At 43.0% G+C, this 116,864-nt stretch overlaps 1 protein-coding gene across 6 annotated transcripts; it reads right to left on the reverse strand.

The window, feature by feature from the left end:
- Window positions 1-38,493: 38,493 nt before the first annotated feature.
- On the reverse strand, window positions 38,494-107,238 carry ST8SIA5 (ST8 alpha-N-acetyl-neuraminide alpha-2,8-sialyltransferase 5). Of its 6 annotated transcripts, none has more exons than XM_042028793.1 (9): window positions 107,057-107,238; window positions 84,323-85,031; window positions 69,434-69,541; window positions 58,001-58,093; window positions 55,482-55,568; window positions 52,183-52,327; window positions 49,745-49,857; window positions 46,258-46,350; window positions 38,494-45,263 (listed from the first exon to the last, which is right to left on the reverse strand). In XM_042028793.1, the coding sequence occupies exons 2-9, from the start codon at window positions 84,451-84,453 to the stop codon at window positions 44,801-44,803; spliced, it is 1,233 nt and encodes a 410-aa protein (XP_041884727.1). In that variant the 5' UTR covers window positions 84,454-85,031; window positions 107,057-107,238; the 3' UTR covers window positions 38,494-44,800. The 6 variants fall into 6 exon arrangements, with proteins under 6 accessions (XP_041884727.1, XP_041884728.1, XP_041884731.1 ...); XM_042028794.1 differs by lacking the exon at window positions 107,057-107,238 and adding an exon at window positions 74,541-74,652 and having other exon boundaries at window positions 84,323-84,387; XM_042028797.1 differs by lacking the exon at window positions 84,323-85,031 and having other exon boundaries at window positions 107,057-107,237.
- Between the last annotated feature and the right edge of the window lie 9,626 nt (window positions 107,239-116,864).

Below are 116,864 nucleotides of genomic sequence, written 5' to 3' on the forward strand. Positions count from 1 at the left end.
TTCAAAGCTTTGAGAGCTCAGCAGTATATATTCAGGATTGTTTCCTTTCTTTGCATTTTTTTTTCTTTAATTTTTTATCAACCTCTGACAACTAAGGGGTGTCATATTTGCTCTGCAGCTTGAGGTCCAGCAGGCAGAAAAGGCTACTGAGCTGGGGTAGGGATCAGCATTTTGTACCCCAGCCCCTTTGCTGGGAACAGCATCCATGATATAGGTCAACAAGAACAGTAGATTAGTGGCATTTCATAACCACCCTCGAATTTGTTCCTGAGTAATTGGATATTCTGGCTTTGAGAGAACACGTCCAGTGTTAGCAAATCCCAAGGATAAACATCTTGTATTTTACGATAAAGCTGAATTAACTAAAAAGCTTGAAATTGAATATCTGTGGAAGTTATCTAACCAAAGCTGGCATCTAGCTTAGAAGGACCAAATTTACTACTTCAGTGCTCCAGTTTTGAAAGGGAACATTAGGAAAATACAGAAATTAAATTCTCTGGAACATATAAATTTCATACATCTTCCCACCAAGTTCCTTATTTCCTTTTTTGGATGACCTCCTGATATTTCTCATCTTTCCATTTTGAGTCCCTATTTTTCACACTCTCCATCTCTCGAAAGATCTGAGCTCTCATGGAGGGTCCCCATGGTTTTTTTCTGGATCATGGGCCTTAATGTTCACCAAAGATTTTCCTCCATGGTGCTAAGAGGCCAGCCCTCAAAATCCTCCACTGATGGCAAATATCCACTCAAGTTCTTCAGAATATCCCAATTCGTTTCTAGCAGGGCACTGTGTAAACAAGATTGGCCACCTGTTCATTCACTTTTCTTCCACCTCCAGCAGTTTCATATAAAACACATATGTACTACCAGGCAAAGTTAAAACAAAATAATTTATCCTATTTATATTGTCAAATGGAAGGGTAAAAAAAACAAAAAAAACCAAGCCAAAAACCAACTCATAGCAAAATTGAAATATTTATTTGCTAATTAAAATATACAAAGGTTTCTATATTTCCACCCTCTGACACTGAGGTACATAATCAGTTTAAGATTCCATAGAACCACAGAATGGTTTGGGTTGAAGGAAACCTTACAGATCACTTCATTCCAACCCCCCTGCCAGGGGCAGGGATACCTTCCCCTAGACCAGGGTGCCCAGTCCAGCAGCTAAAGAAAATTATAGCAAAATTTTCAGGATAGAACAAGCTTTTGGTGTAACACTCTACATTTGGCTGTGTCCTACTCTTCAGACTCCTCCTCAGGGGAAGCAACCACTGAGTGCAAATAAAGAGAGCACCCACAGGAATTTTATGGTGACCCTTGAAGTTTCCAAGTGCATCCACAAAGTCCCTTACTAATTGATGAAATATCAGTATGTAGTGAGTTTGTTTTTAGTTGTCTGACATCACTGAGAGTTATAGCAGGGTAACGTTTGGCTCCTGAAAGAAATCTGCTCTCAAAGTGGAATTTGGGAGGGCTGGTTCAACCCCTTTTACATCTCCACAGAGTCAGCTGAGATCCCAGTTATAAGCAGACACTTGAGTCTTTTACCAGCTGCATTCCTCAAGACTTTATGGTTTTCCCATCTTAGCCCAAAGGACTTGAAACATTCTTCAGAGTTTTGCAATAACTTTTGGCTTCTGTGAAGTAAAATACCAACTCCTTGTACATGTTCCTGCTGTTCTTACGTACTGAGGTGTACTTTGGCAGAGGTCTTTAGCCTCTCTGAGGATGGATGGCTTTGCACCCATGATGCCCCTATATCCTTTTGGGTCACATGTAAGGTGTAAACCATGACATTCCCATGTCTTCAAATATTTGCACTGGTCACTCACCTCCCTTCAGACACGGACAGGATCCCCAAATGTCATCACCCAAGCTTCACACAAGAGATCAGGTCATGAAGCCAGCATTCAGTTGCCCCTGCCGTGGGGCTGGAGCAACCTGGTCTAGTGAAGGTTTTCCCTGCCCATGACAGAGGCTTGGAATTAAATATTCTTAGAGGTGCCTTCCAGCCCAAATCACTCAGTGTTCTGTGGTGCTCCTTAATGCTTTTCCTAGCAGTGTTGGCTGAGTTTATCACACCCCCTGGGTAGAGGAGCCCCAGAGAGAGACCACCAAAGCAAGAGAGAGAGACTGGACCCCAGTCTGATCATCATTCTGTGCTGGCCTCTGCTCACAGGAAGACACCTACATCAAGGTGCTTTTATGTGGCAAACAACCACGCTCCAAGGTCAAGGTAAATCTACTCTGGGTGCTCCGATCATGGCCAAGTTACAGAAATCCAATGTTAGTATGGGAATGCTTGACTTTCAGCCCGGTCTCCAAGTCTTGCTTTTCTCCCAGTGGGCCGGGCAGAGTCGATATGAAGCTTTAATACACTTACTGATACAGGCTCTTTTGTTGCAAATATTATCTCAATCAAGTGGAATTTAGTTCACTTATCTCCTCTGGTAGATATTGAATCCCCAGCTGACTCCACTGCTCAGCTATCCAGCACGAAGGCTTCAGGAGCCAGTGAAAAAAGTTCCAGCAAGCTAAACAGGGCTGGTTTGCTATGAACTGCAAACCCATTACTGCTTTTCTTGAGCAAATACAAGCTCAATAAAGGAAATTACAGGCAGTACTTTCTTTGTTGAAAATAAGCATTCAGAAATGGTCATTTCAAGTGCAGGATACAGTTACATTGCATCTCTGCTGGAAACATCCACATCCGTTTCCCTGCCTTGCAGAAGGAAATGATAAATACAAAGTGGGCTAATATAAATCCATTCAATGATGAGAGTAGAGAAACACTTACTTCAAAATGACTCCTAAAATTACTGTAAAACTGTAAACACTGACAAGTGCAGACTGGGATGCTTTAGCCAAGAGCATGGAGACTTCCCTTAGCTGCCCAAGAAAGGAATATTTCCAGGACAGAAGAGTCCTTTGGCTGATAAAGTCAGGTTTTTCTGACTCCAACAACAGGGAACTGCTCAGCATCAATTATGGCAGAGACTGCAGGTCCTGTCAGGTCATGTTCTCATGCAGTGAAGGTGGAGAACTGAGCTGGTGCCTAATTTCTGTCTAGCAAGACTGGCCCTTGGTAGAAAAAATTTAAGGTTGTGCCACAAGAATGATTAAGCAGGTGAAGTAAGACAGAAAACATAGCGAGGGGTTTGGGGAAGGAAGAGGGAAAGCAGAAACCACAGGTTTCTGAAGGGGTGTGTCAGAGAATGGAGCAGGCTCTTCTCAGTGATGCAGAGCAACTGAACAAGATGAACAGAGAGAAATTGATGCTCAGGAAGTTCGATCTGAACATGAGGAAGAACTTATTCACTGTGGAGTGGCCAAGGACTGAAACAGAGACCAGAGAGGGTGTGGTCTCTCTCACTGAGATATTCCAGAATCACCTGGACAAAATCCTGTGCCACATGCTCTGGGACGATCCTGCTGGAGCAAGGAGATGGGACCCACTGTAGTCCCTTCCAACCTGAGCCATCCTTGGATTCTGTGATTCATCTTGAATATTAACCCAAATCAACACCAACTTCTTCGAAGCTATGTCTCTCAGAGCTACCTTCAGATGCATCTGTTTAGCAGGATGCATTTACCTCAGCAGCACTAATGGCTGTTTGCACTTCACTGCACTTCCAGCTGGGAATTCACTGATTATTCTCAATATTCACTTCATGTTGATTCATGCAAAGCACCAATCACTCTGGCTTCTACTGAAGCACTTTGGAGTGTGTTTGTCTTGAAGCACCTGAAGAGTACCTTGACATTTATGCAAAATACTTGGAAGTTTTTAAGGGTCTGTGCTGGCTGTTACAGGTTATGTTTGACAAAATGATGTTCTGTGCATGTGAACACATCAGTTAAATACTTATTATGGTTGCAGTTTAATCAGGACCATCCTTTACCCACCACAAAGACGGGTCTTTTAAATCGGAGCCTGTTTGTTTTTAGCAAGCCACAATTTGTGCAATAATCTCTTGTCATACACAAAATGAGTCAAATTCTCCTCTCATTCACTCTGAAGCAAATCCTGACTAACTCCATTGACTTGAGCACAATGGCTTTGGATTCATACCTCAAAACTGTGAGCAGATTTGGGCCTCTCACTCTATGAGAGATTGCCTGCTCTTTATATGCTTCATGGAAAGCAGCTTTGAGTCTGGCATGGATGCCAAATTAATTATTCAAAGCAAAAGAGAGGGATTTTTTTTCACAAATATTTGGACTGGTTGCACACTGTTACACATTTTGCTATTCAAAGTTTATACAAGGAATTGCAGAATTAATAGCATCTTGCATTTTGGGACTTGTCACGGGCATGAATTAGGGAGGTTTTCTCCTAAGCAAACTTAGTGCTGGTACACACAAGTATCATTATCTTGAGCTCTGAAATATCATTTATCTCTTAAAGTATAAATCCAAAGCTGAACACTGTCCTGCCTGTTCCCACAGGCAGAGTAGCCATGGTTTGGAGTGTGTTTTACTTCATCAGCTATTGCAAAAATCAACATTTCATTCTCATGCACTGTAGGAAGCCAAACTCTATTCATCTGGTGCTCCAGCTATCACTTAAAGAGTATTTTTGCCTGAATGCTACCAGGAAAAACCACCTTAGTTCTTTGCTGGAACAGTAAAGTAGAATTAGCTTAGCAATCAACATCTTTGTTATTCAAGCTTAAATTGTGTTGGAGGAAAACACTGCGCCTCAGGGGAGAGACACATTCACAACAGAAACCTGTTCCATTTCCTTCATCATCTCTTGGAGGCAAGAAGGATCTGCTGGGACACGGGGTGTCTCTGAGTCACCTCTATTGACAAGAACATTAGAAATTTCTGTCCAATGGGAAGTGTATAACACAGCCTGGGTAAAATATGGAATCGATTTTATCTGCAGCACTGAACAAAGCCTGCGGTAGAGCAACGCGTCTGCAGAATGCAGCTGGAAGTAATTCCCTGCTGTCTATTATGTCTGTGATTAGAGGGATGGAGCACCTCTCCTATGAGGAAAGGCTGAAGGAATTGGGATAGTTCAGCCTGGAGAAGAGAAGGGTCTGGGATGACCTTCTAGTAGCCTTCCAGTACCTGAAGGAAGCCTATAAAAAAGCTGGGGAGAGACATTGGACAAGAGCCTGGATTGACAGGACAAGGGGAAGTGACTTCCCTACCAAAGGCCAAGGTTAGATGGGATATTGGGGAGAAATTCTTCCCTGCGAGGGCTGCCCTGGCACAGGGTGCCCAGAGAAGCTGTGGCTGCCCCTGGATCCCTGGCAGTGTCCAAGGCCAGGACAGACATTGGGGCTTGGAGCAAACTGGGATGGTGGAAGCTGTCCCTGCCCATGGCAGGGGGTGGCACTGGACAATCTTCAAGATCCCTTCCAATCCAAACCATTCTCTGGCTTTATGATTCAGTGTCACCAGGCTCTAACAAGATCCCCACCTTCTTCGAGTCACCTAGGCACAGAAAAACCAAGATCAAAGAGACATGCTCTCCTTGCTGCCAGCCCTGACCCCAATACCCAGGTAGGAGGAACAGCAATTTCAAAGAATCTTTTTTTGCCCACTCTTTCCCAGCATCTCTGGCCTGGAGGCATTGCAGGTGTTGGATGCTGGATGTTCCCTGACACGAGCAAGGCAAGACATTCCTCACAGCTTTTTTCCGGGGAACGGCTGAGCTGTTTTCACAGAGAAAAACACATCCACAATAACATGTTTCAAAACTGCTTGGCCCGAGGCACTGAATCCAACAGGAATGTGTTCAGGAGGGAACAGCTGGCAAAGCCACCGAGTCAACAGCTGGGAAAGCCACTGAGTCAACAGCTGGGAAAGCCACCAGCAGGTGAGGCCTGGATGACACTGTGAGCAGGGACAGCTGCCCCAGAGCAGGCACACTGCCTGCAAGCCCGAGGGGACACCGCACCCTTGGCAGCTCTTGGGTGAGGAACCAACACATTTTGCTCCTGGGAGGTGATTTCTAGTTGTGTTTCAGGTTGATGCTTGGCCTGACAGAAGCTTGTAATAAATATAAGTTATGTGTGTTACCTATATTTATTTACATGAGCATTGTTAGATGTCATTGTGAATTACGTTGGGTGAGGTTTGAAGCAAACTGGTTTAGTGGAAGGAGTCCCTGCCCATGGCAGGGCATTGGAATTATGTCATCTATCAGGTCCCTCCCAACCCCTAACCATTCTAGGATTCTGTGATTCTAGGAATAAATAACAACTCCCTAATTTAAGTATTCATGACATGGAGTTACTAGTATTCAAATAGCACCTTAAAAGGAATTTTTAAAAAATTAATGTATATAACCATCTCACATCCTACCTCTTTACAACTAGGACATATTCTTTACAAATATGTCCTAATTAACACTTACAGTTCACAGAGAAAGTCTGATTGAGATACTACTGAAGTACAGATGTCTGTAAAACAGAGAACTCCAAACTGATGCTGAAAAATACAACAGATCTGAACATCAGGTGACAAAGTACCAAAAAGACCTCATTTCCAACAACCACAGTCAATTACAGCTACAATGCGCAACTACTCAGTGATATGTGTCCAGCCTGTCTTGCACGTAAATCCATCAACAAAAGCTGCAATTATTATTTTCACTCTTTAAATGTTGCCACTCAGGTATTTGTGTCATTGTGTTGCAAGGGAGAAAAACACCTCTGACAATGCCTGGAGAAATAGCTGCACCCACAAGGCACTGACAAAAAAGAAATATTTCTTGGAGCAGCAATAGTGAGCCAAGAGGAGGCCTTAACCAGACAGAAACATGTTGTGAATCTGGAAGCTCCATCCTGATTGCAGCTTTGACAGGTGAAACAAACCCTCAGTAAATCACCACATCCCAACAGTGATCAGAGGCTCTTGACACCAAACCAACCATGAGTCTCTGCTTTCCTGGGGCTCAGATGAATAAAGCACCCCACCTGAGGTTGTAGGATTGACCTGTGCTGGAATAAAATACTGGTTTGTCCTGGACCTCTCTCTGTACTTGGCCACTTGTAGCTCAGTATTAATTTTTGCCCAGACTTTCCATCCAGATGGAGGCAATTCTGCTGTTTTAATGGAACAGTATTCAGATACTAGTCCAAACTCCCAGGGACAGGATGATAAACAGCTTCACAGAGGGCCTAGAAGATGTATATTTAACAAAGTATAAATGGGAACAAAACTAATGATCCTTAAAATATCAGTGCAGTCCTGAAACCAGGAATTTTGATGTACCAGTGGAGGAACTGCTGTACCTGTGAGAAAAGCATCTCCTCAGTTCTCTTTCTGCAGCCAGAGAATGAAAAGCTACCTAGGCAAAGCTTGGACATTTTAAAGACATAGGAATCTCAATTCTTAAGGGAGGAAACAGAAAAGAAAAAGGGGTACAAGCAAAAAGGGAAAAGGGAAATATAAAAAGCCCCAAATAATCTTGAGTTATTCTAATGTGATCAAGTTCTAGTCCTGCATCCTCTAAAGGTCACCTTCCTCAGAGAGGGCTCCTTGGATGCAACAGATAATTGAATCCAGACTGCTGGGATACAAGGGTTGGGGTGAACACTTCTAGGACCGAACATACTGATCTGCATTTAACATCTATTTCTCAGTGCAGACTTGTTCAGTTCCTCTCCAGGAGCTCTCAGGTATTTTCTATTCAAGTCCAAACCCAAACACTCAATCTAAAACGTACCCACAGGCAATTAAGGCTATAAAACTGAGCTCTATAAAACTGAACTCGCCACTTCATTCATATCTGATTGTTTTGGGTGTGAGGAGAGCAGCAGTGCTGGGAAGCTGCGGCTCCTGCTCGCGGGTGTGGGTTTCACATCAGCTGTGTCGTGCCTTTGGCAGCCTGGCACACACAGCTGTTCCTCGATGCTGTTTTTGGTGCTGCCAGCTGGACTGAGCCATCCCAAATGGATCATGTGTGCCTAACAAGAATGAATTCTGCATATGTTCAGGGTCCTGCCCTGGCAGAGGAAGAGGTGGGGGAGCGCAAGTGCTCACTCCCCCCAGCTCTGTGCCTGCAGTTGGTCAAACACACCTGCAAAGGAAAGGTGACATCTGCAAACCTCCAGATACCAGCAAGAGCTTGCTCCAGAAGGTTTATTTACATTCATCTGCTTTATGACAATGATTTTCCATACCAGTGACTAGTGACATCCCTGCTCCAAGTCGATGGCTCATCATGGACTATGAAGAGCTGCTGTGATTTCTTGCAAAGCCTCTCTCCCTGCATTTCAATCACTCGTTTCCAATTTATAAGGCCTTGCTTCAGCATGACGCCTCCAGGCAACTTCAGTTCTCCAGTGGGACTACACAGGTGTGTAGCACAGGTGTCTAACACACAGGCACGAAGATTTTTTAGCACCTACATAAAAATTACTATCAAGTGCTCCTGAGACTAATCAGCACTTCAATATCACAACTAATTTAGTATTGGCTTGTTCTGTCACACAATAGTGAACTTCTTTGATAGTTCAAAGAATCATAGAATGGCCTGGGTTGGAAAGGACCTTAAAGACAACCCAGTTCCAAGCCCCCTGCCATGGACAGGGACACCTTCTACTAGACCAGGTTGCTCCGAATCCCATCCAAGCTGCCCTTGAATGCTTTCAGGGATGGGAGATCTTGTGCTTCACCGCCTTCATGGAGAAGAATTTCTTCCTAATATCTGCTCTAAACCTACCCTCTCTCAGCCTGAAGTAATTCCCCGTTGTCCTGTCATGTCACATTCTTGTAAATAGTCCCTTTCCACCTCTCTTGTAGGCTTCCTTCAGGTACTGGAAGACTCAATTAAGTCATTCCAAAGCCTTCTCTATTCCAGGCATGTACTCATGTCTAACAAGCATTTAAAATTATCTACACTTTTCAAAATTAATATTTTCTGTGTTCATTTGCAGCTATGAAAAGTGCTGGAAGGCAAGCAGCTGAGATCCACAACTCCAAGGAGGGTTCAGCACCACCTTCTCTCGGTAGCACAGTTTGCATCTCCCTCCAGATCACGAGACATAAAATTGCCACTGGCACAAAGCTCTTCTCAGAATGTTTTATGCCTAAAACCCAAGCTCATTTTAGTGTCAAGGAGAAAAATAATATCTGTCTTCCAAAGAGGAGTCTTTGTTCATCCTGACTGAGAATATTAATCAAAGCCTCAGCTGGGGAAGATCAGTGGGCGCAGGGTGCACATGAGGTGATTTTGCAACTGATGGTTGTCTATCATAAAAGCATGAGAAACCTCACTGCAGTTCTGTGCAGAGCACAAGGACAGAGCTGGCCACTACACAGCACGTGCTCTCCTCCTCCACTGCACTGCTAAATTGCATTAAACAGAAATTAACAATAAATTCAGCGTGCCCTGAATGCTTTTCCTGTGTAACTCTCTGCAGCAGTTGCTGAAGGAACACGGTCATGACCGTGGTGTGATAAATACAACACAGTAAATCCAATGTCACACATCAGAGGAAGCAATGACCGGCTTCCATATCTATTTACAAACTAACGGTGGCTGTTTCCTCTTTCCATCACCATTTGAGGCAATGCATTAACAAAAACCTGCACTTCTTGAGCAGCTTTCTTCATGTTGTGATTATTATACTGCTAAGATCACTGAAGCCCATCTTGACCCCTTGTGCGAGAAGGACAAAGCAGCAGTGTTGCAGAGAATCACAGAACCCTTGAGGTTAGAAAAGCCCTCTAAGGTTGAGTCTAAACATTCCCTGACACTGCCAAACTCACCAGTAACCTATGTCCCCAAGTGCCACATCTATATGTTTTTTGAACACTTCAAGGGATGTTGATTCCACCACTTACAGATAATATCCATAATAATATCCACAATATCCATATCTGAAACTTGGTAGGAAGAAAAAAAAAGAGGGGTGCAAAGAAAAATGGAGAATTTTATCATCATTAGGACCTCCAAAAAATGGATTGTTATCCTCTGAAGTGAGTTATGCTTCTAGGTGAGCCACATCAAAGAGGGAAGCTTGCAGGTCTCCTGAGTCATCAGCACTTCGCTGTGACATGGGACAGGAAGGAGCTTTCCACCATCTGCCACACCCTGTGCATGTCCAGGCCTGGACTCACCAAGGTGGCCGCTACTGATTCAGCCAGAGGGAAGACACATTTTAAGGCATGAAAGCAAGTTTGGAAAGAGAAACATATGATTTCTTCCTACCAACACAGAGATATCCATGGCTTTGGCAGGAGTGACCCAGAAAACAGATAGAGACATTTGGTCCCTTCCTTTACAATTCTGTGATCACAAATCTAAGCGGGTGGATAAATAATCATGCCAGTCTCACTCTTCCCTATCACAGACAAGACCTGAGATATCAAGAGAAAGGTTTGGGAAAAAAAAAAAAAGGCAAGTTCCTCCAAAGAGTTTGTCTCTGAGAGATACCTGAACTTCAGGCATCTGTCACCTGTAGAAGCTTTAATGATGGTTTGGTCAGCCAGGGAGTTGTATGCCTACTGCACTTTAAAGCCATTGATTCCACTGATTGTTTGTTACACAATGGGCCATTTGCACTGTTATTGGCAGCTCAAGACTGTAGAATGCTTTGGGTTGGAAGGGACCTTATAGATCATCCAGTTCCAACCCCCTGCCATGGGCAGGGACACCTTCCACTAAACCACGTCGCTCCAACCTGGCCTTGGACACTTCTAGGGATGGGGCAGCCACAACTTCTCTGGGCAACCCGTGCCAGGGCCTCACCACCCTCACGGAGAAGAATCTCTCCCTTATGTTCAATCGAACCTACCCTCTAAGTTTAAAGCCATTCCCCCTCATAATGTGGCTGCAGCCCTTGCTAAAAAGCCTCTCTACATCTTTCTGTTAAGTCCCTGTAAACATTGAAAGGCCTCAATAAAGTCTCCCTGTAGCTTTCCTAACTCTACTGTAGAAGTAACTTTGCAAACACTTATTAATAAATAACCAATCTCATTAACACCATGATCACAGGAATGGACAACAGCTACAATTTAGTTAAAAATGACCGCTATCTCTGCTTTAATTTTCTCAGATACACTATCACCCAGTCACTTGATATCTTTTGTTTTCCTGTCCCCAGGAGCTGGATTTGCCTTGTTCTTCAGTCATCAATTGAACATGATGGGGGGATCCCTTCTCTTGTTTGCTAGTACAATAAGATAAAGAGGACATCTGATGACACAGACAACATTGACTCCCTGCTTATAAAACATGTATAACATCTCTCTTTTCTTTTTTACAGCAAAAGGAATCACAGCTTACGGACTGAAATATATCTCTGTTGAGTATTCACCAGCACCAAAGGCAGCTGACATCCTCAAAGCTTCTGAGAGGCTTTTGCAGAGGTCACTCAGTTCCCCAAAGCCTGACCAACAACAGTCGCTTCACTCAATGGTCCCTTGGGAGAAAAGCAGCAGCAGCCTCCAAATAAGCAGCCTCCAAATAATAATCCTCCAAAAAATCTGCTTTTTAAAATTCAAAATAGTAAGAATAGCAGCATTACCAGCTTAACGGTAAAGGGAATAGCTGAAACCCAGTCCAACCTGGCCTTGAACACTTCCAGGGATGGGGCAGCCACAGCTTCTCTGGGCAACCTGTGCCAGATCCTCACCACCCTCACAGCCAAGAATTTCCTCCCAATGTCTAATATCAGAAGACCATGGAGAAATTATTACAAATGTTTTCTGTAGCCTCTGTCTTTGCAAATTTTTATTCCTCAAGCATATAAAAAAACGTCGTAGGATGTGGGACAACCTCCCTACCCCTCAAGGGCCGCCGCAAAGGAATCAGGTTTTGTGCATGGCCTAAATACAACGTGTCTGTGAGGGACTTAGTTCTCCTCTGCACCAGAGGAACTGAACCATTTTTCTTTTCTCAGCCATTCATCACCACTACAGAAACCATCAGCCGTAGTTAACCTAGAGCAACATCATGAGCATGGAGTGTCCTATGACCCCTTAGGCGCGCTCAGTTCTCCCAATCGCCACACACAAGACATGTTATGACTCTTATTAACTGATGGAGAAAAAACAGCGATGGGAGGTAAAGTCTCTTGTCCCAGCCATGCCCAGGTCCAGTTGCTGGTTGCTGGTACTGCCCCTCAGCATCCATGACCTCTTTGCTGCCCACCTCCCTGACAGCGAGATAACCTCGCTGTGCTTGGGAGCATCCTCCTACCTGTCAAGGCTTTTTCTTTTAATCATGGAGCTACACCGTGGTTTTCTCGTGGAAGTGAGTGAATCATCTAAAAGTTTAAGTCACAGAATCACAGAATCTTTTAGGCTGGAAAAGCCCTCCAAGACCATCAAGTCCAAGCATTTCCCCAGCACTGCCAAGGCCACCACTGACTCATGTCCCCAGCTGACACATTCACATGGCTTTTAAATCCCTCCAGGGATGGAAAATCCACCACTGCCCTTGGCAGTCTGTGCCAGGGCTTCACAAGCCTTTCCATGAAGAAAGTTTTTACTAACGTCCAATCCAAACCTCCTCAGGTGTGACTTGAGGCGCAGCTCACTGTGCATTGAACCAAGTACAGTCTGCTTGTGAAGCAAGTGGACTATTTATTGTAATAACACAGTATTAAGGTTTAGAGGCTATTATTTATATTTCCCCAGCCTATTTGGTTACTTTAAAACAGCCAGAATTTCGGTGTGTTGGACCTCCTGCTTCTACATCAATCCCAAGTGTTCCACCCATCTCTTTGCTGAAATCCCCAGCATGCTACTGCTCCTTTTGCTTGATCGGGACCATGCACCTCTGCTATGGATCCTGCTTACACAGGGGGAACCTGCTGATCACAGCTTCTGCACAGCCCCACAATGCAAATATTAGTTAGGAGAATGTAATTACAGCTGTACCACACACACGGCAAAGTGGCTTCGTAAACAGGAAAGCTCATACAGACAAAACCTGTAGGTGACACCTCAAACAGTTAAAATACTAATTTTTTAACAAAAATATTACCCACATAGCAATAACTAGTGCCTGCACCCCAGGAAGGATCCCAACAAGGGCATTTGTAGAGTCAACAGTGCCTGCTCCAGAGGGGAGATGGGGAAAGATGGAGCTGACCTTTTTTTTTGTTGTATTCATCTTCTGTGGCATTGGAGGAGTCCGAATGATAGTCCCGAAGTTCCTGCTCATACAGCTGCAAAAAATTATCATCTATCTTTCCTTTCTTGGACTTGTCACCCTTCTTCTTCTTCTTGTCTTTGCTTTTTTTGCCTTTTTTCTTCTTTTTCTTTCTGCGCTCATAGTCATCTTCATCCTCACTGCTATACTCTCTTCGCTTGGTTTTTTTCTTTTTCTTTTTCTTCACTTCCCCATCAATCTCTGAGTCCTCAGACTTTGATTTCTTTTTGCTTTTTTTCCCCTGGCATTCATCTTCCCCATCTTCCTCAGCTACATCTTCCACTACCTTCTTTTTGCTTTTTTTCTCCTGGCCTTCCTCTTCCCCATCTTCCTCAGCTACTTCTTCCACTACCTCCTCTTCCTCTTCCTCCTCCTCTTCTGTTTTGTGCTTTTCAGTCTTTTCTTTCATGTCATTGTTTTGCACCCCTGCCCTTTTAACAGCACTCTGGGATTGCCTTTAATCTTCTCCCACCTTTCCACCTGCCAAACTCCCTTAGTCCTCCTCTCCCTGCCTGGGGCTGGGCTGCCCTTGTTTCACAGTGTCCTTCCTCCCCACTGGCTCAGCATAGATATGTCCCAGAGTCTCTTCCTAACCTCGCTCTCTTTCTGCCTCTTCCTGCCTTCCTTCAGCTCCTTGACTGAGACACCTTCCTCTCTCTTCTGCCTTTCCTTGTCTTTGGGGTTTCTCTCCTTTTCCTTACTATTATTTATTCATTGGTGTGTGCTGAGAACTTTCTCCTCTTTTTTCAGAGCTGCCTCAGCCTCCGCTCAGGGTCAGTTGACAATCTGGGTCTAGGGTATCAGGACGTGCCAATCAAGGTTGTAGCTCCCTGGAAAATTGGTTTGATGAGGGCACGTGGTCAAGACACTTCTTGTCCTTCATATGCTAGCCCAGGGCAGGGGAAAACAAAGACATTTCTCCTCCTCATGGCATGTAGCAGCTTCTGAAACCTCATGAAAAATTACTTAGTGCTGCCCAGTCATGTGGTTATAAGACAGATGGGCAGGTGAAAAAGGAGACCCACCAAGCAACCATATCTCACTGGTCTGCATTTCCTCTCCATTATTCATGGTGTCAGGTTCACCTTACTGATAACAGTGGTCTCAACTTTACACGGACTTTTTTTTTTTTTTTTCTTTTGACCAGCCAGGCCAGTGACCAGAAAAGACAAACACCCTCAGGACCTCTGCCTGGAGATGATATGGCAGTAGCAATGCACACCTGCACCCAGTTCCTCCAGCCCATTCCTGTGCTGTATCTACCACCAAAACCTCCAAACACTGATAATAAACAAATACAGCTGTCAGAAGAAGCCACTGAGTGTGCAGGACACAAGGTGCCCTGATAGCAGGATGCGTTGGCCAAACAAATAGAAACAAAACTTAGGGTAATAACTGAGCACAAGCACAAATATGGCCATCTGACTGCTTCCCGGGGCAAATATTGAGGGAAAGATAAATGATGTAACAGCACAGAGTGAAGGACACTGCAGCATAAACTGTGCCCAGCACCCCACTTGTGCCCTGGATGCCAGTAGGCTCTCATGGCAGATAAGGGAAGGACAAGCACCATGAGATTGGATCAATCTCAGCTGCAGTCAGGAGCTGGTGATTTAAAGTCTGACAGAATGAGAACAGAAAAGAAGAAACATAATATCTTTCTTCTTCTTCTTCTTCAAAGGTGCTGCTATGGGCTTTATCACAGAAAATTAGGTTTAATAAAAAACTATGGTTTAGAAAGCCATCCTGAATTTTTCCAGTGGAGATGAAGTGTACATAAAGCAAGTGGGGCAGTCAGCGTGGCATTAAATCCCGGTAACACAAGAGCTGGATTTATGGCAGGGCTGTAGGATGATGATGCAGAACCTCCTGCCACCACCCACTCTGTCTGTGGGATAACTCAGCCCACAGCTTCCTCAAGTGATAAATTAAATGTGATTTGCTTGATGGTGTGCTGCCCAGGTTAATGATATACTATCGGTAAGTCAGCGGTTTCATCCATGACGGGTCTTTCATGTACATGATTTAAAACTCTTCATAGATAAAACTGGGGGCTTCCACGACCCAGCTCGAAGGAGAGGATGGCAGGAGTGTTGGGTTATCAGGAGCACAAGGAGCAGATGTTTTGATGGCAGGATGTGCAGCCCACACAGGACGTCAGTGGCACCTCCCTGGGAAGAAGTGGGTGGGGAGCACCAGGCCCAGAGGCTGCAGGGTTGATGTGGGTCTGTGCCCCCCATCTTAGCAGTTGTTTGGCACCAGTCTCCAACAATTTAATGTGGATAATATTTTAGAAAGCACTGTTTTTAATGGTCTCTGTTTGCTGAATGAAGTTCTTTCTACTAAGAATCAGAGTGGATTATTCAGGGAGAGCTTCCAAGTAGGTTAAAGCACAGGTTCGGGATTAAACATGAGAATGGCTTTTCCAGACTCTTAAAATCATAAAGAAAAGAAAATAATCACTCTTCTGCCTTATGATACCACTCCCACTTGCCAAACTCCCAGGATGTCAGCACCACAGGACCTGCATTGTGCCTGAAATAACCTGATTATTTCCAGGTCCTTATTTTCTGGAAAGCAGCAGAAATAGTGCATCTCTGCATGTCACTTCTGAGACCAGGCATGGAACAATTGTCTCAGCAGGCAGCAAGGGCACACTGCTCCAAAGGCACTGTCCCGGCACATGGATGCTGCCAGTCCCAAGGATCCTAGGGATCCTGCAGGGATATTTGATGATGCAGCACATTTCTGCAGACAGATGCTTTGCAGCTCACTGTATTCCTATTAGCTTTCCCCTCTCTGGGACAGCCACCAGCACACAGCAGAAATTGCAGGCGTAAATATTTCAGCTTAAATTTGGGAGACGGATTTAGGTTTTGGCTGTGGAAAAGCCAGCCCTCTCCAGCAAGAAAAGAAAAAATAAAAAATTCCACAGCACAGAATAAAAACGCGCCTTCAGAAAAATAAAAACCATGGAATCCCCGAGAAAAGCGAAGCTCTTATCTTTGTTATGTTTTCAGTAGGTACACACTTCATCACATTGAGTCCCTGAGAGCTGCTGCTCCCAACAGCTCAAGCTCTAAGCAGAAAAATGCTGACAGCAGAGTGCCACAGAATGGTTTGGGTTGGAAGGGACCTTAAAGCTTGTCTTGTTCTACCCCCTGCCATGGGCAGGGACACCTCCCACTAGCCCAGGTTCCTCCAAGGCCCATCCAACCTGGCCTTGGACACTTCCAGTGATCCAGGGGCAGCCACAGCTGCTCTGGGCACCCTGTGCCAGTGTTAAACCAACCTCACTGAGGGGAAAAAAAAAAATTACTTGCCTTTGACAGCATAGCTGTTGGAGTAGGAGAAATGCCTTTTTCTCTTCCTGCACTGGGAGATTCAGATTTAGGATGCTGACGGCACCTCTGGGAATAGCCTCAGGCTGGTACAGCTCCAGCCAGGGCCAAGACCCAGCTACCTTGCAGAAATATTGCAATTAATGCCTCATGTGTCATGAGGAATGATCTGAGGCACTAGAAGAACCCTGGGACACCAGAACAGTTTTCCCAGGGAGGACCACTCCTCTAAGATCACTCCAGTCTTGCACTTCATTTTGTCCTGGTGCAGCAGAGCAGGACTTCAGGTGAAAGCCACAGATAAATCCCCTCTTATCGAGCAGGCTGAAGTGATGGGGGAGAAGAGACATTTGCCATGTCTTGCTCCAACTTTGCTCCACACGCTTCCTTCGTCTGTAGTTTCATTTTAATTAAGAAGAATTGTGCCGAGAATGCTACATCTCGCTTTTGTTCTTTTTGTGAATAACAGCTGGGAGAAGAACAATAGGATTTATTGGTGCATAAAGAACTACCAGGAAAGCAACCAAGCTATCAGTGAGAACCATTAGTTACAACTGTCAACAGTATTTATATGGGTTTATACTCTAACCCCACAGTCAGCAAGAGATTCTCCAAAATCCTCCCTCCCAAAAAGGCTCAGGCCAGAACCCAGCATAGCATCATGTTCCAGGGAGACTTCTTGAATTATAACAGATTTGGTGGAGTACAAGAGGTCAAAATTTGTCTTTTGAGGTCCTGACTCACCTGTAAACTTTTTCCTAAGGTGCGGAAACCTGTACAGTGCTAAACCTGGAATCACCCATTATTAGGTAATGATACGATTAATAACAAAAATTACTATATAAATATTAGGCAATGCATCAACACACCTTTTCTTTAGTTCAGTCTCTTCTCTGTTATTCCTATTTTGCACTTATTATCATAAAATCCAGATGCCCATACCCATGTGCCATGCGACACAGCTGACACATCCCAAAGAAACATCAGAAATATTTGTTCCAGTCTCCTTCCCAAGGCAGATGCAGGGAAGCCTCCTGTTTCAGAAGTTGTTTTTCAATACTTGCTGCTGTGCACTTAGGGTCAGGGAAGATTGTTTTTTCGTTTTTCTTGCTCAGTATGGGGGCAACTTAAAAAAATAAATAAATACAAAAATTGGTATCTGCATGCATGCTCTGTGTTTAACTGCTCTCTTGGTGACCAACACGGCCCGTGGAGATGAAGGCAAAGAAAGTGGCTTCAAGAGACAGACAGCAAGACTTAGGTCAGTTACAGGCAGAACACTTTCCCAGATGTTTTATGAACCAGTTGGTTTAGTTTGCCTCCCCTGTGTCTCCAGCGGGGAGTCAGGTTGAGGTATAACAAAGGAAAAAAGGGCAACTTTGACTTGCAGCTACCAGAGCTTTGGATGAGTTTGAAGCATGCAATGCTCTGCCCGGGGCATCTGAAACACCAGGCACACAGCCTCAGATCTCTTTCTTTCTTTTTTTCTGTGCATAGTCTTGGCATTAACACAGGCTCTACCCCCACCTCTGGATAGTTTCTTGGAAGTACTCCCTGCAGCCCGGCACATCACATACTCATTATATACATACTCACGGAGTCCATCTCCTTCGGAAAGTGAATTTATTTACTGCCATAAAAATAAATACCAGAGGATTCCTTTAGCTGAGACATTTCATTTCTCTGCTACGCACGTGAGTGATGCACAAGATTACTCCAGGCTGGGCAGAGGAGGTGCTGGGGGAGCTGCTGGCCGGTGTTGCAGCACAGTCATGGCAGGTTTAATCAAACCTCACAGGCTTTCTCTTACATCCCACCTGGCTACTCACTAGCTTTTCTTAATACATATATATTTTTTTTTACTCCAGTAACAAAATCTGCTTGGGAATCCCATCGGTGGGAAGCAGGGGTCCAAAGAGAGGCAGTTTGGGGATGCTGGGGTGCAGAGACCATGTCAGGCAGGCTAGGAAGATTTTAGTATGCCCCTGGGTTTCGGTGTGAGCTCGCTGCCTCCAAGCACATGGGCATATCGGCCTCTGCTGGTAAAACGGGGTTTAGCCGAGAAAAATATTTCCTAGCAAAACGCAGCGAGGTGTTAAGCGTCCCACAGAGAGGAGCAGCAGCCCCTGGCGCCTGGGAACCGCAGGCATCCATCAGCAGGGAAATGCTTAAACGCACAGAGTCCTCAAAAGCCACAAGCCAGCAGCTGCCAGAGCCATCTCCGGCTCCAGATTAGGGAAACTGCTTCACTCAAGATTGTAAGAAAAAACCTTGAAAACAGGAGTAAAGCATGAAGGCTCTTAACATATTTTGCATGGAAAAAAAAAAAATACATACATGTGTGTACCGTATCTTTCACAAACAGGTGACTGAAGCTAGAATCTTAAACCCATGTGGCCATAGGGACTTCTCCACAACACAGAACTTTCTCCCACTGCCTGAACAAACAGGCATCAGAATACAGACCCCACTGGCACCTCTGGCAACACCTGGAGCTCACCTGCACCTCCTGTGACACAGCCACACAGGCAGTAAATGTTGCCTGTCCACCCCTGGGTGCCAGAGCAGCTGCAGGAGCACAGAGCTCAATGTAGGCTCAACAAATTGAAAAAAGGTAGTTTTAGACTGGGTTTAGGCTGGGTATTAGGAAGAAATTCCTTACTGTGGCTGCCCCTGGATCCCTGGAATTGTCCAAGGCCAGGCTGGACGAGGCTTGGAGCAACGTGGGATAGTGGAAGGTGTCCCTGCCCATGGCGGGGGGTGGAATGGGATCAGCTTTAAGGTTCCTCCCAACCCAAATTGTTCTATGGTTCTGTGATGTTCCAGAGGTCTTCTCTCTGATGAGACTTCCAACTGAAATAAGGAGTATGAAGCCCTCATCTGCTTTCCCCTGGAGCTGCTGTGCCTTCAGTTTGAAGGCTCCTTCCAGAAATGTAGGATGTGGTCCCCATGCCCACAGCTGGCAAGTTAAACTTGCAGTAATCCATTAAGGTTTATTCACAACCATGAGCTATTTTAGAAGCCACAAGTCTAGGAAAAAGCATTTTAACACTGTTAGCATAAAACCAAACCCTTAAAAGAACAAGCATGTAAGTCTGGTAAAAGATGCCTTTTTCTTTTTTTTAAATCAATTTAACTCATGAGAGTTAAATACTGCTAAGAATTAATTAACAACAATTAAAAACAGATTGAACTGTGATTATGGCTATGATTATGTGTCCTTAAGAAGTCAAGCTGAGTGTACATGTACTCAGCAAATACAAGCTCAAAAAACCAAAAATCTCTGTTTGCAGCTTTGTGCTTAAACAGAGGGGTCTTGAAGATGAGAAGTCAAACTCTGTCACCAAAGGAGTTGTGCAACAGGGGTTTGGGAAGAATGTGATCCAAACCCTCTTCAAGGGAGTTTAGCAACATGAGAAAATGGTAAAGGGACTTACTACATATTTGACTGCTTCTCCAACTGCCTTTTAGCAAAGTGATAAGAAAGTAAGTGATAAGGAGGTCAGGATTTTCAAGTGTACGCAGGAAAACTCCAGTGCACGAGGGACTAAAGTATCAGCTAAACAGCTTAAAGGACATTATTTCTATTTAAACTTGGGGTGCAGGCAGCTCTAGCTGAAGCATTAGCTACAACTACTGGTATTGCACCTGGATTCCTACTGAAGAGACTTTCCTTAAAGGCTAACAGTTCAAGTCATGCTGATTGCAAGAGAATGAGAGACTGAGCCCCAAGACTGCAATTCACTTTTCCTTCTGATCACAATATAGATTATCCCAGCCACCAAACATAGGAACAGTTATTCTGAGCACCTTCTGTACCAAGTACTTGAGCATCCCACCCATGAGCCTCCATCATCTTGTGCAGGGTTATTTTAAGTCTCCCCCAGGAGGGATCAACCTACTTCCTTGCCTGCTAAAACTTTCTGATGTGACTGTTCTGCCAGAAGACTACAATATCTAGTGTTTCCTGAGAAGACCGTGGCTCACGTCAGCTTTAAGTGTTTCAAAGGACACTGTTCTTTCCCTGCAATGAAGAACACCACAGATCGCAATGAGAGGCAGCAGCAGAAGGGGCAGGGATGCCTGGAGAGAAGCAGCTACCTCCAGGCAGTGCAGCAGGGGTAAAGAACCCCTAAGAGTTCTGTTTTGCGAGGTATTGAGCACAGTGGGATTTAAAGCATGAGCTGAACCACTGACATCACTGGGATTTATCAATGCTGAAGCACCAAATGAATCAGAGCAGGTTCAGCAATCCTGAGGGCTTTGGTTCTGTCCCAGGGACATGCAGCACATCCCTGCTGCACTCGGGGGGGCTGCTCCTCCCTGGCATCACTCTGCCTGCTCCTGTACAGCTCCCACCCACCACAGCCCCAGGAACAAGGTGCAGCACCAGGTCCTACTCAGCTTCTCCCTTGCCAAGGCACTGGGACAGCTCAGAAGGGGGAATTTGCACCCATATGAATTCATTCCCTACCACCCTGTCAAACCCACTGTCTGTGGTGGAGGTCAAGCACCATCCCAGCCCAACATCCCCCAATTTTCCCCTTCTCATTCCAGTGCCATCTTAGGCCAATATAGATGGACATCCCAGCACCCACTGCCTCAGCCCTGATCTCCTTCCTTCCCAGTTCAGTGCTTTTTACTCCATCCAGAAGAATGATCAAAGTCACCACTGAACTCCAAGCTGGGTGCTTTACACATCTCTGCCCAGCTCGGGGTAACAGCTCTATATCCATCCACATGCAGGGCTGACGCTTCCACTGGAGAGAGGAGATTTGAAGGGTAAAAAGGTATCAAGGGTGTCAGGTCCACACTTTCCTGCTAATTCCTACCAAAGGACCAGGCTGCCTTTCCATCCATCTTCTCACTGCATCATGAGCAGCACATCTTTGCTACTCTGATCCACCACCTGCAGAGTTAATAATCTTTTTCATTAACCTGGATGCTCTTGGGACTAGATCTTCCAGCAAAAAAAAAAAAGCACTATAAAACAAGTTATGAGCCAAAGGGCGTGTTTAGGGAGCACCCATGTGGGCAAGTCTCCTGCAAATTGACTGACCTGCTCCCACCTGAGTACTCTGCTCACAGGCAGGCCAGGAAAGATATTCTCTCTTGGATTAAGAATAAATACACCTCTTCCTTTGAAAAGCATATTAATTAATGGCATTCATTAGGGAGGTAGCCAGGAAACCAGGTAATTTAATTTCTTGAGTACACAATGTCAGGAAAGATAATAGGCCCAACGCCAGCGCTGCCAACAAGGTGAAACCTCTTTCATTTATTATCTGAGAGGTGGGGAAGTCAAGCATGAACATCAGAGTGTCACTAGAGAAACCAGATACTCTAAGCAAGTACTAAATTATCCAAATGAGTCCATTGCATCTATTGCTGTCATGCACTGCCTGAGGGAGACGGGAAAGCTCTCCCAGCAGAGCAGGGATGCCACAGGCCAGTGCTCTCCTGCACGTGAGAAGGTTCACAGGGCTGGGGACCACACAGATAGACAAAAACCATAGAAAGGAAAAATAAAAACCTACCAGGCAGCAATTTGCTACAGGAAATCGTGAGTACTCCCTCACACAAATAGCACATCCAGCTCTGGGGATCCTCAGCCTGGGAAAGATGTGGACCTATTGGAACAAATCCAGAGGAAGCCACAAAAATGCCCCAAGGCTGGAGCACCTTTGTTCTGGAGACAGAAAGCTGGGGGTGTTCAGCCTGGAGAAAAAAGACTCCAGAAGAGCTCTGGTTTTCTTCAAATGTCTCAGAGACCTGAAAGACAAACCAATCCTTACAGAAAGTAGCCAAGCCCAAAAGCCTTGCCACCCCTTGAACGGATAATTTTGGGCTTGAGGTGAGGGGAGATAACAGATTTATTACAGCCACATGCCCAAGCTGATTTAGCAAAACAGGGATAGAAATATGAACAAATGAGTCCCATCTCACCCCCTTCCTTGGCACAAGTGTTGACCATTAGCACCTTGGGCTGTCACAGCCTTTCCTTTCCAGGGACCCTGCAGTGGTCAGTGGAAGTGAGACTGCCTCAAAGCAAGCATGTACGGGGCAGTTCCCCTTCCTTTTCCATCCCTAAAAAAATGTAAATGTATTTTTTCCTTACTCTGAATGATAAGCCACCTCAGTACATTAATTTCTGTAATTACCATCATAACAGTGCACCACTAAATTATCCTAATCCATAAAAAGGACTGTATTGCAACACTATATCCAACCTGGGGAATATATTCTTCCCTTTAGGACAGGTTTGAAATTACTTTTGGATATACCTAAACCCTTTAAACTTGGAATTCGAGCAATTTCACTGAAACCATGTTTGATTTCTCTATCCAGAAACAGAAATCCTATCCAGCACATATCTCCAAGGGAAAGTGTTCCTGTTATCCAAAATGGCATTAAGATTTAATACAAACAACACAGTAATTTAGCCTTTTAAAATTCAATAATGGCTCCTCTGATTTGATGCAGAGTGAAGCTGATTGCAGAACTACTATTAACTTCAACAATTTGGCTGCAAGCTTCCTGACAAACTCAAAATTACATCCAAATCACACAACATCATTTATTATGATGTAAGCTATTATACATTAAATTAAAATCAAAGCTTGCAGATGTTTCTGCAGCTCTGTTTACTTAAAAGTTACACAACTAAAGAACACAATTTTTAATTTTTTTTTAAATTTAAACCTATGCACAATCTTCTGAATCCAAGTACATTTAATATTTAATGCAAACATGGAATCATAGAGACATTAAGTTTAGAAAAGCCTCCAAGATCACTGAGTACAGCCATTAAACAGTATGATCCCAATGAGAATTTAGTGCTGCCAAGTGAAGCCACTACCACTGTTGGCATTTGACAGCAGGAATAAGTGCTTTCAGAGTTCAGACCCATAACTGATGTAATGGCAGTAAATATGCAGACCCTGATGCATGTCCTCCAGCTTCAATGGAGTTGACTTTCCAGAGATTTCATAGAACTCTCGAATGGTTTGGGTTGGGAGGGACCTTAAGGTTCACCCAACTCCTGTGGGCAGGGACAGCTTCCTCTACCCCACAGTGCTCCAAGCCTCGTCCAACCTGGCCTTGGATGCTTCCAGGGATGGGGCAGCCACAGCTTTTGTGGACACAACCTCTCCAATTCCTCTACCAGATCCTTGTCTTGGAGACCAAGGGAGCATCAATGATTCAGGCCTGTGGTCCCCAGAGTGCTGTTGAATCCACGGAAACATGCAGCAAACATCCCAATCCTGTAAATCATCTTTGCCCTGCTCGCTTAAAGAGAAGGATCTAATTCAATAATCCCAGAAGGGCTCAAATACTCAGCTCTTCAGATGCTGCCAAATTACCTCTGAAACTATTCTATTGATTTCATCTCCCATGTGCCCATAGCCTCCTGGAAACCTGCCAAAACATTGCTCAGCCTCCCTGGCTGCCCCTGATCCTCCTCTCCCGGGGAATGGAGCAGCTGCGTGGCCCAGCCCCACCCCTGCACATCAGAGAACAGAAATTTCCTGGTAGCAGTGCCCAGACACACCTGTGGTCTATACCTTAAATACTTTCCGTGCTGCAAATGTTGTCTTAGATTTTAAGATGGTTGTTAACAATGTAGCCCTGACCAGAGAAGCCACTCTTTCAGGATAATAAGGAGAAAATTGTCTTTATTTGTAATTTCATGGTTGCTCTGCAGCGACATTAGTGTTCCCAGTTGGGATTGGGTCCCTGCTGTGCTGAATGCTGCAGAAACCACGTTGAGAGGGAAAGTTCTCACCCCAAAGGATCTGTGTAGGCAGGAGGGACACAGAACTAATAGGAAAAGGGCAGGAGCATGGCCACCAGGTCACCACAGCCGAGATGGGGACACCTCCTGACTCCACCACCTGTCCTGATTCAGTAATCATTGAGTCACCAGAAATAACACACACTAAAACCCCAAAGTTTTGGATGTTGAGCAAAATGCACCAGCCATCAATGAACCACAGCTGAAAATCTTATGCGTTAGACTCAGAGAGGATGGAGAGATATAAACAGACACAGAGCTGCTGGGATTTTATTTCCTTTTAAAATAAAATAAAAATTATTAAAAATAAAAATTAAAAAAACCAGCCCAAAAGTCCCCATCAATAAAACAACCACAAATGCACAAAAGCCCCAAACAAGCAAGCAAACAAACAAAAAAACCAACAAAGCTTTGTTTTTGCAATCCTGTACAAACGTTGCATTCTGTTACTCTTTTCACCCTTCCAAACACTAATCATTCCCAGAAAGCTTACAACAAGGCAGGATTTTCAGAACCTGATGTTTGTAAGGAACCAAAAAAAACCCTTCTGCAGTTCTTTTACTGACTGGAAATGTTATGAATCCTACAAGCCCTATCCAAACTCTGATATGGGATTTCAAGTGGTACCTGTGAGTCTGCTTAAACACACACACGCTGAATGGGTTTATTTCTCTTGTTATTCACATCAAATCTCTGAGTCACCCTGGTAGCATTGTCTATCTTTCATAACACCATCCTCATCCACCCAATGCTCCTTATCTTGAAGAAGTATTAGGGCTTTGCAGCACACAAACTACTCTAAAGAGGTACTGAAAGTCGACTTATAGCCAAACTTTCCTCTCTCAGATATTTTTTCACCTCTATTCTTGTATCAGCCATAAAATTATCACCTTTTTTTTTTTTTTTTTTTTTTTTTTTGTGGTAAGAGCATTAGTTTAAAAGATTTCTGCTGAAGAGGATTAGAGACGTTGTTACAAGCTGCCAAGAAACAAGAGTGCAAGTGTATGTACGTGTGTCTGGGAAAGGATAAAAGTAAAATAATTGCAGCTGAACTTGCTCAGATACCAGCAAATAAATACAAAACTTTCTATTAAGCTGACAAAAAAAATAGAAAAGCTGTCAGAGTTACAGGGATCTGAACCTAACCCAAGAAACAGCAATACCCCTTATCTGTCTGTGCCATGGATTTACTCTCATGCTGTCAGACTTGATCTAGCTATTTCCAGCAGGACTCACTGCTTCCTAGACCTTATCTGAATATGACTGTAGGTAGCTGCACGTGTGCAAATAAATCTCCCCAAAATGCACTACTGAGTTCCCTCCCCAGGTACCCTCAGCTCCTTTCCCAAGCCCCCTCTGTGCTATTTGTCCACAGGTGACTCCATCACAGCTGTGCAAATGCTCTCCCTCCTGTGAGAGTGGCAAGAAGCAAACACTCAGGTCATAAAATCCCAGAGGATTTGGGTTGGAAGGGACCTAAAGCCCATCCAGTCCCACCCACTGCCATGGGCAGGGACACCTTCCACTATCCCACGTTGCTCCAAGCCCTGTCAAACCTGGCCTGGGACACTGCCAGGGATCCAGGGGCAGCCACAGCTTCTCTGGGCACTCTGTGCCAGGGCCTCAGCACTTCAAGACAAAACCTGCCTGGCCCCCTCCTGAAAAACCACCGATAAATTCTGTTACAGCCCAGGTGAAGGGCAAAGCAAGTTTAACACCAACTTGCACTAACACTTCCCATGGTAAAAATCTGGATTTTAGTCTGGTGATTCCACACCTTGCTGCTCCGTCCTGAGACTGGTGAGACTGGATGCCAACACTGATACCTGTAGGTAAATGTCAGGGATTTTAGAAACAAAGCTTCCAGTATTGGAGAATTCAGCGTAGTCATGATAAAGGTTCACCATCTCCCCTGGCACGTATCTTCCGTGTCTGGCTTCAGCTTCCAACATCTTTCGTGTTGGCATGTGCCAAATTCAAGCAAGACTGCCTTTGGGTGCCCAGGCAGGCACTGGCACAGAGACCATGCTGAGGTAAACCCAGGTGCTTGACTTTTCTGCTTTCAGGCACATTTCCAAGCTTTTCACCATAACTGTTTGAACTCTATTTCCACAGGTACACTTCCCACTGCAGTAGGAGCTCATGGTTAACTTGCTTTCACACTTGTAGACTTGCTTTATGTCACTGCATGTACTGACAGATCAGCAGAGGAATTTTTTTCATTTTGTAAAATGTAGATCAAGAGCCAAAAGCACCTAAATCAAACCCCAACACACTCAGAAGGTTTTCACTCCTGAGAAGGATTTGCAGCAGCCCTGGAATACTTTGCCCACTGAAGTACATGTGCAGAAATCACAGAATCATTGAGGCTGGAAAAGCTCTCCAAAATCATCGAGTCCCACCATTCCCCCAGCACTGCCAAGGCCACCACTGACCCATGTCCCCAAGTGCCACATCCACAGGGCTTTTAAACCCCTCCAGGGATGGGGACTCCAACAATTGCCCTGGGCCATCTGTTCCAATACTTGACAACCCTTTTTTCCTGATATCCAATCTAAACCTTCACTGGTGCAATTTGAGGCCATTTCCTCTCTTCCTGTCCCTGTTTCCTGGGAGAAGAACCCGACCCACCCCCGGCTGCTGCCTCCTGTCAGGGAGTTATGGAGAGTCACAAGTTACCCCTCAGCCTCCTTTCCTCCAGAGCAAACACTTCCCCACCACTCTGTGTTGCAGCACCAGGCATGCAGCCACCAGGAAGCAAAGAGATGATGATTTTTTCCAAGCTGTTAGTTTTCATATTAGATTTCTGAAATTACAGTTCTAAGATCAACCCTCAATATCCATCTAAATGATCACTGTGATTCTAGACAGCCGAACTCCAAAACAAAGAGGAGAATGACAGTCACTTCCATTTGCTTAGGGAAAAGGACAGCATGACAGGAGCAGAGAGAGCTGGTATAATGTGCATATATATATATGCACACACAGAGGGTAAACAAGTATCTGAAGCACTAGGACAAACAGAGGAGAAAAGTAATCCAGCCCGGCTAAGACTCTTTGCAATGGGCCTCAGCACATGAAGGACAGACATGAAATGTCAAACAGACACACAATATAAAGCAGATGAGATAGCCTGGCACAGAGAAAACCAAAAACCAACTAACCAACCAACAGACCCCAAACAAAACAAACAACCAAACCCCCATATATAAAAGGCACCTTTACAAGAGGACATATAAAGCAAAATGTTATTACTGTGTGTTTACAACCTGGAAGTCATATGTACTTGAGAGCCGAGTCCCATTCAGATCTCTGTAGAGAAAACACTTGTGAATTTCTTCTATTCCCTTCACAAAGTAATTGCACAAGGCCAAATTTTACAACTCTTATTGTCCTATCTTGAGACATATTTTGTGCAGTTTTCACCAGGGCTAAATAAGTGCACTCAAATAACTTTCCTAGAAAGCTTCCTCAGACATCCCTTGGCTGATGCTTTCCTTGGACAAAGGCCACCAGTGCCTACCAGTGTCACTTGAAGAGCAGGCTGTGTACTCCTGAGGGGCTCTGGGCAGAGATAAGGACAAATTTCCCCCTCCTTATCCCTTACCACAACAGGGAACAGTCTCCAAGATGTTTAAAACCCACCCAAAAAATCCCTGCCTCAGAGATCAGTAATTAGGACCACGCATCACTGGGTATCCTCCATGCCCTGCCTGGGTTCAGTCCAGCAGTACACCCAAGATGGGCTTAAAATTAAGCCTCAGACTCCAGGGTCCAAACCAGGGATTTCCTTGGTGGTGTTAAAGCTTCTCAAAGAACAGGAAACTGCTCCAAAATTCAACCATACGTGATCTCCAGCACATAAAGGAGAAATCATGCATATGTTTGAAAGACACTCATTTCTTTCATGTGATGCTACAAAGTGGAATAATTAAAATATATCATTAATAAAGAGCCTGTGAAAGTGTAACTATTGATCTTTTGACAAGATTTACTAGCACACCGCTTCATGTGCGAATAAAGAGAAATAAAGCAGGAAAAGCTCCTCAACATTTACCATTTTGCCATCAAGATTTTCCATATAGCTCAACCTTCATTGTCAGGGTCAGAGCATAAAATGGTTTGGGTTGGAAAAGACTTTTAAAGATCATCTAGTCAACTTTCCTCCCCTCCCAGATCTTCAAGTCTGCATTATTTCATTGAAAATATTAATAAACCTCCTGTCTCATGCTGCAGCAGTCTAACTCATGCACCCCACAAACATATGGATTTGGAGAAGCTTATTATAATCAAAGCTACCAAGTCATCATTTAAGTTTTTAGTTCCTTATTAACTTATGTAAATCCAGCTCCTTTGAGAGTGAAGCTGAGGCAGGGAGCGAACAGAGCACTCCATTGCTCTTAACCCCTATTTATGCATATTCTCGCAGGCATCTTCCACCTGTGCTAGAGAACAGCAGCACTCATTTTGGATGTCACCTGTCTTCTCCTGCAGGGGATAAAATGGTGAGAGTTTGGGAGAAAAAAAACCCAATAACAAAACACAGCAAAGTGTGCCAGTGTAGCTTTTTTACCTGTCTACAAAATATCAGTATCAGGCTCAAAGTAAACAGAAGCTGTTATGGCAGTGTGCTGCATCCCTTCAGCCTGAAGGCTTTTTCTCTGTGTATTTTAACTACTTTCTCCTTACAGAGATAAAAGATTCTGAAGGTAACTTTTTTTCTCTCTGATTACAGCAGGGGAAAAAAAAAATCACATTATAACTTCTGATTATAACTGAATATTGTTTCAGCTCGTTTTCTGGCTAGAAATGGGGCCTGTATATTTATAGAGTATTAAAGACAGAAAAGTGAAAACCACTACCCTACCAGCACACCCACCAGCAGACTGGAGCCTTTTCCCCAACCACATGGTGTCCACTCTTGTTCTGGAAGTGCTGAGCCAGTTCCTTCCTTCAGCTCCTGGGTGCAGATTCCTAAATAAAGCCACCTGAGGGAAGAAAAAATTCTTCCCAAGGTCTCGGGTGCCCTCACCAGAGGAGCTCAGCCAGGAGGGGAGTCAGGATATTTACATGTCAAAGTCAGCTGAGAGCCCTGATGGAGTTAATGAGGGCTTTAAAAAAATATGAAGCCAGCAAGGACCTATTGACCTCTAAGAGATGGTGGGGAGATGATAACAAATTATAGTTATTGTTATTACAATTACTATTATTATTATTGTTGTTGTTGTTATTATATAGTATAAATTATATCATTATATACACTATAATTATATAGAATTGTATTATATATAGTATACTATATATTATGTATCATATAATATGAAATAATAATAGCAACTATAATTATAATAATTACAATGATAATATTAATAATATTAATAATCCACTAATCAGGTTTTCAGCCACTGCATGTTCGCCCACAAATTCCTTTCTCCCATTTAACTCACTTTGACTTTCTCCATACAACACCTAGCAGATCCATTTTATCCTTTTGTACAAAGGTGGACAAAACCTGCGGTTTCTGACTTTCAGCATCAAAGTACAGTCAAATCCCCTTCTCAAGGCACAGACCAGGTTTGTTTGATGGCGTCTATACTACTTAACTGAGGATATTTGGTCCTGAAGATAAATGGACCTTACAATATTTTTGTGCTTTTCAGCATGCAGACCTCAGCACAGATTCCCTCCCTCTTTCCCAAGCATTTTCTGCTTGGGAAAAGGAACAAAGGACGACTGGGGAGAGCTGTACACGATGGCTAGCTTGGCCTGAACTTGACCAAAGGGCAGGTCACTGCTGCTTTGCAATAGGAAGAAAATCAGGCCAGTGCAGGAATTCTTAGGAAAATGTGATGCAGAACTGCATCGAGGACACCATCTGCTGTTCTTCCTCAGGTCACAACTCACCAGCTGCACTTTCTATTGTAAAACAAATAGTTTTCGCTGTAATTAAAACACTGCATAATTACAGAGCTGCTCTTGTGAAGATCTGGCCACCAACAAAGGGATATTTCACTAAACCTCTCTGAAAGAGCAATCTTTAAGGCTTAATAGTGAACTTTGAAGGCATTAAATTTATCAGCCCTGTCATAGTGGGTGTTGGGGGGGGTCTCAAGGTGCTCAAGCCCTAGCTGGGGTGGCACTGCCAGCCCACAGCACAGCAAGGACCAGCCATGGGTGCTCACCCTGCAGCAAATCATACCTCAGAGAAATAACTGAATTAAGACCCCATTTCAGTTCACCTGCCCCCGTTCTCTGTGCCTGTGTTTAGGTGAGCACATATTGAAGTGGTCTTTGCTTTATTTGCTTTTGTAAATTCAGAAGGACTTTGAAACAAATACTGGAGCTGATTAGTGAACTCAACTGCTTCAAAGGGCTTAAGGAACAAAGTATTGAGACATTTGGCGTCAAAAATTCAAAGCTTATTATTTCCAAAACAAATACTGTTTTAAGAGAGTAATGGGAGACCTGCTGAAATAGTCAGTCGGAGTCAGACTTTGGAGTCATTAAATAATAAGAGATATTGTAAAGTAGATTTTGGAAACAGACAGCACTAACATAAATTCTTTCTCTGATTACTAACTATTTTTTAAAGAAACGAAAATGCGCCAGCTCTCATGTATTTGCAAGTTAGTCTGTTATCAAATAAGCTGTGAAGTGGAAAATAGCTTAATCAGCTAAAGAAGGTGTGGGCTGATTCAAGTGTTGGGCAGGGGAGAGGAGACAAGGGGGTTTGCTGAAAGGCGAGTAAATGAGCCAGAGCTTATCAAATAGAAACCCAGCGTGTGTGAAAGATGTGGACTTAATTTAAAAAAAACCAGAACACAGGAATAATCAATATGAAGGAAGAGGTCTTTTCACTCCTTGAGATGCAGATATGCTCCAAGCATATGGAGCAGCTCCAAGCACGTGAGACCAGTGCCAGCCTGCCCACCTCATCTTTCACATCCTGGATTTCCTATCTGGCAGCTGTCCATTGGGCTGGATTGGGATGTTTTGCTTTTTTTTGGTGGTTTTCTTGTCAGTCTCATTGACTGTGATAATGAGAGGAAAAACTACTGCTCAGGTATTGCATTAATATTCTCATAAAATAATAAAATCTGTGCTTGTGAAATTTTTGTATTTTTTCATGTTGTTTGCTTAGCATCTCTTCGATCTGGCATCAGATACGTCTCCTGGATATATATTCAACACCAGAGAAAACTCCCCCAAAAGACAGAAAAATGGAAAAACATGCAGACTACCCTTGGTCAAACCAGGCAGAGGTACTGGTGGAGTGAAGAGGATGTGGGGAGGTTCCATCACAGAAGGAGTGAGATCGTTGTCAACTTGAGCTGAGGAATTCAGCAAAGAGCAGAGCAACTGTACCTCATTTACACAAAACCCATCACAGCTGAGTGGCCTGGGGATGATTTCTGAGGCATTTTGCTATTAAAGCCAGACTTTCTTCATGGTTGTGAGGGAATGAGCATGGGGAACCATCCTGCAAAGCCAGGATAGGTGGCCCAGCATCACAGTGATGGGCACACAAGTGCTGTGAGAGGGTTCTGGCATCCCAAACTATCTCACACAGCCAGAATTTGGGGGGTTTTGAGCAGGTTCCATCCCACACGAGCATCAGTGAGCTCAAGCCATAATCAGACCTTCAAATGGTGATAGAGGCAATTGTCCTTGGGTGCATGAGGGCTCCATGATAAGCGCAGGTGGAGATGTGGAACTGTGAAGAATGTGTCGTTGGGAAGATAAAGGCAGGGACAACATGCTCAGAGCAAGGAAAGAAATGAGTAGGTGGTGAGCAGGGACATTATCACCTCAAATATGAACAGTGGTAATTATAAGCTGTGTCTGGGAATGTCTCTGCACGACACTTCCCTGTGCTGTTCTTTGCATGACAGAGCTGACTACATTGATATTTTGAGTTAGATTTTAAGACAATGAAGCCCTCACACTCCCCTCAGCCCACTCTAGTCTGTAATTTCACATTGAAGAAAATCAGAGTAATCTGAAATATTTTCTGCAGCATCATGTTTATGTATATTTTGATTACTGGACTGTGGTTTGCAAAGATATTAACCACCTCTAGTTAGGATTTGAAGACTAATGTCATCCCACTCATTGTTGATCCAATCATCTTTGATGTGCCTGTCTTCATCTGTTTTCCCTTGAAGCCCTTCTCCGGAAAAGAGACCCAGGAAACACTTAAGACATATCTCTGTGTAATAAATAAAGCAGTAACATTAATAGTTAATAGTTAAGCACTTAATAACCATCTACAAAGATATGACAATAAAGTAAATTAATACTCCAGGGTCCTGATTTGTGTCTCATTTACACTGGTGTTCCAGCACTAAAACTATTGGTTTCTGTTGGGTCATTTACAGACAAGCAGTGGAGGTTAGCCTGACCTTGCATTGCTCCAATAAATACATTACAGCAACAACAGAGTTGGAGTCAGAAGGAGTTTGCAACAGTAGCATGGTGTAAATAATACATGGATATTAGAAAAGCAATTACGTCCCAATATCAGGGCCCATATCATGAGCACAAAGTGCTCTGCAACACAAGCTGGCTCCGTGGGGATGAATGCCCTTCCTAAATTACAGCCTTACAGATCAGCTGGATGTTCACTCTTCCTGGAGCTTTGCAAATCAGCAGGGAGCTCCAAGCTTAGGGTCAGCCCAATTTTATTTTTTTTTTAAACAGATCTCTATAAGGGCATGAGTTCGTCTTTCAGGGAGAACAAAGCCCAGTTTTGGCCCTGGAAAGGTATGGGATGATATCTCTGTTTAGCTCTGGTGCCTCCAGGCTGGTGCAGAGGAGGGAGAACAAAGGTAGGACGATGATCAGGAAAACTGCAATCAGGCTGATGGCTTTTGTAGGGATCAAAACCAATACCTGGCCTAAACTGATAAATCTGGGGCGTATTTCTACTAAACAGAGCCTTGGCAAGGAGTCACATGTTGACCCTACACTGGACATGCCTGAAGTTAGGAGAGACTCATCTCACACTAAGAATTGTTGCTTTGAATTTGCTGCAGGAGGCCTGTCTCTGCTTTTCCATCTGTAAATGGAGAATGTGAACAACACACAGCTGGGTTCATTAGTGCTCCTCAGGCTGTTGGAAATCAGTGGTCAAAGGGACAAGTTCTCACCCCTGCATTTGCCACAGTCTTCTCATGTTGGGGTTGTGCCTCAGATGTTCAACAAGCAAGATCTTGACATCGGCTTTGGAAAAAGCCAGGCTGAGCTATCCACTTGGCAGAAAGTTCATTTTTCACTCAAAAATGATGGAACATGACGCTCTGAGGTGAGCTACATTTGGTTTTCTTGTGCAAAGCCTATGATTGGGCCTAAACAGAGGCAGTCAAGGCTAACAACTCAACCAGACCCATCCAAGTGTGTGTGATTTATGGATGGATTACAGAGAGCTGTCCTTCACAGCAAGCTCCTTTAAATAGCCATGATCATGCTATAAAATTATGTAACAGAAAACAATAGCTTTTAATAAAAATAATCTTGCTTAGGATAAGGAGGCAGGCCCAAACTATTTTAATATCATATTTCATTGCCCAGTGAATGCATCTTGTTTGTTTTTTCCTGCTTGTTGTGGGTATAGAATTAAAAACCAAAAGGCTAATAAAAATGAAAAAGTTGTTGAGATAAAGGTCAATTAATCCCCAGAAATCAAGTCTTTTGCTCTTGCAGCTACAAAGTTTTCTAATCATAAAAATACTTTTTTCAAGCAATAGCTTAGCAATACTTAGCAAAACTTTACGCTAGGGGTGGCCAAAAATACTCAGTACAGGAGATGGAAATTATCTGTGCCATAAAGACACACAGCTGGTGAGAGCTCAGTGCATTAAAGACCCTGCTGAGGACAGTCAGCATCTGGCGAGCTGGTTGAAAACCCACCCAAAACATTTAATGATAAGAGCTTATAAAGATGCAAATACACGCCACTTTCTTCGGAGAATGACAGAATTGCATTTGTACGTGTCTTATCAGCCTCTTCTCTGTGACAAAGTTTAGCACCAGCCTGGTAAAATGTCTGCAAATCTATTTGGGTTTAATATTTGGAGTAAATAGTGCTTGTTGACAGGACTTCTTGCAGAACAGGTTCTGTGAGTGCCCTGTGAGTGTCTGTCAGTCCTGCCTTTTCACCTTCCAATTCTTGGGCTAAATTTCAGCCAAGGCAGAGGGCTAGTCTTAAACTGCCGGAGAGCAGGGTTATGTGGGATATTGGGAAGAAATTCCTCCCTGTGAGGGTGGTGAGGCCCTGGCACAGAGTGCCCAGAGAAGCTGTGGCTGCCCCTGGATCCTTGGCAGTGTTGGACCAGGGCTTGGAGCAACCTGGGCTAGTGGAAGGTGTCCCTGCCCATGGCAGGGGGTGGGACTGGAGGAGCTTTAGGCCCCTTCCAACCCAACCTATTCCATGATTCCATTATATTTACCACCAAATACAGCACTGGTTCATGTACTGCTGCCACAGCAGATCCTGAAGCAATGAGAGGGCACCACGACCTCTCTGCTCCCGTAAGAATGGAAAATCCAGGGATACCCCTCCATTCCCAACACCTGCCTTGCTCCATACAACTCACTGTATAAGGTCTCAAGGCGAGAAAGACCAAAGGGCCATGAAACCATGAGTGCTAAGGAGAAAGAGAAATACATGAAAAATACATCTTCTGCAGAAGGTCAGACCAAGCCTGGTCCCGGGGCTGGTCTGAGAGTGGCGCAGGGTGACGTGCAGAGCCTGCTTCCTCCTGTCTCCCTCTGCTTCTGGGAAGAAAAGGAAGCAGAAAGATTCCCTCAGGCCATAAATAGCAGACTTGAGATTGCTGCAGACCAAAAGTTTTCTGGAGTAATGTCCTCTGGCAGAACCACATCAGTATTACCTTCTCGAGAATGCAAACAAAATTCCCAGAAAATGGCAGGAGGAGCAGTGAGACTCATCCCACTGGAACAGGAAAAATGAGGTGGTGAACATAGCAACCTGCACTAAGATATTTAGATGTTTAAATTAGGTACTATCAAAAAATTTTTCATGGGAAGGGTTGTAAAGCATCAGAACAGAGCATCTAGGGAAGTGGTGGAGTCACCATGCCTGGAGATGTTCTAAAAATGTGTGCACATGATACTTGAGGGCATGGTTAGTGGTGAACATAATGGCGATGCTGGGTTGATGGCAGGAATTGATGATTTTAAAGGTCCTTTCCAGCAGTCATTATTCTATGATCCTATACTCCCTTCAGGGGGTTGTGGCTGCACACCCAAATCTCAGCCAGAGAAAGGGGCACGTACATGTCGAGCCACCTGGCCTCACTAGTTCTGCACAAGCAACTGATTGTCCATAAAGGACAAAGACAAATATCTGGAGGTGGTTAATTCTCATTCTCACCACCATCCACAGAGCCTATTCAATCAGTTTCCACATAAGGAGAAAATGAAATTCACCACTATTGCAAACCCTTCCCCAGTGTTGCCACATGAAGGAAAGTCTGTGAGAGATTTATTAAAGATGTGATTGGAGAGACAGATCCCAAACAAAAAACCCCCAAAAACCCATTCTGAGTACAGAGTACTTCATGAAACACCTATATGGGAAGTCAAAAATTTCATTAATCCTTTCAGGTGGAAGGGACACCTATTCCATATTTATCATCCTGCACCACATGCTCATGGAAACCCCAATGAGCAGGGCATTAGGGACTCAGTATTTCATTTTATCACCTGATGGTGTCTGTGTTGAGCAGGAAAGACGGCAAATTATTTGCAAAATTATCAGGCTCCCTCAGTGCCTCAGCACTTCTCAAGGGAAATAACGTGATTAGGAACATGGATGTCACCAAGACTAACCTCCACTACCTGAAAGGCATTTGCCTGCCTGACCTGAGTGTAGCCCACAGCTTTGCCAAGTGCCACTGAGCAAACAAAAATGCTCTCATGAGGCTCCAGACATCAGCTCAGACACCCCAATGGCATTTCACTCACCTCATCTGCGGGAAGGATGAACTTCACTCTCCAAAATCTGACTCTCAGCCCAGCAAGGCGGAAGGACTGCTAAAACTGGCTGTGTGGCAGTCCTGGCTGTTAGTCCAGCTGACTAAATCTATTCCTTGCAAAAATAAACAAAAGATGCCCCATGAAGGGAAAGCAGTGGATTTTAGCCCTTATTATTTCTAAAGATGCAACAAAACCCAGTGAAAGCTGATTTTAGTTGATGAATTCTGGCATGCCCTCTCAGGCCTGGCAGCACACCTTGTATCTGGAAGGCCCTTAATTTAGCAGCATGTCTGGTGGTCTCAAAAGGCAGAAATGAGTCCCAGGAATTCAGTGGAATTCCAAGACTCCCTTGTCCTTCCCCTGCAGGACCAGCTACCTCAACAGCAAGGACCTCCGTACAATCCAGAGGTTCTGTTATTGTCTCTGAGGCCTGCAGAGGTCTATATTCACCTTCAACACAATGCTCATGCTCCCAGCTCTGGGCTAAAATATGAACTTGCTAAATAAAAAGTTTTAAGGTTTAGAAAAAAGTGAGTGGGACCTGGAATCCTCCCCATCAGCAGCTTTAGCACTGACATCCTTGTAACCAGCATCTTCCCCACCTAAAAAGGTGCCTGTGGCAGCACTTTATACACACTTAATGTAGTATTTAATCTCTTCTGTGATGGACAATAATTTCTTCATGGATTTCAATGTTTATTCCTCTAGCCAGATCCATTGGGATGACCAAAAGATGACTGAAGATGTAGAGTGAGAAAACAACTAAGTGATAAAATTAAGTCACTGCTAGCACTTCACCACCCAGGAGTAGATTTGGGCTAGCAGTGCTAGGGAAAAAAAAAAAAGAAAGCAGAAAATTAAATAGAGATTTGTAAAACTTTTCGTTCCAAGAGGTGCTCCCTGCCTGTGCTGGGAGAAGAGAGGTCAGTACCTGCCCTGGCTCCGTCTGGCAGGGCCCAGAACCCAAACACATCTTGCTGGGAGCCCTTGGGAGCTCATAAAAGCAGAAGGAACCACTTCATCATGATCACAGAGCTGAAATCTGACACTCAGTACCACTCAGCATTGCCGAGGCAAAAAATACAAGCTGTCAATGCTTGTCTGAGGGAATACCAGCAGAAGGGCCGTTTATTATTTCCCCTATTTCTTCTGCTGTTTCCCTAAGCGCCCACTTCTGGGCACTGTCAGACTGTGGTGAAACATCTCTGTAATTCACTACAGCTTTTTATGGAGACTTTCTCGGAGCCAAGGCTGCAAATGCCACTGAGGAAAATGACGGATGCTGCAGGCTTTAGGAAATTAACCATTCTCTGATTGCTTGCTTAGCCGAGCAATTTGCAGTGTGATAGACAGAAATTATATCATCCAGTGTCAATTTGTCTATTCATTTTTCCCTCTCCACATGCTTCCTCTCCTTGATTGAATAATCACTAACAATAATCACAAGCATCTGGGGGAAGGAAGTACATCCATCAGTTTTAATGTCAGCAAGAATGAGGGCTGATTCCTCCAGCATTTACCATGGCTCTGCATCTTGAAAGTCATTTACATTTTCCTTATACCAGCACTAATACTCAGATTGTATTATTTCTGTTACCTACTCCTATTTCAGTTTATAATCTAGGAACAATAGAATGGCAATTGGGAAAATACCCAGTCTCAAAAAATAGATGGTTGTTCCATCTGCTATCATATATTACCACAAATATTTTCACATCTATCTTTTAATTCTCTCAGAGTACTGATGGAAGTGTAAGCTTCAAAGACTGAGGCTGAATAAGACAGACCAGCTCCAAAGAAGATGATTTTATATGAAGGATGAAAACAGTAAAGAACAGAGCTGTTAGGAAGGTGTAAGTAGGCAAATCCCAGGGATTGCAAAGGCTTTTCAAAGGCTGTCTGTGCATAGATTACTACTTCCAGTAATAAATTACTTTACTGTGCCTAGATATTTTACAGACAACAATCCAGAATATATACTGGATATTCAGTGATCAAAATACCAAATTCTCAATTTCTATCATTGCATAACCTTAAATATATTTTTATATATCTATAAATGATACTATATCATCGTATAATTCCACAGTGGCATTCTCTAGTTTTGTGAACCGATTTCTACCAGCTGAGCTTTCAACTACTCCTGTTCAGAGACACAGAACAACAGAAAATACAAAATCAGTTTGAAGGCACAATAAGTGGTCCAAAGATTGCTTTTCCCAGAAAACTGTTAAAGTGGTTTGTTTATTCAATAGAATTTAATCATCTTTCAAACACAGTGACACAGACAAAAAAAAAATACCCTGATTACTGTTCTAGTTATGGCTTACAGCAATTGATAGGCTTTCTATCACAACCATAGTACAGCTACAGAAACAATAATAAGCCAAAATTACAGGGTGTAAGGTTGACAAAAGAAAGGTCAGTCAAAGGACACAAGAGATTAACATAATCATAAAACCAACATGACTCTGCATGGATTTCTCCACCCCCACTGACACCGCCTTACAGAAAAAACAAACATGAACCAGCTTTTTTTTGTCATAGCCCAAGCTGCCCTAAAATGAAGACACAAAGTTTTACCCCAGTTTTCCCAAACTAAGCATTTTTTTTCCCACCAGGTGAAAACCAGGGGTATTTTTAACAGGCAGCAGCTGTTCAATACAATTTACGTGGGCTCAATGCAGAGATTTGATCAGGGACCTCATGGCTGACAACAAGGAGGGCCCAGAAATGAAGCAAAAATCACCAGATTTTTGTCCTGTCACAGAGAAGGGAATTTTCATCCTTTCATCATCTCTAAGGGGGCAGGCTCTCAGGCACACATAAGTGCATATGCCTTGGCCAACACAAGGTTAACAAATAGGGATTAATTCTGCCTGTTCCACACTGCTAAGAAGGCAATAACCAGTCTTCACAAGCCGTATGGAGCACTGGAGATACTTCAGTGTCTTGGTCCGTCAGACAGCTTCAGGTACAATAAACATCTTGAGAACCAGCCAACAGAGTATCTGATTTTTCTGGCTTAATTTGTCACCGTTTTACATGCTAACACATTTTACAGTGATTAATACAGTTAAAAATGTACATCAGCTTACCCAAAGATCAAACACTGAGAACATCTATGGCTTCTAAATAGCAAGTCAGACATGTTGGTAACATATTTACATCTTTCAATTCTTGAAGCACTGAGGCAGATCTGTCTTTCTTTAAGCTTCCCACTACAGCCCAGTCCCTCATTTCCGATGTTTCTTGGATGCTCAGAATTTTGGGGAGCACTGGAGGTGCTGACAGCCTGGGACACAGGCTTCCTCAACCTGATGCCTCCTGTACATTTGGATTTCCCTTAAGTTTATTTTAAAAAGTACTTAAGTACAATTTTGAATAGAATTCTGGTTTTTTTTAATTTTTTTTTTTTTTTATTTTGAATACCATGCAGACAACGCAAGGATGCCCAGCAGGCTCACCCACATTAGACAGGATGATAACAAGACACAAAATGGTAATAGCCTGGGAGGGTTTTTTGGGAGATGCAGGTTATTGGCTTGACTTACAAGCACTGACGTAAGGCCTGAATTCTCTTTCTACTGAACCCAAATGTGAATGTTGTGGTGGCTTTAAAGGTAGTGGGCTGCATCCTACCTTGGACACATTCATATCACTAACAAATTCCACGCTGGTACTATAAAGCAAGCAGAAAAAAACCCTCTTTTCCTGAGGCCTGTGGTTCACATACATACTGCCAGGTACAGAGTGCTCATGTATGATTTACACTACCACGATGAAATGCTTTGCATAGATGATTTTGAAAGGATGATTTGATGAAATCTGTAAGGGAGAGTGACAGTCACAACTCTTCTGCTTCCAGAGAAGCTTGTCCTTTACTCACACCATTAAAAACATGGTATTGCTACTGCACTGTATCTAAAGCATGTTAAACAGTGTATCTGAAACCAAGTGAGGGGAAAATAAGAGGCTGCTCTTCTTGCCCATGATTAGGGCCTGTTTCTGGAGCACACCAAAACTTCCACATGCTTCACTGGGTTTTGGAAAAGGCCCTAAGCATAAATACTGACTTCTTTATTCCTGAATGAAACCTCAGCTCACTCCGGAGTTTCCCAGGGAACTTGGCCCTTTAGGAATTGTTCAGTTTTGCTGTTTCCTTCTTCCTATACTTGTAAAAGCCCCAAAGCTCTCTGCACACTCAAATGTGAGTGAGATCGGGGGAAAGGCCCATTTCAGAGCCCTCCATGTTCACTATCCAAGTGGACAAGTGGACAAGCCACCTGGCCTCTGAAGATCAAAAGGGACAGATTCCCCACCTCTCCATGTCTCAGTGTTTTCCCTGCCTCAGTTTCCCTCACACATGAAGCAGAGATTGCTCCTTGCTGCCAGGGAGGGCTGAGCACAGGCAGCCCACCCACACAGCTGCGTCACCACCAGCACTTCTGCCTCCAAGGCCTGAGCAACACTTCCACTGAATCACCAAACACCCACAGAGGGGACTATTCTTGGAGCTGATTTCCTTCCGTTTACTACATCTAGCCATCCCAAGTCACCTTTAATTCATCATCAGCCAAGCCTGCAAGGGCGTAGATTTTTCGAGCGCTGGAGGAGCTACCCCTGATTGCTGCAAGCTGTGAAACTTCATCTGTTTTCTCTGCCATGTTATTCCACAGCACTAAAGGCTCTGGAGCAGTGTTGTACTTGCAATCTCCTATACTCCCTCCACATTGCTTCTCCAGGAGACCACAGACCTACTCAGCACGGTGCCTCTCCTCCCCAAGATAGCAGCAGGACAAGCTGTCATGGCATGGTTCTCCCTTTTGCAATTCATGAGCTGGCTTTGACGACTCTGTTGCAATCACAGGAAATATGCTAAAATATTATAATGGCCCTATCGCCATTGAAGCCATTCTGTCCAACAGCAAAGTTGGATTTCATAAATCAAAAGCAATCAGCTAAACTATTCCAGCTAAATACTTCCTTCACTTTGATGAAAGCACTGGCAGATTCATAAGCCTCCTCTGTTGACCTGACAATAAAGTCAAAGAAATCCTAGTTAAGTTTTTCCAACTGAACTTGCATTGCCAGTGTATGCAGATGTCAGGGACTTCTTAAGGGATTCTCCTAAATAATACGAGAAATTGGGGATTAAACCACATTTTCTCTCTCCCTGTCTCAGGCCTCATACCCTTGGCAGCAGAGCTGGGATTACAGCTCAAGCTCAGGATGTGGTACCAGACAGCTGACAGGCTTTCTTCATGGACAGATCAGAATTTTGTGGGGGGAATTTCTCTGGGGCCTGAAGCCTTTTCTCTGGGAAAGCACAACGTGCTACATGCGTCTTTTACTTGCAGCAAGCACACCTGGCAGTCACTTCTTATCACTCAAGTATCCCGTTGTTCAAAGGTTAAGATTGGACATTTGGAGCTTTGACCTCATGGGAGAAGGGAAAACAAAACAGCCCCAAACTCAGACAACTGATTGATGTCAAAAGAATATTTTCATATGCTCAGCACACAAAAGAATGATGGCAGAAAACAAGGAGAGTCCTTCTTTCTGCAAAAGCCCTTCTGCATATGGCGTTTCTGACAAATGCCATAGTTTTGCAATCATTTTTTGAGCAACACCTGAAAAATGAATCAGAAAGTGAACATGTTGTGACATGCATTTCACCTCGAGGACTATTTTATATATATTTCATTAATTATCTTTCTGGCTTGCAAATCACTCCTTATATCTAACTGTACACCTATGTACACCTTCACAGAAATGTCTGGGCCTATTTCTGCAGTCCCTACACAAATAAAATACCCACCCACTTGAATGGGGGCTCTATTCAGGTAAATGTGGCAAGACTGGGCCTTTGGTGCATATGTGCAAGCATCCTGCACACACTTCTTAAAATCATTAAAAAAATATAGTAGCTATAGGTCTATAAGCAGTCAAAATCTAAACACCGTAAAACTGCACTTATTACAATGAATTTACATTGCTCATTTGTATGAAGCAAACAATGGAAAGGAAATGTCTTTGACCCTGTAATTACAGATTTACTGTAAATACAGTTTTGCTTATCCTTTTGTCTGTCCAAAAGGATTCCTTGCAACTAAAAAGAGGGATTTGCACCACTTCTATCAACATATGGATGCTTCTCAAGTGCTCTCCCATCTTTTTTGAAGTGCCTTTTGCAACATATCAGACTCCTTTCAGTTGATTTTGTTCACTTCGATCACCATAGTAAAGAAAAATCTCTTACTAAAGAAGGTAACCTTAGCAGAGCAGCAGCAGCAAAGCAAACCTGAAGTCACTACTAGTCCCAAACTCAGGCAGAATAAGGAGTAAGGGCTCTTAAGTATCAGCTTCAGTGTCATTACTGTTATCATAAAGCTTAATGCACAGCGAGACGGCCAACCTGCAGTGTCACATTGCTCTCTAAATAGCACTTTCCTCACAGCACTTCATTGTCAAAGCCCTTTGCACACAAATTTACAGAACACAGCAAAGACAAAGACCTCTTTTGCATATTGAATCAAGGAAACCATTTCACCTACAGGTTCATGAGTGTGCTGCCTATTTCACAGGTAGACAATACGAGGGGGTGCTCAATAACACGCCGTGTAACTCTAAGACCTAAAACACAACACCACAAATAATATATTAAGCTTAAGCACTGGTCCTTCACCCGCCCCTGGCTGGTTTTTCCCAAGTGAGTTCTGACACTTTATCAAGGATATGGGTTACTTCTAAGGCAATCAGACCTCAGGAGTCCACTGTAAAGTCAATACACTCTCACATACCATCCAGGTCAATGCTGGCCAGCAGGGACTTTTAAAACGGTGACCATCGTGCTTCACTTCCTTTGTGATCATTTTATCTGTAGTGTGAGCAAGTTGCACAGCTCTCAGCATAGCACAGAGGATTTTAAAAGGAGCTTTGTGCATTCATGCATTACAAAATCAAAATTCAAGCCCATATTTGGATTTAAACCCTCTCCACCCTCCTCAAAAAATTACCCCTCATACAGAACTTTAAACTTCAAATCCTTGATCACAGATCTTGTAATCTACATAAAACAAGACGAGGCAACAGCCCGAGTGCTTCAGACTAAGAATTTAGATGGGAAACTCTGTTAATTTAACTATGCCAGCACAGCTGAAACAGCCAATCTCACCTGTGTGTATGCAGCCATACCAGTATGAAAGGGCATACACCAGCAGCCTACTACGGCAAAAAACTCCAGCCACCTGTGGCATCTTTTCTGCTTCAGGATTTTGCCAGCTGTAGCAGGTGAAATATTAGGCTTGGCATACCTGACAGAGCTACAGTGATGACATTTAAAGAATACACCACCAGCCCTTTTACTATCCTAACAACATTCTCAATATACAAAAACATCACATTAAGACATTTGACATCTCAAATGCATAATTTTAAAATAAGCATCATAATCTAAACCACAAAATATCTTCTCTGTATTTTAGCTTCATTTCCTGACATTAACTTATTACAGATACCTGAAAGTGTTAACTCGACCTGCACAACAGTGAATCAACATTCAGATACTTTTGAGAAGTCTTTAATAAAAATTAACAAGGAAAGGGTTTTTTTCTATTTTACGCTGAACCAAAAAAATCAGCTTGTAAAATATAACTATGTAATCCCCTTGCTCTTCATCTCAAGAAAACCTTGTGAAGGAACTTTTTTCTTCAGCAAGGACTCCAATGTGATGCTGAAATGGTGGCTGTAGGAGGAAGTGCACACATTGCCATGTGTTAGCCAGAAGGAAAGCATCACAGACAAGGAGAAAGGAAGCACACTCAGCAGAAGAGAACAGAAATGCAAGATGCAAGAAGGAAGGAGAAAGAATCTCTAAAACAATATCACAACATGATTCACACAGTTACCTGTTGCTGTGAATGGGAGTTCAACGTTCTGTTCTATCCTGGCTGAAAAAATTCATAAAGTGATTTTGTTTATTCCTAACACATCTATCTGCTGTTTTTGATCAACACTTTGTGACATTACAGAACAAAGATCTTAAGTTATATATCCCCAATAAGCTATATGCTAAAGAGTATTTTCAAAAACCTAAAGGCCAGAGAAGAGAGTGTTCAATAAAATCTGGCAATACCCCAAGGTACTCGATTGAGAAACCTATGTAAAGTCTTACAGGCTATGCTAAAATTCTCCACCACTGTTTTTCCTCAAAAGTTTGGTGCTTTTCTTCATAGTGAAATGATAACTATATTAATGTGCTCTATTTATCCCTAAATCTATTGTAAATGTGCTTCTTATCTGACTTCCTTTCCAGAACAGCGTGTACCCTGGGGCACAGGAGTTTTGCTTCTCTTACACTGTTATGGACCCAACTCTGCTAGCAGGAAAGATGCTGGTATCCTAGATCTTATGGGACGCAATGCATTGAGGAATTTATATCAAACAATTATTGCATAATCTCGGGGTGTAATAAAACCTCCTACACCTTACACAGGCCATCGAGCTCCTGCCACTCTCGCAGTGTCCCTGTCAGCTGCAGGTCCCCGTGTGAACCCGCAGGATCCCCTTGCTGTGCATGTGGAGGAAATTGAATATTTCCGAGGGCATCGCGTGGAAGCCGGGGCGAGGCTTCACGTTGTCATAGTAGTGGTGAGTTATAAAAATCCCTGAGGGGTTCATGGGGAAGGCCCAGAAGCCGAAGAGGTGCACCTCCTCACAGAGCTCCAGGGCCGCAGTCACCAGGATCAGCCCGGTGCTGACCCGCTTGGCCCGCACGCCCTGGCCGAGCCAGTAGCGCGAGACATTGATGAGATACTGGGGGTGGAAGTAATAAACAGCCTGCTGGGACTCAAAGTCGTCCAGGACGTATTTGACCCGGATGGACACGTCCGTGTTGCGCGTGTTGTAGAAGGCCGGCAGCAGCACGGACGCGTTCTCGTACACCTGGAGCACGTCGTAGAAGGGCTTCCTCCACTTCTCCAGCTTGTGGAATCTGAAGGGGAGAGGGTGTGAGTGATGGTCAGCCCAGACCCAGCAAGAAACCCTGAAGGGGTTTTGCTGAAATATTTCTGACACAGAGATAATTGAGCTGATGTTTTAGTTATCGAGGGGAATGTACTTAGATTTGTAGCTACAGCATGAGCATGAAATGTAGGGTAAAAATTCAGGGGATAAAAAAATTCAGAATAACTTATTTAAACAGTGGATAAACCTTGTGGGCATTTCTGGTATCTCACTTCTTATGGTATTGTTAGAAGTATGTAATTTTTCCAAGCTATGTAGTGCACCATGCAGTGCAGAGCTGTATAATAAGGGATGAACACCAAAGCTAGCAAGTATTTAAAATGTCTAACAGTAGCACTTTCAAAAGAAAACCAAAAATCAAACAAATTATTTTTGTTGCTTGAGGAAAGAAATACATTCCCCCATCAAGAAAGGAAAGCAGTAATGAGCCTCATGGTCCCAAACATGCCACAAGGTACCATTAGGACATTAACAAATTTAAAATTAAAATCACTGAGTCAGTCCTGGCTACAAAGTTTAACTGACATTTCTTTAAAACATGTGACAATGTGTGTTACTTTATTTACTTGATGATCTTAATTTTCCAGCCTTGATGACTCTGATTCTATGACTTCAGCATTTAGGTTGGGATCCAGTTTCTTTCACCATGAATGTTTCTAAGACATTTGACTGGGACTTGCAAGCAGAACACAAGACTTCCAGGGGAAGGAGGGCTCTGTTGTTTCGATTTTAGCTCATTGACTTTCCATTTCCTATCATCAAAATGCGGGTTTAAGTGTTTAGCACATTTCTACAACTTGTTACTTATTCTGTGTACTGAATAGCTTCAATTTAGAATGAAATATATGATTGTTACTGTTGATTTAAAGTAGGATTTGGGAAAAAATTCTGTGTAACAGAATTACATTAAAGGTAGATTTGGGGAACCAAGAGAAATGAAAATATAAAAAAACAGAAATAACCTCTCAGTGATTATACTGGGATTGACAGTCACGACATCTGTCTTCACCCCAACGTCCATGAAGTATTTCTCAGATATAGGAGGCAAATTGCATCTATAAAGGAAAGAAATTAGTAAGAAAGTTAAAAAATTCCTTGCTCTTTTTTGGGACTAGAATATAGAATTTATTTAAGCATTTCTGCCAAGCAACAAATCTAAAAGAGTGAGAATTTAAAATTGTATCAAAACATGTTGATGCCCAAACTACACAATAATCTAACAAGTTCTTGGGGGCTGTGTGAAGACCTCTCTTGTTCCCTCACCTGTGAGAGATGACCCCTCTTTGCAGGTGTAGCCAATGCTCATTTTACTTCCTTAATAGCAATTTACCTGTTTACTCTGGCAGTTTAGGATGCGAAATGGGATGAAGCTCCAAGGCCAATCAGCCTTTAAAATCAAAGGCTTACTCAGTAGTAGCTGAGAGGTATTCAATAATTAATAAAATATATCTATAACATTGCCTTTAAGATGTTTTGGTTTATACCCAGGAGAATCTAGGCAAAATGCTCCACAAGAGACAAATCAGTCCAGACCTAGTTAATCCCAAACTATCTGCTTCCTTTCCTTTTCCATTTATAAGTGTCTAACCAGCACAGTGTGATAGCAGGAATTCTGACTTTACAGGTTCGCCACAGGACATCAAAGTTATTAGAGGAAATATTGTAAGATTTGCAAGCCTTGACTTTGCCCAGCCTCCATTCACCTTGGCCTTGTCCTAGATACATCATCTCACAAAATTTAGAGCATCCCTCAAGAGATGCTGAAGTTATTGAAATGCACACTCACAAGCTACCACAGTCTTTTCTTCCAAAGGAAATCCAGCTGAAAAAAACCTTCAGCATGTGTTTTCAGGGGTAAAACATTTGGCCTGGCAACTGGTTTTACATCCAGTTCGAGCTAGAGTTAGGCACTTAAAACACTTTGAAAGCTTTTTGAAGTGATCTCCAAGCCTCAATAAAAGCCATTTCTCCTAAGATCCCCACATCTCAAAAATACTGTTGTGCCTAATTCCCAAAGTTCTCCATATTTCTGAAGAACAGGGCTGAGCAAAAACAGGGAGAAAGCTGTGATGGTACTTAGGGTAAGAGATGCTTAGTGTTTTCACAACACCACAGTTCAGCTGTTAGGATAATTTCTCAGTCAAAGAGAGAGAACAAGTTCGGGAGCAGAAGAATGCACAAAAATCCTTCTAAGTCCTTCTCAGGATCAAGAGCTCACATCCACCTTCCAGAGAGTCCCTCTTTATCAGGTCAGAGAACGGTTTTTAGCTATCCTTCTCATAGGCAATGCCATTTCTAGCACCATTTCCTCTGCTGGATCATGGAACTCAAGTCCCCGGGCAACCCCAGTTCCACCTAGCACTGGGCACTGTGCTCATCAGATTGTATTTGAAGAAGGTTTCCAAATAATCAGCCTCAATACCTCCGAACAGGAAATTCCCACCAGGATTAAGAGTGGCTGAATTTGTTGAAGGTGATAATGCCTTATAAAAACGGTATAATCTGCACAAACAGTACTTTTTCATAAGACCCCAAAAACTCATCCCTGCCGAGAGAGCAGTCCCATCTCTAAATTCACCCAGCGTTTCATCACAGGGCCCTGCTCTGGCCAGTAGATGGAGACAGACAATAACTACTAGCAAATGCAGTTGTGGTGTGTATTTGATATACTCTGTCGTACTATAATTAACTGCTTTCAGAATTTACTTCACAGAACAATCTTGGTTGCATCCTGCTGGCCACAAGAAAAGATTTCCCCAAGTGTCCTGAAGGTATCGCTGAATGTTATCAGGGCTTCATAGGCAGCTTGTGAAATATTTTAAATTATTTCACTGGTGACCAAGATGATGATTGCTGAGAGTTTGGAGTGGTGACTGGAAAGCAGATGTGCTCAGACTTGACCTTAAACACAGGCTTTACTTTAATACCAGTATGAATTTTCAAACATTGCCACGTCTCTGTGCATATTCCACATTTTGGAGATGGAGAACCAGGGGTTTCTTTGGCACAAGTAATGACATATTTATTCATATTCCAGTTCTGCCTAAACCTTTATTTGTTACTGGTACCAAACACAACCCAATATCTAAGTTCTGTAATAATCTGCTCACTTTTTTTACCAGTTTTGGTACAGTTCAAGGAAGCGTAATGGTGGTAAAACAGTCCTTAAACATAAATGAGATTTGCCAGACATATTTCAGCTTCTGCTTCAAATCTTGCCATCTTCATGTGTCACATGAATTCTTCTTTCATCCATACTGATATTTGTGATCCAACACAACAGCAGGGAATCTACAGTAATCATTTAACATATATGGAGTGCACTAGGCTTCTAAGAAAAAAATTATGTGAAGCCTGGACTTTCTCACAGACTTTTTTTCACTGAAAACTAAGATAATAGTTTTCTATAAAGCTGGAATAAGAAGGAGACACAAGAGTCTGAAAACAATGAATACTGAAGGTAGGAGTTGTAAAATTTTCTCGTATGATGTCAAATTAAATTAAGACTGCACTGAACCAAAACCTGATCTGATATTTGCTGGTATGAAGTCAGAGAAATTAATTGTTTTATGCACAGTTATTCTAAACGGACGACAGCATACCCAAGATCAGAAAATAGGCCAAGTGAAATAAAGAGATTTTTCTTTTCTAGAGAACAGGTCATGAATCTGTGAGCTAGCGGTCATATGCCAGGACCCAGGCAAAGAGCTTAACAGGATTTAGAGAGGGATTAGTCATGCATATGAATAACAAAAAAATCTTTCTCATATATATTAAGGATTAAAAAACTGCTGCTAGACTCTCTGATCCAGGGACGCTCATCATGGGACATCCTAATTTATGCAAAACCTGGATAATTCCACATATAGTGAGGAGCAATGAAGACCCTTAAACCTTCAAAGTTATTCTGGTGACTCTGGAGGCTCTGGATTGATTGTTGATTACTGTAACTCCTGTTATTGAGCACCTGAGCTCTGCACCAGTCCAGAAACACACCTCTGAGGCACATGAGCGGTGAGCTGTTACCATCCGACCAAGCTGCTTTTCACTCAATAGAGGTTGTACCTCTGGCTCAGATCTGCCTCAGAAAATCACAGCCATGTTCATAGGACACTGCTTATAGGTTAATGTCCATAGAAGGATAAATCCACAACCTGAGTGGCAGGGGATGTCCTGAAAGAGAGCATCAGGCTTTGCCAATGAGTCAGTGATTAACCGCATGGAGTTAGGGAGAAATAGTTCCTCAAAGCATAATTTTTACATAAATACTATAAAGTCAGATGGTTTGGGTTGGTTTTTCTTTTTGAAACACAGCTTTTTGTGCAAGAGGCAGGCTTGACACAGCCAATTTAGCAAATGTCATGTTTCCATGTGAGAGAGAATAGCTTTGCAATACTGTATTTGTCATTAAAAAAGGCAAAAAGAGAAAAATGGAGCTGTCCCAGTTACCGAAACACGAAGTCTGCACTGTCAATCTCCCGGCCACATCTGCTGTTCTTCAGAATTCCTCCGTTCCCAACCACTGCACATCTCTTAAACTGGGAGCGGTGGTATGGCATGTCCTGTAACAGCACGGCAAGGAAACGGTTAAAGACCCCAAAACATGGGTCCAACAAGTCTGTTTTTTACTTTTTCCTTTTTTGTCTGTGCAGTTACACCTTGCTGCAGAAGCATTAATCAAAGGATGATAACACTGATTGTGGGGTGCAATATTCCCTGTACATAAAGTGATGGGATATTTTGCTGTGTAATTAGAGATGGCACGGGCAACAAACCCAAATGGAAAAAAAAGAAATACCCTGTTGTTTTCCCCAGGAGTAACTCCCTTAAGGAGTAATTTTAGACACTTTCTTTCTCCTTTGATTTCCACATGAGGGCACAAACCATAAATCAGTGTAGCCCAGGCACTGTTTTCTGAGCTCCCTGCAAACTGCTCGGTTCCCTGGCTCTGGTGTCCTGCTTTTGGGAAGTCTGCACACAGAGTTCCAGAGCAGACAGTAAAGCCCAAGAAACCTTTCAGACAGCACATTACAGAAAGTAGCCGAAATTTTAGTCCTTACCAACACTAATTGTACTAATAGTATTAATGATTATTAATTAGCATTCATACTACCAAGACTGCCTTTGGTCAGGCACTTTTTTGGACTTGTGAAGGATGCACCTTCCTGTAATCTTTGGGCAGAATCCTGCCTTCGCACACAGACATGCAGCTGCTGCCGAAGCCAGAGAGAGTGAAAATCACATCTTGAGAACAAACTGGGCTGTTAGGGTGAGAGGGCTGTGACGCAGAACCGAGCCACGCTACACCTCATGAATATGTAGGGTGTGCTTATATAAGCATGAGAGTGCTCGTTTTTGGTACATACATATTTTATCAATAATCTCATGCTGCAAACTACAGAGGGACGCTGGAGTTGACTGACATTTCTGGGTGATTATTCCCAGGATCTTTCCACAGCATCTATAAGCCATGAGGCAAAAAGGGCATGCAATTACACCTGTCTGAGAAAAGCAGCAGCTGTCTGACAGAAAGGAAATACGGAGCTGTCTGTGCTTTATGCAGTTATTTCTCATCACAAAGTGCCTCAGCAGCCCTGGAAGGGAAATCAGATGCCAGGTGTCCGTGCTTAGCAAAAGGCTATTGCCCCTACAGCACTGCTGCTGTGCTTTTAGCCCTTTATTTCCTACATTTGCCAGACTGCAGCCTGGCTCCTATGCAGAGGGTGGCTTTGGCCACTGTCCAGTGACTCCCAAAGGAATTTTGGCATTTGATAACACCTTCACAGCATCCTGATCATACCTGAACAAACACCACAGCAGCTCTAACACACTCCTAGCAGAGCTCAGGCATTCAGCCTGTTGTGCACTCATCTGCCTAATCAGGCAGGGTTTTGAGGATAATACTCCTGGACTTAGATGTACCCATTCTTTGCATGTTCCCAGATGCCAAAGTGCTTTCCTGGATCCAAGCCCTTCCCCTGCTTCCGCCCCAGCTCCCCATGTGCATGTTTAGATAACAGCACTTCCCTACCTCTCAGCAGTGCTCGGAAAGCCAAAGGATTAGAAGCAGCTGGACCCTGAAGGACAGGTTCAATGGCACAAATCTAAGTACTTAACCTGAATATACATCTGACTTTTCAAAAGGGATCAATTTCAGCTACCCCCTCCAAGTATGCTGCTGTAAATTGAAGGGGTCTGCCTCGGGATAAAAATGCAGCCACATCAGCCCATTCCTGGACATCAGTCACTATGTGCAGAGGGAATTGCCCACTGATCACAACCTTGAATGCCCCTGGAGGTCAAGCATTATTTGCTGGAAAGGTTTTGAATAATCATTGTGATGAATATACTTAAAAATTATGAAGTCTGTTCACAGATCATCTGCAGACAGAAAGAAGTATAAAAATAGTCATTGTGAATATGATTTATAAAATAATCTTGTCAAAAAGAAAAGCAGACCTACCCCCAAAAAATGGGGTTGGATTTATTATATACATTATACTTTATAATTATTAATTTAGTTAATTAAAATATAATATCATAATATTATACTTTAAAAGAGTTCTGATCAGTAAGTATCTCTTTGATTTAGCTTTCTTATTTCATTAGCCACTTTGCTCCTAAGTCAGTGATATTCTGCAGGACATTATGTGTGTGTACATATATATATATATATATATATATATATATGTATGTATCTATATATATTGCAGATGACCACTAGAAAACAGGATAATCATCTAAAATATTGTATCAAAAATAAACATTTTCAAAATCTAGGCAATAAATTTTGTAGAAAAGTCAGATAAGTGCTAAATGCTTGGCTATAAGATAGTGCCTAATGCAGCAAGTACAGTGAAGTTGGTCCTGCAAATGGGCAGAGACACCTTTGGAAACATCTTGAAGATTTCTTGGTTGATATGGAAGATGCCACTAGTGTCCACTTCATATTTCAGTTTAGTTCCCAAGGGAGTATTTTTCTGGGTGGTGAACAGAAAGGATGGGGCGTTGCAACACCTTGACAGAGTAGACCTATGAAAGGAAAAAGAGAGAAATAAGATCAAGGAGCTGATGGTACGATACAGGATTTGCAATTGCTGTTACTCCTAACAGGTATTTTTCACCAAAAAGAAATTTTTTAGCCCTAGGATGGGTAAAATGGTGGTTTGCTGGTGAAATTTTCCTTGATCAAGAAAACTTTGGTAAAACAAAAACAAAAGAGAGTAAATGAGACACCTGTACTTGCTTCTTCTAGGCTGGGGAAATACATGTACAAATTCAGCCCTGCTCCAGTCCCCAAAGATGAGCTTCTGCCTCCAACATCCTGGCAAAACCACCTTAATGAATTAGTACCTCTCCACTTTAGAGGTCTTCCACATTTTACAAATTATGTACTCGTCACTGGGCAGGAAATGTAGGGGTTAAAGAGTTCCTCTGGGGATGTGGAAATTTGGCAAGGCAGTACTTAAACACAGCTATGCCCAAAGACACTGCCCCACTTTCCAGCCTGCAGTGGAGCAGTAATCAAAGAACACTTTGATTACAACAAAAACTTTCAAAGGTTTTGCCCTCAGCCTTGCACATGTGTGCATCAGAAAGGTGATGTGGCCCTCACAGATGGGTGCCAGACAAACAGGCCTACAACTCCAAAACCTCAGACAAATGACCGAAATTTTCTTTGTCCCTGGGACAAAATGGAAGAAATTCCAGTGCAAACAAGAACCATATAAAATCCCAAGCATGGGATTCACACTAAGAGAGAAAAAATATTCAACTCTGATGCTTTTACCGTGTTTCATATGAAATGTAAATGGTAAAGCAAATGGGTATTTGCAAATAAGGTTCCCTTTCCTAGCTCCCATCTTTCCCTGAATGTTTTTCTTCTTTTGCTGGTGGCACTGAAAGCCTTGACTTTTGCTCACTCTTATTCCAGAGATGGTTTATTTCTCAGTCAATGCGTTTGATACCTTTAATGAAAATACGTGTCATGGCAAATGTACAAGCATGAAGACAAAGCCAAATGGCTCTCAAATAACCCAGATTAAATGCCTTGCCTCTGGGGTCTGCGGCCTCATATTCTAAGTTGGAAGAATAAGCCAGTCTACTCTATGGGCTTTATAACAAGCACTAGAAAGCAAATACAGAATTATGCAAACATTTCAGTGATGCCCAATTGCTCTCATATACTTGACTCATGAAGGATGGCACAAAATGATGGTCAGATCAAGGCAGCAAATGAGACTGAAAAAGTCAATTAATAATGTCTAACAGCAAAAATAATTACAAGCAGACAGTGGAATTGAATTGTTATAGTTGGGATATGAGAAAAACCTCTTCATTGCCTGAGCCTTAAGGAATTGAAAGAGATGTTTTTCCTAAATGTCCAGGTGGTTCTCTGGAGGCACAGTCCTTTATTGTGAATGATATCTGATGGAAGAAGACTCTCAAGGAAACTATTTTCCTTAGTCTCCAGATACAAACTCTATTGTGATTTTTGCCCTTCCTCCCTCCCTGCTGCTTGAGTACCTGCCATTTAAAATCTGCTGGATTCAGCTCATCTCACATGATGGTCCAGGACTGGCAAAGCTCAAAATCCCATAGCTCAGAGGGTTACACCTTTTAACCTCCTCTAAACAACCTCCAAACTCAGAGACCTTGGTCTACTTTCAAGGAGAGGCAGCAACTTCCTCTCACATTCACACACTGAAGTCTCTGTCCTGTTGGACACAAATGAAGCAGACTATAGACGTTTTTTCTTTTTCATTACAAACACAACTGTTGTTCCTGAAAGCAGCTGACAAAGGTTATGTTACATCTGGGTGCCAGTGAGAGTTTCTGAAGCAGTGATGTATCAGTTAGGCAGGTACAGGCAGTAACTGGAGTCTTTAATCTCTTTTTTCTCTCAGTGCACAGGGTGAAGAGGGGTTCTTTGTTTAATGTGCTGGTGTTGGCAGTCTGAGACAGGTTGACAGTCCTCCTGGTGGTCTTTGGATAGTCCTTTCTCATTGCTCCCACCTCTGCTCTGGCCTCCAGACCTTAAAGTGCTCCTTTCCATACCTCAAAGTGCTACTTGCTCTCTGGGCACAATCATTACTGCTCTCACTCCAGCTGTTTTTAAAATAATGAGCTGTAATCCTGAATGACTCCTCTCTTCAAAATGGGCTCTGATAATTGCCTATCAAGTAATTTCCAGGAAAAATATGACCAAAAAAACCATCTAAAAAAACTTAGGTGTGGAGATCACATTGGAAAAACTGTTATGAGTCTGAGACTAACAATGTTATTTTTAAAGATGTCAATGACTAACTCAGCACATGCATTCTCACATTCTCTCATTAACTCCTGACAGCTATTTCCTGGAATCATGCAAGAGAATTTGGGATAAAGCTGGGGGCCTTATTCTAAACAACAGCTCTGAATTGTACCAGTGACTTTCAGATTTTAGTCTACAGCATTTACTCTGAAATAATGTGTTTTCTCAAAACCCACTCAAATATGGCACTGGAATATATCAGTATATAACTTTCAAAAATTGTTTTGGCTTCAATCTACCATTGCCTTCACAAGACCAGTTTCAAAAGCTGTGTCTTGAGAAGATCATGGACGACCTTCAGCAGAGAAGTTACATGAAGAAAGACAGAAGACTACAGAAACAAACTGAGAGGTCTCTGAAGACCAGAAAAAATATGTAGATAATCTGTGAGTAATAGCTGAGAAGCCATTAAAAAAAAAAAAACAAAAAACAAAGAAAGTAATAAACAAGATCTGACAGTACCTAAAACACCCATAAAAAATGCAGTTTGGGTATTTTGTAGGCCAAATTTGCAGTATCACCAGTGATATTACCATTCCAAGCCAGAGAGTTAGGTTGAAGTGTTAGGTGCACCCATTAAATCTCATCTCCATCCTGACTTCTGCCCAAATGATACCTGGAGGTCTTTCCCACACCACATTCCTTGCCTTTCCTGAAAGACTGTTCCACATGCCAGAAAAACATTTCTTTCACTCTTGGTGTTGAGTTTTTTTCAAATAGGGGGGAAAAGTCCACATTTATTCAAAAGGATGGTACTCCAAATGTTGTCATGCTTACTCTTGCTATCCATATGAAATTTTGGTCTCTCTGCAGGAAGCTAAACTCAAACAGAAGTAAATTCTACTCAGTCTCATTAATGTGAGCCATTCTTACTTGAATAAATTGGCTTCTGTGACATTCATCTCCCATTTGCACATCTGTAGGCTCTTCCATCTGTCAAACAATTCAGTTTGTTTCACCCTAAAAGATAAAAAAGAAAGAAAAAAAATTAAAATTCAGGTTATTACAAGGGCTTCATTTCCCAAAACAGCTGCAGATAGAGTACCATGCAAATTGATGGGGCAAATCAGTCAATCTAGACAGTACAAAATTTATCATTTTTATTCCTTTTTCTGCTCAGACATAGCCACTCTAGCATACGCAAGAATTGATGTTAGGGACTGATTTCTTCTCCTTGATAGGCTTTCTCCATATTTTTTCAGGATTAAAAATGCAATATTGAGCAAGAAGCATCTACTCTACCAAAATCTGCTGGGAAGCAAATGGATCTCTATCAGATAGGTTTGAGGGAAAAGATGCACCCAGCAGAAGGGCCCAGGAGGGGGGGTGTTGGAAAAGGGGGTGCATTTGGCCAACTGTGGCTGTATTTTGGTGAGGTTGAGTTTATCTGTGAGATCCTACAGCATAGCACTGTAGGTAAATTCATTTTATGAACAATATATGAGCTCATGTGTAGGGGTAAGAGCCTGTGGTGGTAAGAGGAAATTAAAAGCTCTTTACATAAGGATCTCTCCCTCCTCCTCTGCTAATCAATATACCTGGAGTCACATTTAAAACAAACAAACAAACAAACAAACAAGCAAACAAAAAAGCCACTCCTATTTCAACTAGGCTGATACAGGATGACTCATTTTTTGATGCTATCACCAATTCCAAGAACTTCCACGCTGAAGTTCGCACATATTCTTGTGCATTTGGACAACAGAGATAACAAAGGCTTTGCAACTATCTAGAGGTAGGAAGCAACTGCATAATCTGGCTAAGAAATTTGGAGGTCTGTGATTTCTGCTAGATTGATAGGTCTTAATGAGTTCTCTTCAGGCTTGAGGGCTTTTAATGTTTGAACAACGCAAAGACTTTTAAGATAATTATATATTTAAAGTGAGTAGAACTTAGAATTTCCCAAGCTGTGGAAGTCACAGGAAGGAATTAGGTCATATTGTACTTTCTGTAGCCCACAAGAGCACATTACCTTGGAAATCTTCCATTACCATAAGGGCTGACTTGGGAAACATAGCACATTTGAATCAAGAATGTCAGAAGAGACCAGCAAAGATCTTAATGTCAAATAGCATCTACTGTAGAATTAAGGGTAATTCGTATCTAGCTGAGCAGGAGCCAACTACCTTCCTTGGGCCGCTGGGTGAGGTGAAGAAAAGTGAGGAATTCTCTGTGTCGTCTGATAAGTATGCAAAAAAAAAAAAAAAAAGCAATTCAAAACTCCCCATCTTCAGCAGAACATTGGCAGAAGTGTGACATTCTCACCCCTCCTCTTTATTTTTAAGCACTGCAAGTCAGCAAGCCGTGCAAAGTGTGTTACTCGTGCATCCTTCATCCAGTACAGAAGGCAAGGACATAACCTACATTTTTCTGTGCACAAAGTCAGTGAGGGAGACATTCTCAGGTTCATGCAGACCTGGAGCAACAAATTGCATTTTCTGTAGCCCTGGGTGCTTAATGTTGCGCCTATACAGCTGCACTTTGAGCTGACATTCCCAGTGCACTTTGCAGACCTTGTGCATTGCCTGTAATATTACTAAACCACTGGCTTTAGATGTGGTGAGGGATTAGGCATAATCTAAGCACCTAAACTCAGTGAAATGCTGAAAATGCACAGAGGAAACACTAAAATTGCACAGCTGTGCTCAGTCGCACTGGTAAGCTCACTTTGTTCACCCAATTCCTTTGCTGTTGTTTCATATATACATCTCCTTCAACCCACTCCTTTCCTGACATACTTACAGGACCACAAAACACGATTTAGAGATCTTTTGTTGTTTCCCAGAATCACATTTTCTTACCTTTTCAGTGAGGGGTTTTGAGTTGTGAAACTCTCTGCTGTTTGACGAGATCAAAAATAAAAATGGGCTCAGAAAATATCTAAAGAAATTAATAGAGAGGTCTATTTTCCACTCTGATTACTCCAGTCTGGACTCCTTCTACCACTCCACAAGTCCCCATGCCAGTATTTACTATCGGGAAGGGCTGAGCTTTTTGCTTCATTACTGGCCACTGTCAATGAAAGAGCCTTAAGCTAGATGGACACTTGCATGAGTCAGTCTGTCTGTTCTTACTCTTTAATTACTGGAAATATGATATTACAAACACTGTATTTAATTCCCAACAATAATACTGGGTGTGACCAAAATGCCCCAATGTACAGGAAAAGCTTCCATGTTTTTTAAATGGACTTCAGATGAAATTCAAACACTGCTTGCCCAGGTAAGAGAAGGTCAGGGATCCCTTCTGAGATCCCTGTTGATGTGATCTCTTGAGCCTATCTTTTGACAATGTCATTGCAAGATACCATTCCATCCTGCCTCAGAAGTAACATTTTTAGCAATACTTTTGTTGCTAAATACCTCTACTTTCTACATTTAGTTCATACTTACATAGACAGGACCTTCACCTCAATGATGTCCTGCCTTAATTCCAGGCATTTTGTAGAGTTGTATTCCAATGGCCCTTCATAAAACTCAAAATACCTGAGGAAAGAGAAGAAAAGATACCATAGATAAGGTTTACACTAGAATAATTTTCTTGCACATCAACAGAATTTTACTGAAATTTGTTGTTTATGATTTTTTCCTAACCTGAGGCTGCACTGCCTGGCCCATAGACAGCTTATTCCTTCACAGAAAGCACAGATGTCCTTGCTGATCCTAGAACTGTCACCCATGCCCAGTTTGTCCATTCCTACAGGAGTTCATCTATCTTGAAGCAACAACAAGGACCAGCTACCTTTTCCAGCAGTCAGCACTTGGCAGCTGGAACTGAAAGTCAGGGCAAGAGCACTGAACATTTAAGGAACACTGTTCCCATCTTTTGGGTGCCTGACTGTGCTGGGTTGGAAAAAACAGTACCATAAAAGTGCTAGAGGTTGTGGAGGCTATTCCATAGCTCCTGAGCAACTGAGCTTTTAATTGGGATTTACTCTTTTTGTCTATTTGGAAGAGAATGGAAACAGGGATTATTTTCTGGGGAAAAAAGAAAACTGAGAACAAAAGGATTTGAATGCTCAGACACAGCACAAATAACAGTGATATTCTTCATTAAAATATAGACATAAATATTTATTTTTTTGGCTAATTTCTTCGCTTTAGTCACTGTACTGATGGGGAAGAAAGCCACAGCTACTCATGTTTAGGGAAAAGAGAAAGCCCAGGCTGCCAAGTGAACTCAGTGAGTCTGTACTGAAATGACAAACAAGATATAGGGTTTAAACCAAGCTCTGTATCTGTTTCACTCCTAATCGTTAGAAGTCTATACTAAAATCCAATTCCTAAGACCTGCACGTACCCATAAAGCACTTGAGAGGACAATGAAAAACTTAGAGAAGATGACCTGGAGGAATAGGTATTATGAACAAGGCTGGAGCAAGCTATTTTGATGGATTCTGTAAAATCCTGGAATTCATAAGGCTGTAACTCCAAACTATTTTTTGTAGCTTCAATAGGAAATATAAAGATAAGATTTGTGGAAAAGCTTAATTTAAGCCATCACTGAAAGTGTTGCATTTTAGGTTTGTGTCATTGCAAAATAATATCAAAATCCGTATTTGACCCCCATGTGACTGAAAAAAGTCCAAGAGCCTCCCAAAGCCATTTGCTTTCAACTGGGAACATGTCTGTCCCATCAAGTGCTGCTTTAGAAAGTGTCCCTTTCACCTCTCCCCGAGGTTTTCACCACCTCAGCTCTGCCAAACCTCAAACCAACCATTTCTGTGATACAGTGAGAGGTTCAAACCTTGAGACTGAGGAAGCCCATGCTTAAAAGGTGGCAGGAGGAGAACAAAAAAATTCCTAATAAAGAAGTCAGAAAAACCCAATAGCTCATCTTTAAAAAATGTGGTTATTTGGAAATGTGTTTGCATAGGCTTCAAGGCAACAAAAATGAATTTTATGAGTTTTGTAAAGAAAATTATGTAGTTAAAGTATTCCATAATCAGTGAGAACTCTGTGAAAAGACTTCCTCAGCCTCCTGAAGGGAGCTCTAACGTGAATCGTCACCTGGGCTCTCACCAAAAGGCTTAGATTCCCCTTCCAGCTGTTCACCGGGACGTTCAGCATTTACTGAGGAGCAGCTGAAAGCCACTGCCCTGGCACACCTCCTGTGTGCTTGTCTTGTTGAGCTGGAGCTGAGCAACATGCGAAAGAGGCTTCAGCTGGATTTGGATTAAAAGCCCACCTGCTTGCACCTGGCCAAAGCTCTGTATGGATGTACTCCAAGTAATTTCCCTAAACTAAACCAAAATCTTTCTTTAGACAACAATTTCTTACTGATCACAGAATTTTCCAGAGCTGAAGGAGCTCCCTTTGGCTGCCAGTACAGACAACATTTTCATCCTCCTGAAATAATCATTTTTCTGGCTGTCTTTTGCAGTATCAATCCTTTTCTTTGTTTCTTTGAGTCAGACAATGCCGGTACCCTGGATGTGCATGCTCTACACAGCAACCAGGGGCAGGTAAACACCCCCACACAACACTGAGCACACTGCATACCCCTCCTGCTTCTCAGGGTGTGCAGGAGATAGCAATGTCTATCAGCCTCATCCTCACCTGTCACCTAAAACTTCATTTCAGTACCTCGAATGTGCCTCAGGACAGATAAGCAGAGCAAAAATCTAGATTAACATTTATTTTTATCTTTCCTGTGCACTTCTGGCTGTGTTGCTACATTGGAGAGTGGCAGCTCAGATGTCAAACAGCACATGCTGTCACGTGGGAGCACCACAGCATGGGAAAGCTGGCTTCAGCCTGTGGCACTGGAGTCAAAGACATCATTTTATGAAATGGAGATGAAATTTCCTGTGTCCCAGCCGTTCCCTTTGATCACTGCCTGTTTACTCAATCCACAGACCAAAAATAGAAATGAAAAAGGATGTGTTACCAAAGCAGCAGAAGGTTAAGGAGGAAAGGATTGGGTCAAAAATAAACCACTTCTGGATCTGAAAGGAAATCAATCCATGAGGCAACACTGCATTTCTAGGAGAGCTTTTCCATGAGCCTACAGCTGGGGAAAGCACAGGACTGTCCTGCCAGTCTCCAACTCTCACAACAGCTTCAGCTTTCCAGCAGAGCCACTGGGAGCATTGAATTCACCATTTGTGGAAGTGCAGAGGGAGGATCCATGGGACAGGCTGGGTGACACATCACTGATGGGACATGTGCCTCCTGCAGCAAAGGCAGGGGACACCAGTGGCAGTGTCATTCTGCACAGAGAGGGGAGAAGATGCTGCTGGCCGTAGGGTCAGTTTGATTGAAGCTATCTCAGTGATCCCAAGCTATTGAATAAACATCCTTTGGGATGTCCTTCATCAGCCCTGAACCTCACTGGAGCAGACATCCAGCCACTAAAACCTCCTTAGTCAAAATGCTACGGATGCTGCCACACGTCACTTGCAAGTAATAATGGTGCTGCAACAGCATTGAGGATTTCTCAAGACAGTGCCTGGTCAATAGGCTCAGGAAAAAAGGGTTCCTCGCTTTCTCCCAGGAGTGTTCATGCTATTTATTTGCTTCACAGCAATCACTCCTGCTGCAGACACCACAAGAAATTAGCAGAGTCAGTTCCCTGGATCACCGGACAACCTCTTCCCACAGAAGTGCCTCACGTTGTGCTTTCCTAGAACGCAGCTTTTGCACAACACCAGGCTCTAGCACGAGGAGCATGGGTTCCCTCAACCTCCAGAGATGTCCTTCAAACCCACATCCTCCTCTTGCAAGGGTCTGGTCCTGCAGGGAGTGTTTGGAGATCAGGCCCCCACACTTTCCCAGAGGAAGCATCAGTCTCACCCACTCCCTGGTCTCTGAGAGCTCCTTCTGCCTATTAACTCCTACTCTAAAACATGTAGTTCCCTGTGAACAAAGATACATTTGCCTGTCAGAAAGCTTTATTAGCGCAAATGGAAACTATCCTCCCCATCAAACTCCTCGGTCTGATCTAAGAGCTAAGAACAAGGGTGTAGTTCATTTTATTTTGATTTATGCTCTTGATTAGTGACAAGCGACAAATCTGACTATACTACTTACTCCTTTTGCAACAGAGAGGGTCTGTGTTTTGGCTTTACAAGAATGACAGTCAAGTTTTATTATCTATAAAACAGAGTTGATCTGTCAATGCCATAATGTCCTCTCCCTGCATTTTTCCACTTCCCCTGACAAAAAATAAACAACTTTTATCCCTTTAAAGGTCACAAGTCTACAGGAAAACCAGTACAAGAATTCATGATTCTTTATCTTAGAGAACACAACTGCTAATGGATCACAACAAACAGCTCAGCTGCATGTAGGATTGTGCTTTCCCAGGGCACTGGACACTACACACCACGCACTGCTCTGTGTCCGCTCATGTCAATTGTAGCTTTCAAACGTACAATACTTTTCCAGGATCAGATCCTGCGCCTGAACACCACAAAAGCTGCAAGTGCTCAGAGGGGACTGTTTTTTTACAGCTCACTGCACTGAGTGCCCAGAAATTAGATGCTATTCACTCTGTAATTTTCCATTTTTGACTGACTGCAACTTTCTTCTTTTCTAACCTTCACTTCCCTCATTGCAACCTCACCTCCAGCATAGCTGCCTACTGAGCTCGCTAGTGAGAGACACATTTGGTTTCTCAGTACATCAGCTAACACTTAGGTCTTTGATCATCTGCAGTTGTGCTGCTCCTGCTTTGATCAGAAGTAAGCTTTTCTTGATCACACTACATGAATTAAAAAGCCCGAGACTTCAATCCTACCTTCAAGTGACGCTTGGGTTGAGACACTGATTTGTCTGATATATTGAACAAAGGCTTTAAAGTATAATTTAGTGCAATGGTCAGGAATCTTTTAAGCAGGACCATTTTCTCAAGCTGCCTTCCCATTCATTGTGCTCGTTCCTGCAGTGCCAGCTCTCGACACTGTTTGCAGTGAGGCTGCAGCACTTGCGTGGCGAGACCGCAGAGCATTGCAGGAAGGATTCCACCTACCCTGCAGGAAAAACAAAGATCTTTCCAAAAATATACGTTATCCAGTGACTAAGAAATAAGAATAAATGAACCAAGCCCTGCAGGCTTCTACTAAATACTTATTAAGAGTGCTGTCCAATTAGCAGTGCCTGCACTCATCAGTATGGGCAGAGCCATGGGCAATCTTGGGTCGAGACTCACCTTCCTTCCTCAGGAATGGTCCAAGTGTGCCAGAGCACTTTCCCCAAAGCACAGGGGACTCTGGCAAGGCCAGCATGGGATCTTCAGGCCCCTGTAGCAAAAATACTGCTGGGGTGGAACCTATCGCAGAGGCCCTGGAAAATTCATCCAGAGTAGAAAACAGTAGGTGTTGACTTCATCACAGCCCACTGTGAGAGACCAAATCCCTCTGGCCTTTGCTTCTGTTAATACTTTTATGTGACAACATCAAAAACCACAAGATTTAGTCAAAAGGTTCAAGGGAGGGATTTTTCTCCCTCAAAAAGAGCATCCTACCACTTCACATGGCCTGTTCTCCCAAGATTACTTTGTCCCATTGGGAAGGGGTGATCCCTGTTTGGCAGGCAAAGAAGCTGACTTAGATGTGGCAAGGGAAGCAGGAATGTTTGATGCTCTGAGACTATTTAAACTTCATTAGGATTGTGGCACAAAACAATCACATTGCTGCTTGTGCTGTTTCTGCTGTTTGAGGGCCTGAGCTGACTTGTCTGAAACAGGATGGTGCTTGAAAGGCTGAACTGAGAGAGAAAGAGCTGTGAGCTCAACAGAGGAGACTGGAGAAGCAGCAGGCTTCTTTTACACAGCCTGATGAAACTATTTGATTTGATTGTCTCATCCTTGGGGACAATAAATGTTAAAAAAGGCAGTTCACATTCCTCTGATCTACCATGTGCTGATGACAATGTCACTGGTAGTAACTGGTTTAAATCCTGTAGATGCATTAGATGTCTAACTGATCATGAACTTCTAGTATGTGTCTGTAAGTGGGAACAAAATACACCACCATAAGCTGTGTCATATAAAAAAATTATAAGCCAGAGAAAATGGTCATACATCTCTGTATACATTGTGAAGTAATAGCTCTTCTGAATTAATGCACCCAGTTCTGACATTTCATCTTTGGGGGTTTGAGACACTGGAGAGAGTTACAAAAGGACCTACAGAAATTATCTGGAGTCTAAAAATTATGAGAGGCGTGTGAAGCTTAATCTAAACATATGGTGACTGAGTAAGGAGATACTGCACCAGGAAGCAATTACCAGTGTCAGGAAGGTTTTCAATACAGTATAGCAAGGAAAAATAGTATTCAATGCCTGGAAGCTAAAGATAGAAATGGCATCTTTAGTTCAAGACTGGCTTTCTTTCTGGAAGAACCAGTGTAATTAAAATTCAGGATCTGGAATTCTTGTATAGGGACTCAAGTTTTCCAGAAGATTCTTGTAGCTGAGGTTAAAAGCTATTGATTCATGAACCCACTGATCATTCACTCAGGATCTTTTGATATGTTTGGTCTTACAGAGACGTAAGTTTTTCTGGGGTTTGATAATAGATGATGTTAAATATGTCCATCCATGAAGACAAGTACCAAGATACTCTGCCTGTCTTCCAAGTTAAAATTTTTGCTTTCAAAAAACCAAAAGTGGTTCCATGAAACAGCCCTAAATTCCTAAGTTCGATGTTTTACAGAGTGGGAGTGGCTTTTAAATTTCTCTCCTTTAAAGACTGTTCATGAACAGCCCACTGAACCTCCCACGAATAGTGGAAAGTGCACACATCTGTTGTGCCCCAGAGCTGGTCCTTTTCTGGATTCCTTTTTTGACCTGGTCCCGTGACTCCACAGACATCTCAACCGTCTGTGCAGTCAAGATGATGGCTGTGACACCCTGAGGATATATTTTTCATCACAACTGTGGAAGTTCCTGGCAAACTGGCACTGGCTGCTCACTGCCATTCTAATTATGATCCCCCATCTCCATGTCTCCACACACAGGTCACTTGGACCTGCTTGGTTCTGCCACTCATCACCACATTAGCAATGTGAATTGAACAAACATCCACTCCTGCCAATGCCACGTTGTTCCCTTCCAACCTGTCCACTGATCTGGGACATGAGCCTCTCCATGATTTCAGCCTAACACTCTACCCAACACAGCTCCGCTGTAGCAGTCGTGGGTGTAGCAGCAGGAGCTCCAGCAGAAACAGCCCTAAACGGCACAGCAAAGTCCAGGCTGCCTCCTGCTTTTCCCTGGAGATAAGCCCACTTTGCAGTCCATCAGCACACCACCCCCTGTGCTTCCCGGGTCCTCTCTTACACAGACTGATGCCCATCTTCATTTGGAGGTTTTCCCCCTGTGCAGTGTGTGAATGATTTATTGGAGACAACATTGAATTCTAGTTTTAGGGACATGTTGGTGCTTCTTGTCTTTCACTGTATCAAAGCAAGACTGTCTCCTCTCAAGCAGCGGTGGACTGTGTTTCAGGAAGCCCTATTTCCCCAATCTCATTTCAAAACTCTCTGATTTTTAATAAGCTGCTGTTTGGGTGTTTTAATCAAGCCCATTCCCATTCACTCTGACTGAAATAATCTGCTGATGTTGTTATCCATATGACCACCCACCCAGAAGGCACAGCAAAACTCATGACAACCCTTATATATCAATGACATCTCAAAACCTACGTTTTAGCTTATCATTGCAAGCAACTGCTTCTCTCTTTTTTTTTTTTTCCTCTTGTGGTTCTTTAGATTTTAGGATCCTTGTATGAGGAACTCAGCAATGTGACTTAAGGAAAATCCCAAGCCCTTACGTTCACTCTTGTAAAATGTGTATTTGATAAATCCAATTGATTCTACTTTTTATTTTGTAGCCAGTGGGGACAAAGCTTCAGATTTGTCATACTAGAGAATTCAGTGTACAAATTGACAGGCCTTAAAGTATAATCTCCTCTCACCCATCAAAGGTTTCTGTGGTCTCACCACTAAAGCTCTACATTGAATCTTATCTTCAGCTCCAGTAGATTGAAGAGAACACCATAAACCAACTAATATAGCAGATAAGTCATTCTGTCATTAAGGCAGCTTCTTGCCAGTGAAAAATTATTTAAACATGACAACTCACAATCCCAGTAAGTTGCAAAACATGTTAAAAGGAGAGCAGAGGAGTCAGGGCTCTGGGAAGTGGTGGTATGTATCTCATAACCAGTATCAGCTAGAACCATTTACCTGATTCTCCACAAGGATGTGGTAAGGTTTAATAATGCTTAGCACAAAGTAAAATGCAAAAGGTAGTGTAATGGGTGATGCACAAGAATTGAAAACAAGCCAGTGTGTTCAACAACTGGTTGTCAGTGCATCTGAGTGGGTAGCCCTCCTTTGGTTAAAATCGCTATGGTTTTGGAGAGCTCCTGTGTTTCACTTTTACTTCTTGCTAGTATTCACAAATACTTTGCTACCTAGAAGGCCTTTAGCAACCTAATCTGAATCAAAATGAAGACTCTGGTACCAAAAAAGGCCCAGCAAATAGAGATCTGTCAAGTGTCTGCTCACAGCAATATTATATGACATAAAGAGGATCCACACTCTTGGTGCACCACATACATGACATATGCTTTTATTTCCATGGACTGCTCCTACAGAGTCTGAAGAACTGTCTTCAGCTCTGTGATGAAAAGCCTGGGTTAGCTGAGTTACCCCAGCATGGCAGAGCTGTCAGAGCAGGGCTCAGAGAGAGAAGTGTGTTTGACTTCAGACCTCAGCCATCAGGGAGCTGGAGCTCCTCTGCTCTGCAGCCAGCCTGGGACAGCTGGGGGTGTTCAGCTGCACAAGAGAAGGCTCCAGGGAGAGCTCAGAGCCCCTGGCAGGGCCTAAAGGGACTCCAGGAGAGCTGCAGAGGGACTGGGGACAAGGCATGGAGGGACAGGTCACAGGGAATGGCTTCCCAGTGCCAGAGGGCAGGGATGGATGGGATATTGGGAAGGAATTGCTGTCTGTGAGGGTGGGCAGGCCCTGGCAGAGGGTGCCCAGAGCAGCTGTGGCTGCCCCTGGATCCCTGGCAGTGTCCAAGGCCAGGTTGGACAGGGCTTGGAGCAGCCTGGGATAGTGGAAGGTGTCCCTGCCCATGGCAGGGGGTGGGACTGGGTGAGTTTGAAGGTCCCTTCCAACCCAAACTATTCTGTGCTTCTATATAAGGTGTGAATCAGTGCAGAAATCAGATAACATGATAATCTTCATCTCTTTCTTACTTAATCATTTTCATGCAGTGTTTAATCTTCACTGTTCATTGGTTTTCGTATGGCCACTATTCTCATGAAGTCTGGCTGACTTGCAATTCTAATGCACTCATTCTTTCAGTGTGCTTTTGCTTTGGAAATCCTTCATTTTCACCTAAAAATTCACTCCTACAGGATGAGTTGTCAGTGTCTCTACACCCTGTATTAAGTTATGTAATTAAAAGATAAAGAGTAGTTATAGAATATGTTCAAATTGAAACCACATATGCATGAATAAACGTGTCTCTCTCTATATATAAATGGTACAGGTTAATGGAAATCATATTAATATCTACTTCAATTAATATCTTTAAACACCACACCTTTTACAAGAAGGTGATAGCACAGCAAACTGCAGAGCCACACAGTGAAAGGTATTCACTGTGCTTATGCTGACATATAATTAGTTTTGTGCACTTCAGACATGTCTCTGGAGTCCTGTAAATATATACAAATAAAATCAGTTCTGTGAAATGTAGTCTGCAAGTTTTCCATTCAGGGGAAAGAATTATTCATTAGAGGAAGACTTGTTTTCATTTTATATCAACAGCCTGAAGTTGAGTGTCAGATTAAGACTTTCAGGAGATATCTGGTGACAACACAGTTAGAAAGGTGATCAAAGGTAAATAGTAAACAATTTTGACACAGCTCTGCAGTAGTCACCACAGTTTCATCTCCACTCTTATACAGTACTTTTTTATTTTCCTGTATCCCTGAATTTCATACAGTAGACAAAAGTATAAATATTATCTCTAAACACTTAGGTGTGAAATATGTTTCAGGTAGACTTACCCCTGACTGAAAAGCTTTCAGCTCCACTGTCAGTAACACAGAATCACAGAGTGTCCTGAGTTGGAAGGGACATACAGGGATTATCAAAGTCCAGCTCCTGGCCTTGCACAGACACCCTGACAATCCCACCCTGTCCCTGAGGGCACTGTCCAAATGGTCATGGAGCTCTGGCAGCCTTGGGGCCGTGACCATTCCCTGGGGAGCCTGTTCCAGTGGAGACACGGCCATGTGAGGCTTTGAAATATGCACTTTTTTCATTGACATTATAACATTTTCGAGTTTGTATCTAAACTCTCGTTTTAGCTTGTGCAGTTTGTTTGTGTAAAAACCACTTGCACCTTGAACCTCTTTGTCTTTGAAGAGGCTGAAGAGACTGAGAGCAGCACTGTGGTTCAGCCCCTCATGACTGTGTCTTTTGTATTCAAGGGTTTTGGTTCCCAGTCCTGCAATCAATGATGGTCCAATCACCTCTGTCAAAGCTGTCTAGAGGAGGAAATCCTCTATTGTTTATTTTCTCATGCCTTCAAGAAGATGTGTGTCTTTATGTCATGCTGAGTTCTTTTATATGCCAAGTGCCTAAACAGAAGACTTTGTAAATACAGACTATATATGCAGACACTGAAAAGGCACCAAGGGTAGAAGATAGATACACACATACATACACACGAGCCTTTCTTTTCCCTGCTCTAAATGAAAAACTGCACTGTAGGTTGGTTCCTCTTATAGAGAACCTTTACAAGACCAAGCAGCAGAGCAGTGGGCAGCACTCATACAGGATCACATTACACCAAGAGCCTGAACAGGAACTGCAGCATTGCTGTGACAGGATGATTTCTGGCAGGTTAGACTCTGCAACTTCTTCTTGCCTTTGAAGTGCTATCAGCTCCACAGCTGTAGCAGTGTACAGTTACAAAATGAAGATATTTAAAATAAAATGGGCAATTTACCCAGAGTTTTGTTTATACACAAGTATTAAGTGTAAGATTCCTTCAATTGTTTTTAGGGGTTTTTTTTAATTTTACAGTTCTTTCTAAGATTTCCCTGCTACTTATTGAACTTGATGCTACACACGACTCAAGATTTTTAACCTCTGTAACTGATGTTTCAGGAAGAGAGCCCAAATATCCACCCTATACCCGTGTCTGGGTTTGTGCAGGTGGCCTGGGGTAACTGTGGAGCTCTTTAGGCACAACTGCTGTCACTTTTCTGAGTCTGGACATGACCCTGCAGACACCTGAGCCCATGCCAAACCAGTAAGTACAAAGAGTGCAGCAGCACATCAGCGTTTCTCATGTTGTCAAATAGTGTAAATAAAGGAAATACTCCAGTCTTATCTTGACAGAACATTTTTCCCCTGCTAGGCCCTGAAAAGAATTCAAGTTAAACTATGTTTTAGTGGAGTACATGTTTTGTTATAAAGACCAGATACCCCAGTGTGCTCTGTGTGCACCAATACTGTCATGTTGGGGCATTTTCTGCCAGAGTCCCATATTCCCATACTGCCACACCTTGACACATAACATTGGTAGGGAAATAGGAGAGGCCAGGACATAGAAGCCACCCTCTTGCAGACTGCATGTACGTTTATGGCATATTCCAAAATGTTCCAAAGGCTTCCAAGGGGGAAAACAGCACAGTGCTTGGGCATCCCTGACATCTTGTGTGCCATGGGGAGCAGTGCCAAGCAGCCAAAGCACACTGCAAATGTCATTTTTCATACAGCCTGTGCTCACATCTGTGGTTCGTACAAGGAGAGAGAGATCTATCTCTACAGTCATTCCCTTGGGTGTTGGTACCTGGTGCCTGTGTCACTGCCACTCTTCACTGCTCCGTCATCCGTGAAATTAAAGGTGCCGGTCCAATTTGCCAATTCCTCTCCATTCTGCCAGCTAAACTGCAGCCCTCTAGCAAGAAAATGAGGCAGTTGATATTTGATATCATTCATTAAGTTAAGACTATCAGCATGAGTTCTCATGTCCTATTTCTTAACATACAAATGTGAGTATGACACATTCATCAAAAACAATTAAAAGATACCAAGAACTACAAGACATCACCTTACTAGGGTAAACAATTAATTTTTACTTCCCATAGACTCTGCAAGTCCTTGGATGAAAACAATACCAGGCTCCCCCTACAAATTTGAAGGCCAGTAATCATCTGTGCTCGTAAACAACGCACATATGTGAGGAGGTAGAAATTTCATTCTCAAAAACACAAGAGCAAAAAGCTGGAGTCATGCGAAACCACAGGGCCAAAAAAGTAAAAGCTTCAAACTTCAGTTTTACATCTACAGTAGTTGTTAAATGCGCTGGGTCCTTCCTTTGATTTGTTGGCCATGCTAGCAAAGGATGTGTCATCTGATGACATCTCTAAGTCACAATATAGTGCTTCTTTTGCCTGTTTGGAAGGACAACTTTTTTTTTAAGCCAGTGCATAAACACAGTCATCACAAGTCCCTGTTTTCCAAACTTTCATAAATTCATTCCAACCCCAATGTAGTTTCTTCTGGAAACTACACCAATAGCAGAGTAGAAATTTTAAAACGCTGGAGAAATTAAAAAGCTGGAGTCAAAACCCTTCCCTTATCTCAGAAGTCAACAAAAAAGTACCGTGCCGACTGTTATTTTTAAACTTCTCCTTTTTAATGCAATTTCATTATTTCAGAAGCCTGGCAAGCGGACGTGTGAACATTTGGTGTTGCCAATACTGAGAGTTAACTTCTCAGTTGGGCATTATGGGGACAGCCAGGAAGCAATCTGCCAGCATGCTTTGTCCAAAAGAAAGGGCATCCAGGACCCCGATAGTTTTGCTGGTAACCAGGCTTATTACAAGGGCTGGTGAATCTCTCTGGCCACATCCATCCTCTAGTCTAACTAGCAGCAATTATTAGCACAGGAAATTAAGAAGGAACGACATGGGGTGTTAAAATATGCCCATGGGAATCTCATGAGGTTTAACAAGGTCAAGTGCTGGAGCTGCACCTGGGTCGAGGTGACTCCCGGGATCAATCCAGGATAGGGATGAGCAGCTGGAGCAGCCCCAGCAGAAGGACCTGGGGGTGCCGTGGGGGAGAGCTGGACCTGCCCTGCCCCTGAACCCCCCGTGCCCTGGGCTGATCCCCAGCGTGGGCAGCAGGGCAGGGGGGATTCTGCCCCTCTGCCCCGCTCAGGGGAGACCCCACCTGCAGAGCTGCCCCAGCCCTGGGGAACAACAGCACAAGGACCTGGAGCTGCTGCAGCCAGTCCAGAGGAGGCCACGGAGCTGCTCCAGGGCTGGAGCCCCTCTGCTCTGCAGCCAGCCTGGGACAGCTGCGGGTGTTCAGCTGCACAAGAGAAGGCTCCAGGGAGAGCTCAGAGCCCCTGGCAGGGCCTAAAGGGGCTCCAGGAGAGCTGCAGAGGGACTGGGGACAAGGCATGGAGGGACAGGACACAGGGAATGGCTTCCCAGTGCCAGAGGGCAGGGCTGGATGGGATATTGGGAAGGAATTGCTGCCTGTGAGGATGGGCAGGCCCTGGCAGAGGGTGCCCAGAGCAGCTGTGGCTGCCCCTGGATCCCTGGCAGTGTCCAAGGCCAGGCTGGACAGGGCTCGGAGCAGCCTGGGATAGTGGAAGGTGTCCCTGCCCATGGCAGGGGGTGGGAATGGGTGAGTTTGAAGGTCCCTTCCAACCCAAGCCATTCTTGGATTCCGTGAATCATATCAGTGTCTCTACATTGCACTATAATGGCTATAGGGTAATGCAGTGCTCTGGATTATCAGGCAGTCCCATAACTTGTGTATTTCTCTGGCAGTTTTTAATCAGCTGACCTGCTCAAAGTATGACTTCTGAGTAGAATATTTTTGTGAAGAAAACATGAGAAAATTACTTGGACACCTTCACTCTGAGGCTTGTTGAAATAAACACTGTGGTTCTCTCCCGTATACCACAGTCTAACACATCTTTTTGCCACACTATAACTGATATAGAAATATGGTTTCTTCAAATATATATCTTTGTAAAAGACATTTAAGTATATGGCCTTAAAAATATCTTTTAGTTGCTAAAGGCATCACTGAATGATACACTGGAAGAGAGGGTAGAAGTGTGGGAAAATCAAGCTGGAATTGTGCTTTTTAATTGGATTTAAATTCTATATTTGGGGCTTAGATATTTGCTTGAGAACTGTGAGCATTAATCCAGATAAATGGCTGGTGTTGGTGTGTCCTCGAGAGGCGAACTCTCCTAGAGCATAGCCTATATTCAGGCAGATTAAACGAAGAATTAAAACATTCAGTAAAGTCCTTTCCATATGTCTTTACTCCGCATGTAACAGCTGAAAGGAAATCTAAGTAAATGCTCCAAGGTGGAGGGGAGTGAATCTGTCCATCAAGCAAAACAAATTGTAAAATCACTCTTTAATGTCCCCCTTTCATCAAGCTGCTTTTGCAGAAGAGCATGCACAGCAGCAGAGGCACCGAGTTTAAAGGACATTCACATTTTGGGCAACATCCAAGGGGAGACTGGAAGACTACCCCTGAGGAATGGCAGATATGTCTTATGATGACCAGCTTAATATACCCAGCTTTGAAGTGGCAGGGTGGGAGATCTAATTGAGGTACAAAAATATCCAGTGAGGGTGAGCGAGGGTGTGGGTATGACACTTCTCAGTGATTAAGGACAAAGAACAGAGCTGTGAGCTGAGCTTAGGGTCAGATCAAAGCTAAGAGTCCAGCCCTGAACCAGACAGACTACACAGGGCTCTTCTTCCAGCAGGTTCTCCAGAGATTAACAGAATACAGACTTATGAATACCCAAAACACCCCACCAAGGAAATATTGCGCAGCTTATAGGGCTGTGTGTCTCACTGTGAGTCTGCAAGACTGAGACCAAGCTGCTGCTCTGCATTTTTTCAGCAGTGGTACAATAAACCTCTTCCTCACAGTAAGAACAACTTCCATAAATAATGGTTTGCAGCATTAGGACTGAGTAGAAACCAAGGATGAGACATTTAAAACCACTGAATTAATTCTGTTTCTAACAAGATTACTGAGAGCTTTACCATTGATTTCAATCAGCCTTGAGTCGGGAGAATTTAATTTTTGAAATATAAAATTTTCTAATCCTCTCAGTTTCAAGTTGCAAGCATCCGTAAAAATTGTCTGGCTAAATCTGCAAACAGCCTGAGAAAACAGGAAAGAGACTTGAACTGCTTCATCAGTGTATTTTTTTGGCATGCTATTTCAGTCAAATTCTGCCATGTTCACTCTCAGTTCTAACTGCATTTATACAGGTAAACAAATTAAGGCCCTGTGAATCATAATTGCAGTTGTAGCACACACAGGAAGGAAATGCACAAAAGGAGCAGAAAAAGCACCAGAGTAGAAAAGAGGGTAAGGAAAGATTAAAAGAAGGTGAGGAAAGCTGAGGAAATTAGACATAGGATCTACAAAGTAATTTAGATAGTTCATGTCAAACAGTTAAAAAAAAAAAAAAGAAAAAAGAAAAAAAAAAGAAAAAAGCAAAAAAGAAAAAAAAGGAAGAAAGAAAAGCTAATTTTAAGCCTGGAATCACTACCAATGATTGCCAATAGTGGAACTTTGCCATTTGCTCAATTTGCCCTAATATAATAACTTCTAAAATTGGTATGTGTCCCCAACATGTAATGTTGATGACGGCAAGGAAAGAACTCATAAAAGGTGTAATAACCAGAAACGATCCCAGTGCAGAGATGTTTTGTTTTGCCCATGAATGTAAGCAAATTGCTCATCAAGGAAGATGTACGTCAGTTATGGATACCATTAATCACAGGACTAATCACAGGACTTACCCCTAACAAATAAAATTATGAGCAATGTTGTGCCTTGCATTGGAGAAACTCCATGAAGTTGGATGTCTTAGCAACAAAGACCTTGAGTTTCAGGTAAATGTCAAAGCAATATTTTGATCCTAATTGGTAACTGTAAGTGTTGAATCAGTGTGTGGTCAAATAAACATCAGCGTAAAGTAATAATAGCAGGAGGGGGTGAAAAGCCAGAAAATTAACAAAGCAGCAGTGACTCTGAAGGGCTTGTCAAAATCGGCTGTCAGAAAGCAGCAGGAAGCAAAGACTAAAAGCCTGTTGCTGCAATCCAAACAAAAAACAACTCCTACACAAGCAAAGGTTTTAATTTAAAGAGGATGTCAGATAATTATGAGGTTTTTGAACTACAAGGCAAGAATGAACAAGTGGATGAATTGCAGAGAGAAGCTTTGCATCCATGCTGTTGTCACACTGAGATCCCCCCTCAGCAGTGCCTATTGTCTTTCTGAAAAGGAAAGGAAAGGTGACAATTCACTTCAGACCAGATGGCAAGGCTTTAAAAGAGAGCTACTAAATGATGAAGACCCAAAAGGCTCCAAGCACAGCCAGAGGTAATGTCTGGGCTCTACCCAGAGAGTGGGCCACGACCATGTATGCAGCAGGACTTATTCAGGAGGGATCCATGTGCTTTCCAGGCACAAGGGCAGTTTGGTGCAGGTGGCTGAGTGACACAGGGATCAGCACCTCTGGGTGACAAGGACTGAGTGGCAGTGGGGGCATCACCTGCCACTCCAGTCACAACCTATTCCCCAAACACCACCAGTTCATCCCATTTAATCCCAGGCAGCAGGCTGTTTCCACTCATCTTTCAAGGTGACAGCTACCACTAGCCTCATTTGTCATCTACCACAGGTAGGCTAAATCCAAACCCAAGCAAAACCAGGCAGAAACAAATGTTATTTTGTAATGGTGAAGTTAAGCCAAAACCTGACTCAGCTTGCTGACCTACAATGATGGGCAAGGAAGGAGAAGCAGAGGAAGGGAAAGAAGATATGAATGTCCCCAAGAGCAAGGCAAATTATTTAATTTTCTTTCTGAGCTCCTTCTATTATTTGTCTTCACCTCTTCTTCTCTTGCTTTCCAGCAGTTCTCATATCTTTTCTCTATATGCACTCGCCTTAGCAAAGAGGCCATTAGGAGGTGACAGGAAATCAAGGTTTTGTGACTCCAGCTCCTGTTGAAGTAATAAGCAAATAGTATATTCATTAATTCCATATATACCATTAGTAATTTTATAATCCCATTTCCACAGGCCTGCTCATGGTGCTGCACTTCCCTGTTACACACTACTCAGATATTGAAGCCATATTTAGTCCCTGTCCTGATGGCCAACAATCCAGGCTGTGTAAAGGCTTCCTAAGGTCACTGGAAAATCACTTCCACTGTACCTCAGTTTCCCTGTTTTGTAATTCTTGTGCCCTTGAGGAGGAGGAATTGAAGACTTTAGTGTTAAATGATCACTCTGCTCTCTTTGAAAACAGTAAGTGATGCCCCTAGCCTATTAACAGGGATGTCAAGAGGTGTTGGAAAGTCAGATGGTTAGTCTTGCCAGAGATCCAGTTCCTTCTTTCTGCAAAATAAGGAAACTATGACTCACTGTGTCCACAGGGTGTACGGAAAATAAAACAAAAAACCACAGTATGCATGAGTGACCTGCAGATGAGAGTGATTGGAAACACTCACTGAAATGGATCAGGGAGTGAGAGGAACTTGGGTGAGGGGAATATCAGGAACGTCCAGTGTGACAGACTGCTGCACAAGTGAAGAGAAATACAGCAGCCTGCAGAGACAGCAGTAAGAGGAGTTCTGGAGAAAAACAAGGACCCCTCTTCATTTTGCACAGGCCAGGAATAGCAAGTTTATTTACACCACACTTGAAAAGACATCAGAGGGCCCAAAAGGAGTAAAAGAACAAAATTACCGCTGGGCAACAGTGAGACACTGAGATCAAACCCAGCCCAGCAGTGTCCAGTCAGACTAGCCTGTATCCAAAACCTCTTTCCTGACAAAAGGGTCAGACTCAGTCCCTGAGGACAATGAAGTCAGATGACGGGAACAAGGCAAATGCTTACTTGAATAGTTAAATATCACTTTAAAACACCCCAATCCATTTTGAAATAAATGCACAAGGCACAACAAGTTAAAAGATGCAGCACAGGGGAAAGAAAGAAAGAAATATAAATCTGCCTGTAGCAGTCCAGGTCCAATTCACCTGTGCTACGTAATGTCATGAAAACACCATGTGTGTGCTGGCCTCTTTCAGCCCAGGATCCAGGGGCATAATCCTGCCAGGCAGGGCACAAATATAAAGTATTCCTGGGGCCAACTGAAGTACTTGGGCAGGATGCTCCACTTCTTATGTGAGTCCATAAAAAAATTCATATTTTTCAGTGGAAGCAACATTGAATCTGACCAGCCAAGTTAGGAAAAATACTTATTTCTCCAGAGAAATTAGCCAAATGCAAGTTTAAGTCCTGATACAAGCACATACATACCTCTGCTCACTGCATTAATAGAGATCAACCTTTGTCTCAGTGACCTACAGCTTTGCAAGTTGACTGACAGTGGGTAATTACTGAGCTGATCACTTCCCATCTCAAAGGGACAAGATTATTAAAAGGTTTTGAAAATGTATGAAAATATGTGGAAGAGCAGGAATGGTATATTCACAGCAAAAAGAAGGAATTAGATAACCCAGGCCCCATGAAACCCAAAATATGGATGGAGGATGTGGGAAAGGAACACGTCTGGCTTCACCACACTCTTGGCCTTACAGAATTATACCAGGGACAAGTTTGGCTCTTTATGTTAGAGGGAAATAATAGTATTAAAGTGGTGGAGGAGTATATTTTGACTAGTGCAAAAAGCAAAATTGGAAACATAGGTGGGAAGCTTCTGGATCATAACCATTATTACACAGAAAAAAGGTTTTGTTTCATGTAGCACATTTCACATTTGGGTTAAATCTTGCATCACATATTCACAAGCAATATCTGAAAAAACTTGGGTCTGAAATAACTTCCCAGGAAAGATAAAATACATTCAAATAGTTGGCTCAAAATGGATTTAATGTTGACCAGGACATCAAGAACATCAAAGGATACCTTCCAAACCATTACAATCTTATCTTTTCTCATTTGTGCCTGGAAGATAAACATCTAAGCACTAATAGATAATCTTTCTCAATCCTATTGGTAATAGTTATTCACAATTATAATTAATTATAGTTATTGATAATTGAAATATCATTATTTGTAATACTGACAGGCAGCATAAAACCAACAACAGAATGAAATATAGTGAGGCATGTGATTTTCAAGAAAAGAAAAAAAACAACCAGGCCCTGAGCATGGAGACTCACAGGAAATCCCAAATGTTTTAATATTCCAGTAAATTCTGACATTTGAGACGGTAGATGCCTGATGCAGCGTGGGTACCAAATCTCACCACACTACAAGAGATCCAGCTGAAATAATTGCATTGCATCTCAAGTTTCCAGTACTAATATATTCAGCATCAGGTCAAGTGTCCCTACACTGCCCTGAGGGTTCATGCTGAAGACCATGAGCAAAACGCATTCGCTGTCAATGAGTGTGTACCCAGTGCCAGGCACAGGAGCAGGCAAAATTCCCTCTCTCCACGCACAGAAGAGGATGGTATAATCTTCTGTTCCCACTTATGCAACCCCGCCAAAATATTTACAGCCTAAGATGTTCTGTTAGGACTGTGAACAGCCCAGCTTTGGCCATATTTGTTCTGATGGAAAATGCAAAACCAGAGGCTGTTTTAAGGCTTTCACCCTGAGAAGTAAAGCATAAACCCAACTAAATAAAAAAGGATGTGAAAGGACAGTGACTATCTGCAGGGCTGATGGAAAAGAAAAATGGATGCAAGCAACAGAGGGCAAGCATGCCTCGAAGAAATGAGAGGGTAAGTCCATGATTTGCCTGAGGGAGACATGGACTGCTGAGCAATGAATACACTTGAATTAAAAATCGAGAAATTAAATGAAAAAGCAATCAAGGGTAAGAACGAAGCACAGTGGAAGTAAGAAAATACAAAGCTTTGCACAATGATTATGTCCAAACCAAATCCAGCGAGTGTAAGAAAGATCAGAAAACTCTAGCTGGGTCAAAAATAAAAGACCACATTACCAGGTCATCATCAGTGGCCACAGAGGTCAGTGGTCAAGGGTGTGATCCACCACAGCTGGGGCTGTGGGGAACGTGGGTGCAGCACAACCCAAAATGGGAACGCTGAGCTCTGGGTTTGGCTTTTTACAAATGGAGGCAAGACTGAACTTTGTACCTGCCCAGACACATGAAGGCCAAGCAGGTGATTCTTTCCAAAACACCAAAGAACAAGTTGATGGCATTTCTTCTCTAAAAGAAATGTCACAGCAGTTAAACCACTTTGGATGAAAGGGTGTTGAATGCTGGGCGTTGGCAATACTCAACCATTACTCTGTCAGACTGAGGGAACAGATCTGTGTAAAATGAGGATTTAACCCAGATATTCAGCCAAATACGAAGAGTTTTTTGCATGGACAGAAGTAAGCCTGGATCTTCACACAACGAAATTAGACTGAAGGAAGCTGTTACTGGGTACTATGTGAATTAGAATCAGGATTCAATTGTCTCTAAATTTAATTTAGTCAGTGAGGATGATGGCCACTTTTTGGCTGGTAAGTGGGACACCTATAATTTGCTGCTCCAGGGCAAAAAGTTTCTGGAGAGCTCCTACAGCCCAATACGATTCAAACCAACCACAGGGTGGGCTTCTGGACACTGTCCTGGGGGGTGCTGGGTGGCCACAGCCACAATAAAAGGGGCAAGTGTCTGAAGGCCACGCTGCAGTGACACATCTCTCATGATCTGAGGTCAGGAAGGACCATGGTGTAACATACCACCCCATGTGTGGGACAATGCAATTTGCACGTGCAAAACACTGAAATAATGGATGCTCGTTACCTTAATTTACTGTCATCTGAAGAGTGAAGAAGGACTAGCAGTGCACAGACCAGACCAGCAGGTGGTTTTGTCATCTCAAAAGCAGAGGTGAAACCAAACAGTGCTAGAAATACAGCAAAGAGGGAGCAGGGATACAGACCCTGCTGGTTTTCTGCATCAGGGCCATGGGGAGCACTGCCAGGGAGCACAAGAGAGGAAATAACATATCCTCACACTCTGGTACTAAAACTTCAGCCGCTTGATGCTCTCCTTTAAAAGCAAATTAAAATTATCATTTAAAAAAACCCCAAACTTTTAAGCAGAGGAAGGAAAGGTTTTTGGATTCAGGAGTATTGCTTAAAGCAACAAACAGCAGCAGTGAAAAATGCAATGGGATGACCAGTGGGATGGGGTGACTGCATCCAGCCTCTGGATGGAGGAACATCAACATGTTGGAGCCAGTCCAGAGGAAGCCACCAAGACGATCAGAAAGATGGAGTAGCTCTGCTGTGGGGAAAAGCTGAGAGTACTGGGCTTGTTCAGCCTGCAGAGGAGAAGCTTCAGGGTGATGTAACTGTGGCCCTTCAGCACGTGAAGGGAGCCAACAAGAAAGATGGAGAGAGACTATTTTCAAGGGCCTGGAGGTACAGGATAAGGGGCAGTGGTCTCAAACTGACAAACGGTAAATTTAGGGTAGATGCTAGGAAGAAATTTTTCCATGTGAGAGTGGTGGCACAGGTTACCCAGAGCAGCTGTGGCTGCCCCATCCCTGGCAGTGTCCAAGGCCAGGGTGGATGGGGCTTGGAGCAGCCTGGGACAGTGGAAGGTGTCCCTGCCCATGACAGGGGGTGCAATGGCATGAGCTCTAAGGTCCCTTCCCACCCAAACCATTCAGTGATTCTGTGATTCCATGACTTTGGAGACAACTGAATTAAACTATCAGCCCCTTGTTGGTTCTGCCCCCTCCATCCCATTCCCAAGATGCACGCCTTGAAGTGCTCTTGGGAATACCCTGTAGCAGGAACAGCATAGATGGAGTCTCATCATTTCCTGCTGTTCTCGACTGGATCTGGCCCCTTTAAGTTGATGTCCATATCCTGTAAAGACACATTTTGTGCTGTTCTATACAGTTTGAAGGCTTTGCTTTGTTCTGAAGTTTCCAGCACTCTTCTCTGAAGAAAACCTCAAGACACAAACCCCAGACCTGCCCCGCTCCTTGTCAGGGATTCATCAAGATGACTCACAGGATACATGTAATTTCTGTGGGGTAGTAATTCCCTCTGGTTAGGACTGGAGGCACAGAGCTGTGTGACCAGAGAGAGATGACTCACTAGGTGACCTTCAGATTACGCCTCTTGGGGAAGATATTTAAATGGAAAGAGACTTTTAATACAGGAATAGATGGTCTTCAGTTATGGTTAACACTTTCACAGGGTGTTATAAGCAGACGGGAGGAGGACATGACAGGGATGGAGCAGGAGCTCTCAACTGACCTGAGCCGGCTGTAGTTAGGACAAAAAACCCAGTTTAGGACAAAATACAACTTAGGCCACATGTAGCCTCCATGTCCCCATTGCAATTCCTGCTGTCCCTGCTGTAAGTATGACATGTCTAAAGTACAGACTAAATCATCTCTCAAACATGTTGTTCAGGTTTATTTTCTCTGGGTTTATTCCTTATTTGTCCATGCAGTACAGAAAGTGATCACAAATTATCTTACATGGTAAGGAAAGAGGAAAAGATGCCCGGGAATAGATTTGCAACTGTTGAATAAAAGCTGCCTCAGATATCCAAAAATTGTGGGTTTACCTCAAGTCATGAGAGTCTGTTATTAGAGGGCACACATACATAAGAGTGATGTTTTATTCTCATTTAGAAGGTGTAAAGCTTTCAAATAATGCAGCCTCCCTGCATGGGAAGGTTTGCTGACTCTTGCTGTGTGATTCTTTGAGATCTTTTATTTGCCCCCTGGCAGGCCCTGGGGTAATATTTGCTTAGAGTCTTTAATAGATTTGGAAATGTGCTCTCCTCACTCAGCTGAAAAAAAAGAAAGAAGTTTTAAAGGTGCAGATTCCCTTTTTCAGCTGACACTCTCCCTGTGCAGAAGTCAGTCTGTTAGAACACCCAGAATTTAGTGAATTTCCTGCCAGAATATTGGTTTATAGCAAAGTATTGCTCTGATATTTTTCCCTTGCCAAAGGGAAGGACTGTCCTATTGATCTCTCCCATGCTACAGGTTGGGAGATGAAGACAGATTTCAACATTTTTTTACCGTAGTGGCAGTTTCCTGATGTAATCCAGGATTATTCCCTGCTGGCCAAACAAGAGCTGACAAAAAAAGGCCAGCCCTCATATGAACATCTGATTCAAAAGAAAATTCAGCTGAAAGGCGAGCATTGGAAAATGAGTCAATACAAAAGCAAGTGGCAGCTCTGGATTTAAGCAGAAGTCCACAGCATTTAACCTACTTTAGCAGATCAATGCAGTGGATTTTTAATCATCACATTAATCCTAAAATAAAAATAATTACCCCAGAGATCCGTATTAAAGTCGCTTAACTATATCTCATTTCATCATCCTTTTTACTTGGGATCAGAAGCTACAGAGACCAGAGCTTCCCGATGTCATTTCTCCAGCTCGCAGTTTGACTCTCCTGTTAGGACTTCAGCTGCAACTACAGGGATGAGGCATTGGCCTGGGTGAGAGCACCCACATCCACCCCACTTGGGAGAAAACTGAAAAAGGGCAAAAAGAAAGGTGGGCACGATTCTGCTTTCCAATGACACGGTATAAAACTGCAAAGGAAGGAGTGGAGAACATTACACGGTGGGTGAAAAATGTGTGAATGCCTAGAAATTCAATCACTGCACTGTGTCCCCTTCTTCCAGCAATGCCAGGAGCCCATTAATATCTCATAATGGGAAAGAGAGGATTTTGACCAGAGGCTGGGCCCCTTGTCAAATTTCACTGAGCAGAGTTTATTTCCTGGAGTGTCCTTTCCTGTCCACAGTCCTGCCACCCCCACAGATGCTCTGGGAACACGGCTGTGGGCAAGTGCAGGACCCCAAGCCTCCATGGCACCCTCCATGGACAGCCTCAGGTGAGATTTTATGGCCATCAAACCAGCCCATTCCCCGCTTGTAAGGGCAAGTGGCATGGCACAGCTTACAGCCATGCAGCAAACTTTTCCATCTTCCTCCCAGAAAAGAGTGGCTTTCTCGACTCTTCTTTTTGGGACCAGTCCTGAGTCTATACTGTTGCTGGCATTGTGCCCAAGCTGTTTGTTTTAGGTCACATTTCCCTGCCTTGCTGGCCTTTACCCATATCCACCATCTTCTTGCAGAGAAAAGAGCTACCCTGGTGTTATATTTAGACTTAAAAGCACTGTACATTTACTGAAATAGTACTTTAGGGCAATTTTCAGGTTTCTCCAAACACACATGGGAATTTCTTCCTGCTGCCTTGGGAAGAGGCCATGGGGCCTGCTATTGTTGCAGGTGTTGGGATGCAGGCAAAGGCTGTCATCAAACAAGCAGCACATGGAATCTGAACGAGTAAATGGCTGCGGGTTCAGGCAGCATCCCCAAGCTACAGCTTGGCAAGTGGCACCAAGGCTATAAATATCCCACTTCCCCTCTCTAAGGAGCCTCTCTAAAGCCACCAGGTACAAGTTATAACATGTCCAAGGAGCCTCGTAGCCAGAATCAGCTTCTAGCAGGGGGCTTAAGACCGGAGGTTTGTGAAATCCAAGTGTAATTAAAGGTTACAGCTGCCCCTGCATGGAGCTCACTGGCAATCAGACTGCCCTGGAATGCTCACCACAAGGTACTGCAGGGCATTAAGAGGGAGGGAGGGAAAGGAAAGCTGGAAAAAAAGTACCTTCATCATAATATTATGGTAAAAATGCAGGCCGCTGCTCAAATCACCTTTCTGTCACCAAAAACTTACAGCCCAAGACTGCCACATCCTGCATTTTTATTTCCATGGAGGATGGGAACTGCCAATTCCCAGCAGAAAGGAGCTGAGGTGCTTTTTATTTTCCCTGCACTGAGTTGGGAAAGGCCTCTATGAGACTCTTTTCACATGATTAATTAAAAAAAAAAAAGGAAAAGAAACAAATAATTGGAACCTGGAATTAAAAAAAAAAAAAAAAGTGTTTTCCAGTCCAAGTGACAAAATACTTGCTCATCTCCCAACTTGAGATTCTTTGATGGCAGAGGGTTCAGAAACAGACTTTCTCCTTGCCATCCTGGGAATTGGACATCATCAGCCTTTTTTCATTCCCTGATGAAGACAGGAGAGGCTCCCAGGACATGAGGCAGGACAGAGGCAGAGATCACTCAGTGGAAGAGTTTTTGTTTGCATCTTCTCATCATTTTATCTTTACTCTGCCATTTTTCATTTCAGTTTGTACTTGGGATTTATTTTTCCTCTCTCTAATCATGTTCCAGTCATTTTGAGTTGGAAAGGCAAGGATGGGTAGGGCTGCCAGGCCTCCAGGACAAAGGGGAAAAACTGAGAAATAAGGCAAGATGAGATCTCGACATGGCCATGAAATCATATTCTTAACACCGAGGAAGCTTAGTACTACCCTGGTCTACCCACCAGGTTCCTGAAGCCCTCCAAATATGGAGATTTTATACCTCCTCAGGGAACCATTTTCTTTAGAAGTTACCCGTTGTGGTTAAATCCAAGTCTTTCCTGCTACAACATTTTAACACCTTGTGAGTTTTTACAGAGATGTATTTATTGCTTTCTTCAGGTAAGATTTAATTTGGGTATTTCAAGTCAGTTATCCTTTTTCCCCTCAATTATCTCCAAGCCAAAAAACCCCATGTTTTCTACACCTCTGCTCACCCTTACTCCTTCCAGCTGAGGAAGTCACATCTTTCTGGAGTTGGGGTGCCCAAAAGTCAAACAGAGTCCCCCAGACAAGGCCTTGTGCTACACAAGTCTCACAGATTGCTCTGTGGCTAAACAACACCCCTGTCTATACATACTAACATCATGCTTGCTTTTCCCTCCCAGAGAGAAACGTTTGCTGATTTGCCAGCATTTTGCTTGCTCTTGGCACCAGGCAAACAACTACATGAGTTGCAGGCAAGGCAAGAACCAAACCATTGATCTTTCCTGGCAGAATGCAGCTGAACTCCAGTAAAAAATTCCACAGCAGCTGCCTACACAGCTGAAACACTTACCTCAAAGCATGTAAGGAAAACACTCCTCTTCATAAAATCATGCAAGCTGTAACTTCTCAAACTAGGTTTAAGTAAAATAAACTCTGGATGGGTCTAGGTTAAACACTTATAGATCCTCACCAGTGTTTGCTGTGAAAAGAGCATTTTCAGGTCAAAGACTGATGTGTTCTACAGTGAAGCAGTCTCAGCAGCAATTCATAAGAACACAGCAGTGAAAACATGAAGGGCTCTCTTGGTTATTCGGACCACCAATATTGATTTTAGGAACTGCGTTTGCATGTTTGTTTCTAAAGACATTGAATTTTCAGCAATGAACGTGCTACCTTAATTCAACCTCTTGAGCCATTTCAGCCTGAACTTACACAGAGTGGGAAGCCTGTAAGGCAGGGTTTGATCAGGGGCAAATAGTCAGGTGGTACAAGTCTGTTTAAGTTGAATAAAACCCTATATTTTTGTGACAGTTGAGGATTAAAACATAGTCCAGGAAACTCACAAAACATTCTGCCTAACCTTCTCCTGCATTCGTAATCCAACAGATATTACAGATGCTGGATGCACCTTCCCAGACTTACAAGATATTATTGTCATTAGCTGAACACTGAGAAGTGGTCTGAGCTGTTACAATGCTTTGCCTGGAGCCCCATCTCCCCTCAGTCCAATCAGACAACTTTTCCTATTCCCTCCAATCCCCCCTTACCTCTTGAGATAGTTTCTCCCGTAGAGGATCTGCTGCAGCAAGGTGACCACAGCAAAGGCGCAGATGAAGATGAAGAACAAAGTTCTGTTTCCCAGCAAATCACGGCTTGACGAAGGGTCAGTGTATCCCATCGTTCTTAAAAGCCACTGAAGCTTCACTGGGTAAAATTCAGTTCATCGCCACCTTCATGCCCTTTCTGCTGGGGAGCAGAGGGGAATGCCTGCTGGCTTTTCTGTGAGCAATCCAAGGACAAGGTATCCCATTGTTTGGCCCTGCTGCCCCTTCCTTGCCCCTTTTGAATGTTAGCTCCAGGACTGTGCGCAATGGCTTGCTTCCATGGTAAAGTTTCCAGGAGATTTAGACGTGGGTAACATCTAAAATCATCTCTCAGAGCTCTCTCAGCACAGGCAGCCTGTGCTGTGTGAGAGGCATTCTGTTCCCTCTAAGCCTCTCTTGAAAACCCGCTGCTAGCAATTATCTACTTCAATCCCATTTTCATATTCCAGATGGGGGAAGCTGCTCACAAACCAGAAAACTGCAGCCAATGGCAAACACGGGGCTCCGGTAACCTGCGTTGGAAGCACATAGTCGTCAGCTCTTCTCTGCTTCTGCTCAGTGATTCCAGCGAAATGTTCTCGCAAGGAGACGTGACTGGGGCATGCTATTATTGAACAAGCATGTAACAATCATGAGGATTTCATTCAGAACCCTGCAGGGAAAAAAAAAAAAAATGAAAAGAAACACAGCAGCAGTGGCAGCAGTCAGGCTGGTCAGGCTAGCAGGAAAGCTGCATTCTGTGTAGCAGCGCGCCGTCCGTGCCGTGGCTCCGGTGCTGTGGTATTTGCATGCAGAATGCAGAGCCTTCAGTCACGCACCGCTCACTATTTGGGCTCCTCTGTTTCCCCTATTCCTCCAGAGTAAGCATAAGCAAGGTCACTGTGCATCCCTTCAAGGACAGAGCTCTCAATGCCTGCATGCTGATTTATTGGAGGCTCTGAGTAGCCTCACAGCCGCAGAGAGGGAGCCTGCCTCTCAGTGCAAGCTCTAAGAACCATTCATTTAAAGAGACAAATATTCTGATTGTTCCTCCACTAGACACAGCTCTCTTTTGAAAGGGCAGAGCAACAAGATCTTGTTCACAGCCATCGTAACTCCTCTAAAAATCCCCCATTGTCAGGAGAGGCTCAATTCAGCTCATGGGGAGTTTTGTCGCCGATTTCACTGCGAGCAAAATCTGCCCTGACCATAAAACAAGTTCCAGTGAAAGCTTGGAACATCCAATGAAACATCCATACTAGGAGGTTGTCTTGCCCCAATAACAGATGGGAAAAGGATCTTGACAACAAAATGAGGGGGGAAAAAAATCCTTTGTCTAAAAGAATAGGAGGATTTTTGTGTGAATAGATCTTCCAACAGTTAAATCAGCGTATGCAAAATGTTCTAGTGTGCCAGCAGCCCAGCTGTGTGGAGCAGCAAATGGGGAGTGTTCATGGACTTCGTTTCAGCTGTAACTGGTGCTTCACATGAAGAATGGCCAAAGGTAACCTTGTGCAACGCTTTCAACACAGTGCTTGAAAACAAGGCTAGTCCTCAGCATGACCTACACAAATTTAGGCAAGAAACACAATGGCTAAAACAGGCTTTGCCTTTCCTAATTTTAAGCAACAAATGTCACACAAGTGTTTAAGGTAGGAAGCTGGTCACCCTGAACTCCCGCAGGCTGGAGACCAGCACTTTAGGCACACCTGACTTTGCAGAGAAGGTAGAGGGATTCAGCCCCTGATATGACCTGCCCCAGTGCCTCTCACAGCCTCCCACACCCCTATTTCTGAACCATGATGAATGCTTTCATTATCACCTTGCATATAAATAGAGTGGGGACCCCGGGTCAGATCAAAGATTATCCAGGGAAAAGTAGAAGCAGAGGGCAAGGACGTACTGATACTTCCTGGGAAACACTCTTTGAACCATGTGGTTCAGGGTCCTCCAGAGCCAAGAAAAGAAAACCACTATTTAGGTTAGAAAAATAACTCAGTGGGATGCATTTATACTGTACTGGGAATAATACACATACCAGGGGACTGCAAGTTAAACGCTAAAAGTAGTTTGATTCCCTATGTCAAAGTCATCGGCTCTAGGGCCAAATACGTTTCTTTTAATGATCAGTTCATGTAAGCTCACATCATAATGAGACTGTTTTCCTATAGGAACTGTACCATTTAGATGGATCTAATCATAAATCCTCTCAGGAAAAGGAAAATCTGTATGGCCATCAAAATTCCCAGGCTGAGACCCCATAAGATAGTACACAGGCAGATTTGTATGCAGGACGTGAGTCAAGGCTAATAAGTTCAGATGTGAGTGAAAATTTACTTGATGCTTTGAATTGTTTGGTTTCTACTGATAGCTTTGAAAACTCTGAGAAATTTGCCTCAGCTGCTCTGGGAGTTATTTTACAATAACAGCAAAGTATCAGAGAGTAGAATTTGGCTTCCTGTGACTTTCTATCAATGTGACGCTGATTTTTCAGATTCTTGTATCACCTAGGTTTTGGTGAAAACACTTTCAACATTTCTACTTTTACTCCACTCCATTCAAAGGGATTTTTTTTCTAGAGATGTCTGCTGTAATGCACCAAATTCCTGAGCCTAGCAGATGCTCTTTCTCGTGGAGTGATGGTCAGCCTGAGCTGCAGCAAACAGCCCGTGTATCCTGTCAGGCTTTGATTTTCTGTGTCCTCTCATCATTCTCTGCTATATCAGGACTGGCCAGAAGATACAGCACCTGAGAGACCTATGAGCAGAAGAGCTGCAGACACGAAAAGCAAAGTACAAAGGTATCTATAAAAAACAGGAAAGGTTTTCTGTGCCAGATCTTGCACAGGCATCATTCCTGACGTCACATGCCAAAGAAATCTGTTTGCTGCCCTCAGCCCAGTGCAACACCACTGCAGAACTGGAAGCAGACCAGCTCCTTGCAGGCACAGATAAATAGGATGTCTATTGACAAATTTTCACAGGATGCTCAAGTGCCTGCAACATTTATTGTGAGTGAAACTGCCTTAGAGTACAGCAGAAGGGATGAATGAGCAGTGTCAGCACTCATTCCCGGGGCCCTTTGAGAGTTCCACTTGTAAACTACAGGCCTCCTTGAAAGCATCAGGCCTCTGCAGAGAAAAAAAAAGTATTTTTTTAAAAATAATTTTACACCCTGCACTTAAACAAGCAACAGACATCAACAGATCCCCTCCTGAGAGCCTGAGAAGGATTGGAAAAGCCCTCTAAGACCATTGAGCCCAACCATTCCCCCAGCACCAACAGGTCCACCACTAGTCCATGTCCCCAAGTGCTGCATCCACCTGCTTTTATAACATGTCCAGCAGGATAGACACAAGCTCAGAACGGGTATTCCTGCATCATTTCGTGGACCACAGACTTCAAAGTCTAAAGCAAATGTGGCAAAATGGATCCTAATATGAAGCTGCCAGAAGCAGTCAGTCTTACACATGTCTGGCCTTTATTTGTTGCATGTGAGCTGCTTGCTAAATATCACCAGAGATAATCTGTCACAAGAAACTCCTCCACCCTGAGCAGCGAGACTCTGTGAGTGCTCTAACACAAACACAAACATATTCCTTACAGTGACACCCTCCAATGGGAGCTCATCATTTGCTCTTAAGGCCCAATGAATCAGATTTGGATTTATTTATTTTTTAGAATAAATTAATATTAAATATCAAGGACAAAAAGGCCAAGACCATGTTACTGAAGCTCTACATGAGGAAAGATGAATTGGCAAGAGGAGAAAACCTGGCAGGAGTCAGACTCTACTTCTCTTGTGGAGGGAATAAGCTCACCTCACTCTCTGTCTTGGAAGGACAAAACACAGCCCTTACTACTGAGCTGCAGTTTATTTTTTAATGCAAATGAAGAAGAAAAAATTAACTTTTGATAGGCAGGTCTGATTGGGAATTTTTATAAGTATCTTTCACTGAACCTATCATTTGAATCAGTGTTTGACTGATCACGCATTCTAATTTCAGCTGAAAGCAAGGGCATTTGGTGTCTGGGAAAGCAGATCTGTCTCTTGGTTGTTTAAATCATGGAACATATAACCGAACATGTTAAATCCGCAGTATCATACAGGTTCAGGGTAAAACAAGATATGCTTCACATTCCCCTTCAGGATTCTTTCTCCTCCTGCCTGCTCAGCCACTCTCATCTTCGTGGCTGTGGTTCAGACCAAAGAACTTCACAGTCAGCATTGCAGAATACTATGGGCTGTAAAAGGTGTGAGAAGAACATTTTTTACACCTCATTCCCCCCCTCCCCAATTAAAATTAAATCATGTCTATTTACAGTTTCTACAATGCTAGTGTAAACTGCTAGATCCTTGATTTTGCAAAGAGCTGGCACATAGGTATATGGCTGGAAGGTTCTGCTGAATATGAAACTCATAAACATATGCTTATCAATATTAATTCTTTTGCAGATATAAAACATGAATTTATTAGCATAATCTGATGCTTAACACAGTGTCTAGTCCCCCATCATTGCCACAAATCCATATGTCTTAAACTGAGACAGTGAAGGAAGCTGAAAGGATTCAGCTAAGATGTGAGCATTTATTTTCTTCTGAGCTGGGTTCAGCCTTGTGGAGATGACAGTGGCTAATTGGCACCAGGCTCCTACCTGTGGAGACACCTGAATGAGAGGACATGTCCTGAACAGAACATATGGTCTGTACACTGGATATGCATTACATCATCTATTGAACCACGACCAATTTACTCCTAATTATGGGTCACATAGGGCCCCATATGTAAATATAAATAATCCAGTGCATAAAATACCCCTTTTTTACACTGCTGACACCATCTCTGTTGGAAAAGGAATAATGTCTTCCTCAAAGGAATAAGGTCTTCTGGCAGGAAGCTCTGATGCAGAGGCTGCCGTGGCTGCAGTGCTGTACATTTACTGTTGACAGTTCCTTATAGCAGAGCCTGCTAAAATGAATAGCAAACTGCAAAACTCAGTGCTAGGGACATCCCTGCTTTCCCAGTGACATTTCCAGATTCCTAGAAAATACAGGAAGTTAAGTGTGATTGTTATGGTCCTGTTCAGGCTCACAGCCCTGAAAGAAACTGAGAACAGTGAAAGCCCAGACTCTCTTCAGGGAAAAAGAAGAAGGACCAAAATTCATTTACAGGAATTACCAGTAAAAAATATTAGTTTGAGTTTGGAGCACTGCATGGGAGCTCTGGGTTTAGCACCAAATCAAGGGGACTGAGATGCTGGCAGAACAACAGAGGGGTCAAAGGTTTTCCATGGCCAACTGTTGGTCTCAAAGAAGAAACATGATCCTGGCTCTATCCCAAGCAAGTCATAATTCCCACCTAGTTCACTAAATCCACATTTAAAACCTTCCAGTGAAAGTCTGGAAAGCACTGGAATCAGTGGTACTCACTTTAATGGGTGTTGAAAGATTGATACTTCTCTTTTATGAAAATATTCCAATATTAACACCACAATAAGCAAATATTTCCCATGACCAGAATAAGGATCACGCATTATCTAACACTGAAAACCATAATTAATAATTATGTCACTATTTTAACAATACATTTTTTCAGCATAACTGAAAACATTAATAGATACTTTTAAAAATACATACTATGGCATATAAAGTTAGATTAATTCACAGAGACAGTGTATCAGATTTTGGAATATGTTTTTCTCTGTCAGTGAGAAGCATTAATCAAAATTGATGCAAATGTGAAAAGGAAACTTTTCCTCAGAACTATCAGCTAATTAAAACTTTGAAATTTTTACGCTATTCTTATAATCAAGGTGTAAAAGAGACCTATTATAGAAAACTATTCAGGAAAAGCTACAAGGGTAACTTTTAATCTCAGTTCTGCAGTGATTTTGTATTCAAAGGAATGAAGTATATTCCTTTTGAATTAACCATTGGCTTCAGTTCATACGACCTTTCAAGCAGACAGGACATTGAGCCATTCCTCATTATGCCCTCCAACAGCACTGATTACAAAGCTGGCTACACACACTGCTAACTGCTAGTCTACCTGTTCACACAAGTTACTCTTCTAGCCAAAGCCAATATGTATTCAAACATATCATGAATTTTTTTTAATAATCCATGCTAGTCCACTACTAGTTCAGTCCATGACAAAAACTATTAATTAAAAAAAAAAATCCATGTGGCTTCTGTGGTCTTCAACAATCCCTGTTCTTCATGGAGCATATTGAAATTTGCTCTTCTGGCACTGTAGAAATGTCCACTGGAACCTGGACAACGAACCTGGAAGACAGACACCTCTATCCCTATGGCACTGTGACCAGGCACATCTTTCTACCCCTCCTGGGGAAGCGTGGATTCAGCCTTTAAGCCCTGCGCAGTCTTTGGTCCGACCTGCAAGTGGCCACAGAGGTGGCTATTAATAAAACTGGTGGCCTTTTCAAATTCCCTCCTTTGGATGTGTGATCTGCCATGAATGCCTGGGTCATGCTTTCCTGTGTTAGGGTAACAAACAAAGACCATTCCCGGAACAGTCAGACACTGCAACGAGGCATCAGCTGAGTCAGCTCCTGCCATGGGCATTTATAATTCATGCAGGCAAGAAGGAAAGGTGAGAGAGGGATTTATTACTCCCTCTGGCAGACAGCAGGAATTGCAATTTGGAAGCTGTGTTTGGTAGCATGCAAACAGCTCAGCTTGCAAACTAGTGCTAAACCCAGACAACCATGGTCCATTTTGCTGCCAAACAACTTTGAGAGTCTCAAGGGTAGTGCCACCCACACAGATGGAGAAACTCCGTCCATAGGCAGGGCCTGGATCACCCCTGGCCTCTGCCAGAAGCTTGGCCTTTTACAGCACCATTACAGGCAGTGCTGGCATGGGCAGGGAGATGGACAGCCACAGCCAAAAGGGTGTTTGAGCATCTTCCTCCTCTCGTAATGTTGGGAGTTAAATGAAAATCCTTGTTTGGCTCTTGACTGCAAATGACTTGTCCAGGGCTATGATTCAAGTAGAGATTTACAGTGAGATCTTAAACTCAGCCTGGTCTAGTTGAAGGTGTCCCTGCACATGGCAGGGGTTGAAACAAGATGGTCTTTAAGGTCCTTTCCAACCCAAGTTGTGATTCTATGATTTATGATGACCCCACTGATGTTAGATATATTTCAACTAATTCCAGTGCTGTATTCCACATATTTCTCTCCAGAACAGAACCATCAGTCAATCCATCAGTCAGAAAATTTTCCACTTTTGTGCACGGTCTTTGGTGGTGGTGTTGACCTCTTGCTAGAGACCCTGCAACATGCATTCATGTAAATAGCTGAGTACAGTCAGTTGGAGGTGATTTTTTTCTCTAATAACCTAAAACGGGGAAGACAGAGTGGTAGTTTATCCACAGCCAATATTAACATCCAACACCATATGTCCTACAGGATCCAGTGCTCTGCAAGCAGATATTAAGGAAATGCCTTTGACAGGGAGAGACATCCCCAGAAGAGTGGGGATGAGGAGAGGGAAGCACAGCATGGCATTCAGCCAGAATAGGGTTTGGTTTTTTTTCCCCGAACATTCCCATCAGCATCACCTTTATTTAAACTTCACTTTCAATCAGCTTTTTTATTTTCTTCCAGGTGTATCCAGCAGCTCCTCTGGAGCTAAGAAATTTGTGTGTGGGTTTTCTTTCACGCACTGTGGGTAGGAAGGTATGTGGGAACTATAATTCAGTCACTCTAAATCACATGCAGCTGAAGCTTGAAAGAAAAATAGTAATAAATGTTTCAGATTGTCAGGCTCAGTGCAATTCTCAATCAATTAAAGCTTATTTTAGCACCAGGGCAGTTTATTTTTATAATGTTCTCCTGGCATTTTGATGCTTTCATGTTACCATGTAGCTAAAAGGTCTTGCTGGGAACAAATTACTCTTGGTAAAGCATTCTCTAAACTGCAATTTTAGTTTCCATCGATAATAAATAATATTCACAAGAGCAAACAGCAGCAAGAAAAGGGCTACTGGCAGTGAGAGAGAAAGGTATTGGACCTGGGTGAAGAAGGAAGATAAACCTAGGGCTCAAGCACAGTAAAACCACAGTTGTCTGGGCTCAGTCTGCCAAAGTATTCTTCAATGCATACGACTTCCAAATGTAATTCAGTGTGTTGAGACATTAAACAGTGAAAAGTCACCCTTGAAGGCATTTCTGCATCAGCTTTCTGCTCCTTTTCATGAACAGTTACAATTAAATACTGTGTCTGCATTTAGATCTGCATTTCGTGTTGTTATCATGGTTCCCCTTTCACATATATGGATCACCCAAATCAGAACTTCTCTTTTGCTGCACTTGAGAATTTGAACCACAGTGTCAGATTCACTTGGAAGGTTTCAGAGGTTCAAAAGTTGCTTAATTGATGAGGACAGCTCTTCCCTGATGCGGCAACAAAAGCCATAACTAGTAGTGTTTGTGGGTCCTTGCAGTGCATGGAAGCAGCTGCAAACAAGAACAATGCTGCGATTTCACCTCCGCTGGAATCACAGACAAAATATTTGTTTAATAAGAGGGGCAATAATCACAATAAGTTGTTCTTTTTTTTTTTTTTTTCCACTGTGGCAAAGCTATTAGGGAGGATATATCCTAAACTGTTGCACACTGTCATTATAAACTGATTCAACTTTTGCTCTAAGCTTTACCAGGCAAGGGAATTAAAAGCAAAGTGGAAAGGGTGTATGAAGAATGTCCCTTACTCCTTTTTAATTTACAGATTTCTAGCCTCCTAGTTGCTCTTGCTTTTCCTCCTTGGAGCCATCCCTCACAATATACTGCTCCAGGTAGAGGTTTTCTGTTTTCCTTTCCCAATCGGAAAAATACACCATATCAAACACTAAATAATAGGAAAATCAAGTCCTTCCAGCACATGAGAGAGCTATGGCAGGGTCATCAGCTCCCCTCTGGCAGCTCATGCTCAGGTGCTATCCCCTCACCTCGGATACCACTACAGGTTTGGCTCGGAAATCCAAGGAAGCTGCAGTTCAGATCTGTACATTCAGCATCCTTCTGGGCAAAGGAAGGACAAACCATTTTCCCTCAGCACGTCTCCTTCCAGTTGATGAAGCAGAACCAGCTGGCACTGCAAAAATCAGTGTTTTCACAACAAACACTGTGCTGTGACACATGACCTTAGCTAAGACGTCAGCACAGGAATACACACCTTGCTCTGGGCCACACACCTGGCAAATCCCTGCAAGCTCTGATCAGCCCTACACAGAGCACAGTTCCAGACTTGAGTTAACCAGCTGCTGCCTGGAACGAGCAGATAACCTCCAGTAAAATAAGCAGAAAAGCCATTAACTCTGCATTCTATATCCAGTGTCTGTCCTTGCAATCTCCACTCTCCCATCACAACACATCTGTGGTCCAGAACTCAATGTGTTCCTGTTAACAGTTTTATCTCCCCAGCAACTAGAGAAAAGTTACACAGCTGCAAAAAGTTATAGTTCAATATCCATCCAAGGTGATTTCAAACGACAGCTCTAAGTGTTTCATACCCCACTGGCTTTAATAGGTTACTATTATTAAATGTAAAAGTTTCAATTAAAAAATCATTAATTTTTTTTGTACTTTTGTGGAACTATCCAGTCTTTTTTTTCCATGTAAAACCCCAAACTTCCTCCCAGCATGCCAAAAACCTAGTCCATATTTATCCTCATTGGAGTGGGGACAACAGCCTTAACTATCATTTGCTAATTAGCTGTAGGTTTGGGCTCAGCTCCATGTTTTACCAGGCTTCCTTCCTGACTTCAGGCACAGCTGCAGCACAGTACTGAGATCTCCAGGCTGGCTTGGCAAGGTAGGACAGGACTTCTCTGATAGCGTGGCTGCTTTCAGCACTTGAACTGTGACATCTGCATGCTGAGGGGGAGTCATCTGCCACTTAGTCAGCTCACCCCACACTCCACATACAGCGCAGGTGGATGCTTTGCCCTCCTCAGCATCTCTTCCCTCATTTCTGAACCAGCAATCATAGCATTTCCTGGCCTGGCAGGTGTACTGCAGAAGGAACAAGGACAAATTTTCACTTACTGCTTAAAGGCAAAAAAAAAAAAAAATAACCCCACTGCCTTTTAATATATGATTTTGCCAGTTTAAGATCCTAAGATCTTGCTCTTGCAAGAGTAGGATCCACCTGATCCTGAGCACAGGATCCACTTCCCTACGCAATCCCATCTTCAACTCCTTGACATGCCTGCTGAAGATAGGCAAGTATCATACACAGCCCATGGAAATCAGGAAATCTTGGTGTTCATAGCACTGAACAGAGATGCACCTGACTCCCACCATCAATGAATGTGCCTACATTCACCAAAACCCTCCAGGCACCCAGCTGAGACTGAGTTAACACACTCCATAGAGAAAAACAGCTCTTTTAATCCCAAAGTGTCCCAAACATATGTCAAATGCGTCACATCCCAAAAACACCTTTTTCTTTCCTGAGTATAGCAGGAGCCTTGGATGACCATTTCAGCTGCAGGTGGGATGGCAAGAGGGCCAAGTGTGAAAACAGCAAGGAAACAAGCTGATGTCAGGTAAATAACGTTAGGAAGTGAGCTATGATTGTTTTCCCCTTGATATTTAATCCACTGAAAGTGCCAGTCTTAAATCCAGCAAATGCCACTGAAAATCACATTTCCTGCAGCCACCTACCATGAAGGGGGACAAAGCTGCAGAATTTTACCCAGATTTCCACTTTTACTCTGGTTCTCCTGCTTCTCTCCCATAGCTACTGTAGATGATCATCAGCAAATGAATAAAACTTTCTTCATGCGAATGGAACAACATGTGCCAGCTTTGCTGCTGGCATTCTGTCCACATGACTAGCACTCTCCTTTGCTAACCCTTCTTCCTACTTCTGCTGTTAACCCTCCACTCACAGACGAAAGGAAAACAAAGCAAACCTTGGGTACTTCTTCCCCCTCAGTGATATCAAAAAATTAGCCGGGATGAGGAGAAGGGGGGTGTTACATTTCCAGACAACGTAAGAGAATCAGATACTTCAAAATAACAGGTCTCCAAGAACTGGAAGATTTTTAAAAGCAAGGAAAATGAAATAATTTGAAACTATAAAAAGGAAATGCCCAGTTATACAGAAAGTAGCTTTTGGACCTCCCTGTCACAAGGCAAAATACTTAGATTCAAGAACTCCTCTGATGATCCATGCAAAGATCACTGACAGCTTCACAGACTGCATGCAAACACCTCAAAATCACTGTGTGAGCCGCTCATACTTCCCTCAGCTCAGCTATTCTGTATTCATCTGCCAAGAAGGTGAGAGACAGGGACAGCTTGCATGACCTGAAGCATTTATTATTCAATATTATTCCATATTTTCATGTTCTTCAGTAAGATGCCCGACCTCCAGGTTACCCCACAGGGATGACAGGGAATGACGACAGGAATATAAAATGAAAAAATACTAATATTTGCGTAATTTGGTCCCCTGGATGAAATCTCAGAATGAAATCAGAGGATCTAAAGATTATTAAGAGAGTCTGCCCTGTTTTTTAGGTTTATTTCACCCTTTGGCCATCTCACTTGGCTGCAGAATAAATATCATCTGCTGTGGCAATAACAAACACAGTTTGCTGGAGCTAAAGTTCCTGGTACACTACTTTATTTGCCTTGAACACTTCCGTAAAAGGAGTTAGAATGCCTGCAAAAGAAATCTTCATTTATTGCACCATTTGAAGGCTAGCAGAGAATCCCTCAAACAACAAGCAGCTAACAACTGGGTAAATGCCAGATTTCACTGAGTTGCGCCAGGGATGTATTTGGCCATGTATTTTTTGTTTGTGCATCCCCCATAAAGTTGAATCATCAGGCAAATTCTGCTTAATCAGAGCCTGAGCCAGTACACACTTAAATCAATGAGAGGCAATCTTGATTTCCAGGGGGAGGAATGGGAATCTAAATCACTTTATTATCAACTCAGACTCACTTTTTTTTTTGTTCTCACAGCAAAATCTACTGCTCAAGTGGCTTTAACCTACCCCTGTTACCATCAGTAATAGAGATCCTTAATCCAGCAAGTGGCCAAGCACCACCCACAAGCTTTTAAAACCCCAGGGAAAGCTTAGAGCAACCCTGGGAAGCATCCAATACCATACTGGACTGATAAGTAGAATAGCTATTTCAAGCTCTTTTCCTTATTTGTTACCATCCCAGATAAAAAGGCATTAACTAATTATTTTAATTGCACTTTTTGTAGTATTTCTCATGGGACCTGGACTGCAGCTGCCTCAGCTTGATCCCGTCTGGCTGGGGGATGGGATGCTATTATAAAATGTGTTTTCTCCAGAGTGAATGGGGCTTTTTGCTGCAGCTGTCTGTATCGAGGTGGGGGAGCTCTTGGAACAGGTGTGTGGCACAGAAATGCCCTCTGGTTTGGAACTACCTAATAGACTCCAGCAGGAAAACTTCAGCTCCACAGGAGCAAATCCAGTTGAAATCCAACCCCTCCTTTTTTGGTGGGGAGGATACAATGATTACTTTTAAAAGAACAAACACCTTTGTGGGACTGATGCCTTGGAAAGGTATTTATGTGGTTTTTTTCAACCAGAATTTTCTTAGTTTCTGGGGGCAAAATGTTGCAACGGTTTGGAAGAGTCATGATCTCACAGGCAATGAATTATCTGCTACAAGTTTCAGATCACTTATGGAAAAATATGCTGTTAGGAATGGAGCGAAGGAAAACACCTCCACAGAAACCTGATTAATCAAGTACAATTGGCAGCAAGCACAAGAGACTGTGCTCTTTAGAAGATATTTTTTAGTGCAGGTGAGTTTCTGCTCCCTTCCAAGTGACGTTGTCCTGTTTTCCCTGCTCCCATTCCTGTTTCAGGCCTGGTGGAACTGTTGGTGTCTCAAACCCCACACTCATTTTGCTTGGGCTCCACTCTTTTACAGATGCTTGGTGAGAGGTAAGAGAGGAAGGTAATTGGAATTTCCATTGGTTCCAACCAGGTTATCACTGTTAAAAATCTGGGTTTCCTTCTGAAAATCCTGCTCAGGTTAAAGATGAGTTACATCAGTATCAGAGGCACTGAGGTGGGTGTAAGACATTCCCAGGAGCTGGTCAGATCCTGTTTTGCAAAGGTTCCATGGTATCATCCTGTTCTAAACTTGCTACTGGAACATCTTTGTTCAGGGTGGACTGGGGGGGGTGGTGTTTCCCCCCATCATAGTCAGAATGTGATAACCAGAAATGGACATGACTCCTTCTCCGTGATGGATATTAGGGAGTTAACTTTCCCTCTTTGTTATTTTAGTTCATTTTCTGAAAATAACAGATATGCCCAGAGACCAGAAGAGGAGCTTTGGGAAATATTGCTGTTTTTTTCACTAAACAAATCCTGACAAGTTGAACATCCAAAGTACAGCAGCTCCCTTCCCCTCTCTGACCTTTGCCTCTCAGCTTGGGGAGGTTGTCAAAGGCCTCTCCTCCTCCCCTCACAATTTCTGCGTCTGCAGCCTGGTCTGTGCACTTGCTTGCAAGTTACCCCAGGGTAAAACAGCATCTCCTGACTCTGGAAGAGACTAAATTATATCGTTATATTATATTTTAGGTGCAGATAGGGTTTTCTTTGATTCTCGTACATCTGCACAGTTGCTTAATAAAAGTGCAGCATCTGGTCTAATGGGCACTAATTAAAAATAATAATAAAAAAATATATACCACTTTCTCAAACAGTTCCAACTAGCTGTTCCAGACTACATTATTTTATGGAAAAGTTCATGGTGTGCCAGGGCAGAATGGCTTTTTAATGAAGGAAACATGAAGCTGCATTATTACAAGCACTACATACTGGCTTAAACTGGAATATCAATGGAAAAATCAAACCTGTCCTGCTCTCAGCCACCTGTGTTTGTTATTGCACTGCTCCTCATCTTGTACAGCATTAGTGTTTGCATGGGGTTTCCATGATTAACAGAGAGGCAATCCAGTTTAGTGTAAACCCAGCAGGAAAATAATTTTAAAGGTTAGTTTTCAATGGATCAGTTTCCCAACACAAAAACAGACCCAAAAAACAGGAGAGAGGGTGTGTGGATGTTACACTGGAATTTGGAGATGAAGGGTGAGAAGGCTGGACACTTCTGGCAGTGGTGCTGCTTCCTGTCAGCTGAAAGTGTTTGCAGAGTGATGGCCTGAAAAAGTGACTTGTGGCATTCTCAAGAAAGCCCCACTGAAATCTTTGGAGAGCATCGCACCACATCTCTCTATTTTTGCACACCACGGGCTGGCTCTCCAACAAAGCCAGTCCACTTCAAGTAGGCAGGAGGACAAAGAAGTGTCACACAAGTGTCCAGGACAGAAAGCCCAAGACCAGCGTAGAGATGTAAGATTTTAAGCACAGGAGAGCTGCTGCTGCGCTGTGTCCCCTCGGGATGGGCATGTGGGGAGGGAGGTGCGGGGGCTGTGCTGGGCTGGATGTTGTGTAACAGAGCTGGATGTTGTATAGCTGCTCGTGGGCAATTATGTACAAAGTCACAACAGTGATGCTAGAAAGCTCCAGGCATCTTCACCAGAATTTGCTGGCCATTAATCCAGCAGAAGGCTGCTAATGGCATCTGATGGCTTTCTTTGTGCGACTGCTACTTAAGGCCACTCTGAAGGGCACAAACTCTTCCCTATTATAGAATGTGGGATTCAGGCAAAATGATGACTCTGAGTTTCAGAGGATGAGTTCTCAACATGACAATAAGCTAACGAGATGTGAACTTTATTTTTTAAGCCTTCAACCGTGAATTGGAAAGGAATCAACTCTTGAAAAGGAAGGATCTCTGATCAAAAATGAAATATCATCTAGTTAGAGGGGGTGAAAAATTCGTCCATGACATTCCATTACTGAAAACCCTTAGAACAACACTGATTATGAGCCTTACCCACTGCAAAGCTCTATTGCACTGCAGCTCCTGCGTGTCCACCCAGCATCCCTTCACAGGGAAAAGTGCACAGCATCCCCTGGGAAGTCCAGGGCATGCCAGCGTGCAGCAGAGATTTTTAATATGGGTCAGAAAGAGATGTTCCAGCAAAGGAAAACAGGCAGACAGAGGTGTTCTTCACTTCTTCCATGCAAAGAGAGCCCCTAGAGTAGGCCCAGGGGAAGATGACACAGATGATGAAAGGACTGGAGCATCTCCTGTGAGGAAAGGCTGAGGGAGCTGGGGCTGCTCAGCCTCGAGAGGAGCCCCAGCTGAGAGGGGCCCTCAGCCCTGGGTGTCCCTGGCTGCAGGGAGGGCTCAGGGCAGGGCCCAGGCTCTGCTCCGGGGCCCGGCAGTGGCACCAGAGCACCGGGCAGGGCCTGAGCCCAGGAATTCCCCTGCACAGGAATTCCCTGGGCAGCGACAGAGCCCTGAACAGAGAGGGTGTGGAGCTTCCCTTCCTGGGGATGTTTCAGTCCCTTCTGGACACACTCCTGTGCCCTGTGCTCTGGGATGGCCCTCCTGGAGCAGGGAGGTGGCACCAGATGTAACCCCCTCTGGTCCCTTCCAACCTTATCAGGTCTGGGATTCTGGGATCCTGTGAAAGAGAGAACCAGATCCATCAGGTCCAGCTGGGCAAACTTTCAACATCCAGAACTGGTATCAAGCTTATGAGCCTTTCAGTCCCTCTTTGGGCTGAAGGACCTTTAGTGTGGTTATGCAATGGCCAGTCCTGGCTATGACAACTTATTATGATTTGTTCCTGCCCAGCAAAAATAAGACACATAATTCATTGTGTGGCTCGGAAAGGGCTCACACAGCAATGCACAGCCACTGACTGTGAGCACTGCCCAAGAGCTGACCTCACGTCAGGGGGCAATAGATCTTTCTGAGAGTCTGGACAGTCATCTGTTATGAGCAAAAGCAGAGCCCAGCTACTGATAGAGGCAAGGACTCTGCTTATCTTGATACTCAGGCAGCTCCTTCCACCCTCAAGGAAAGAGATCACCTGATTCAGGAAGGATGGTGAGCATCATTTCAGTTAGCAAAGAGATGTAGCTTCCCTGTACCTAAGGACAGTGATGTCAAAATTGTGTCACTCAGCAAGTGTCCCACTGCCTGCCTTCCTGCCTGTCCCCAGGAGGGACTAAGCCAGAAGCCCAGCATGATCCCTCCTGTCCTGCATAAGGAAAACTCAGCGGGAGAAGCCGGAAGAGGACAAGAGGGTACCTGGCAGCCAGAGGCACAACCACGAACCAGCCAGACTGAAAAATCCCCCATCCTCTGGAACTGCTCCAGCGCAGGACAAGGCTAGGAATAATGACTCAGCTCTGTCCAGATCTCTTAAAAACACACTGAAAACACATTCTAAATCACCTATAGAATGGTGGGATTTATGCAGGCTAGTGAATATCTAGAGGGAAATCTAACCAGCCTGTACAGCAAGTGAGTCAAATGCAGTTTTTCATTTGGCTTGTAGTCAAAAGAAGATCAAATTATGTACCCAATCCTACCTTCACAAGTACACAGGACAGCAGTGTGGTTGAGAGCAGAATTTGATTGGAATAAAAGGAGTGAACTGGCCATTTCAATCCCTGCTGTGAGCATTCCTGATTAACACCAGCTGATAGTTTTAGAATAGTAGGTCTGAGGATTAAAGTATTATGTAGGCTGAAAACATTACGTCACATCCCTAAAATTACTTCTCTGTGTATCATTTAATACTCTGCATTCTCTTAGCTTCAACCCTTAGGTCCTCATTCACTAATGAGAATCTCCACCTCAAATCCAGTTAGGGTTACTCACTCACTCTCAGAGGCTTCTATAAGAGATTTTGCCTCCAACACTGTTTCATCATATTTTTTCATTTGTGCTCTTCAAATCCTACCTTAATGGTTTCCCTGGGAACCAGTGGAACATCCCATATGTAGATTAAGGAAAACTACAAGCCCTATTTTTGTTTTACACTGATAGTTCTTCGTGCAAAATAGTAATGCAATGTCCACTCACTCAAATATCTAAACTGCAAATAATACATTAAACTATCAGACTACCTTCTGACAAAAAAAATATTGCATTAAAAAAAAAAGTACTCGGATCCTAAAGTTCACAATCGCAACATCCCCTCTTCACAGGTTCACCTTCCAGAGTTTAGGCAGCAGACTACTTTACCTGCCTCTGCTTTGTTTACTGCAAATAATGGGAACTAAATTTTCTGGATGTCACATTACACAGAAAGATTTAAAAAAAAAAAAAATATAGTATATTAAAAGTGGCAAAAAATCTGATTAATGCTCTATCCTCATATCACTATTACATATACATCTAATCAAGGATATATTCTGTGCTTTTTCTGATCTGAAATTTATAAAAAATTAAGTCCAGCTTGAAATGTGCCCTGGGACCCTTCAGAACATGACTGTGGTGCACAAAAGCCAGAATTCTTCTGATGGAATGTTAGCTCTCTCAGTGATAGATCTGTAGAAAAGCTGTTCAGAAGACACATGCTATAAACAGCAGAGGAGAGCAGACATCTCTGGAAAAGTTCATTGCTTTTTAAGGCATCCAGTCAGGCAAATCAGCCCTTGGGTGTGCTTGTGTCTCCTCATTGACTACGGAAAGCGCTTAAATGGCCAGTTTAGATATGGACAACAGGTCAATGGAGAGGATTCTGCCCCTCTACCCCACTCAGGTGAGACCCCACCTGCAGAGCTGCCCCAGCCCTGGGGAACAACAGCACAAGGACCTGGAGCTGCTGCAGCCAGTCCAGAGGAGGCCACGGAGCTGCTCCAGGGCTGGAGCCCCTCTGCTCTGCAGCCAGCCTGGGACAGCTGGGGGTGTTCAGCTGCACAAGAGAAGGCTCCAGGGAGAGCTCAGAGCCCCTGGCAGGGCCTAAAGGGGCTGATAAAAAAGATGAAGGGCAACTTTTACAAGGACAGATAGTGACAGGACAAGGGGAATGGTTTTAAACTAAAAGAAGAGCAATTTAGATGGGATGTTAGGAAGATACTCTATTTTATTTAGTTTTAATCTCACTTAGTTGTTGTAAAGAAGCAAGAGCTCTCAACTCATCACCGAATCCCAGAATGGCTGGGTCCCAATGGACTTTAAAGCTCATCCCGTTCCACCCCCTGCCATGGGCAGCAACACCTTCCACTATCCCAGGCTGCTCCAAGCCCCATCCAACCTGGCCTTGGACACTGCCAGGGATCCAGGGGCAGTCACAGCTGCTCTGGGCATCCTGTGCCAGGGCCTCAGCATCTTCACAGTCAGGAATTCCTTCCTAACATCCTATCTGAATCCACCCCTGCCACAGGCAGGGACAATTTATTGAAGGCAGGAGATTCTGGTGATCCTCTATTCCTACTCCATGTCATTTGGCGAAGGCCCACCCTGGAACTGTGGCAGTTTGCTCAGAGCCTTCTCCAGTGAAGGTCTGAGTATCTCCAAGGAATTTCCACAGTTCCTCCCAGCAGCCTCTTGTAATGTTGAATGAATGCTCCCAGGAGTCCACTTAATAAATTTGCCTTGAAATTCCACAAAACTTCAGTAATTTGTGTAAGGACGGATTTTCTTTCCTTCTATCTATTTAGTGCTGCCAAAAATTAATCAACAGTGAAAAAATCATATAAAAAATAGTTTGATTTGTGGACCAGAAAATCTGGTGAGTTTTGTGGTCTGTGACCATGAGCAATTTGCTTTCAGCCCTAAGTAAACTTTTTTTTTTTTTTTTTTTTTGGTCAGAAAATGAAAAGTGCTGCAGATTAGATTAATTTACTTAACTTATTATACCTCTCACTCTGTTCCAAGCTTTAAGAATTATGAAAAGCTTAGGTAAAAAGCTAAGGAGCCATGTCACTTGTGCTGAGCTCAATCTTTTTTTGCAAATAACAACAATCCTGGGGGTTTTTTTGGTGATTTTAATTCCAGAGTATAGGCCACCAGAAGCTGTGAATTACTCCAACATATAACACAGCAGTATTTTTTGGTTTCAACATTAATAAAACCTTCCTGCCAAACAGATCTACTGAGGTGTGAAGTGGACAGGCATCTACGCTGCTTTGAACCTGCTCTTTGAAACTGATATTTTTCTTACTAGCTGCCTGACTGGGAAATGCATCACTTTCAGCTGCAGGTCTAGGAAGCTGCCCATGCTAAGAAAATTCCACCAGCTGTTACGTTACTTCCAAAATTCAGTTATCATTGAACTTGAAGTTCTTAGCCCATATGTGGTTACCTTTACACCAGTAAGTACAAACATATACATCCACTAAAACTGAATAATACCTACTTTTCTGTTCAGAACAGAAAGTTGCATGTTTGAAATGCCATAAATTACGTGACTTTAGCAAGGATGGATTATTGATAGGAAAAATTACTAGGACACTGAAAAATAAATCAGAATTGAAATCTTAAAAGTAATGGAATTTGGGAATTAACTGTAAAATGAGTATTGCTGAAAAATAAGAAAGCTCTTTAAAAGACAGCAGTTGATAGTTTGGGAGCTACAAAATATTGACAGCTTGCCAGGATCACATGGAACATACAGTCCCTCCAACAAAGCTGATCACACATAATTTTTACTTGCAAAATCACGTACAGGATATTGACAAGAGTAGCAGCAAAACAGAATTGATAACTGAGCACACAGTTCTCACATTGCCAGGAAAAACAGGTCAACAGCTATTTCCTTCTGAGATTTCAAGCTGGGATATATATAACTGAGTTCACAAACCAGAAATGCTCATCTGCCCAGTCTTAGAGGTCCAAAAAGTGGCATTTTGCTGAAACCACATGAGTAGCTAAGAACACCAAAAATACTATCAGAGTTTAAACTTATCACACCAGAACTTCAGACTTTAAAGGTCAAAGACATTAGTGTGAGATTTCACTTCAGAAGATGTACTTCTCTTCCTGTTCTTGGAAAAGGGGGCTGGAAGCTCCTCAGTGGCTCCACATCCTTGCTAGTAAGACCCAGAGTGACTCAGTGAGATTATTAGTGAGGTGGAGTTTTTGTACTAATTAAAGATAATTTTCCTAACAGAGACTGCATTGACAGTTATAATCAATAAATTTATATATCTTACAGCATGTCTTAATCCCAAATAGCAAGAATCACATTCTTGAGAGTTTTGTAAGGCAAATGCATCCAACTTCTTTGGGAAATAATTGGAAAGTTAATAAATGAACACTAAGGGTTAGAACTGATGATGATGATGATGTGTAAACACAATAAACAGTCATTTTCCTGTTCTGTGACTCTGAATCCCATTAGAGCAATTCACCTGTCCTGCATCACCTCCTCTGGCTCACTCTTTCCCAGAAATGAACTATTGATTACACCTCTAGTCTGTCACTTTCAGTGACCTAGCAAGCCTCCCATGCACCAATTTAAAAAACAGTTTCCAAGTAAAAGCTGTTTGGAAGAGGAGGCAGACGTAAATTCATCAAACTCAACAAAAAAGGGGTTATTCTAATTCAACCTATAACAATATGGTCTATAGAACCAAAGCTCTATCTGGGAACTTTGCAACAACTTGAGATTGTCCCTCTCTCCATGCATGGCTCCCCAGAATGAACAGTTGATTTATTTAATGAGACAGCCTGTTTTCCATTTTTCCAAGTTTTTTTCCCATATAAATCCGGGGGTTCTGAGGATCCTAGGTGCATCTACTTCAACGTATTCACTGTAGTCAGTGACAGCTCTGTTGCTATCACACAACCTTTTAATGAAAATTCCCTGCATCTTGGGAAACTTGGTATTTTCAAAGCACCTCCATATCCTGTGAGGGAAGATGCTATATAAATGCAAATCCTGACTATTCCCATTTTATCACTTTTCCTCACAAGAAAGCACCGCTGGTTTTCAATACTTTATAAAAACACTTATGCCTGAAGTGGACTCCTAAAAATAAGTTAATATTAAAGTAAACATAATAACAGCCAAGAATAAAATCACTCTGCAAAAGCAGAGATTTAGATTTGGAGGAAACCAAAACAGGTGGTCTAAAATCCCTGTAGTCCTTGAACAGTTTAATCCAAAATAGTTGCAGTTTTTCAAAACCACAATTCATATACCTATTGATTTGCTCTAGAAATACTAGAATTATTCTAGAAACAGGTTTAGGTGCTTCTGTATGTTCATCCTAAACCAAGCTTATTTTGACTCTGTCTAAAATTTGGATCATTTTTGAGCAAAAATCGACTTGTTTGGTTACTGTTAATTTAAAATACTATGCTTAATTAGTCCATCAAATCTTTCAATCTGATTTACCTGTGGAAAAGTCGTTTTAGAAAGGAGCTATATGCAAAAAACCCTCCTGGCCAAACAGTGCTGAGCACAGGTCCAGTCGGTGGCTGGGGAGTAATTTTGTTCTTCAAAGCAAAGCTGTAATAGGCCGTGGGTGCTGCATCATCCCTCTGGAGTGCAATTAATTGCAATTACTGCAGCCTGTGTTTGTGGCTTCTGACTCCTGAAGGAATAGCTGAGTATTCTCTTTTTGCCCATGAAACAAGCTGCATTTTCTCTGTTGTGTTTTATCTGATCTGCTCCTTGCCCATCTTTTTTTTGGAATCTTGGCTTTTGTCTTTTTCTCTCTTCCGTGGTACCTCTGCACCCTTGAAAACCTGGCCTGCAATTAGAGCGTGTAATGCCAGAGAGGTGCAGTGCTGCTGTCAGCCTCTCCTGCACGTGATGGAAAGATTCATTACTCCAATCCCTCAGCAAACTGGTGGAAAGTGGATAATAGATCCTAGATAAGAGATTTACTTGAAACCGGAGAACAGTATCTTAAATCTCCTTCTCCAAGGACAGAGCCAGTGTCACATTCGTGGGGTCAAGTGCCAAGACGCAGGTTCCTTTTCCTCCCCTGTCCACCCCACACGGGATCATCTGCCCCGCTATTTTGTTTGATGGGGTCCCGCGTGACCTGCAGCCTCGCATACACCCTGAGCACTCATCCCTGAAAACTCATGCTCGTGCTCAAATGAACATTCCTTTGATTAACTTGGCAGCATCTGCACAGTGCTCAAATTCTATTTAGGTAGCACAGGAGAAAACACCCCGCAACCCCACAGAAGTCACGTTGAGGCAAATCATCTCTGAGTCAGATTAAATAGGATTTAATTTGACTTCTGATTTGTTTACACTTCATCACACAGCCAGTCTCCATTATGATCCCTCTTTATTTCCTACTTCTACAACTTCACACCATTCTCTTAACATATGAAACTATTATTAGAATTATTTAAGTACTCCAAGGTTTTTTGGCAACTCTGTTACCTGCAGGTGTTAGCAGCTTGCTAGAACATGTAAAGGAAGCAATCTGAAGTCCATGTGAAGTTCTGCAGATAATTGCAAGAGATCTTTAGGTTTCAATCCCCCCTCCCATAGCAAGCATGCATCTTACAGATGTGCCATGCCTGACTCTGAACTCCCACTTCCTGACATAACAAAGGTATTTTACTTTGAAGAGAAAAATTACCATTTGAAAAAACCTAATTCCTTTGTGTTTGGAGTTGACTCACAGTTTTTAACCAAGCTTTCAGATTAATGCAGATCGCTGTGGAGCCAGGTTTCCTGTAAAGGCTTGCAGGAATGGATAGGAAACGTGCTGAGGCGAGAACAGCACATACCCTTTGCAAGAAACCCAGCCAGACCAGGAAAGCAGCAGCAACCAGGCATTTTGCAATCAAATTGCCCCTTATTTTACTGTGATTACTTATTTACCTTCTACACATGCTGTGGCTGCCCTCCTGTTTTGCCAGGCTGCCCCTTTCTCTGTGTTTCTCCTCCACTGCCACTCATGGACTCCTGCTTCTCTCGCTCTTTGAATCACGGGCTGTCCCCCTCTCTCACCTCCCCGGATCGTCAAGCCGGATCCAGCCTTCACCTCTGCATCACAGGCAGCTTCCACCAATGCTGGATTTCAATTTCCTCCTGATGTCAAGTTTCAGCCCAGCCCACGGCTCTTGCATCACGAGCTGGAAAATCCTCCTCTGCTCCAGACTTTGTGAGGGATGTTTGCAGGAAAGCAGCAGTTTTATTCACTCTGTACTTTAGCCCCATTTCTGTTGCAGATTTTCTGTTTTATGTGACAAGAAGCAGCTGTTTGTGTTGGGGGAAGCCTCTTTCTTGAGCTAAATCCTTGCCTTTCCTCGAAACAGATCTTTCAGTTACTCCAGCAGCACTGAAATCTCCTGTAGTCAAGAAAACTTCTCTAAGGAACATTTCTTCTATCAGACTTTATTTTTATATCCATAAGAAACACTTAGACCATTTTTAAAAGGGCATTATTTATCTTCAAATAACATGATTCTAAATCTAAAAATTTTAAACCCATGCAACTTTTTAGGGCTATGAGCGCTAAAAAGGAGGGAAAAAAAAAAAAAAAAAAAAAAGAAAAAAAAAAAAAAGGGTGGTGTTGGAAGACTTATTACCTGCATGATTTTTAGTTAAATGCTGAATCTATGGGGTAATCCTGCAAATTCACTCATGAGCAACTTGATTCAAACACTGACCTGTTTGGGGCCACTCATGTGAATATAGTGGCAGCACAAAACAGGTTAAAATTTTCGGAATCTGGGGTATTAGCTTAATATCTGATTGAGGCCAGGACTGACTGCTGCTGTTTGTTTAACACGCTGCAGAATGCAGCTTTCTTCTCCTTCGAAAAGCCCCAGGGGTGGATCTCCAGTTCGAGTGAGCACTCACAGCAGATTGCTGATGACTTCTGGAGAAATGTCCCTGCCTTATCAACTCTCTATCACATTTTGCTCTGAAAATCACGTTTGAAGTTTTAAAACTGGGTAAATGTGTGAGCTTGATTACAGACACTCATGCAGATAAGATAGCGGACAAGAAGTTACATTGCAGGACTACCCTACTTCTCATAAAAATTCTGTGCCAGGTCTCCGAAATTCTGTACCAGATCTTTTCAAATCTGCAGTAATTCAGCAGTTTACTTGACTTAGAAAGCAGTTAAGAGAATGCCTTCCCCAAGCGCTGAACAACCCGCTCTGTTTAAAACAAACCACCACTAAATCTGGACTCTAACTCAGTGAAATTAATGGCTGCACCATATTCCAGCTTTCAGAAATCCCAAACCAGATATATTTGCAGGATTCCCTGGGAAATATGGGAATAGGAGGGATGAAATTTTGTTTCCTCACACAGAAATGGCAGTGAAAAGAAAGGGAGAACAATATTCTCATCTGATCCTGAGGATCAAGGAGAAATGGCAAGTTCAGCTGAGTATCTCAGGAGTGAAAACTCAGAGAGTTTTATCTCAAGGAAACAAATCAGATCAAAAGGCACTGATTTCAGACATACTATAAGAGATCTGGTGCTTCCGAGCAGGGACGAGATGAGGTCCTACTGCTTCCAAGGGATGTTGTTATCAACACAGCAGTGTCCACTGTCACCTTTAGAAACCTTCCTGTCTTCTTTTGCTCTGGTGGTGGAGCAGCACCCTGACCCTAGAGGAAAAACATTAAAATACCAAATGCAATAAACACTCAGCACATGGAGGGTGCTAGTAGAGCACACACTTGCTGGGAAAGCAAGATGATGATACCACTTTGCTACTAATGTCACAAATGACATTCTCATAGATGCTGCCAGCTCTGCTCTGCTCAACATTTGAGAAATAAAAGAAAGCTTCCTGTCAAGAACACAGCAATGATGATGATGATGAAACCCAAATCCTTCAACCAGGATACAGAGGCACAACTGCAGCAGGGCAGATAAGCAATCTGATGGCTGCTCCATGTTAATATAAACAAAATTGCCGAATCAAAATTAATAAAGAAATGACATTTATTATGCGACCGAAATATCGGTTTCAAACGCCACGATCGAGAAAAACAGCACCGAGCCTGGGGTCGGAGCTGGGTGAACACTCATAGATCTGATCTCTATCGCACCAGACCTCCCAAGTTCGCGAATGCTGCTTTGGCTGGTCCCTTTTTATACAGTTTTTGGGCAGAGTCTGAATTAATTCTATTCTTCTCGTATTCATGAAGTTTTCTTGGCCCGGAGTTGGGCTGCACAAAGCCTTTCCTGGGTCTGATGAATTGTCCATCCTGGGTGATGAGTGGGCCATTTCTGCTGATGGATGGGCCATCTCTGGTTCCCGGAACAGTTATTTTTAGTTCCCGGAATGTCCGATTCCTTATCAGATGCGATGTAGATATCAGAGTGTGGTGATCAAGTCGTCATGGTGCAAATGTCCCGGTGATAAGATCTAACCCCACCTAGGTGGAATCCTCACTTATTGTGAAAGAAATACTTTTAGTGTTGTGAATTTTTTCTCTCAGCTAGGCTGGTGCAGGGATTTAGAAACTCGGTCTCTGTAGGGTCTAATTATATTTCAGTTTTATATATATAATAGCACGAATTACGTATTTTATTTATAACAATGTGCTCCACTGACAAGGGGTGATGCTCACAAGTCACTGCCTGGAAGCACAGGTCGGATTGCAATTGATAAGAGAATCTGCAGTACTTGTTTTGCATCTACTGTGTGTGAGTTTGAGCTAGTTCACATTACTCTGCATTTTCATCCTCTGGGGACAGCAGGCATGAAGGAGATAAGGCATGAGAAGTAAAGGAAGAAGAGAGATGGAGGCACAGCTAGTTTTTAGAAGCATAGTGAACAGCTCAATATTTCACGCCTGTCACAGCCATTCTACAACCACACTGCAAAGCTGGCAGGTTACAGCCTTGCCCAAACATGCATCCACAATTTCCTTTCAGCCCTGCTGCCAAACACACCTTGAGGCTGCTAAATCTTTGGGTACCACAATGCAGAAACCTAGTGTAGAAATACCCTAAGTGCAGGGAACTTTGTGAGAAGTTCATTTTGCTCCAAGGGATTTTCTGTAGACAGAAATCACAAAGGGCAATAGCCTAATAGGGTTTTTTAAAATGGAAATACCCACAGTTATGTTAGAGATAGTAGATCTAGAGATAATAATGTGATGTTTTTGGAGAGATATAACCCCCTCCATCTTCAGAACAGAAGCCAGTTATTAGACTGGCTATGATTACAGAGGAACTTCCCCTCATGAGTTTCTCATTTCAAAACTGCCACATGCCCAAGATTTATGCCTTTCCACAGAAGCCACAAGCAGCAGCTTTCCTCAGAAACTGTGCTGTGCGCTGACCTGATACTGAGATACGAGGCTGAAACGAATACAACTACTTCTGCTTTTTGCCATAATCTCTGATTACATACGTGTCCAAAGCATTTCACTACATCCCACAGAAATTAAGGCCCTGGGGATAAAGAAGCTCGCTGTGCAGTCCTAGGCATGCCTGGCCAAGCAGAGGGGAGCAGGATGACAGGCACTCAGGTTGTGCTAAAACTTCAGCAGCGTCATGGCCTGAAGAGTGTACTGAGAAACTTGAGCAATAAACAATAAATTCTGAAATGCAATACTTCCAAAGCAATCGACTCCAAGGCTAGGAAGCAAGCCCTGAGACCAAGCCAACTGCAGGTCAGTGTTATTGCAGGGGCACAGAGGCTGCCTCAAGACCAACCTTGTTTTCATTCAAGATGGGGAAAGATTCCTTCTGGAATTTCAGCCTCCTAAAGTCTCCATTAAGGCTGTTGAAATCCAAGCCTCTGAAAACTCTTTAACGTTACAAAAGTGGTTCAAACAACTAGCAAGAAAAATTTTCATACATTTTCTCTTTTTCTTCTGGGGTTTTCTCTGAAATAGGTCCTGATCTTACAGGTAGTTTTGAAGATGGAGGAGCACACTATTTGTAGGCACAAACAGAACAGTTGAATACACATTAGAACAATCATATTTGCCAGAGAAGACAAGAGAAGGAAAACTCACAGTCAGAACTGGAACATTATTGCACCATATGCTTTCCAACAGCCAAGCACAACAGGGGCCCTGCACAATCCTTGCCTTACTGCACCCTGTTGTAGTTCCACCTGGAAAGACATATGGCAGTGCCTAGGAGAGAAAGTGTTCCTTTTTATTTTTTTTTTTCCTAATGTTAATGTTATTTCCCAGCTTTAAAGGAACATTTGATTATGAAACATACTCAGCCCAAGGATGAAAAAAATGTTCCTATCTGTTCCCACTAATGATAAAAACAGGTCGATTGACCTGTTGGTATTATGACCAAATGAAAATTTGAAGGAATGGCTTGGCTACTGCTTTGTCTCATGCCTCACTGACAAAATTGCCTGCTGTCCAGAAACCTGGTGCCTCACAGCTATGGCAGGGACACTAAAAAGTGTCTTGGGAGAGTGACCTTGTAAAAATCATTCTTCTGCTTATGAAATGAAAAACACTGCTTTGTAAAGAACTGACCATGAGCAAGTATTCAACACCACAAGAGTTGCTTTTACCCCTGATTACAGCTGGTCTTAAAATTCCATTTTTTACTGAGGGCACATTCAATATTACAGTAACCTGCTCATGACTGCTGCTGAGTGAGGGAAGTAGTAGTTATGTTAAAAGATGTAAGAATAAGAGACTACACAAAAAGCTCTTATAACTACCCTATAATCACTCAGGTAAGCAGAAATATTTTAACAGTGATGTTATTGTAGCAGTAATGCCATTGTAGCAGTAATGCTTTTCACCTTCCTTCACAGTAGCTCAGAGAGAGGTATGTTGATCACTTCCGGTAAAAGAGGGCTATATTTGAAAAAACCCTGCATAAAGTTGATTATTTCAAGTCTCACCACCCCATACCACCACTGAGTATGAGAGGAATATGGTGAAACTTTGTATTTGCCTCACCAGCCTGGATTAATAATTGTGCGGAATTGTTCCACCTCCCTTCAGTGAGGGTGCCCTTCCTCTGGCCACCCCAAACTGTAGCTTAGCCCTGTGACATCTGCTGCCTCAAAGGGTCATATCTGCCTTAACAGGCATCTTAACCAGAGATTGCCCCAGGCAGCTGATCCAACTGGGCTTTGAAGAGACAGCTCCTCCATCGCAGCACACATAAAGTGCTCACAGTGGTTTTACGACTGAGTCACAGAATCATTCAGGTTGGAAAAGAGCTCCAAGCCCACGGAGTCCAAGCTGTGCCCGACCCTCACCTTGTCACCAGCCCAGAGCACTGAGTGCCATGTCCAGGCCTTCCTTGGACACCTCCAGGGCTGGGGACTCCAACACCTCCCTGGGCAGCTCTTTCCAAGGCCTGACCACCCTTTCCAGGAAGAAATTCCTGCTGGTATCCAACCCAACCCTCCCCTGGCCCAGCCTGAGGCCATTCTCTCTCCTCCTGTCCCTGTTCCCTGCGAGCAGAGCCCGACCCCCCCGGCTGCCCCCTCCTGTCAGGGACTTGTGCAGAGCCACAAGGTCCCCCCTGAGCCTCCTTTGCTCCAGCCTGAGCCCCTTTCCCAGCTCCCTCAGCCGCTCCTGGGGCTCCAGCCCCTTCCCAGCTCCGTTCCCTTCCCTGGACACACTCCAGCCCCTCAATGCCTTCTGTGAATTGAGGGAACGTGGCTGCTGGGCCTAGCTCAGGCTGGGAGATTTCAGTCTTGATCTGTTCATTTCTTGAAAAATAATGATTCACAGATTCCTTGGATACTTCAAGCCCTGTGCACCAGGGTTCACCCATGACTGCTCACTCCTGATGGAGCACCCTGGACACCTGTTGACCCCTGCATGGGCCTTGCTCAGGACAGGCTCCTCGTGCGGCCACTTTGGCCCACACCGCTCCTTTCAATCAACCACAGAACTCATTCTGCTCCCAGATGAACAGACGTGACCTCCCCAGTGCAATTTGGCAGATGTTCTCAATATACCAAAGTTGACACAAGGCTGAGTAGTAGCCCTTATTTAATTCACTGTAGAAAATCTGCCTGTGTCCTTCCTGAAGCAGAAAAACACTTAATTCCTTGTGCTTTCCCTTCTTTTTCATTCTGTCTTTTGCAACCAGAATAGAATGAATGCTACAACTAATCTCTTTCGAATCTTTGATAAAATAGAACTACTTCTACTTCCATTTCACTATATTGAATATTACAATTTAAAATAATAATATGTAATTATAAAATTTATTATAATAATGAATTATTTTAAGATGAGGAAGCATTGTTAATTTCATTCACAAGCAGGGACCTTTTGGCAAAGAAATTATGTAAATTTTCAGTAATGTCTTTAATTCATTTCCCAAGTAAATTCAGATGCTTTTTAAAGACTCTAAACGAGCTTGGATAAGTTACCTACTCATTCATTTGGTTCAGGCAGGCAAGCAAGTGTGTTTCACTAGCACAAATGATCACACCAACCATTTCAAATTTACACGTAATTGTCTTTGCTTAGCACTCTTTTTTTACAGCTTTTCAAAAACAGTCATTTGGGGACAAACTGCTTAAAATGACAACAGCAATCCCACATTTAAGGAGAACAGAATAAATGCAGCACTAAGGCAGCGCTTTTGAAAATCATATGTACTGCTTTTATGTGTTAGAATTAATATCAGATGTTCTTGCACGGCATCCAGTGAAGGAGCAGAAATAATACCATGTGGCACATGCTACTTGTCATTCAGTCACAACACATCACAGGCAAACAAGATGCTGAAATGCTGTCCTGAAGTGCCTGTCTCTCTCCATTCCTAAGTAAGGCCTCCAAGGAAGATATCTCTGTCAAATGCCTCATATTTTGTGAGGTGGACAGAGGTGATTCTGAAGTGCGGGCAAAATCCAAGGAGATTGCTTGACTGTAGCCAATGCATAATTTAAAAAGAAATAGCTAATAATAAAAAAGCAGCAAAATAATTCGTCAGCTTTCTGATTAATACCTTTAAAGGACTGGCTTGCTGTTAGAAAAAAGTCTACTAGGGAAAGAAAAGTTAAAGTCACACAATCTATAACTATATACCCCTGATTATCAAGATTAAATTAAGTTTCATGGGGTAGTCAAGGGTTCAAACACACATGCTTGAGGTATCAGGTTTCCAAATTTAAAAAAAAAAAAACTATGGCAACAGATTAAGGAAACTTAAAGTGCTACCCTGGAAAATCCCAAATGCTGGGACTTAAAATTCCACTACTTTTCAGAGATTATTTTGCCATACAATTTCAATTTACAACTAACATGATTTTCTTTTCCCACTCCTGAGAAACAAAAATTTTAGACTTATTCTGGTCTGCACAAGGTGTACTGGTATCAGTTGTGCAGATTTTCTAACACTGTGTTGGTCAGGTACCTTTTTGCTTCCATAAACTCATCCGTCACAGGCTTTTATTCACACAGAGACATTGTAAAGCAGAAGATTTACAGCACTATTTTGAGTATTTTTGAGGTAAATATTTCGACTGTTTTGAGATCCAGCGCTTCCTTGATGAAAAATCTGCAGGACTGCTCCCTGTCGGTATGTGAATTACCAGCTGAAGAGAAGCTGTTGCCCCCATCAGGTATCTTACAACAGTGAAAGATTTTGTTGTAGATTGACTTAGTAATGACATTGTGGGTTTTTTAGTTCTCATGCACCATTTCTAGAAATCCAAACAGGTAATCTACTAAAATGTGGATAAACCTTCTGTCTTCATAGGATCCCTCCAAGTTTTTAGTGGTAGGTTTAAAGAAATGCAATTGGTAAATTAAATAAATAGGATGCAGATTTACCTTGGTTAACTGCAGTGTTTTAATACTGCAAGTGAGAAAATAGTGCAAATGAGAAAATATTTTAGTCAATGCATTTGATTTACGGAATAAAATATGTTTTAAGCTAAGGTTGTGCCATTTTTATCCAGCGAGGGTTCAAATTTGAATTGTTCAGGGCAAAATCTTATGTAGAAGCAGTTGAAGGCAGACTTGAGCTCTTGGAATGCACTTGCTATTCTTAAGATCTGAGGCAGCACCGATGAGGAAACTACAGAGTAACGATAATTGAGTTTTCTTCTGCCTGTCTGCCCTGGGTGGTAGTCAGAGAGAGTTCTGCCTGTCCACACAAGCCCATGTACCAGTAAACTTCAGGAACACCCACCCTCTAAACCACTGAATCCTATCAAAATTTGTTTGAATAGACAAGGCATGAAAAGCCAAGTACTCCATGCTCTACAAATCAAGGCAAACCTATCTGTCTGAATCGAACAGAAAGTAGAATCTAGACCAAAATGAAATGCACAGGAAAAATCTGAGTATGTGTACGAGAAAGGGTGGATCCAGTGCAAAACAGGGTAAGTGAAAATGGATTAAAATCCTGAGAGACACTGGATGTGGGAAATGGCTCCCTCCGTTTCATCATGGCATCTCCTGCCACACAAGTGTTGACTAGCAAGCAATTTTTTAACTGTTCCAATATACCTTACTGACTAAGGACTCTGGGTCTTTGTATCCTCTGTACAATGGTGATGAAATACTGGGTACAGTTCAAACCAGCTTCTCCTCATGAAGCCTCAGCTGCCCTTTGACAAACCTCTCTTTTCAACATTTTCCAATCCCCCAAAATTGCTGGTCTGCTCTTATTTACAGCGCCCTAAACAGAGAACAATTGATCACTTACACAGAATCATTTCAGATGCTCCTCCTAAGCAAACCCCAGCATATTAAAAAAATCAAGTCTGTGCAGAAGGCAGGTACAGAAATAATGTCTCTTCAATTTCCCTTCTGCGTCTAAAATGTGTGCTGAATGGCACACAGCCCTTTCATTCCTCAGGAACAATTTAGATGATTATATTGATTGAAGATACAGCCATGAGCGGGTTCAGTACAGCACTCTCCACATCCAGGGCTGGAGGCAATGCTGTGGAGGAGAGAATAAGGACAGTAATGGCTCCAGAAACACAAAAGACCATGCTTGTAGCAAAAAAAAAAAAACAAATGTGGGAAGAGGAATGATTAGAACCTCTAAGAAGGTTTTTGTAGGTAGCGAACAAGCTGAAAGACATTTTGTGGAAGAGCTGTCATTTTTAAATGGAAAGAAGGTCATACAAAGAAAAAAATGCCCATGAAAATGGCATGCCAGTTGTAATGGTTTGGTCCAAGATACTCATTACTGTTTACCATCTGTGAGATAAGAATTAGGAGAAACACAAAGCAGGCACCAAACTTGAGAGAATATAATGAAGTTTATTAACAAACCTAAAAGAAGAAAAAATTATACCATACCTTCAGAACTCTTCTCCTCCCCCCACCTTTCTCCCTTCTCCCAGTGACGATGTAAAAAGACAACCCTTGAGATGTTCAGTCTGTTTACCACTTCCATAATAACCTTGTTCAGTCCATTTAGAAAGAGGAGTCTCTCTTGCCCATGCTATGAGCACACTATCACAACGAGACAGCCGCCCACTTCCCAATAACTTTGTTCAGTCCATTTAGGAAGAGGAGTCTCTGCTCACATGTGAGTCCCTTCCCCCAACTTGCAGCTTTTCCCACAACTGCTTTTGAGGGTCCACTCTTGAAGGTTTTTGGGGTACAATTTTAAGATTGAGCCATTCAGAAACAAAAGTTCCCTTCACCCATCTCTGGGAGCATTTCATCTTTAAGAACAGAGGCCCTTCTCCTTCCCTGGGAGCAAAGGGTCTTCCTCATCTTCATCTTTAGGACTA

Source organism: Corvus kubaryi, unplaced genomic scaffold (assembly GCF_017639235.1).
Source record: "Corvus kubaryi isolate FWS band 111438036 unplaced genomic scaffold, C.kubaryi_AGA036_p1.0 37308, whole genome shotgun sequence".
Taxonomy (NCBI): domain Eukaryota; kingdom Metazoa; phylum Chordata; class Aves; order Passeriformes; family Corvidae; genus Corvus; species Corvus kubaryi.

Bases quoted from the DNA above. Each gene is read 5' to 3' on its own strand.
- ST8SIA5 (XM_042028793.1), bottom strand. From the start codon at position 84,453: ATGGGATACACTGACCCTTCGTCAAGCCGTGATTTGCTGGGAAACAGA. The intron at 69,542-84,322 runs GTAAGGGGGGAT...TTTTCTTGCTAG, and splicing joins GGGAGAAACTATCTCAAGAG to AGGGCTGCAGTTTAGCTGGC. The intron at 49,858-52,182 runs GTGTCTCTGCCC...GTGCTGTTACAG, and splicing joins TCTTCAAGATGTTTCCAAAG to GACATGCCATACCACCGCTC.